The sequence below is a fragment of the Achroia grisella genome, unplaced genomic scaffold (assembly GCF_030625045.1).
Source record: "Achroia grisella isolate CSIRO2021 unplaced genomic scaffold, CSIRO_AGI_Agris_v1 utg445, whole genome shotgun sequence".
In the NCBI taxonomy this organism is placed as follows: Eukaryota; Metazoa; Arthropoda; class Insecta; order Lepidoptera; family Pyralidae; genus Achroia; species Achroia grisella.
In genome coordinates this window covers 1,762,668-1,906,846 of record NW_026712860.1, presented here as the reverse complement: position 1 = coordinate 1,906,846, position 144,179 = coordinate 1,762,668, and the positions used below count along the sequence as shown (strand labels likewise).

The following is a 144,179-nucleotide window of genomic DNA, read 5'->3' as shown; positions in this document are numbered from 1 at the left end:
ATTGTGTGGAAGGCATCAATTACTTTCAGTGCATGTATAGCTTTTCTCTTTTCCTAATTATTATTATTATTAAGTTTAAAGTGGTTGAATTTTACGTAAGGGGTATTTATACATTATTTCTAATTTACCATTTATTTTAAGTTTTTTAAACTCTATTCATCGAGACCTATCTAATGAGTCCAAACACGATATTTCTGCTGTAAGTTTTCGAAGAGTATGTTCATCATCTGATAATACTGGTGCCAGCATGAAGTCAAGGTTAACAGATAACTAATTACTTTTATTTCGTCAAAATCTTTAGATTACGTATAATAAATTCATAATATCGCTACCTATTCAAATCAAAACAAGTATTAGGTACTTCATGTACTAGTATATAAATTCATCAACAAACAAGTAAATGATTTTTAAATATATTCAGAGCCAAAAAATCTTTGTGCATTTAAAAAAAATTGCCGATACGGATTCACTATTGCAGGAAATTGTTGAAAAAATATATATCGAGTATAGGTATCTACTACTATCGACGAATACATTTGGCAACAACGCATGGTCTCGGCCGGAACGGCAACATCGCATATTAGAATACAAAGATAGTGATAGAAAGAGAGAGACAGTGGAATCAGCAATATCTACGGATCGTGGCTGGATCAACTAAGTGTGCAAGTTTATATAAATGTATATATATATATATATACATTTGTCTTTAATTCAAAGGAAATATAAATAATGAACGCATCACATTTAAAACAGTATAAATAGTTAATAATTTAATAATAAGTTAATAGTTTAATAAGTACGTACGTAATATTATCACATGGTAACAGCACGTATTATGGCAAAAATAAACATCGGCTGATTTGAAAAGATTTATTATAGTAATAATAGTAATCTCAAGACAATTCACACAGCTTCGTCTAGACCCAAGTTAAGCTAGCTGAAGATTATGTTATGGGTACTAGACAACTGATATAAATACAAAGATTTTTTGTCGTAAATACATATATATTATCTATACATAGAAAACACCCAGACCGTTACAAACAATCATACTCATGAATACAAATGTTTGCAGCGTGCGAGGAATCGAACCCTCGACCACCAAGCAGGAATCAAAGCGGTGTGCTAGCTAAATCGCTAGACTACCGACAACTAGCTGTACATGCGACTTCGTCCGCGTGGAATTTAACTTCTTATATTTTAGAAAAATAAAGTGAAATTCCACACGGACGAAATCCCGTGTACAGCTAGTCATCAATAAAAAAACACGTAGGTATCTCTAATATATTATACACTAGCTGTACCCGCGACTTCGTCCACGTGGTTTTTAACTTCATTTTAAAATCGGTCCAGCCATTTCAGAGATTAGCTGGAACAAACAGACAGACGGACAAAAATGGTAAAATATATTATTTTGGTGTATGTACCGTATTTATATTCAGATGCAAGTAGTAAAAAACGGTTATTTCAATATTACAAACAACAGGCTTCAACATTCTCAAGTACCACAAAAAAGATGTTTTTTCTATCAAATAAACCGTTTTTATTAAAAACAAGTTGTTCCCGCGACTTCGTCCGCGTGGAATTTAACTTTATTTTTCTAAAATAAAAGTAGCCTAAGTTACTCCTTATAAATCAGCTACCTGCCAAAAAAAGTACCGTCAAAATCGGTCCAGCCATTTCAGAGATTAGCCGGAACAAACAGATCGACAGACAGGCAGACAAAAATTATAAAAATTGTTATTTTGGTATATGTACCTTATATATATTCATATGCATGTAGTAAAAAACGGTTATTTCAATATTACAAACAGACACTCCAATTTTATTTATATGTATAGATTATTATTTATTTATTTATTTATTCATCCAAAATAATACAAATTGTGTAGGATAACGTAATAGTAACATTACAGTAAAATTTTGTCAACAACATAATAGCAACTTAAATATTAAATCTCGGTATATCTATAGACTAGCTGGCCCCAGCGACTTCGTCCGCGTGAAATTTTATTTTATTTTTCTAAAATAACAGTAGCGTAAGTTAATCCTTATTACATCAGCTACTTGCCAAAAAAAGTCCCGTCAAAATCGGTCCAGCTATTTCAGAGATTAGCCGGAACAAACAGACAGACAAAAAAATTTTATTTTGGTGTATGTACCGTATTTATATTCATATGCAAGTAGTAAAAACGGTTATTTCAATATTGCAAACAGACACTCCAATTTTATTTACATGTATAGATGTATAGATTAAAAAAAAAGTAACAGTCATAAGGCTAGTCGTATGCCTAATATATATAATAATGTAATAAATTCATTTAAACAGAAATTGCGGCAACATTATTTAAATTTGTAACTTTTTTACTGTCCTTCTCCTTTTTTCACATCTTTCTGTTATATCCCTATAGTTCTCTCTATATTTTCTGTTTTTCTTACTTTCAATTTGAGACTGTACTTATAATTTGATTATCAGATCATTATGTATTTATTTATATATAATATTTATACATTTATGGGTTATATTTAAATGAATTTAATCGATAAAATCGTTGTTAAGTATTAAATTAATTGTAAGTGATATTAACTATTATATTATGCATAAAAAATATTTGTAATAATAAAGAAAATACATTTAAAATATTTTACGTGTTGTGTTAGTTATTTATAAGATCTTACTATAATTGTTAGCTGCTTTACAATTTAGAAAGTACAATAGGTAATGTAAATTAAAATTAATTGAATACTTAACAACGTTTTGTTCGATTAAATTCATTTAATTATTAAAATAGTTAATTTAAAATTAGAATAAAGACAAAAAAAATCGGTGGCGGGAATCGAACCTTGAGCGTCCGTTTGGTAAGTTGATTCAAAGGCTTATTAAAATCAAAATTCAAAATTCAAAGTTACTGGTCATTTTGAAATAATACTTAGGGTTCGCATACCCTTATCGGATACTACTACTACACGGAGTTTCGTCAAAATAGAATATCTAGGTTAGGTATAATAAATTCATAATTAATAGACCGTTACGGTATCTGTATATACTCGGATCAAAACAAGTACTATGAAATAAGAAAGAGTATATAAATTGATTAACACAAGTAATTGATTTTTGAAATATATTCAGAGCCAAAAAGTCTTCTTTCTTTATTTATGTACTTGTTAGATGCGACAGCGACTTTGTTTTATACTATACTATGTAATATACCTAAAATAAATAAAATATCTGAGGTTTGGACAAAAACTCAAAGGGTAATTTATTTTGAAAAAGTATTTTGAAAATACCTATTTTGCTTTTAGGGTTATAGTACTTTAACTGTTATGTTTTAAGTAACAATGTTTAATTATAATTAATACTACTGCACCAACACTCCGATCGTGCAAAAAAATTTGCTGTTTCATTATTTTTTAGTTCAATTAGTGGTCTACCTAAGTCCTGGGCTAAGGGGGGGAGAGTCATGACGCCCCCATGACTCCCATGACCTCCATGACCCCCCTGGATTCGCCGTTGCGTCTTCTCTTTATTCGCTCAGTAACGTTGTTACAAAAGAAAAGATTCCCATCCAAAAAATAACAAGTATTGAGGTTTGATCTGGAGTCACGTTACTCCAGACAGATTTCTATAAATATTTAGATTAGATAGACTATTATTCTTGAAATACTAGCTAGACATTATTAAGTTACTGTAGCCATAATGTAGTAGCCCAAACGTGCCAATGAGGAAGCCCTTGGCAAATGCTGCACCCTGATTGGCCCGTTTGAATTGGATCAAGAAGTGGTCGTATGCCAAAAAGGTGGATTTGTATAAAATCGTGTATAAATCGCGTAATTATTATTATTACTCGTCGTGACAGTTGTGGCTCAAAACGGATCAACATTTATATATGGTCAGCTGGCATTAGATCAACAAAAGGCCTCCGGATCAACAAGTGAAAAAGGATCAACAAAAAACTACCTATACGGCACGTCTGAGCCACAAAGTGCCCAAGGGGATATTTATATATATATATATATATATATATATAAGCAGTCATTTTTACTACAAACATCATTCTACTCGCAGAAACAAACGAAAATACTACTGACATCATGTTTGCTAAGGTAACAATTATATTATTTGTAAAAATAAATAATAACCAATTTTCTTGTAAAAAAATTCTAGTACTAATTTCGTATTAATGTATTTTATAATAATCGGGAAAGAAAATTAATGACATCACACATACAAACAACTAGTTATACATTACAAACAACAATTAGTTTTCTGATTACTTAGGTATGTATGCACTAAAAGAATCTTCTGGAAGCCCAACTTTTATTCTAATGTGCAACACTTTAGATGTATGTACTGATATCTCCCTTTATATTTTTCAGATTGTTGCCGTTCTGTGCTTCTTCGGTTTGGCTTACGCCAACATTGAGTACACGGGTCTCGGTTACGGGGCTGCCGGGTACGGTGCTCTCGGCTATGGAGGGTACGGGGCATACGGAGCCGCCCCCCTCGTGTCTGCCGCATCATATGGCTACAGCCCTGCAGCGGCTTATGCCGGATATGCTGGATACGGGCTCAATGGTTACGGATACGGCCGATTGGGCTGGTGAATAACTAATGTTGAATGATTTGTTGCTTCTGGTAATATTTGTAAATATTTTTCTTCTAAAAATTGTTGTCTATTTTCCCCATTTACGTCTTACATTTTGTGTGTAAAATAAATTACGTTTCATAACTATATATCGTTTTAATTATTAATCATAAATATGTATTAAGTATTCCCAAGCCATTCCATTTAGATATATCACAGTGAAAATTTTGATGAGCTCTGCTGTAAAATTTACCGTTTGCATCATGTGGCCCTTGGGCATTTACTCAGCGATATGTCTGTTCGCCAAATGATCTGATGTTCACCAGTCTGGTTATCGAATCTGAACTACTCACACTTAAGTAATGAGATGAACTTCCGCAAAATAACTAAATAACATCTAATTCGATAAAGTACATTATTAAATTACTATGTAACTACATGGAATATCTTCATTATTTAAATGAAAATATTTAGACAGCTGATTAATTTTCATAGGACGAGGTCAGTAAGTCTTGCATACTCGCAAGTATTATGTGGTGCCGTCTATAGTATTGGATATCGTGAAATCATTATGTCGTTAAAGCTATTACAAATATTAATGGTTGTACTAGCATATTATTGAACTTGATACTTAATATGATGACTGGGTAAAATTCAGAAAAGAAAACTTCAAAATCAATATTTTTTTAATATCAGTAAATATTTATCATGTCGTTCAAGTAGGTAAATCGTTTGAATATGTCCACCAATGTTTCATTATAATAACTGATTAAAATCATTTTACGTTTTATTTGATTATTGATTATAATATAACGACCCGAAAGAAAGCGATAGGCAATTGTATGCTTCCATTTTAGTGAAGAATTAAAGTACTTTACACAAATATATATATATAATACACAAAAAACAACCATATCTCTAATATAGTTTGAGTATATGGGGTGGCCACAACATCCCTCGAATGCTGACGCCCTGAAAACGCACATGTGTTGACGGATTCTTTTTGTTACCAATATGGAACACTTGTACTAGATATATTCATATTTATTTTACGTATCTATGAGTTTTTATTTTGTTTACTTTATTCTGCAGAAATTGTACGTAAAATACTTCATTCTATTTTAGATGCAACTCTGATTGTTTATGATGTGATGAAAATATTTAATATTTTCCCATTTAGAGTTTCTCACTTAAATAGTTTTGATATTCAAATAATACAAATGCAGTAGTACATGTGCACAAGGTGCCAGATATAATTTCTCTCGAGTACTAAATACTCGCCACACTCTATAAAATACATTAATTTAATGTACTTAATTTTCTTTTTATAAAATTAAATATGAAGATTTAAATAATAATTAATTAATAAAAGTAACATATTTTTTTCTCTTACTGAAATGGCATACAAGCTGATGGCTCATTTTATGGTAAGCAGTAACTACATACATAAAAAGCACTACGGACAATACGTTATCATGTAAGACCTGTTATACCACTCATGCATTGCCATTTCGGAACACTAAAATACCATGCATATTATTCTGTTATTTCACTGCTTAATATACACCCTACAACTAGATGCAAGGGGGTTGTTAGTAATTGGGTCTAGGACTACATTGCTAGCTATATACCATATCAGGTCACCTGTAATCGACCTTGGAAACTGAGGACTTCATCACTATGATCTAACTATCCTGACCTCATAACGAGTCCCAAAAGTGACCCACCTGACTTATGAATAAAGGTAATTTAAAAAAAATAATTACTTCAATTGGCCATACAACCATGCAACAACATAATGTGAAAAAATGATAACGGTAAGTCAATTGATATTTTTTACAGCCATCCACAGTGAACACACTCATTGAATTTATATATATAGAAAAAATCGGGAATCGTTATGTGATACAATACTTTCATTTGATAGGTCTAAGTCCAACCGATATCAAAGTCGAGTTGCATTCTAAGAAAGAAAGACTTCCACGGAGGGGGAAGTCTTCTCTTTCATTGACAACGGTCAAATATTGGGTAGCTGAGTTTAAGTGAGGTCATACAAGCTGCGAATATGAACACCTTAGTGGTCGACCAGTGAGGTCACTACGTGAGATGAATGTGAAGAAAATCCACAAAATGATATTGGATGTCCGTCGACTAAAAGGCATGCTCGCAGGCATTTCGAAAAGTGCTGTGCATCGCATTTGGACCGAAAATCTGAACATGCGCAATATCGGTGCGACGTTTGTTCACTATGAAGAGTAAACAGCGTCGTGAGTATGTTTCCATCGTGTGTTTGACAATTTTTCGCACCAATAAAACCGAGTTTTTTATTTTGATTCATAAGCATGGACGAAACAAGGGTCCATCACTTTATACCTGAGTCCAAGGAGTAATTGCAAAGCAGTGGACTGAAAAGGGAGAACCGACTCCACAGAATACAAAGACTCTTCAGTCAGCGGGCAAGGTCATGGCATTCGTTTTTTGGGATGCGCGTGAAATAATATTTATTGATTATCTTGTAAAAGGAGTAACAATTAATGGCGCATATTATGCAGTCTTATTGCAGCGTCTAAGTGATGAAATCAAGAAAAAATAATAATAATACAATAGTGTAAGTAAGTAAGTGTATCAACTTGAAAAGAGAATATGTTGAAGAATAAAATGCATTTTTGCAATTTTTTTACTGTTTTATTTGTCAGGTCGGGTACTTTTGGGACTGCCGGGGTATCTTCCTCTACTAGTGCCCCGCCAGCGTATAAGTACCGTTAACGTAGGCAAGCTAACCATTCCATTGTCATCCATTAAAAAAAATACACCGTACAACAGAAAAATAAGAAGCAGTTTCTAAAAAGTGGGTAAAAATAATAATTGATAACGTTTTCGTCAGATTGCAACTACTGCGGCGGTGACCAGAGGTAGATGGTAAAAGTCATCAGCTTGAGTACCTCAGTTTCATCTACTTCAGCCACCATGCAACTTGCTTTGTAAACTGTGTTTCGTTTTTAGGGTACAATACAATTTTTAGAAAAGTTTACGACTAACAAGGACGAATAACTAATTACTGCAATATTCCGTCATGTATTTTAATGAAATTTCATAAATATTGAAAACCTGGGCCTCTATAAATACTTTTTTTATTAATGAGTTATATTTGGACCTTGACAATAAGTCCCGTTTCCTGAATTAGACAATGCTCATATATATATATAAACAGTAATTTTTACTACCAACATCATTCTACTTGCAGAAACAGACCAAAATACTACTGACATCATGTTTGCTAAGGTAACAACATTTGTATAGTAACCTATTTTCCTATAAAAAAATCTAGTACTAATTTCGTATTAATGTATTTTATAATAATCGGTAAAGAAAATTAAAGACGTCACACATGCAAACAACTAGTTATTCATTACAAACATCAATTAGTTTTCTGATTATTTAGGTATATGTATATACAATACTTTAGATACATGTACTGATATCTCCCATTTATTTTTCAGATTGTTGCCGTTCTGTGCTTCTTCGGTTTGGCTTATGCCAACATCGAGTATGCGGGTCTCGGTTACGGGGCAGCCGGGTACGGTGCTCTCGGCTATGGAGGGTACGGTGCATACGGAGCTACCCCTCTCGTGTCCGCCGCATCATATGGCTACAGCCCTGCAGCGGCTTATGCCGGGTATGGTGGATACGGACTCAATGGTTACGGATACGGCCGATTGGGCTGGTGAATAACTAATGTTGAATGATTTGGTGCTTCTGGTAATATTTGTAATTTTTTTTCTTCTAAAAATAGTTGTCCATTTTCACCATCATCCGTCTTACATTTGGTGTTTAAAATAAAGTATGTTTCATAATTATATATCTTTTTAATTGTTATTTATAAATATGTATTAAGTATTCCCAACCCATACCATATACAAATTCAAAGAAAGCTTATTATTTTAAAGATAATAAAGGCTAAGAGGACTAAATATTATATAAGAATAAGATAATTATATGAATAAATATAAGTTATAAATATATGTAATCATGAAATAAGCTTTAAGAATCACAATATGATTATTAGTAGCTATATTTTTTATATCGATACATAAGCTTCTATGATCTATATACGGACCATGACTTGAGATAAATTATAATATCTCCGAGGCAACATCGGAAATCTGGACATTTGTACTACGATATTACTTATTTATCACATCGAATGAAAAATGATAGACAGGAGTACAATAGTGATTTCACCAAAGTACATTTTATCTAAATAACTTTATCTAAATAACTTACAATACTATGTAGGTAATATACCTGTAAATTTTACATTTATTTACGAGCATTTCTTTCTTTGTAAAATTCAATAAAATTATAGCAATAATTTTAATCTGTTACATAATTATTATTTGATCTCAAATATTAAGTAAATAACTATTAAGAGATTCACAGATCATAATATACATGTACATATGTGTAATTAGTACTTCAAATCATAACTGAAATTGTTTCAAAATCGTTTCAACAGACATGATGAAAAATTGGCAACGACATAAACTTTAGGTGAATCTTGTTAAATACGAAGATTAAAGCTAGAACCAGTCAGATGAAACAGCATAGATAGTCAATTATTCATTATAAAGTCATCACAATATCAGCACAGAGTGGATTGTATATAGGTACATTATTTATTAAGTAATTAATTACTTTATATACGTCATGTTTATAAATTATATGTTCTTATAGTACAAGTGGTGAAGCCTTTTTTAAACTAAAATATTTGACACCAATTTTTAGTAATGTAAATGACTGCTATATTGTTGACGCTGTAGAGTTTTGTTTTTATGATACTAGACACTTCACTAGGAATGTCATAGTAAATGTGCCATTATTATCGGTGATGGTAGATATCAATTTATCAAATTGTATCGAATGCAGAATATATCGGTACACACATATCGGTTTATAGATATTGCTTTGAAAAGGTAATTATGTAAATAAACGTATTTATATTTTAGCTGTATACAGTTCAATTATTTAAACATGGAATACGGTAACGGAAATATAATTAATGGGAATCAATTAGCCCCTACTTAACCAATACTTATCTGATTTTCTCCTACACGTTAAAATATTTATGCGCTACTAATTTCAATATTCACCCGAAGTATGTTTGTGTGTAAATGTAATATTCTCCACTGCAGTTGTAAATAGAATAACCAGAAGTAATTTAACGTGATAAACTATACGTAACACTTATGATAGTATACTCATATTTAGCTGAGAATATTTGAATTAATATGGCTATAATCTATTTTAGGATTCATTTGATCAGTTATAAGTATCTCTATCGCCGGGGAGTCATTTACAAGTATATGTTGACACAAAAAGGTTTTTTGTAATCCACCTAAATCAAACTCACATTCTATAAGGTCTATAAATCAAGGCAATAAACTACAAAACTACGACACTCTTTAATCACAAAATATAAACTAAACTTAACAATAAAAAAACATTATTATAGTTGACATTTGTATTAAACTACATAAAAATAAAATTCATTATGATCAGAGGCCAGTAAGTGCTTGAAAAATGTATGACAGAGTATTTAAAAAGATAAAGGGATGTAGATACTTATGTATATAACTACAATGTCATAAATAAAATATATTCAAAAGTTTAAATGTAACCTGTAACCAAACCATTTATTAAAGCTTATTATAACACAGACATCACTATTTACGTAGCGACATCTAGACCCAAACTAAGCAGAAATAATTCTATAATTTTTTTTAAATTTATTTATTCTCTTTATTGCAACAATTACAGAACAAAATCAAAAAACAATTAAAATAGAAAATATACATTGATACAAAAGCCGGTCTTATCGCTAAGCAATCTCTTCCAGACTAGCTTTAGGTGGAGAGAGAAATAAAAATAAGCACAGGGTAGGTGGCGCACGTAATAAATAAAAATAAATATATATGACTCAAATATACATAAATATAAATATATATACATATTAATACATATCTACATACACATACATATACTTAATAGTGCACATACATTTGAAAAGAATGAAGGAAGATTAGTTATGAGAACAATAAGAAATTAATTAAAGGGAAAGAAAATGGGATTTGACAGAGGCTTTAAAGCTGGCAAGTGATTGAATGCTCCGAATGCAAGAGGGAGTGAGTTCCACAACCAAACGGCCTGGACAGAAAAGGATTTAGAATAGAAGGAAGTGGAATGAGAGGGAAATTTAAGACGGAGATAGTTAACATTACGCGAGGAGTGGCTGTTGTTCTCGCTGAGAAATGTGAAACAGTCTTTTAGGTAATAAGGAGTGACTGGGTTAAAAAGAATGCTGTAGATATTAAATCAATGGACGTAAATATGTAAACAACTATTAAGTAAATATCTAAACTATTTTTATGTGAATACATACATAATATTTGTACAGAGCGTGGGATCGAACCCGCGACCATTGAAAATAAGGCGGTGTACTAAACCGCTAAACCACTGAGACCGTCAAAATATTTTAGTAATTTCTCCTATTTATGTAGTTTGGTTATAATAATAGTATTAATTAGATGTTAATGTACTCATGTAAACAATAAAACTAGGCAATTAATTAACTTATATGTAGGTAAAAAATATTAAATTAGGCTGGTAATGTAATTATCATTAAAATCAGGGCTCTAGAATAATATGTTTTGTTAATAAATTATACCTGAAACCTTGAAAATTTGTCCAGTTTCCTGGATTAGTATACTCGTTTACACATATATAAACTGATGACTTACTACAATAATCATTCTACTAGTAGAAACAAACCAAAAAACTACCAACAACATGTTTGCCAAGGTAAGTTTAAAATAATTATTTAACAAATAAGTGCATTGTAAATGGCAGCAATTCCTAATAACAATAAAATATATCGTGTAAAATATATTGTTTAGTAAGTATATTGGAAAGGTTTTTTTCGGACTACTCTAATGCTGTTGGCCACAGCTGGCTTTTACAGCTTCACCGGACGATAGGGCACGAGTGCAGATGGCACTCCAAACTCGCAGAAGCACTTATGGAGTGGCTGAAGGCCAACATCCGCCTGACGGATACGACTTTAGTCTGAGGTTACCGCTAGGGGTTCAAACCTCGGCTCAGGACGTCCTAATTTCGATCCCCGTTTGAATTGAAGGGGGGATCGATCAGGCTGATAAACACACCATTAATAATTTGTGTATTCCTCTAAAACACTTTAGGTACGTGTACTTATATCTTCCTATTTATTTTTCAGATTGTTGCCGTTCTGTGCTTCTTCGCTTTGGCCCACGCCAACGTCGAGTATGCGGGTCTCGGTTACGGGCCAGCCGGCTACGGCGCCCTCGGCTATGGAGGGTATGGAGCATACGGAGCCGCCCCCCTCGTGTCCGCCGCATCCTATGGCTACAGCCCTGCAGCGGCCTATGCCGGATATGGTGGATACGGCCTCAGTGGTTACGGATACGGCCGATTGGGCTGGTAAATAACCGATGTTAAATGATTTAATTTTTCTATAAATTTCTGTAAATATTTTTTTATCCATTAATAGAGTGTCTACGAATTTTTTCACCTAAAACATTGTATATAAAAAAATAATAAAGTCTTTTATATATGTAACTTAGTTACTTTATGTTTTATTTGACTATTTTGAACGTTACTTATTTGTAACTTTCATTTATTTCATTCCTTGCACATACCTATATTTTGTGCATATCTACCATTTAATAGTATAAAAACAATATGAACAAATAAAGGTAATAATAATATTATATATTATTAGATTCAATTATTTATCTATCTTTATCAAAGCTATTATTGTAATTATTATTATAGTTATTCATATAACACGAATAACTTTCCAAATCCAATTAGTTCCAAATAATAATCACTCCACATTGATAAAGTGCAAGAGACACTACTGTTTAAAATACACTCAGATTTTAAAAGCCTCGACTCTTAAATTTTAATTAAGTATTGAGTATACTCGTTTATTTTAATAGCGAAGATTTGGAGAACTCTGAAATAAGTACTTAGTTGTCGTGAACGGCAACGTATTGGAGGTCTCACGGGCAGCACACTATTAGGTGGTAGTCCGAGGTGCTCCTCTTATCGGCGTATACAACGGTTACCATGTTTAATTTACCAATCTTATTTTCCATTGCTGTTTTATAAAAATGCATGCATGCAATTTATTCGTGGCTATATGCCACGAATAAAATTAACAGAGGTGTTTTGTTAATTTTATTCGTATGTATCTACATACGGGTACCATCTCCATCAAGATCACCAGAAAAGAGCTAAAAGGCACAGTATGGTCATATCTAAAAATAAATTATAAAAAAGTATAGATAATAAAAAAGATATATAAAATAGCCTGTATTAAATTATGGCTATTTTATTTATGTTTTAAATATAATTAATATATTAATCGATAAACACAAATACCCGCAATATGAAGCCTCCATGAAAGAGTTTCCTTCCTTTTGTTTTTATACACAACATATTTTTTGGTGCTCTTATGTATTTAAATAAATATTTATAAAAGAATATGATATATAAACATTCGTTAAAACATAACAAGAGAAGTGGGAAAACTAGAAAAATGTCTTCACAAACGTCTTTAATAACCACTGAAAAAAATTAGATTTTCAGAAATTTGACAACCGTTACTTTCTTAAATTTTGTGTATGTTGGTATAAATTGCTTCAATAGATATCATCACAACAACAAAACTACGAGTGATTACGATTCATAATAAGAAATAGTCAAATCTGGACCCGCTTCTTGTAATGAAAACATTTCTTATGTAAATGTAAGAGCGAGTTCCCTTTTATACAATACTAGCTTTTACCCGCGGCTTCGCTCGTATAACTTTATTACTGGCTGCTAGGTGGCGCTGAAGTAGCAAAATGTTAATATCGTCAATTAATTGATTTATAACTTTATTATTGACTGCTATATGCCGCTGATTTATAACTTACTTATTTTTTTTAATAAAAAAGTAAAGTAGTTTTTGCTTGAAAGCATAACAAATATCCATACTTTCACATTTATTATATTAGTAAGGATATTATCAATTTATTTGGCTAAGTAGCGTATAAACATTCGCACGACACATATTTAATTAACTTATATCAATTTATTATTTATTAATATTATATAATTGATTATTGTAATGAAGTGATAAAATAAAAACAGTAATATTATTCTTTTGTATAATAATTTGGTCATATATTATTCATATTATCGATATTCGCCTGTCACATCAAGCATTATAATTAATTTTTATTGAAAATAATTACACGACTTCACTTTTACGATTATTATATAATATATAGTGTACGTCTTAACTTTTCTTGCTCTACTTAGTACTTAGTAATACTTGAACATCATCGTCCTTACCACAGATAAGATAATATTACATATACTTATAATAATAATAATAGCCTTTACTTAACAACCTTTCTTACATAATATTTATCTTAATCTAATTTAACTACTTGACACCGGTACTTGAAAGTTCTCATGCTGTCCAGCATAGGTCTCCCCTAGAGTTCGATATTGAATGGGATTCTGCGCTAGTCTTTTCTTCATCTACGAGGCTGTCTCCCATAGATATACTTATTAAGAACATTATTAACTCCAATTTGACAACCTGTGATCTAGTGGTTTGACATACCGCTTTATGTTCGATGGTCGCGGCATCGTCTCCTCGCACAATACAAACATTTGTATTTATGAGTATGATTGTTATTGATATGTATTTACTAAAATAATCAGTCTATATTTATATTTGTTGTCTAGTATCCATAAAACAACTCTACTTACCTTGGGACTAGAGGCGCTATGTGAATTGTCCTGAGATATTATTAATACATGCACATACTAATTTCTTTAGAAGTATCAAGTCACCTAAATAATCATCTGTAACACTTGAATGGTGAAAAATATCAAATGAAAGCTCTATTTATATTTACGAGTATTGACAGTAATATTTGAAGTTATAATTTGGTAGATTTATTACAAATTAATGTCTAAAGGCCATATGTTTATATAGAGTTTCAAAAACATAATGATTATGTTATGATTATAGTTCTTTTTAATTATGTGGCAGGCTATATATAAATACATATATATAGTTTACACAATTAAAGGTAGTAGGTAGGCTTCATTATTATGATTTTATGTTACTTATCTTAGAATTAAGAAAATAAATAACTCTATTCTTTTAATAAACATATATAATTATCTTTCTATAATACGTACCATTATGGTGATGAAATGTTTACTTTTATTACTTATTTAAGTATGTCTCAAATGTGTAATATGTTTAAGCCAATTAAGTATCTTGAATGTAATTAATAAGACAAACTCGCTAACTCGTGTACATACACGCCATAAATATGATTAATTAAAACTCGTCACGCTCCGTTTTCTAAAATATTATAACTGAACCTTGAAATATTGTACTCATTTCCTACGATTTTGATATAAAAGCGTATAACAATACATACAAAAACATTGTACTCATCACTTGTGAAAAGTAATCAACAAACATGCTCGCTAAAGTAAGTTTACAACATAATAATTAAAACGAATTATTATATCAAATTCTACTTTTACAATCTTCCATTTAAAAATTTTAAAGAAATATTTAGTTCTCTTTTTAACTTTTTATTACAAAAACATTCGTAATACATAAAGAAATTTAAAATAAAAGTATAATTTATGAATTTAAAATAAAAATGCTATTTTAATTGTATAAATTGAATGATTATAAAAAATTACTCACAAATTCAATTTTCAGATCGCCGTCATTACTTGTCTTGTCGCCATGGCCCGTGCTGGAGCTCTCCTAAACGCTGGCTACGGATCCAATGGATACGGGGGTTATGGCGGTTATGGCAGTTATGGTGGTTATGGCGGATATGGTGGATATGCTGGATACGCTGGACATGGCGGTTATGGCGGGTACAGCGGATATGGAGCTGGTGGTTCTGCTGTCTCCCATGTATCGGTGGTCAAGGAAATCTCTTCTCCAGCCGTTAATTATGCCCACTCGTATCCATCGGTCGGTTATGGCCATTCCTATGCCCCAGCTGTGTCTAGCGTTTCACAGTACCGTATCCACGCCCCTGCTACTGGATACGCCTCCTCAGCCTATGGTGGTTACGGATATGGCAACAATTACTGGTAAATTTAGTGAATTTGAAACGTGTTAGAGGTCCAATAAATTATTTATGATTTATTACAACTGCTTGTGTTTTCTTTTTAATTTTACCACTCTACAAAATATTCATCGTTAATTTTCTTTATCTGAATCAAAAACATCACTATTTATAGCATAATGTCAGAAGCCAAAATTACAAAAAAAAAATAATAAAAGATAGTATTTGTATTATAAATATTGTAAAAAAAAATAGTAATTAGTGTAAGTAAACCCCTAATTACAAACAATGTACTAAAGGTATTTAAATATAGAAATGTGTTTTTAATATTGTGTATAATGATAAATAAATAAATTATCTTATGTACAACAACGCAAACAGGCTATTTTTTAAATAAAAAAATTAAAAACTGATTTGGTTGATAAATTTCTTGAGCGATGACTTCACGTTTATATCTCGAAGTTAGTTAGTATGCACTCGAAATAATAATCTAAAATAATACTTCTTAAAATATTGGCTAATAAAATTGAACAATCGTTACGGTATTGTTGTAATCGCTTGCTGGATGTATTCGATCTATTTATTAGATAAAAAGTTCTTATGTCAATGTCTAGATTGCAGAAGTTACAATGACGGCGCAGACTCCAAGTAGCAAAACAAAGCATAGTTTCATGTACCTACAGATTATCATACTATATTTTTGTATGCGTTACCTTACTTGACATGAGATGATTTAAAGATTTTTCTAAACTAAACCAATAAACAGACAGTTATATATCATAAAAACGCAAATTCCGGATAATATAAAAATGCTTCCGAGAAGGATTTCCTTATAGTTTACGTTAACGACTGCTTCATGTGTATATATCAATTACACAATTAACCATTTATTGAAGGTGGTACCTCGCCTTGACATTGCAAGCGAAAACGCCCGCGGTGTTCAACACTCAAAATTAATACCAATACCAGTTTGAGTATGCTCATATAAAAGCGAAAGCAAGTGCTTCAAAAATTATTATTAACCATACCAACGGACAACGCAAACATGTATTCTAAGGTTGGATTATTTTTGTGTATCAAAGTTGACTATTGTACAAAGTTGTCAACGTGTGAGGTACCCATGTATATAGACACGTATATAGGTGGCTATTTTAGTTGCCAAAAAATTTCGTTTGCAAGCGATGTTTTGGTTTAAGTGTGAGATATGAAATGTAGCAGTGATATTACAGTCTTCCAGAACGGCAAGAGATTAGGGTTACTAGGACGTCACTTAAAAACGTGGTGCTGTATCTGATGCTAAGTGACAACAGTTGCCACTTATGGCTGATCTATTTTGCCATTACAATTATATTTTGTATATACAATATACAATAGTTACTATTCAATGGTACTAAATAATTAGTCGAATTTAATTTTAATCCTTAATTTATTTTTTTATAGATCGTCGTGTTCCTGTGCGCTGCGGGTATTGCCTCCGCTGGCAACCTCTTGCACGCGGCTCCTCTTTCATACGCTGCTGCCCCCGCCGTCGCCACATATGCCGCTGCTCCCGTCGTCGCCAAGACACTCGCACCTGCCGTCTCCTACCAGTCAATCTCCACTCACTCCGCACCAGTAGCCTTAGCTGCACCTGCTCTGCAATACTCTGCGTCCCCTGTTATCGCTAAGACCCTCTCTCCTGCAGTGTCTTACCAATCAATCTCAGCACCTGTTGCTTACGCCGCGGCTGCCCCAGCTGTCCAGTACTCAGCTGCCCCAGTCATTGCCAAGACACTAGCTCCTTCTGTTTCCTACCAGTCGATTTCCACTCACTCTGCCCCCATCGCTACCTACTCTGCCGCTCCCCTAGTCACGAAGACCATCGCTCCAGCTCTGACTTACGCTGCTGCCCCAGCTGTCTCTTATGCGGCTGCTCCAGTCCTCAAGTCTGCTGTAACTTACTCCGCGGCTCCAGCTGTGTCCCACGTCGCATACTCTGGTTTGGGAGCTAGCTATGGCTGGTAAACTAACGATTGTTATAATTTATTTGCACCAAATGAAATAATTTATAAAATGTAAATAAAGGTATAAATTTATATACATTACTTTTATTCATCCCTTATAATATGTAAGTTTAAGAAAAGGTTATGTAGAGTAAAATGTTTTATTACAGTAATTTGTTTTACTTTCGAACGAAAAAGTTAAGTATATTCATAATACCGATGGAAACTTACATTCAAAATAAAAAATGCTTTAATAGGTATCTTTCTACCCAGTTTTTATATAGTATAATTTAAAAGAAGTAGTCATCAACAAGTAAAAAATTATATTTTTTTAAATAATTTGAAAAGATCACAAACAGACATCTTGAAATTTCGCATTAATAAGCATAGCACGTACTGTGTATATTTGTGATAAATTGTTATACATTTTTGGCAAAAACAATTTTATTTGACGTTCTTTCTTTTATTTAAGATTTTAATTTGAACAAACATATACTATTTTTCCATATTTTATTATCTGACAGCAAACTTGTATTGAACTGTGCTTATATTAATTATAAATACTTACTCTGTTTCTTTACTAATTATTAGAAGAAATGTAGCAGAAAATGGTCATGAGATGATTAGATTTTAATATTGATTGAATATAATAATAAGTCGCAATGTCCGAGGTGAAACTAAATTACTTGTAATTTTTATTTTTTTAATAATAAAATCAATGGGCGTAAATGTTTTCATATTTACTAATTTAATCAGCATTTATTTTTAAAGCATTTAAAACAATAACAATAAGGCAACTTGTGACTTATAAGAGAGACTCAAAATTATAGTATAGTAATAATAAATGGAAACAATTATACTCAGTTAATAATGCAAATATTGTATCATACAAGAAATCTAATACATGTCGGAAGTAAAGCGGTATACTAAACTTCTAAACCAGAGAGGGACCGTTAGAGTTACGAATTTTTCGATTATGTCAAATAGAGTCCTTGTTTTAAAATGGGCAACATTGCCTACATCGAATGACATGCAAATATAACCAGCAATTTAGCAGTTATCACCTTAATATAAAATTCTCAATATAGTATATATATTAATGTTTAACAGACCGAATAAGAGTACTGTACCTGTCTCACTGAACAGATCATAATATGTAGGCAGGTACTATATTGAAAAATTTCACGTTAATCGGCCTCTGGAGAGCAATAAATTTTTTTCAATATTCACAATTCTGTTTTGAAAATCGAGAATTATGATATTGCGCATAATGATTAGTATCCAAAATACGTACGGAGAGTTACAGCAACAGCTCGGAATATTTGCGTTTAAAAATAGTTCCTATGTATACAATATACAGTATAAAAAAAATTGTAACAGAAATAGATGGACTTCAATCATGATAAAATTAAAAGGAAAAGTATTATAAAATAATCCCTTTGGATTAAAGAATGCAAGCAAACTTGGACACACCAAGTTGGTGTACATTCTTTAATCAACACGCAAGTTTCTTGCTCGTTCTTCTTGTGATGAGACAGCTTTCCAAACGAGCGGTAGATTAAAAAAATGTAATGACTATTCAAAAGTGCTTCAATGTAAGTTTATTTGAATAAATGATTTTCTATTCTATTCTATTCTAATCCAAATTATTGTCGACTCATATTTATTTAAAGTCAGTTTTTAATTATGTTTATTTTTATTGTCTTCACTTATATCTAATCTTTAAGGTAGTATTCCATTATTATATTCCTACTTCTCCATTTGACGAATAAAATAATAAAAAAAATCGTGCTCACTATAATTAATTCTATAAGTATTAAGTACATAAATTTGTATCGAATAAATTAAAATAATATTAAAAGTATCTTCGTTTACTCAAAAGGGCTGTACGTAATGTAGATGTAATATTGAAATTAAAATAAGTATGGACTTTTATTGATCCTAATACTGCATTTGTGAGTGTGGATGTATGCATATGGATGATGGACGCAAAAATTACGAAATGGATTTTATTGAAACTTTACATATGGCTTACACATCAAAATACCACATTGGCTTTAAAATTCACGCGGGCGAAATCTCGGGCACAGCTTTGCCTAAATCTGATCTCTCCACAAATGTATATAACACTTGTCACATAAAAGCTAAATTTCAAAACCGTTAAAGGTCCGAGAAATGAGAGTTTATTGTCATTCCGTTTTTAACATTGCTGTTATAATTAAAGGGAGTATTAATGAATTTTCATGGAAATTTTCCTCACTTGAGTGCTTTTTAATTAATATTATTGTTTTGATTTTTACTTTACTTTTCCAACGGATATTTTTTAAGAAAAATAAGTAGACTTTTTATGCTTTGTTAAGGGAATAGACTCGTCTCTTGTCGTGATAGGTAGATAAAATAAAAAGAACTGGTATTTGAGGACAAGTGTAGACTATTTTCATGACTTAATTAGGTCAGATATAATATTTGGGACCTCCTCCTATTTCCTTCAATTAACATTGTTAACGCATTTATTGTGCCTAGTGTCTTTCATTAAAACCTATGTATATATTAAATTCTGTAATACACATATTAATTTCACAAAAAAGCAACCATATCTATAATCTTTTATCCGCATCAATTAAAACAATGGGTACATACCATAAATGAACTTTAATTTACATTTTGATATACTTCCGATAATGATTTCCTATTGGGCCCATAAATATATTCACAGCCCACACCGTAGTCATTGATTACACGAGTTTAATTGAACATTGGGTGGAGCCTTACCTTGACATTGCTGCAAAAACCAACGCTCGGGGTGATCCACTATAGCCCAATCGATACCAGTTTCAACGTACCAGTATAAAAGCGAAAGTAAGTGTTTCAAAAATCATTACAATCAATACCATCGTACAACACAAACATGTACTCCAAGGTACATATTTACATTTTAATCATTCTGTTATAATTTGAACACCCACATACTATTATGGTGAAGAGATTTGTTCCCTGTTTGAGGTCAACGACTATTATAACCGGATTATTATTATTTTTGTACAGGTCATAGTATTCTTGTGCGCCGCGGGCATCGCCTCCGCTGGTAATCTGCTCCACGCAGCTCCCGTGACATACGCGGCTGCCCCCGCTGTCGCTACATACGCTGCTGCTCCCGTGGTTGCCAAGACACTCGCCCCTGCCGTCTCCTACCAGTCGATCTCCACTCACTCCGCACCTGTGGCCTACGCTGCCGCCGCTCCCGCTGTCCAATACGCCGCGGCTCCAGTAGTTGCTAAGACATTGGCTCCTGCTGTATCCTACCAGTCAATCTCTACCCACTCTGCACCAGTAGCCTACGCTGCAGCCGCACCCGCTGTCCAATACGCCGCAGCACCTGTAGTCGCCAAGACACTCGCACCTGCCGTCTCATACCAGTCGATCTCCACCCACTCTGCCCCTGTAGCCTACGCTGCATCCCCAGTAATTGCCAAAACTTATGCTGCCCCCGCACTCTCTTATGCCGCAGCTCCAGTTGTTGCAAAAGCCGTAGCCCCAGCAGTGTCTTACCAAACCATCTCCACTCACTCTGCTCCTGTGGCATACGCCAAGACCTATGCTGCGCCCGCTTTGACTACCTACTCCGCTGCTCCTCTGGTCACTAAAGCCGTTGCTCCCGTGACTTACGCCGCTGCCGCACCCGCTATCTCTTATGCGGCTGCCCCAGTACTGAAATCCGCGGTCGCTTACTCCGCCGCTCCCGCCGTTTCCCACGTATCCTACTCTACCCTTGGTGCTAGCTACGGCTGGTAAATGACTGATTAATTGTTATTTATACTATGAACCAAATCGCAAATGACTAATTTATTATATTTATAATAAATATAAATTTTGAATAAACATGTACTATTTTATTTTATCCAAATAATTCTTTATACATGCTGATACATGTCTAATACGAAGACGTTCGTAGTGATGTTTAACATGCTGCCTCATCTTCCGATTGTCGCAGGTCCACTTCTTGTATGAGACAAATATTAATATTGATGAGTATTAATGAGTTATTTAATTAGTGAGCTATTAATCTTATAATATAAATTTTGTAAGTAGGTATATTGCGTTACTAGCTGACCAGCGCAAATTCGTCTCACTCACACTTAGTCGATATCATTACATTTCGCCCAATTTACATGAAATCTTTTTAAATAATACTCTATATATATATATATATATATTGGTATTGATACTTCAGAACAAATAGTTCTGGCTAGTTTGAGATCTAAACGGCAATAATAATGTCCAATATAAAAAAATATCCAGATTTGTAATAAAGTAAAAAACACATTTGGTCCTAACGCTTATGTCTTTAAACTACATATTTACATGTCCACTCTTTTGTAATTGTCAACATCTCAAATGGTGATAAATAAAAACATACGGTATATGAAGGTCAAGACATAACATATTATTCTGTAACAATTCGTGGGAATGGAAAGTCACAGATATGCTGTCCATTATGAGCCTACTGAGATATAAAATAAGAAACATAAATAGATTTATAATATAATATAATAATAAAAATAATATCACAGGACAAATCACACAGCGATGTTTAGTCTCAAGCTAAGCAGAGCTTTTGTTATAGCTACTAGACAACTGACGAATATACATACTTAGACACATTTTTTTGTAAATACACACGTAATATAACATAATAACACAGAAAACACCCAGACCAATACAAACTATCAATAAAACCCAACATGGTAGGGAGAGAGTCTATGGCTACATCCCAAATTAATTTGGTTTTATATTGTTTTGTCCATAACCGGAGAGTTAATTAAAAATATAAATTGACACACAAACTTTTTGGTTTAGCTTTAGTAAATCACTATAACATGATGCCCTCTAGATAAAAGTAAATCAGTTCATGAATACTAAGATCAAACAACGCGGAAGAATGTATATATGTCTGTTGTCTCTTTACGACAAAACGACTGATCAGATCTTATTGAAATGTTTGAAGATAGATTATGTCACGAGGATGTCCATAGACTGTATTTTAACAAAAAAGCAATCAAAGTAGGCCTTAGAAACTACTTGTTTCTAAAGGCTACTTCGACTGCTTGTTTCTTCTATAAAATAAATGAATGTAATAATACCTTGATACTATGATATGCTGTCTTGACAACGCATTTTTTCATTTAATTGGAATGTCCAACAAGCTAACAGCGCACTTGATCATAAATGGCAACCGCCGCCTATAAACATAAACAGAACCACGGACATCCGTTATTAGGTAGCATCAGTAACACCATTCAAGCATTGATGATTGCTACATGCACACACGCATTCTCACGCACACTCATTTCACTATCTTTTATCGGTTGTCTGTCTCAAAATGGAGTTTTTAGGAAGATATTTATTGTTTTTTTATTTAAATGTTTAATTAAATGCTATGGACATGGGTGCAAAGAACTGCAACACAGTTTTTCTATGAACTAATGTAGTTCTTTATGTAACATATAATATGGTAATCATTTTGTATGGGTTTATTTCCGGTAATTTAGAGGATTAGCTCTACAATTGATAGATTACAAAGCAAGCTGAATACCAAAGAAAACTTTTGGAAATCAACCTTGGTAGTTAATTATTAATTAGGTTACTACTAAACATATTTAAAACAATATTAGTAAGGATTGTAACTTGCTACTTTATTCAGAGGACGGATATCTTAAGGCCGTTGGTCGACTCGTAATCCATAATATGACTTAACGTATACACCGCACGTGGCCTAAAAATATACATATAGCAAAGGACACTTGTTTGTAATTACTATTATAATTATATAAATGAAAAGAAATTAAATGTTCCAAGTTGCTGCTTTATGAAATGAGTATTATGAATTTTTATTTTATTGATGATTTTATTTCAAGATCTTGCTATCAAGATTTCTGTTATCTTTGTGCCGTTGAACTCGTACGTATGAATATAATAGGTATGTTGCTACTACTGGGCAGCAAGCATAGAGCTAGGTCTAATTCCTAGCTAACAGATTATATTGAAATATAAAACAATCATATTTGGTAAAATATTAATTTTAAATGACTTTTGTTTGCTAACATTTTATGTATTAAAATGAGAATATTCTATGATTTCAAAGTAAAACGTTAAAATAGCAAGCTATTATAATACTAAGATTCTAACATATAGAAACTTCATCTAGAAAGGTTTTAGGTAGACACTTATAATGCAAACAATTCTATATTTTTACTGACAATACAGATTTTTTCTCTATTGTTATTTTTATCTGTCGGCGCAAAAAGATTGAAACCATTATTTATCTGTGGAATCAAAACTCGCAGATAGATAGACTTCTTTTTATTTCAGCACTCAAGGTCGCGATCATTCTCAGCTTTTTCTCGTATTTTCACCTAATACGAGAAAAAGCTAAGGTATCCTTTCATTTTATCAGCTTTTATACTTTTAGCTTAATAATTTATTTAAGTTTTACCAATATTATCTATTTGATTATATCATATGTAGAAGATAGTAGTTATTGAAAGGTAAATTACACACTTAACAAATTATTACAAAGGTAGGTAACCTTTATCCGATCGTTTCGGATGGAGTATGAAGCCTTGACATTGCAGCAGGGTAATCAACTAACTAAACGTAATTATAACCTCAATACCGGTTTTCGGTTACTATATAAAAGCGAAAGAAAACGTTATTGAAATATTATAAACAAGACCAACAAACAACACAAACATGTACACCAAGGTACAGTTGCTTATCGGATTCAGTGATAAAATATTCAAATATTTTAAAAACTTACAAAGTTAATATTAATTTTCTCATTTTAGATCGTAGTCGTCCTTTGCGCGGCGAGCATCGCCTCCGCTGGGAACATTCTCCATACGGCTCCCGTAGCATCGTATGCCGCTCCAGCCATTACCACATATGCGGCTGCACCCGTCGTCACTAAAACTCTCGCTCCTGCTGTCTCTTACCAGTCAATTTCGACACACTCTGCTCCTATTGCATACGCAGCAGCTCCCGCTGTCCAATACGCCGCAGCTCCAGTGGTTGCTAAAACCTTGGCTCCCGCTATCCAATACGCCGCGGCTCCAGTAGTTGCTAAGACTTTGGCTCCCGCTGTGTCTTACCAATCGATCTCCACTCGCTCCTCTCCAGTAGCCTATGCTGCAGCCCCCGCTGTACAATACGCCGCAGCTCCCGTGGTTGCCAAGACATTGGCTCCTGCGGTTTCCTACCAATCGATCTCAACCCATTCTTCACCCTTGGCATACGCCGCTGCAGCTCCCCTGATCGCTAAGACCTATGCTGCCCCCGCAGTGACGACCTATGCTGCTGCTCCCCTAGTTACTAAAACTATTGCTCCCGCTGTATCGTACGCTGCTGCCGCACCCGCCATCTCTTACGCGTCTGCACCTGTACTCAAGTCTGCACTAACCTACTCTGCTGCCCCCGCCGTCTCTCATGTCTCATATTCGGGACTAGGAGCGAGCTACGGCTGGTAAATATGAGTATATTTAAAATTTACACTAAATTATAATATTTATTGTGAACTAATTTATATGAAGAAAATGTACAAATAAAATCATTTTATTTTATATAAATATATTTTTTATTTATAATATGCCTACATACATTTTTGATTTATGCTGGAGAGTGGATGAACCTGTATAGGTGTCAAAGCAGATGGTGCGTCATATACCCGTATTTTTTTTTGTGTATGATAATGGAATGGTGCACCCGCCCGCGCTAACGGTTTACGCTGGCGGGAAACCAGTGGAGGATGACAAGATGAGCATAAGGTCAGGTCATTTAATCCATCGTGACAAATTCACCAAGAATTCATCACGATGGTTTCCAGGGAGAACCACGTGGAAGTCGATCTAACATGGTACATTGCTAGCAATAGGAGTTACTAGTTCACATTGCTAACAATCCCCTTCCCCCCATATACCCGTATTGTAATCACTAACATTTACGACCAACTCGTACATACATACGCATAGTTACATTATTATTAAATTTATTTTTAATTTTTCTAGTCTTAAACTAAATCATCGTGATCACATAGACACTATAATATTATGTCCTGGTTTTGTACCATGTATCAATTATATTATAATGGTAATATTCAGCATAGAGAGAGAGAACATTTTAAATCTTATCGACGAAGTAGTACGGTTTGTTTTTATTGATATTTAAATACAAATTAACATTACTTAATAATTTACATAAAAGTAGTAATATACCGAAATAGACAAACATTAATTTTAAATGTCATCGAAAATAAGACTTACTCAAATAGGTTTTAACTTCCCTCTTTGATTCCTTCCGTGATTGGAAAATTTCCTTTTAAATTGTATGTCAAAATTTGTTTACATGTGAATAAATATCCTATTATAAAAATTTCATATGCATAACAGAACCAAGTCAAAAAATGTCCTTTTTGACATATGTCAACTATTGATTTGTTACAGCTGATTTATTAATATATATAATAATAATAATATTTTAGGACAATTCACACAGCGCCATCTAGTCCCAAGCTAAGCAGAGCTTGTGTTATAGGTACTAGACAACTGATATAAATACATGGATACATTTTTTTTGTAAATAAATACATATTATACATAGAAAACACCCAGGCCGATACAAACAATCATACTCATGAATACAAATGTTTGTACCGTGCGAGGGATCGAACCCACGACCATCGGATAGTAAAGCGGTGTGCTAAACCACTAGACCACCGAGGCTGTCTATATATTGATTGATTACAGCTGATTTATTTCTATAATAGTTTTTGCTAAGGACTTCATCCTACTGACCAAGATAATTTATATATCCATCTTCATTCTGAAGATAGTCAATACACATAAATGTTTTAAAATAAAACTTTCAACAAACATAGCCAATATATATGAGGACAAATTATACATTATAATGCAGTAATTAAAACCACGAACGTCGAAAGGTGAATTCGTGTTAAACTGCTATACCACCAAGGTTGTCAAGTAAAATATAACATGAATAAATTGTCTAAATTTAGTTTTCGCGGTAATCGCTTTTCATTTTAACGTGGAAATCAAATCCAAGACAATATTATAAAAATAAATCTGTTCGCTCTGATTTAACTATGTGCGTTACTATATTACTTTTTTCAATACTATTGAAGTGGAAAATCTGAGTTAAATAAGCATTTCATTGTTTTTATCAATGTATTAACAATTTACGAAATTTAGCTTTCATTTAAAACAGAAAACTCAAGAAAGAATTCATATATGTAAATTTATACGTATGTCCTGAAATATGCGATAATAAGATGAATTTGTGTTTTTGCGGATGTAATGTTATTTAATATTTCACGCTTAAATAACGAAAACATATAATAATAAGTCTTAAGTTTTTAATACGTTTATTTATACTGTATTTATTATTTAACAATTTTATAACGTTCTTACAGTCTCTTGCAGGTTTGGTATCGTATTTGGTGCTTAATAAGAATAGCTGCCGTCTGAACCTCTGTAGCTTACTTGAGACACGGCTGGTGCAGATGAGTACTGCGCTGGAGATGGATAACCAGAGTATCCTGGGATGACAGTAGAATAACCACTGGGGTAAGATGCAGCACCAGAATAAGCCTGTACTGTACTGTATGCTGGAACACTAGAGTATCCAGAGTAAGAATACGCGGGAGCTGAGTATCCCGACGCAGAGTATGTGGGAGCAGAGTATCCCGACGCAGAGTATGTGGGAGCAGAGTATGCCGACGCAGAGTATGTGGGAGCAGAGTATCCGGAAGTCGAGTAGGCGGGCGCAGAATATACAGACGTAGCGTATGCTGGAACAGAGTATGGCTGGGCAGAGTATGGCGCAGCTACGGTATATCCGGAAGTTCCAGAATAAGGTATGGCAGCAGGGGTCGAGTACGAGTAAGACACTGCAGGCACGCTGCTTCTAGCTACCGAAGGCACAGCACTGTACGATTGAGTGGAGTACGCAACTGGAGCAGTGGTATAAGCAGCGGAATACTGGGGAGCACTAGTCACCGTTCTCCCAGCTGGTGCCGTAGAGTAAGTCGTGACGGCAGGACCGGTGTATGCCCTTGAAAGGGCGCTTGATCCGGGATATGAAGCGACGGGGCCGTACGTAGACACAACTCGTGGCTGTGACGCGTAGGAAACAGAAGAGAGTGCGGGGGCCGCAGAATATCCAGTGACCGCGACTTGGCTACTGGCGGTGGCGATGCCCGCCGCGCACAGGAGTACCATCAACTGTAATCACAAATAACGTTACTTATATAACACAGGAAACACACAATACAATTGCTCCTTTATAACTTGTATCACAAAACCCGTACCTTGCCGTACATCTTCGATCTTTGTGTTTAGACGACAGAATAAGTTCAAGTTCAGTACGCTCACTTTTATATACCATTGCCTAAAAACTGGAATTAATACATCTTTAAATTAGCACACTATGCAAATTTTTAATAAACGCGTCTCTTCAAATTTTGTCTTCTTTGCATTGAAATAAGATTAATAATTGTATCCGCCAAAACCACGATATTTATGTGAATTCTTTCTGCTAATTAGGGCTGTCAACTTATATTTTAATCAGAGTACTAATACTCTGATTAAAATATAAGTTAACACATATGTATATTTTGAGCAAACCAAACAAACTGGTAAAACTGTTTGAAATTGTAAATAGAATTATACTAACTCAAAAAGGAAACTTTCCAAATTCAACTATTATTTTGTAGTAGGTATAGGTAAGTTAATAAACACTAATAATAGCTTAATATAATAATATGTAAGGCGGATATCCTAGCTAATTATAAATCAATTAAATAACTAATGGAATAACTTTTACCAGTAGTCATGCTAAATGGTTTTTTTATGTAGCACAATATTAACATTTTTTTCTCTTAAACAAACACATGTATCAATATAACCAACCCTAATCAAACCGAATAATAAAGTCGTGCAGCCACCCACCAAACAGTCTGCCTAATATTTATTCCAATAAATTTATATTTCTCGTTTATGCGAAAATGCCTTTTTGGCTCTGAATAGGTATTTCTTTATTTATTACGCACTCTTGATTTATTAACGAATTTTATACGTGTGTCAAAAAAATCTACCTACACGTGGATTTAGACGAAAAAAAAAATAGGTCAAAGAGTAGAAACGATTAGCACACAAATATCAAATTGGTTTATATCTTCTTATAAAATTGTAAGCAAATATAAACCTACTTATTATTTGTCTGCAAATCGGATCCAAACATACTAACATTATAAATTTAAAAGAATGTCTGTCAAAACGATACGAACTAAAAAATCCTCTCTTACAAAACAACTGAAATTTAATAAAAGATAAGGCGATTGCATAACAAGAACGAATATAGAACATAGGATAATATATAGGATTTAAAAATATAGAAAATAAATTAATACCCGCTCTAAACTTCCTGTCCATCGTAGGTATAGGTAATGGAAAGAAATCTTACAACTAAGTATTATGAGGAGAGAACTGTTCAGCAGTGGACCTTTTGTGAATTACTAATCTATTTACTAGTAAATAGTACTAGTATATCTTACTTTCGTATTATATTCATAATTTAATAATATTAAATTGAAACTACTACTATTGTAAACTGTAAAGTATTTGCAGATTTTTGAATAGTCACTATTGAATTAATAAACTACATATTTTATATAATATGCAAATAACAACAAAATATTCTGTACACTATGTTTTTCTGACTTTTGCATGATTTGGTCAGAATTCTAATTAAGTACCTATATATGCTTAAACAGAATTCTGACTATTTTTAATTATTTATAAGTAAATAATATATTTATATTTTTCATTGCAGTTAAAATTTATGACTAATCTAATCATCATAAAAATGCAAATAATTTCAAAATTACTGCATTCTTAAATACTTATGTAATTTATATTTGTGTAAAGCGAATAGTGATGATAATAACTATGACGAAATATTGCTCCAACTTCTCTATTTAATTCTCAACAGATTTTTAGTTATAGCACAGACATGATAATATTACATAGTTATAGGTTTATGAAAAATAATATTACCGGGTCTAAAGTCAATAGTATTAATATTTATAATATTACTGCAACAAAGTTTATTTTTAATGACATAGTAGAAATTTATAGGCAAAGACGTTGTTTCTTAATTTAAAAAACTATTTTCATTACTTTCTAATATTATGTACTTCCAAAAATATTGATACTGATTACATATTACTGAATTCATTGTCAAAATAAATCATCGAGGTTTGCTTTGTACAAAATCGTCTGCTTACGTTGGATTCTACGTCTCATCACGACAATTTCCGCTGACAAGGCAGTGAAATTACAGAGTACAGAGGTATAATAATTTTAGTCCTTCGGAATGGCAACACGTAAGTGGATGTCATCACGGCCTTCACATGATGACGTGATATCCGTGGTACAGTTACTCTATAAAGGCGATAGTTACCGTTTACTATCTAGTGGACCAAGGGGCGTATTATGTAAAAAATATAGATATATATACTCTTTCCCACAAACAGTCCTCGATTACTACTAACGGATCAGTTATTCATCTATATTTTAGGAAAGCCTAAATAATATAATAATAAATCATAAGCTTAAAGTACTAGGTAGCTTATAAATACATAGTTTTTTTTTTGTAAATACATATTATACACAGAAAACACCCAGATCGATACAAACGATCATCCTCGTGAATACAAATGTTTGCACCGTGCGAGAAATCGAACTCACTGCCATCGAGAAGGCGGTGTGCTCAACCGCAAGACCACCAAGGCCGCAAAATGACCTGACGTCATTAATTCATAAATTTACATTAAATCGCATATTAAACAAACGTAGGTATTTCTAGTATACGTATTCAGTATAAAATAGTATAAGATATACATAACCATATTGCATATCTCACCAGACAATTTAAATTTGACAATTAAATTTCAGGTAATAAATTAATCTGCATTTTTAGGTCCACTTGCACTATGCATTCAGAATGAATAAATATTTCTCAGTATTCTTAATACATTTTTTCATCAATTGTAACTAATTGCAATATATTAATTTCAAAATAGTGGTAGATATAGAATTTTGATCTATTTATTTATTTATTCATGATAAATTTTTGTATTAATTATAAACACAAATGTTTCATATAAATGTCGTAGTTGCCAATAATTAAGGTTGCGCTAAGTAATTGTGTAAGTATAAACCTTGTTGGTGACCTAATAAATAAATAAATAATGAAATAAAGAATGTATATTGTGTTGGACTGTTCATATTAAGTATAGATTTTCAAGTTTCCATAAAGAATCAATAACAAAATAATTTAAAAGTCTTCAATTGTTAACTCTACAATACTCAACCTCTAACTACCCCATCTCGGCTAGCAGTCGTGAAGGAATTATTATAGAATCTTCTACATAAAAGAATTGTGCCTGAACTAACTTAACTTAGAATTATTTGTCAACAGATTGCATGGTGTATTAGGGAACAGGCCTGGCTTAACAAATTTTCTTAAAAAGAAAAACACTAGGTACCCATTGTAACTATGCAATTACTTCAGATAATAATTTTATAAATAAAAACAAAAGAACTTTGACTTGATATTTTAATACTATCGATACATCATTTTAAAGATTTATCTTTATTCATGGACTAATACTCGTAGTATTATGAAAGTGAAATGTACAGTACAGTCGGTAATTCGGTATAAAAACCAGAGCATTACTTGACGAAATTATTCAGTTGCCAACTTTAATAGCATCAACATGTACGCCAAGGTATGTTTCAGGATTAATTTTAATAAGTGTAGGTCCTACTACCTTACACATGATTTGTTTATTTAATTGTTGTAAGGGTGTTTTACATTAAATACAAATTTAACTCAAAATTAAGAACTTCCAATTTTATACTTAAATTAGGGATTTATCTATCTGTAATTATGTGAGGATGTTATTTGTAGGAATTATTCTGTTTTTGTATGTGCGACTGATTATACTACTTATTGTAATTTTATGTATAATAATAATACTTCTTTGTTAAAAATTTGATTCATTGTGAAATTTACAAAAAAATTATTTCAAACATTCATAGGCGCCTTAAATTGTATATGTACATATACATATATTAAACTATAGGTACATATATAGTAATCATTTTTATTATAATTTCAGCTGATCGTTGCCCTTTGTGCCGTGGGTCTTGCCCATGCTGGTGGCCTTTTGGGAGCCGCACCTCTGGCATATTCCAGCCACGCCATCGCTGCCCCAGCAGTGGCAACATACGCAGCTACGCCCCTCCTGACTAAGACCATCGCTCCCGCCGTGTCCTCAGTTTCCTCTTACTCTTCCCACACTTCCCATGGCTCTCCCATCACGACTTACGCCGCCGCCCCCGTCGTAGCTAAAAGCTACGCTGCTCCCGCCGTGGCTGCCTACGCTGCACCAGCCGTCGCTGCGTACTCTGCTCCTGCAGTCGCCGCATACTCTGCGCCTGCGGTCGCCGCATACTCCGCCCCCATCGTGACTAAGACCATCGCTCCCGCCGTATCTTCTGTATCCTCCTACTCGACCCACACCGCTCATGCATCTCCCATTGCGACCTACGCCGCCGCCCCCGTAACTTCTTATGCCGCAGCACCTGTGGCCTCTTATGCCGCTGCTCCAGTAGCTGCTTACGCCGCTGCCCCTGTGGTCGCTAAAACGATCTCCACATACGCCGCACCCGCTGTTTCACAGATCGCCTACAGCGGACACGGTGCCAACTATGGTTGGTAAATGTAATCTATTTAAAATTAATTAAATAATAAAACAATTACCTGTGATAAATTATTATTCATTTTTGTCCTATCTATCGCAATTTTGACATAAAATAACCAAATTCTATATACGTATTTATTTTAGATCATCAAATTGAAATATCAGAAATAATAGATTGTTTACAAATATAATGTATTCTATATCGAAACTAATAAACATTCATCAAGAGTGTGCATATAAATACACTTCTTAATATTTCGTAAAGAACTTACATCCATTGACTTGCAACATGTACTGCACTATTAATTTATAATAATAATAATAACGCACTCACACACGCACACTGACACATACACACACGGACGTACATACACAGTACACACACACTGCACTTATTTGGTTTTGACTCGTAAGTGGTACGCCGCAAAGTATAAAAACTCGGCAAAAAAAGCTTACAAAACAAAACATATCAATAATAATAATAATCTCAGGAGCTTAACATGGATCTAGATTGCGCTGTGTTAGCTACCTAAAGCTTGTGTTATGGGTACTAGATAACTGATACAAATACATAGACTTTTTTTCGTAAATACATACATATTATACGTTAAAAACGCCCAGACCGACACAAACAATCATACTCATAAATACAAAATATTTGTGCGAGAAATCGAACCCGCGACCACCGGACGTAAAGCGGTGTGCTTGACCGCTAGACCACCGAGGTCGTCGAATTCGAATTTACAACGTACACTCCTCTATGGATAGATAATAAAATCATTGGATCACGGCTGTATTGTAAGCCCAGATAGGAGTTAAAAGAATTAACAACTGACACTCTAGTTGTTGTCACTGTTACCGTTGGGATCGTCTCTCAGTACACAATTCATGAAGCAGATCGAATATAACGTGATAAAGAGCTAAAACCTAATCAACTTTTCCGTATTATTGAATACATTTAGCATATGTTCAATTTCAGTCATATGAAATGAAATTAAAACACCTTTATGAATGTAGGTCTATTACAGACTCTTATGTCAAACCTAACGTAAAGAGGAGTGCTTTCGGGTTAAGAACTGTTAGTTCTTATTCTGAGCTGGTAAATAATTATAAAGATACAGTTTAAAATAATGAAGTGTAATGAAGTATTAAAATTAAGGAGAATGTAGTGACCACCAAAATATAGCTATTCTATTATTCTCCATTAGAAATAATTTGATAAGTTGTCGTAACGCAAACTGATCAATCCCTACAAACAGGCATATACATTACTTATATTATATATATGAAAATGTTATACAGACGGACGTCAGACCGTCTGTTTGTTTTATTTTATTTGCATAATCAGTTAATTGAATTCAATTTTTAAAAAATTAGGTAAAGATAGAACATAGTATAGGCTATATTTTGTCATAAAAAAACTAGGCGAATATCCTGGAGGCTATAAAACTTGGGTGACTGCCAAATATGTACTCAAAGAAGCTATCTGTTTATAAAATTTATTCGCCGACTTACAATAATAAAGTACCTACTCATAAGAAAAGTGGACTTCTGTATTATATTGTTTTACACATGGAATTATTTCTTGGTATACATACAGACTTATAAATATTTAAAAGATAACAAAATTAATACATAAAACAGATTACAAGTTTAGAATTTCAACTAAATCATTTTCAAACCGTACCAACGCGCCACGTTTCTAATTACCTAACGCGAAACAATTTCAGTTAAATAATGCATATGTAAATCTAATATTATTGACACTGTGAATTACTGTATGATGATATGTGTATATTCTTAAGATAGAATCTTAAGAATATCATCTTCACTCTATCTTATTACAGATTTTCAGTAATTGTTCTATACATTTCTACATATTTATATTTTTGTTAATCCACTATTTCATGTTGCGCTCACAGTCACTCGATGGACACGTATGAAAAGCATAAAATCCCAGGGAATGTAGGTATTTTAAAATCCATACCTGTTTTCAAATTTTGCAAAATTTGTCTTTTTAAAGTTATTGATAAACATACAATTAATTGGCAGTACTAATTAAATCTTAGGTTTTATTTTATTTAAAAGTGGAATAGAAATAGAGTAAAAGACGGTGAGAATAAATAATTTAACCCAAATTATCCATTTCTAGAATTTATTTTTGACAGTCATTTGCAGTAAATGCTTGAATAAATTATAATATTTATTAAGGTTACAAAAACCGTTCAAAAATAATTATAATTAACAAGATTTGACACATTCAACGAGAATGCTCTAGTATTTTTTTTTGTAACCAAAATATCGTATATCGTCGTATACCTTAACTAAGAAAGTAAATAAATATTCAGATCACTTCAACGCGAAAAACAACCTACAGTGACAATAATAAAGAGAAATTAAAAAAAAACATTTTCTTACGAAGCATACTGCATAATATAGAGACCTGTTTTAGTACTCAAATTTTTAAATAAAAATAATTTACTGATTTCCTGTTCATACTTTGTTTAATTATATTTATTTGTCAACTCAGTATAGTATAGTCATATCTACTCGATTCAGGTACGACGATATTTTATCTGAGAGTAGCCTGACATTCACGGAACAGACATTGTACAACAACTGGTAGACCTTCATAATACATATAGATTCGCTCTAAATTTAGATGAATATAGGATAAAAATAAAGACGGCAAATTATCACAGGAAATAAATTTATTTTACATAAGACTATTATTTATAACGTATTCAGTTTACCAACCGTAATTGGCACCGTAACCGCTGTAAGCGATCGGTCCAACAGCAGGAGCAGAGGAATACGCGACGGCGGGAGCGGAATATGCGGAGATCGTTTTAGCAACCACGGGAGCGGCCGCGTAAGAGGCGACTGGAGCAGCAGCATAAGATGCTACGGGGGCAGCGGCATAGGAGACAGGAGCAGCGGCGTAAGAGGCCACGGGGGCAGCGGCGTAGGTCGCTACGGGGGAAGCGTGAGCGGTGTGGGTTGAGTACGAGGAGACAGAAGATACGGCGGGAGCGATGGTCTTGGTCACGATGGGGGCGGAGTATGTGGCGACGGCAGGAGCAGAGTACGCAGCGACGGCTGGAGCAGAGTACGCAGCAACGGCAGGTGCAGAGTACGCAGCGACGGCTGGTGCAGAGTACGCAGCGACCGCTGGTGCAGAGTAGGCAGCCACGGCGGGAGAGGCGTAGCTCTTAGCTACCACAGGAGCGGCGGCGTATGTCGCAATTGGTGAGACATGAGCGGTCTGAGTAGAGTATGAAGATACCGAAGATACAGCGGGGGCAATGGTCTTAGTAACGACGGGAGCAGCTGCGTATGTCGCCACAGGGGCGGCGATAGCTGGACTGGAATATGCTAGAGGGGCCGCTCCTAGTAGGCCACCAGCTCGGGCAAGGCCCACGGCGCAAAGGGCAACGATCAGCTGTAAATATATAAAAAGTTATTACCAAAATGTATATATAAATTACTCATTTTTTACGTAATTTTAAATGCCAAACCAACTGGCGGTAGATAGTAAGTTGTAACCGTGACCTATATACTTATATGAACTACACCACGGGCATCAGGTTATCATGTGGTACCCGCAGTACCCTTTATGTATTGCCATTCCAGAGAACTAAAATGTCATCAATCTGTAACCTGTAATTTCACTATAATTTCTCACCCTTCAACTGAAACACAGGCTACAAAGCAAGCTGTAGCAGATATAGAATAAGTAAGAGGATAATTTTGTACAAAATCTAAGCATTAAGATTACTAATATATTATATATTTGTCCTTAAAAATTCCTAAAATGTAGTTTAGCACTATTGCGACCATAACTTGTCATCAGATGGGCTATTACTACAATGCTTTGTTTGCCATTCCAAGTCCGATAACAAAATTATTAGATTTACTTTTCACACAGACACTAGATGTAGTATTTAATATTAATAAACATTCACTTTATAATATATTATTTTATTAATAATATCTCCCATATTTTTTATCACAATGTAGATTATACTTTTTAAAAACACTCCTGAAACACACCTTAGCGTACATGTTGATGCTTCTAAAGTTGGCAACTGAATAATTAAAGATTGCAATACTGCTGTTTTTATATCAAATAGATGCCGTATGCATTTAACATTTCACTTTCAAAATACTTATAAGTCCATGAATATAGAGGTGGTTAAGTGGATCTAGAATAGTGACAATCAATCAACTTTGATGCATGATGAATTTTTATTACTAAATTTAATTAATACTATACAGTTGTCGCAGTCACAACTGAATGTTATTTATCTATTTATATTGACAAATATAATGATAAAAAAGTAATATGTACGTATTTAAATTGGAGAATTGGTCACAAAGATTTGTCATGCATAGTTTTAAAAGTTACCACATAGTGAACAAAGGACGTCGGAAGGTACTCACTCTGGAGTAAAATATTAACTCTTTCAACCATCGTGTCGTGATGAAATTAAAATATATCTAGATTACATGTCACATACTACATCTTAGTGACGGTAAGACTGTTAGTTAGTTATCGTAAGAGCTGTCTAGGATTACTAAATACATCACAGTAACACTTATTAATTGCTCATTTAATGCAATTTTGTAATTATATTGTAATTTTTTAAATTAACTGTTACCCTTTTCTTCTACATTCTATTACAAAATATTACATGAAAAACAATGTGCATACTTTTAATTTTATCCGTGGCTATCATTTGTAATTACTGTCTTCCTTGAGGCCTAAATATAATTCTAAAGCACAGCAACATGTTTATCATATATTTTCCTACTCCTCCGAATTGTCATTCAATTACGATCTAATCCGCATTTCGCATGTGTATTGAATCAGATCAATTAATAATTAGAACACTATAGCAAAGTCTAAACTGTGCTGACTAATTACTCATTTATTAACCTCAGCATTAAAGACATTTGCATCTTTCAAACAAAAGGGCAAAATCTAATTAAGGAATAATAGTTATGATTACTAATCTTGACAAAATGATAGTAAAGTAACGTGTAAATTATCTTGTCTATATTGTCTAAACGAATAATCAAAAACCCATCACTATCCCGGATGTGAAAACCGAGGAGGTTTTCACTGATAGTCGGATTTCATTAGAAATAACAAAGAATGCTTGTTCCAAAAAAACAAAACATATACGTCTAGCTATAAACCTGCATGTTTATTCATAAACTATATAATGTATTATTGATTAATAAATTGTGTAAGAGTTACTGTTTATAAACTGTACAGTCTATTAGTGCATATACATAATTTATATTAACGACGCGGCGACGTTGACATTCAATTCTGTGAAGTTATTTTTGTAAGAGGTGTAATGGAAAGGAGGTGGCATTACGATTTTTATCTGCATAGTGAAGCATAAAAATATTCAGAAATATCTCAAGAAAATCCAATTGACTTTAAAATGTAACTGTGCAATGTGTACAAAATTAATCTTTATTATGTTCTAGTCTGCAAAGTTATAAAAAGTCATTAGAACACTCATGGAGGTCTTTGCTCCATGGTATACTTTTTTATTTGCCTCTGGCATTAATTACGAGCAAATCTCAAAACATTAGCAATCTTAGTCTAGATTAAAATTATACATATACCTATACCTTAATAAAATACATACTAAAAGTAGTTCAGCTACGATCAATGACTAATCTTGTCGAGGTCATTTCTTTTGGTCATTATTTGTATGGGAATTATATAATATATTATATATTCACAATTATTATACTATACTTATGAAAATAAGCCCATAACAATCAGATTGTCAATTGTCGATGTCCTGGACGAAATACAGGTTATGACAAATATTTTGAACACTACATTCTAGCCAAAGTTATACCGCCGTCTCTAATATTGATATGGTTTGTTGTGAATGTCTTTATCACCGTTAAGTAAAACAGAAATAAAAAGCGATACAAATTTTTTTGGGTAATTCACGACCTTTTTATGGCTTCCCAGTTAAATATATTAACATAAAAATAGCCTTTTTCAAATAGTGGCAACAGCATTAAACTCTGTTTAGTATTTTTTGAGTTTATCCATTTTTAATGTCTAAGTATAATTTATAATATTAGTCTGGATAAGTAGAGATATTAAACTACTGAGCTATGATGATTTACACTTAAAATATGAATCGTGCTATTATTAAACAAACTAATGCGTAGTCCATTATATTACAGTTTACCTGAATTGGGTCTACAAACTTATATACTGCGTATATAAGTTTATAAAGAAGTTGTGTGTAATGTTCCGGGCTTTTCAGAATGTATTTTTTGTTATATAACTAGCAACCCGCACACGGGTCCAAAAAGGTTATAATGAAAATATTGAACATAGATCTATATAGATCTATTGTAACAGACTTACAGTACAATTCCGTCATACATGTCATGAATATGTTTCGTTCATTTTTCATTACTGCTCCGCTATCATAGGTTGTAGCGTGATGTTATAAAGCATATAGCATTCGCCGATAATATACGTTACTAACAGTGAAAGAAATTTTAAAATCCTATCTGCATATCCTGGAATTACCCCGAAAAAACAAACATTGTATGTTAGTTAGTTTGTACTAACTCTTTATAATATCTAGTTGTACCTATAGTTGCAAAGTGTCCCAAGTATCAAGTAATGGTAAAACTCACAGACCAATACCAACATACTCATGAATACAAATGGTATTGCGAGAATCAAACTCATTTACCTAAAGTGATGTGCTACCGGACTACCGAGGCCGTCAAAGTTAATAATTATGTCATAATTTAGCGAATAATAAGAAGTAATATCAAATTATGATCTTAAATAATATTTTATCATGATATCGAGAGCAATTGAATGAAATTACGTTTAATTTAATTATTACCTTGAATTGTCGACAACGCCAATTGGATTCTTTTGACAAACAGGAAACGTGCGTATGAATAAGGTCTCGATTCATATCAAGTCTTGCTCATTCGTAAATAAAACTGAAATACCCATTACAACCATAACCGTTTTCTATAGTAATTAAATTTCTTTATTCTGGTTACAAGGAACTGGGTACTGATCAATCAGACAATCATGTCTGTTAGAAATTTATTTTCACAAAATTTTTAAATTGTTATAGATTTTGAACAAAACTACTCCATGTATAAGACATCATTCCATATTACAGATACATTTCTTTCAAAATCAGATTTTTATTTGTAAAATCTACCGATGCGAAGAAGCGATGCTGTTTAGCACATTATAATCTAAACATCCAAGCTATTTAACAAAAAAGTGAAAGTGTAAAATGGCGGATTTATATTCCCTTTGCGAGGAATGAACAATAGGTATATATATATTTAGATATGTGTATATATATATATATATATATATATTCAGATATGTATTTGCAATATAATGCAGACATTTATGTATATTCATTAAAAGAAAACCAAGGCTAACTTTACACATGTTAAATCAACACAAATCTAAATTATAAAGTTAGTAAAAGAGTGTACTTTGTAAGCAGTTCTATTCCTAACTTTAAAATGAACTTATATAAAATATAGATATATTCTTCAATAAATATTTAATTATTTCTTAGTCAAAGAGGGCTTAACTGTAACTAAACTCAGTTGGTATCTCGCTGATTTAATATTATAAGATAATAGATCCAAATTTACTGTTTAGATAGTTTATTAAAATTGTTGCTAGCTCGCCAAATAAATTAATTTTGTTTATTATTCGATGACACTAGGGGAACAAATAGAAGAGGATTATGCTTTGTTGATGTTCGTGGTACGTTAATTGATAATTTACTCAGGAGATTAGAGCAGTCAACAGCACTAGAGGCTACTCTCATTAGATATGTAATATCCGCGATTTCCCTACATTTCTCAAGAGGCAGAAGGTAGTGATCTTAAAGATATTGATTTATACTTGATTATTGTTATCAAATTAATGATGAAACAATTACAATAATGTAATCGTTTCAGTTTCAAATTAATTTGAAACAATAATGTTTTGCTATTAAAATAGCTGTAATAGGCGATTTGTTCTAAATAAGAATTTTCCTTATTCATGTATTTGTGGTGTTCATAGATTTATGTGTTATTTATTTTCCCATTGAAATATGAGATTATAGATAACTAGCTGTTATTGCTATTTATATATTCAGGTACAGGACACAAGGAGTCAAATCAAAATAATCAAAGTATATGGCAATTCGTTTAATTTTTATAACGGTCTATTTACAAATAAGATAGGAGATTCAGTTTACCAACCATAGTTAGCACCGTTACCACTGTACGCGATATGTGAAACAGCGGGGGCGGCGGAGTACGCGATAGCTGATTTCAGGACTGGGGCGGCCGCGGCATAAGAGGCGACAGCGGGCGCGGCGTAGGCAGCTACTGCTGGCGCGGCGTAGCTAGAGATGGTCTTAGCAACGACGGGGGCCGCAGCGTATGTGGCCACGGGGGCAGCGGCATAGGTCGCTACGGGAGATGCGTGTGCGGTGTGGGTCGAGTAAGAGGAGACAGAAGATACAGCGGGGGCGATGGTCTTGGTCACGATGGGAGCGGAGTACGCAGCAACGGCGGGTGCAGAGTACGCAGCGACGGCGGGTGCAGAGTACGCAGCGACGGCTGGTGCAGAGTACGCAGCGACGGCTGGTGCAGCGTAGGCAGCCACGGCGGGAGCGGCGTAGCTCTTAGCGACCACGGGAGCGGCGGCGTAGGTCGCGATGGGAGAACCGTGAGCGGTGTGGGTAGAGTAAGAGGACACCGAAGAAACAGCAGGCGCGATGGTCTTTGTGACGACGGGAGCAGCGGCGTAAGTCGCTACAGCAGGAGCGGCGTAGGCAGCTACTGCGGGAGCAGCATAGGCCTTAGCTACAATTGGGGCAGCGGCGTAAGCAGCAACGGGAGATCCATGAGCTGTCTGGGTGGAGTATGAAGAATAGGAGGACACAGCTGGAGCAATGGTCTTGGTTACTACAGCGGGGGCGGCGATGGCTGGGCTGGCATATGCCAGAGGGGCAGCTCCCAAGAGACCACCAGCACGGGCAACGCCCACAGCGCACAGAGCGACGATCAGCTAAAAGAAAGAAAAGACATTATAGCTTATGCAAACCTATCACTATTATTTATCGGTATTGGGTAATATCAGAAAGATAATTATGAATATGTATTATAAAATAATAAAAACAGCAATTACTAGGAAAATTTTGGGAATAAACGATATATTGGAAGCGGATGCACTTGAAATTTAAGTCTGGAACACACCTTGGCGTACATGTTGATGCTGCTAAAGTTGGCAACTGAATAATTCGACAAGTAATGCTCTGGTTTTTATATCGAGTAAGTGCCGTCTATATTGTCCATTTCACTTTCATTGCCAAGGTGAGCTAGTGGTTGTACATTATAATGTTCGAGTAGCCTACGCCTCTGAGTCAGAGATAGCCTTTCAATTTTATTTGTTCCACTTGCTATTACATATGACGACTTAGTATAGGGCGCACAAGCCTTGAGCATAAAATTAAATAATAATTAGATCTACAGATCGAGTATCGATGTTTACCGTTCATAATGTTTGTTTGTGACATTAAAGCTATTGTGTAGTATTAAAGACGTCGATAAGTGACGATGTTAAGTCAATAATACTAATAGTTAGAGTATACTGGAGATGATGAAACACTATAACAAACATATATTATTTATTTGGGTAAGTGCTTTCGTTATTTAATTTCGGGAACTTCATGTAGACTATATATTCTCTTATTTATGATAGGTAGTAAGGTTGTAATATTGCCTAATTATATATATAACCCAAAGCCTAGAGAATATTCTACTTAGTTATTTACATAGGTATCTCTGCCGCTCCTATGTGTTGCAAATGTTCGAGGGCTTTATAGTGACCGCTCAATATCAAAAGGATCTATATTGTTACCCTCAATGACTAGATAAGGTATAGCAAGCATTCAAGTCCTACTTAGATTCAGTCATAGTACAGTAATACATAATACAAGTGTAACGAAGTACTTTCCAAAAACGAATAAATAGGTACCGAATATATAACTGTAAGTAAGTAATATTATGTTATCTGTGGTATTAGGTACTGACAAATTATCCTTTTCTATTTCTAGACTGGTGAAATAACTCTGCCTCTACAGCTCGGGTTGGCCCATCATTATTCAAAGGATAATAAACATTACATATACTGCGGTCTACGATTAGGTAATGCGGCCATTTTTTAGTTTAGTACCTACGAAGATTGTATTCTTGTACGAAAAAAGATATAATTCAGTTTTTATAATAGTAACAATCTAGGAAAAATACTAATAAAAAGAACTTTTATTGGTCTTATAGACATCAAATAATATACAGGAACAAACCACTATGGCGCATAGAACCCATTTTGCAAGACTGCACTCACGGAGAATTTTAGAGCACATTTTTGTCCCTAACATAAAAATGCATGGGAGGACAATTAAATGTGCAAATGTGAAATGGGCACAGAGTGATAATTAATGACTCTGTTTACTCAGTGCATGTAATTTCTTTATTTTGCACAGGTCTTATACAATCATACCATCATCACCAGTCTCATGCTATCGCGATCAGGACTTCACACTACAACCCACGAGCTACGCTCTACCTTCCGTGGTCCAACCTGCTACCTGGTCTATTCACAAATTGTAATCATACAAATATATAAATTCATATAAATTTAATCATGTCAGTTCATGATTTTAGTGAAGCAGATCGAATTTTGAATAACGTATTAATCACGAAGGTCAAAATCGCTTACCGGATGTAAATTCAGAGATCTAAAATAAATTCAATAGTATATAATGTAAGTACTTAATTACAAAAAATATCTACGCTGATTTATAAATTATTCGTTGGCACTATACTATATAAAAAACTTCATACAACTGAGTCTCGGTATACCGCGGTAACTGCCTGTAACGTTGATAATTTAAAATACGTAGGTATAGGCAAAATATTTTAAAATTGGCTATGAAGTTTTAAAGTCAAGATTAATTAAGAGATAGATTTAAAAACAAGTAATATATACTAGTAATGTATACTAATATTACATATATTAGACAATATAAATATGAGGTATAGTAACAAAATTTGTATGGGACCATTAAAATATATATTTCCAACAATACAAAAGTTATGTCTCTCAATAGATATTACTGTCATACATATTGCAAATAACACTCTTCAAGGTGAATACTTAATCAAGTACCTACTGCGTTAATTTTATCATCGATAACAAAATCCTTCCTCTGGGCAATATTGTGATTAAATGGCAAATTTTTATCTGTAGAATAAAATTCACGCAACATTTTTCAATCAACCTGAATGATTATATTAAAATCCTTAATTGGTGTTATTCATATTTTAAACTGATATTAGGTACTATTTTTTAATTGAACGGAAAATAATTTAAAGAGGATAGGGTGAAGAATCGAAATTATTACTATCTACATACATATACCTGGCTTTATATAAGTACCTACTTCTTTATATCTATACCTACTCATACTAAATATATACAAAGAAAGAGAGAAAGAATCAGTCACTTCAATAAATTGAGATATCATTCACGTGAAAGGTACATTACCTCAGACTAACATAGACTATATACCTACTCGTAGGGGGAGATGTATTTAGTAATATGGACTAATAACCCTATTGTTACCGATGTACTGAGTAAGGTTGACCTCCACGCGGTTCCCCTGAAAACCATCGTGATATATTCCACGAATTTGCCACTATGGGCTAACTGAACAAACCTCATGCTCATATTGGGATTCTCCACTGTTATCCCGCCAGCGTAAACCGTTAGCGCAGGCGAGAGCACCATTCTACTATCAGGATTAAAAAAAAACATTGACTGTATAATACTATATATTACATTATGTCAATATATACAAAACTTATAAAGTTATGAGTAAATGGACGAAATCGAGAACCTATATTTAGTACCTCTACAAGCTTAAAAATAATCAATAAGTAGTTTTGCCCAATACTTATTAACACTTATTCTAATTTTATAGTTTATTATATCAGTGATTGAAGCTGAAGTATTTGTGCGGCTTCATACTATTATCGGAATGAAGTCTGCTTTCTTAAAATTATAAATATGCAAATACTTAATTATAATGAATAATTAATTACCTGCGTATTCGTAGTAAGTGCATACAGTGGAACTTTACTAAACTGTTTGACCTTACGGTCGTTGACCATAAATCCCTGCAATAAAAAAAGTGAAGCGAAATGCTACCTTGATATTTATTTACATCGTCGGGTTCGATATGAGTATCAAGCTACCTAATACGGAGTTTAATTTTTTCAATGTTACGTAAGTATACGTCTATTATACGCACGTGCGGATATATTTTAAAATCCTGTTTTTCATTATTTTAACCAAATGAATAAGTGTTCATTTTATTTTTTGTATTGATTCACATTTCAAAATATCCTAGAATAATTCAACTAAGAGCGACTGCGAATGTGCAGCCGGATGGTGAATGTAGAATTGTAGATGCCTATTCAGTGTATGATCAATTAATTACAAAGGTAAGCTTTGCAGTTTTTGGTCTCGCTTTCTTGTTGTCTTCTCTAGATCCTCCCATTCATTAATATTTGAGTGACTAATTCACATTCATATAACAACAATTATATCCCCATACAATTCGCACAGCCCCACCGAGTCCCAAGCCAAGCCGAATTTGTGTTATGAGTATTAGACAAGTGATATATACTTAGATTTTTTTAAAATACACATCTTGTATAGGTACCTAAACACCCAAAGCAACACAAATAATAAAACCCGCGACAATCGGAATTAAAGCAGTGTGTTAAACCCTAGACAATCGAAGCTGTCGAAATTCTTCCACAAAAATCAATGTCTCGTCACCCGTATCAAATAATGAGGACGATACACCGAAACTTAAAAAATCTTAGCAATCCAATCATGGGCTAAGTCTTTCGGTCTTTTTGTAAATCCTAACAAATCCCAAGTTATAATTGTTGATAATAGCAGGCTGCGGAGCAGGTTGGATTGACAGTAGGTACCCCCACATATGTATGAGAGGGTGTTCAGTTGGCGTATACTGACAAAATAAAAAACTTGGGGCTTATCTTAGATGACATAATGTCATGGACATCACATGTTAATGAAATCAGTAGACGGGTACATTTTACATATCACTCTCTCAAGTGTCTTCAATATTTTCTCCCTATCAGTATTTATGCTCGCACAATCAATTTTAATTCCCGTTCTCGATTATGCCGACGTTTACTTCTTAAACGTGACTAAGGAGCTCCTCAATAAACTTGAGTGCTTACAAAATTTAACCATTCGATTTTTTTATGTACTATATGTACATAAAAAAATCGAATGGAATTATATCAAATATCTACAGTACTAAAATTATGTACCATACCTGGATTCTGGCGACCTTTAGCGGTAGATAGTCTAATGTTGTGTTTGCATAATAATAATAATATTGTCATAATTATAGTATCCCTTTATGTTTTTTATCCAGATCTAGAGAGGCATTGTCAATTTTTTTAAACGATAATAAACATTAAATTTTCACATGATCATTACAACTATTATAATCATTTGTTATTATGCTTAGGTACCTAGGAATTAGATATAGTCGTTCTTGGTTTGACTTTATTTGGACTATGTAATATTCTCTTATCTAGGATTTCGACGCCTTCACGGTAGTTACCTTTATTTAACCACTAAATTATAACACAAATAGAGTTGTGATTAGGCGAATTCAATTAGAATTGCAATCGCGCAGCAACACCGTTGACTAATTACGATGCTGAGTTGAAGAATCGACAAGATTGTTACAATGCAGTCTGAATCCTTCAGTTTTTTTAAATCTATTTCTACTGCACTTATCTACTATCTGTAAACATATCCATAATACCTATATAGCTACGTAAATAGTTACGACTAATCATTTCTTTTCCTTTTAGCTTCCTACTGCTAGACTAAATATAATTATTAGCGGTACCATCATTGGTCATATTGATACCACACTTAGCTAGAAATTAAAAGGTACGAAACTAAACAAAAATTTGTTAATACGGTATAGCTATTATTCTGGTTTAAAAACCCAGTAGATATAGGTATAGGCTTTCAATGTAAATATAATTTCATATAGGTACGGCTTCTTGGCCAAATAAGTTTACAAATTTAATAAGTAAGGGACTAACACTGAAATACAATCCATTAGAGAAGATACCGAGTAAGATACACACAAAAACAATGCAAGTACTAATACTTTCCCTTTTTGAAGTCGATTGACTAATCCAAACCCGTTCTAATATTGTTGGGAAATACAATGGCAGACTGATGAATGGGACATTATTAACAATTGCTGACCGAAACATGCAACATTACTGATCGTGTGACATTTTGGAAATGTCGGAATGACGATCAGGGTCAACTGTGGCCTTATCTCGCTATCAGCCGAGAGCCGACAACATAGCTGAAGTGTCACTATTGTTTTCGAGTTCTAAAGGCGTGTGGATATCTAACTTATATGTATAAAAGAACAGAGATATCAATGCACAAGAACGAAGACTTTGAACTAAGGCAATAATTTATGGTTTCTATGTTCCATTGAATAGAAATTAAATTACTTTTATGTGAACCACACTTGGTAGATCTTCGTGGCTAAGTAATATACTACACCCACAGTAAACCACAAAAGTGTTTGTCAGCCTCGGTGGTCTAGTGGTTTAGCACACCGCTTTTCTATCCGATGGTCGTGGGTTCGATTTCTCGCACGGTACAAACATTTGTATTTATGAGTATGATTGTTTGTATCGGTCTGGGTGTTTTCTATGTATAATAGATATGTATTTACCAAATAAAATGTATCCATGTATTTATATCAGTTGTCTAGTACCCATAACACAGGCTCCGCTTAGCTTGGGACTGGATGGCGTTGTATGGATTGTCCTGAGCTATTATTATTATTAAAGTAATTAGTTCGGATCTGTCTTTTTATTAATTTATGTTTCTGACGAATTACTCGGTGATGTAAATACCGATAACAATACAAATTAATTCGAGAAACGGTATGAGCGCTCGCTCACTGCCGTATTGACTATAAATAATTGCAAAGAAATGTCGCTATAATAATATGAAATATTGCGTTCATCACAACATCGAACATTAACAAGTTTCTGACAACCACTGTCCAGGGTGTAAGGATTGTTTTAATGGATTATAATGGTATGGTGCAACCGCCTTCGCTAATGTTTTACGCTGGTGGGGTACAGTACAATGCACAGTAGAAGCTGTGGAGGATGACAAGATGAACATGAGGTCAGGTCAGTTAGCACATGTGACAAATTCAATAGCAATTTATGATGACTGTTTCTAGGGGGAACCGCGTGTAGCAGTAGTTAGGTAAATAGATATCTATTACCTTACCTATAAAAATATACAAAGAGGATACATAAAAACCATATTAACCTATAAATTATGAGGTTTGTTGCGAAAATATAGTCCACCCATCACAAGGCTGATGTGTCTATATCGTATTACGGGGCACTGAGTCACGTGACCTTGCCTTGGTTATTTCCCTTAAAATTCCAATTACTGGCTAACAAGGCGACTAATTTTATTGATTTTCTGCTTTGCTCGACAAATTTCATGATTCCATTTATGAGTCATGTTACTAATAACATTTTATGAAGATTTATTTCAGAGCTTCCAAATAAATAAACAACTAAGATAACATTGGAATAGACAGATAAAGTAGAACTAGCAAATTAGACGACCTGCACAACATTGCTTAGTCGAATATATTCTAAGCGATTGTAGGTACTCACAAAGTTTAATAAATTACTATCTAACCCGCGCAACTTCATCTGCGTCATATTATCCTCATGACTGTCTCTCAAATTTATTGAATTAGTTTAGTTTGTTGTCAGATATATTAAGACACAAAGAAAACTTTGGTTTTGGCCAGATTACAATATATTACATTATGATTCTGGTAAAGCGGAATAGTAAAACATTAGGCCATGGCGCTCTCAAAATAATTCATAATAAGTAGGCAACACTTTTTCACATACACATGCTATGGCTGAGCTATTAGGGGAAAAGAAGATTGTTAGTAAGTGGAGTAAAAATCCCGTTGCTAGCAATGTATCATGTCAAGTTGTTGACCTCCACACAGTTATCCCTGGAAACCATCATGGTCAATTGCCATTTGCTAAGATGGGCAACTGACCTGATTTATTGCTCATTTTATCATCCTCAACTAATGCCTTGTATGCCCAAAATAAACATATTTTTCTTTAAGCCTACATTACATTTAAAAATATTTTACATTTAGACTAAATTACATGTAAAAAAATATAAGTGTTATAAAAACATTTTCGGGAGATTATTAAAACAACAGTGAAGATTATTTTATTTGTCTTTTAATTGACACCAAACGCTTATCTAATACATAGATAGACAATATATGGCCTATAAGATTAGGTACATATAAGTTTCATCAAAAACTAATCATTGTTCACAACAAATAAACTACTACACAACATTTATTTCAGCAACAGATCCGACTTATCACTAATTTGCAGCCAAATAGTATTTGACTGCGAAGTCCTAGAAATTGATTCCCATACATAAAATACATACACTTATAATTAATTAGGTACTAAGTGAATACTACACAAAAAGCAAATTACTGCCCGTTCATGTTAATTTGACACGCTGAGTTCTCAGACTTTGTTGAATATCAGTAGCTCTTCCCAACTTCATTCTAGGGCTCATAAATGGAATAATATCCCTATCAAACAGAAAAAAATCTTAAATCAATGCCCGGAGTAACAAAATCCATCTCTCTCTTTATAATAATATTTTTTTATGTAATCCATGCAAACGTATGTACCACTTTCTTTTAATCGCTCAAATATCTTATATAATATTATATTTGAAAGTATAAACTAGTAAGCCGTAGCTTTCGTCTGTCTATTTCGACGCCTACCAGGGTTAAGGGTCCCCATAAATTTCCGACTATGGTCAGAAGGCCCGTTCCATTGGTTGCTACGCTCCGCCCTCTTTGGAAATACGCCATTCGAACGGCGTCGACCGTACTTGATGTTGTAAGTACACAGTAGATTCCAATATGGCTTTCACTATAAAATTATAGTGAAAACCGTATTTCTTTTTATGTATAATACATACATATTGTATTTTCACCACTTGCATTATAAATGCCATTAATTACGAGAGTGGGGGATACCTAAAATCACGGCCTCAGGTATATGAAAAAAATGCATTTTTAAATGTTCAATATAACTCCATCAATTGAAATACACACATCACATTGCGAATGTCTTTGTACCTTCAACCATAAAATCTTCAAAATGCTTTAAAACTGTTATTTTCACTCTTATCTTGTTGAAATAGCCTGGGTTTGGCTTGACTTCTTCTACGATGCATTTATATATGTTGGTAAAGATATATTTGCCATCAAATATAAACACAGAATCCTGAAGAACATTTCATCAAGAACTTCTTATTGAATAGAAATGGGATGGTATTATTTATAAGGTCTCTCGCAATTAATGTTAGCATTAAAAGAATCGCTAAGTACCTCAGGTCGTGAACTCAAAAATCCACTCATCACATGTTAATAATCGTACATAATAAAATTAGTGATAACTAAATGCATCAATATTAACAGAAACGGGAAATATTCCAGTTCGCAACTAACAACTTGATCAAAACTACAGATAATGAAGCTTACTTAATACTATTATAGTAATAAAATAGTTTTTCAAGATTTTTGATAGTATTATTAAAGATTACATGTTCGTTCAAAGTTAACACCTTTATAACGACACGGTCTGCAAAAATTTATGAGCGAAAGACAAATATATCTAAGATATTGAAATCTCTATACGCATGTGTTAATTACTAATTGCTTACATTATATTTGGTACACATCAAACACTGAAATTCTAAACTAACGCTATGCGGTAACATTTATATCATCAATAGTATTTATTATCAATCGAACAAGTCCTAAAAGGAATTTTTTTATCGTTCCATCCCGTAAAAAATTTTGAAACCCCTGTATTATACTTTGATGCTTATAGCTTACAGCCATTAAAACTACACATACACTTATATTAACACAGAAACTTATTCTAACAATAATATAGAGAATAGAAATGTATTATCATATAATAGAAATCTCATAGTTCATAGAAAATTTTAAAAGATTAAATGTCAGCCGACATTACATTAACATGTAAATACTATTGAAACTTAAACTTAACCACAATATCACTTTTAGGGTAATGTTTAAAAATTGACACACTAACATGCCAAATACGTTTAATTCCTAAAAGCAATATTGCTTTGAACATTTACATAAAATATTATATTGTAAATGAACCTAGTAGAGTCACACAACCAAACTTAAGAGAATACGAGTACAACCTTTAAATCTACGTATACATATGATTGTTACCGACGACGGTGTAAAAAAATACAGATGTATTTTATTATATAAAAAAAATAAAGTAGTTTCTGCAATACAAAAGTTAACATTTATATACTTATCCAAAAAGATTAAATCAATATTATTTACATAACATTGAAGAAAAAGTATTTATAAATTTCAATATTGTCTATTTTTTGGTAAATAGGAACACTAAAACAATAAACATACTAAAATTCAGGTAGGAACTTGAAATATAATATATCTGTATGAATATAAATTTAAGTAGGGAGAAATATATATGCAATATCAAAGCACATGCGATATTTACTAATATCGATGTCATTTCATTCTTCACAAAATTGGCATATAGTATATAGGCTATATTATTATATAACCGGTATACTAAATAAATATACCAATTTATTAAAATCACTATATCGATATTTTAATTTAGAAAGGCGGTGTTTATTATAATAATCGGGGAATAATTATTATTTCCATAGAATAATGCTGCAGAATTGTAACCTTATTTTCTTTAAGTTGGTTAATTATGCATCCGTATCATCTATTTTTATCCAATAAATTTAAATGTCATAATAAAAGTACACCATAAGCGGGCATTAAATAATTAAAACTATTAATATAGTTTAAAGAAATTTGAGCGTGTAGTGTAGTGTCCTTAAAATTGGACATTATGTATGTAATAAATATATATATATATATGTATGTAGATATAATATTAATATATCCTACGTAAATGCAGCTTAAAAGTACGACTCTGTAACCGTAAATAACCACACCGTAATAAGTCGATTAAAGTGTCATCAATAACTGATTAAATAGCTTGTACACCGATTAGCTTATCTATCACTTTAATTACATAAAAAAATATACAAAATATATTAAAAACTTCTTCAAAGCTCATATGTCAGTTTTGTTAATATCAAATAGTTTAGGCGGATGAACAGACGGGTGTATACTAAATTACAGGAGATATTTTAATTATTATTATGATAAATATGTTGGTATTTTTTATCAAGGTACAATTAAAAAGAATATGTAATATTATTTAAACTACTTCTTAATATGTACGTAAGAGTGTAAAAGGTCACATCCGATTCAAGTTTCCACGCGACAAAGTGTTCATATAAAGTTAGAAAAGGAGAAAGAGAAGTCATTTTTAAGTGAAAGCTCAACGCATACCATTTTCGCCTTGTTCCAACTTCATGACTTCATTTTATGTAAAGATTAATATGATACGATACCTACGTCTCATGACAGACTTCGCCCCTACAATCAAAGTTTACACTTGAAGTGTAGATGTTCATAACTGGGTCCTTACCTAGGTATATAATATACGTCAATACGTATCGAATGATAATATTTACAGCATTGACAATGACAGTACTCTCTGTTAATCAAAATTTACTATTTAGGCCGTAGATTTAAGGCTGTTAATAAAATAATTCGTCAACTTTTCTGACGAATGTTATGAACTTTTAACAATATATATAAGAACGTCTGTATACTATACCGCAGTCGCAACGTTATCTACCAACAAATCACATCTCCCCTCTCGCCTCTATCAAACATTTAACGATTTTTATAAAATATATTATGCGATATTGAGCTTTATCGACTAATATATTTTAAGTCCTATATCAAACGCACATATAAGCGGGCACTCACGGCACATTTATATAAAGAAGCACGAAGAATTTGGACTTAGCTTGGTCCCCAATAGACATTATATATTTTTTAATAATACATATTTTTTATAAATGTTATTTTTATCATTCATAACCTGCTCTATTACAGGCCAACCATAAATTACATAACACGACTTTGTGACTTTCACGACAGTGAAACATCACGTTTTGCAATGTTTATTAGCGTTGGAAATATTTCCAAATTAATGAATACTTTTTTACTGTTCCCATTTCTTGTCACACAATGCCACACGTCATCTACAGGTGTGACATGATCTATAGATAAAATTTAAAATTAATACAAAAATTTAAAAATAATGACACGTTTCAATTCCTTTCTCTCTATGAACCCTAATTGTGTCGTATAAACACCTAATTGTCATTCCGTTATTCTTTACAAGTATTTGGCAACGCACTAATAAAGAATCCTAACCTTAGCCTTAAAATATGTCATGCCATTTTAAAGTGCATCTACTAAAGTTACAGACATTAAAATATTTCAGATATGGCACTATTCTGTCGAAAGAAACGTTAAATTATATAGGTCGTTACGGAGACAACAGTCACTACAGCTGATAAAATCCATCCCAAAATACCGCCACAAGTCATTCTCAATCTTTATGGATAATCAAAATTTTTATTCCACATCCAAATATAAATTTTAATTAAAAAAAAAAAAATAAGTGTTAATTTTTTTACATTACTACTAAGTTTTATTTCCCTGTAGCTTACCCAATCTTGTATTTACACAATATTATAATTATCAATAATATTTTTGACATAGTATTATAATCTTATATTCTTTAGACCAATTACAAAACGTATAAAATAAAGCCATTGTCCTTTTAGAACAACGACAAGCGCTGCTGCAGTAGTAGTATACGAACGCCCTAAATGATATTATTAAAAATATTAACGTTATCGTATTAACGTAACGTTAACTCTAGTTTAAGTTTAGCATCATAGACAGAGCATAAATTTATTCATAAATGAAGCGCATTCAATACGCGATTTTAGCAGTTAATTTAGAGCACCAAACTTAAGCCATAATGAATATAAAATGAGATAATACTTAAGATAATGAATTTGGAAAAAATATGAACTACATTAATTCACTTATATGTAAGTAAACTACATTCCTGTTCTTATCAATCAAACATCCCACTATCACGATCATTCTGTTGACATGTAAATTAGTACACATAACTAGTATATATTATATATAACATATACAAAAAAAACGGGCTACTAGATGGGATAAGATTTACAAAATACCAAAACGGAAGTAAACCTAAAACTAAAATAATCATCCAATATTCGCTTTTCGCGTTAATATCTCGTTTTGTTTGTACATACAAAAATAGCATCTGATTGAAACCCACCTTGAGCCCTTAAGTAACAATGTACATGTCAAAACAACGATCACGAAATTTAGCTTAAATCACTTTTTTACAGTCTTTTTGGTTTTACAACTAATTATCAAATAAACTAGCAAACCGAAATAATATATTTCAACTTTAAACATAAAAATAAATTCCAGATGTTCTGAAATAAAGTCAATCATAAGTATACAAATACAAAACAAAAAAACACAAAGAAAAATACATTATAATATACAAAATATTTTAGGACCAAACCTTTGATAAAGAAGTTTATGAGGCCATGGACACAAACTATCATGAAATGACCACGTAGCTCGCATATTATGTTTTATACTTTATTCACATAGTCAAAGAAGAGTAAATACAATGGATTGTGGTAACGTCGTTGTTGTTGAAGCTCACTATTCTTTTTTCTTCGTCTCTCCCTTTGCTCTGTTTGCATGTGGAAAAAAAGAGAAAAATTATGTGCTAAATTAACTTCAACGTATAAACATTTACAAGGAATGTATAAATATCACAATTATGAAAAACTGTGATTAGGAAATTAGCTATATATCAGTATTACACTGTCAATGTATTGCTAATTATGTAAATAAAATAAGCAACAAAAATTATTACTTTTGTCATGGTGTCTGGATTTCAAATGTTAACTTGTCATTAGCAGAAACATTTGCTGTAAGCAGGCCCGGATTACATTCGCCAAAACTGGAAAAAGATAAAGTAAAGTAAGTCAATTGTTTTAGAATAATCAATTTAAAAATATTCCAATCTGAATTAAACTGATTGTGTAAACATTCAGTTTCGTTCATATTATGTTTTAAGACACATAATAGGACAAACATTAAAAATATAATCATTTTTTAATTAAGGCATATAAAGAAATAGAAATAATCTTTATTAAATAAACTTAATATAAGCACTTTTGAATAGTCAAGTTTTTTTATTCTACCGCTTATTCGGAATGCAGATTCATCACAAGAAGAATAAGCAAGAGCTATATCTATATATATATATATATAGAGACTTTTATGCAATTAACAACAAGGATTAGGCATGCGACAATCAACATAGAAACCGCTACACACTAATCTCTGTTCAATCAGATAACAAAAAGAATTGCATTACTACTGTAGAACATTGTATATTTTTATATAATAGCATGGGTCAAAATATAGACTAAAAAATCTGAGAAATAAACTAAACAACAAAGTAGGGAAATATTTATATTATGAAATATTATGGTCACGCCATCTACGAATTATTCTTGGAATTAAATTATTAATAAAGTGATGGCTATACGGGATATTATTGTTATATATATTTATTATTGTCGTCTGTTTGTCATCAATAGACGGCGACATATCTACATGATATTAATTTATAATATTATGTAGATACGTCGAGATATTTTATGTTTCGACATATATAATGGATGAAAGTATATAATATTTTTACCACGTATTTAAGAAAGAAAATAATAAATTTGGCATAACTTCTGTAATTATTTCGAAACCTAGAGCAAATTGAAAGCATATCCTTAGAATAAACCGCTTTCTTAAAATTCACCGTGTGATCAAGGATATAGAAATTACCATGTATGCATCAAAGTCTTTTCTCTTTATTGTCAATTTTTAATTAAAATAAAAACCGATTGTAATTTTGAATTTGAATTTGTATATTTATTATTCATATCTTATATGTAATTGGAATGGGACAAGCGGTCGGCCCACCTGATGGTAAGTTTTAACCGTCGCCTATATACATGAACAGCACTAAGGCCTTCAGGTTATTATATGCGCCCGTCATATTACTCATGCGTTGCTATTCCAGAGGACTAAGATGTCATGACACTTAAACCACCGCCATCTCTCATTAAATTAAATTTATCAAAATAGTGATATAAAAGTTTTAATGACGAGAGAGTAACTTATAAATTAATATTAACATACACGTACGTATTTGATGTGGGCGTCATGTACCATATAATACGAATAATAGTATAATTTTATTTTTTTTATTACTATGATTGATTTCTTTTTTTACTCAATTAACATTTATTTACTTATGTGTATTTTGCTATTTGGCAGTCTGTGTTCACACAAAATCTTAAAAATTGAACAACATTAGTTAAAAAGAGCAACACGCGAATTCCCTGGTCTTTTTTTTTTTTGATCTGAATCTACTTTCCGAATGAGTGAAAGAATAAAAAAATTACCATTAGAAGTAGGTACATTTCTATCTATTTAAGTTCTAATAATGTATGTGATAGAAACAATGTGTGAACATATATTTGCATGTAAACAGATTCGAAAAAAACTATATTTTATACATAAGTTTACAATAAATCGCACCCAGATAGGTTAAGACGATTCTAAGATTAGTGCGTATCATGTATCCATCCGGCCTGGCGAGACGCATCGTCAGCAGTCTGCAGAGCCCACACATAATTCATAGAAGACTGCATTCCAGAGCGATAAAAATTCATTCGATATCTACTTCTTTTAGTGTTAAGTCAATCTTTAAATTATTATGAAACTTTAAATAAAATTATATATTTTTAAGATGGGCTATAATTCGCACATGATCGCCTAGATAAATAGACAGAAACTAACAATAATCCCTGTAGGATTTTTTACATTCATGGAAACTTATGAAATAATTAATAGCACTGTAGTTTTTCTCATATGTATGAATCTTCTATGTACAATTAAATCGATTATACGTTATGATATTTTTTCAAAATATCTTTTTGTACACGATGTTGGTACTTAGTAACCGAAATCATAAACTAGTTTTTAAGTTTTTGTGTATGTCTAACTTTGACTTAACCGATTTAAACGCCGTTTATTAAAAGAGAGCTTCAGTTTTTGTAACAAAAATCTGCTAAGAATAATAACTTCAGATAAAACTACCAGTATTGTTAGCTTGAGTCATGTATTATAATATTTCTGCACAAGTGTTCTATGGCTTTGCATATATAAAATTACTACAATAATAACCCTGAACAATTCACACAGCGTAATGTAGTCTAAGCTAAACAGAGTTTGTTTTATGAGTACTATACAAATGGCAGAAATACATACTTAAATATCTTTTTTGTAAATACATACATAACATACATAGCAAACACCCAGACCAATACACAAATATTCATACACATGCATACGAATATTTGTATCGTGCGAAGTATCAAACCCACGACCATCGGATCAGGCGGTGTACTAAAACTAACCACCGAGGCCATCAGAACGTCAATTACAATATCATTAGAAATATCAGTAGTGTTAACATAGTATAATCATAAGATGATAACACAAACAATAATTAGCGTACAAATTTCGATAAAATTATTAATATTTTATGAGAGCCAAGCTAAATTAACAATTTGTCATAATAGATACTTGATATATTGATTAACATATTGTACTCGTACTTAGAAATGTTTTTTTTTATTTCTATAAATAATATTAATCGAAGTAATTTTTTTACTGCGTGGGTAACTTTGTAGTTGCCAAGCTGCTTACTTTGTAAGAAGAGGCATGATACCTTGAGATATCACTTACCATCAGATGCGGTGTCAAATTGATTGATATTCCAATTACATGAAGAAAAATATAAAATAGTTACATGAGAGAAACGAAAACAAAATCTTTTCAAGAAATTCGAGCAAACGCTAATGTAGCTTACATTAGCGTTTGCTCGAATTTCTTGAAAAGATTTTGTTTTCGTTTCTCTCATGTAACGCAACGCCTGCTTACTAATATTATAAACGCCAAATTTGTAAGTATGGATAAGAGATGAGATGGAAGTTTTTAAAGTAAAAACTACTGATCGGAATTTGATGAAACCCTATAGTAATATAGCTTATATGTACATCAGAATAACATACAGACTATAATTTAAAGATATATAAATCGAGCGAAATATAATGATAAATGTCAAGTGTGATGTAGACGAATGGATACCCCTATGACGAACTTGTCCTTTTATCATATTATTACACATTGTATATTCTTCTATATATATAATAATTTATTTGGGATTTCATTTAGTCTTCTTTTTAAGCTAAGTAATACTTACTGCAGGTTACGTTCCCGTAGCCGACGTTTCACTGCTGGTTTAATTCTGGGCATCCCTTTGCTGTGCAAGCCACGTCCCGTAATGATATACAAAGCATGGTACTTTGGACCCTGCTTTTTTACATGATTCTCTTTCATTTTGTTGATATGTACGTCAAGAAACAAATCGAGAGACTCTTTGGCTTCAGAAACACGTAAGTAATGAAGATCAACTGTCGCGTTGTTTGGATTGTTAGCTGCGTGAAACTGCAAATTAAAAGTATAGAAAATTGTAAAAGCGGAAAAGGGCCCGCGCCGCAGTGTATAATTTCAATATAGTAATTTGAGTTTTAATTGGAATATCGCTAATTTGAGATTACATTTAGTAAACGCTGATATGTACTTGTGGCAACTGTGATTTGCGTCAGGAGTTCACAGATCAATTTTTGAGATAAAAAATAGCTAATGACATTCTAAATCGGATAAGCTGTCAGAAATTCGCGCGCACAAACCCAAAAACAAACATACAAATATTCTAATCACATTATGATAGCAAACATCATATTCTGGGTTCTACTACGTTTATAAAATAAATATCAGCGTCTTATTGTCCGCATCAAATAGTAAGGACGAGACACTTAAATGACTGTATTGCTCGCCCAATAATAGATGTCATTGATATACGGGTGGTTCTACTTGCAAGGGAATTTTCCGCGGCTCACCCTATTTTGTACAGTTTTTGTAGGCAAATTATATTGAATTACGATCGAATATGTACAACTAAATGATTTCTATTATGACACTAAAAATTAGCTCACTCCTACATATATATCTATCAAAAATTATAATTTAATGTTCCGAATTCTCAGTATCCTGACATGTCTCTCGCCTGTAATGAAAGTTTATAAGCTGCACAGTAACTTTATTTTGAGTGTGTACGTAATATCTGCACAAAAATAGGAATGTATAATATATATAGTTTCAATGTGTTTCTCTAATTTTATCTTAAATACGAAACTTATTTTTTTTAAATGCATTATATTTTGTCTCTCGGTTTTTATCTCAGTATCCTGCTACATCAAAACACGTTAAAATCAGTTCGAATTACCGCGTCTAGCGCATTGCTGTTCGGTCAGAGAAAATGATCTAATTAAAGTGATCTTTCAATCACTCGCGCGCTTCTCGGCTCGCAATTGTTTGGTCGCTACCGTGAGTTGTGTGTGTGAGGTTTTGCTGCGGCCAGTCAGCTTAACAGTATCCTGGTACGTATTTATTTAAAATCCATTACTATCTATATACTTTTTTTGCATTCATATATCGTAAATAAGTTACATTTGAGTACAGAATTGCATAATTTCAATATTAAATGTTGCATTGCGTAATTATTGGCTGAAAACTTAACATAACCTCAGTAACCTGTCCTCAGTCTCCTGGCAACATAAAAGCCAGGAGACTGAGTATGAATCAGGAGACTGAGAGTTTCGAGAATCCGCATGATTAAATTCAGTTAACATGATTGATATATTAATTATTGGTACATTTTTGTAGTATAGTTACATATTATTTGTAGAAAAAATGTATAAGCTCGGATTTTCCCGAAGCAAAAACTCTGATTTCTAACATTTAAACTTATTTATTATTTTTTTTGTTTGATATAATTTTTACATTTTTTAGTTTAAATTATAACGTTTTAGATATCAATATGTGTAGGTAGGTAATATTTAAATACTTAAAAAACCGAATGAAATGTTAATTATATTCTTTTACAGAAAAATGGCCAAACAAAAAAATATATCTAAGGAAGAAAGATTAGAGAAAAAAAGATTAGCTGTAAGGCTTGGATATGAAAAAAATGAAAATGATCCTGTGAAATCAGCGGCTCAAAAAGAAAAAAGTCGGCAAATATATGTAATTAGAAGAAAGAAAGAACAAAAAATCGAAGTTGTTTAAAAAGCTTTATTTGGTGACACTTTAGAAAAGCAAATATCAGATAACATTACCAACTTAAGCACAAAGAGTGAGAAACTAGTTGCAAACAGATTGATTATGGGAAGTGTAGTTAAAAGAAATAAAATTTGGAAATTAAAAAACAAACTTATCACGTACAAAAAGGTGTGGCACTCACAAAAACAAAAGGAGAGATCAAAAACAAACTTACGAAATGAGGTATAAAAATTTCTAGAGGATAACAGTAGATTGTGTGCCGGCAAAAAGGATTTCATCACTAAAAATAAAGTGAGCAAACAGAAACGCTATCTACTTGATACTCTTAAAAACTTGCATAAAGAGTTTTTAAAATCTGGCAACGTTCTCATCAACTGATGAAACACTAGCACACATCGAGTAACTACTCGATGTGTGCTAGGCTAAAACCTTTTTGGATAGTGGCCCCAAAAGTAATTGATAGGGATACTTGCAAGTGTACTACACACAGCAACATACAATTAGTTGTTAGTGCTTTAAATACTGCAAAAATACTGAAAGACACAAGCTACCAAAGATTATTAACTTCTTTATGCTGCGACAGATGTAACGAAAAGTACTTAGGGAGAATTTGTGAATTATGCTCTGATAAAGCTATTTTATTTAGCGAAGACTTTGACGACACAGAACTGGTTATCTAGAAACAGTAGGTTTCTTCAAAGGAAATTATTGTAGACCCTAAGACGAAAAGAGAATGACAGGTTATAAAATAAAAGAAAGAAAATATTGAACCATTTGTTCGAGATCTTAAAGTTAAACTGCAGAATTTCCAATAATTAATTTGAAACCTTGTGTAAGGTTTATTGTATAAAGAATACTAAAAACCTTATTTGATTTGATTATTTTTTTCAAATATCCTAATTATGTAATAAGTACTAATAAGGGACATTTTCTAGTTATTTGTAAGTCAAGGTCTAACAATAGAAGTGTTCCATGGAAGACACTATTTTTATTAATAAAACATACATATTTATTTAAATAATTACAACGGTTTTTAATTTCTTTAGTATAATACTCAGTATCCTGTTCATAGTCTCAGTCTCCTGGGGCCATATTTTTTTTAAATGTTCATAAATTTGGTATATTTTATTTTTTTGACTGGCCCGTTTGAGATCAGTAAAATAATGACCTAAGCTAAACGTCAAGCTACTTTTCAGACCTTATACGCTAAAAAAATGTTGTTCCAAAAATTCATTTATTTTCGTCCCTCCTGAGTAGAACCACCCATACCCTCCATGTAGAGACATGTACAGTCCGTTACAATCATATAAATACTATAGATAAATGTTTTATTACTGACTTGCATAAGAGAGGCGGCGGCGAGGCTATTAGAGTGCTCGAACTTTAGTTTGTGGAAGGCCGCTACGTCGGAGTAGTAATTGGCCACTTGTGTCATCCCGCGGCGAATGTATTCTTGAGCCTTCTGATAGTTTCTGTAAACACACGATATTTCTTATGAGAGTGAACATCATAGACTTTTTATTTAATTAGTATGGCAAAATAGGCTGACGGCTTACCTATGGTAAGAAGGTAAATGTCACCTACATACTTGCACATGAACATCACATTACCATGTTATGGCCGTAGTACCAGTCATGAATTGACATTTCGGAAGACTAATGTGTCATGTTTCCTTACCCTGTAATTTCACTGCCATATCGCACACTTCAACAGAAACAGCATACAAAGCAAGCTGATTGGCAGGTGAAATAGATGAGACAGAAGTGGGCACCTCTATCTCATCTATTAAAGACAAAATCTATTGTAGTCAGGTCCCAATAATTCGAGATGCCGTTGACGTGAACGGCAACGCAACGAATATACGTATATAGGCGACGAAAAACATTAAAGAAATGTAAATGCGTTATGACAAATAATTACAATAAAATAACAAGAATATTTCAGTGTAAATAAGGCTTGCTTGCCTTTCGCCTTCGTCTGTCTTTTTAAGGTACAATATGATTTGATGTAAAAGTTGATTGAGATCCGTTCAGTAGTTGAGTCATGAAAAGGTAACAGACAAAGAGCCAGTTATATTTTCGAATTTATAATATTATTAGTATGGATGTATACTAACAAATTTCGGCTCGAAAGATGTTTCTCAGCATCCTGTCGATAATTGTTTATAACGTTCATGTCCACATTATCGACTGCCGGTAACAATGGCCATTCCACTTGTGCAATAGCCTGTTTAGGAAAAAAAAATCTAATATATACGAACATAAAGTTACGTTAGTAATATACTGTAGTGTGTATAGCTTTAATCTGTATAACGAATATATATATATTCTTTTAAAATGAAGAGAAGACATTTGATATCATTACCCCGCCCCATAGCGATCCAGCCTTATCTGATGGCGACAATGCGAAGCCAACGACATTGCGTAATTTAATATAGGGCAAATTTGACGCTAATTATGGTCGAATAACTACTATATGTATAGTATATAAATTGAAATACCGCGTGTCTAGATATGATTATTTTTATTTACACGTATTCTATGAACAAATAATAAAAATATTACTTCTATGAGTATATGAGTATATGGCTTGATATTTTTGGTGTTCATATTGATTTATAGGATTTGTAATTTTTGAAATTATTAAATTTTAACCTAAAGTTAAAAGTACTATTTTTCTAAAAAAACTCTTTTGATACTATAAAAAACTTTATGTACTTAGATGGATACAGAAACAAAAGTATCAGTATCAAATTACATTCTAGGTAATAGGTGGCGCGATGGTAAAATTCCAATTAATCCGATATTTGCATATCGAAGTGAAACATGAGATGGTGCTACAATGCACCATGCGATTAAAACATGTTAGGTACTTAACTATTACAATAACGGGAATGTCAAATAAAATATATTGAGTAAATATATAAAGCTATCTATTTATATATATTAATTTCAATAATAAGTGCACCACAACTCTTAATTTCACGTCAATAGTTATTTTATGACATCTCTCATGATATTCCCATGATTTGACTATATTTATATTAACGCTATATTTGAGTTAAGTACCGGTAACAATAATTACTTAAGCATAGAGGAATATCCGCTTATTTCGAACATCTCGACCATTTGTTCTTCGTTACGTAACTTCGTTAGTTTTAAATCAAAAACCAAGGCCAAGGCGCTCTCTTTATTTGCAAATATGCACCTATATATCTTAATTGGAGAAGTTCTGATAACATTTAACTTACTTTCCTCTCTTCTTCTAAAACTTTCTCCTGTCGTTCCATTTCCTTCTGCATTACAAATTTACTAATGCCATTCTTTTCTTCAACAATTTCCGATTTTCCTGTTGATATAAGTAAGCCCTGTAAACAAAATAATATAGATAGGTATCCTTCATGTTTTAGTTTGCTTACTCGGAAACATTTATATAATTATATATTTCATATATACATTATAGAAATCGTTATAATTTTATTTTCGTTTACCTCGACAGTGGCCTGAAAATTATTATCATGCGCCATAAGCAACTCAGATAAAAGTTCTTGGGATATCTCTGGAAATAAATTATACAACTTCTCCCTACTCATCCTGGCTGCCATATCGCTAGGTTCTTTATTACGCCATTCAGCTACATCTTTTTGGTAAAGAGACATCGCGAAATCCATATCCATTATTTCTTTAAAATCAGGTACTACAGGTTCCTCTCCAGCTGCAGCCAATTCGTTTACTTTCATAGCCAGTTCTCTAAAAAATAAATACAGAAATAAACGATAAATAAGAAACAATCTTATTTACAAAATATAATTAAACCAGTATTTAACTTATTAGTCAATAAAATTACCACGTTATGAATATTTTTTTTATTTACCATATAATTAATACAAATACTTAATGAATCTTTTTTAAAAATTACAAAAAAACTGAATACAATAAACTACATATCAATTTTTAAGGTAATTGTTGGGTGTTTGGTTATATTCAACTTTTCATAATAATAAGTCGATATTCATGTAATGTTAATTCGACAATCGTAATTGTAACAATCGTAAAAATGCAGTCGCATCGACAACCTCCTTTATTAAAATTGGTTGAACAATAACATCCGATTACATACAAACATTCACAAAAAGTATAAAGCAAGAAATATTCTCATCATGTAATGTCACATAGCCTCTAACAAGAGGACAATCAATAACAAAACGGGGTCTCATTGTAAAAATCTCCTATATAATTCTTTATGATGGATGTTATGCAGGAACAACTGCACGTATAAATATATATACATATACTAAGTAAAGAAATACATATCAAGGAAAGTACATGTCAATTATAATAATACCCTTTTTTTGCTTCACATAGTTGATTAATATAACTTTTATCAACGAGACTCTCATCGAGTTTGTACTGATTTTTTATTGTCTTTGTATAATTAAAGATTATTTATAAAAACTATATTTTTTATTACTTATAGCAGCATTAATATATAAAATTGCATAATAATACTGATATTATTCAACCTACCTGGCAAATTCTTTATCTTGCAATTCTGATTGTTTCTCATTTTCATCAAATTGATGCATAAGGGATTCCATCCACAGTGCATTTATTTGATTTAATAATGACTGTGGCATGCTAATCTTTGGTACTACATTGTCTGGATATGTCATGTCTTTTCTACCAAAAAGTTCATCCAATTGAGTTATAAATTCCCTGCCTAAATACATGTTTATACACTTTTCAGGTTCCTCAGTACTTGAGGAGTCGTCGTCGTCGTCGCTATATTCACCATTACCAGCGCCATCTGGTGATGAATTACTCTCATATTCCGTAACTGAGCTAGCCTGTGCACCTTCTGATTCTTCGGCAGTTGTTTCTAAATTATCTGCATAATTAAGTTCCCCTCGGCGTATTTTTCTAATTCTTAAACAATGGTCCGAATAATGATTATCTGATATTACAACATTCTGTTCTATTTGGCGTTTTAACTGTAATGATGTATCGGAATTAGCAATTGCTTTTTTTACTTTTCGTTGTTTCTGTGTATCTACACTGGTGGTATCTTGTGGTACATTTGTCGAAATTAAATTTGGCATCTTCGTGTCAGGTATGATATTATAAGCAGCCATACAACCACATTCATCGACACTGTCATCTGTATCCGACAATTCTTCAGAATCCAACAAATGCAACCTATTGTTTTCAATATCGTCAATAACAATTCCTACTGCCCAATTAACATCGCCCTGGCATTTATCAAAAATATCTCTTAGAGCTGCCCTCGGTAATTTTCTAAACATTTTCCGAAATGCATTAAAATGTTTCTCCTCATATTCACATCTATAACTTTCCATTAATATCTGATCATTAGTCATACTACTTTTGTCGAGCTTACACACTTGGGGTATTTTATTTTTGATGGGGGAGATATGATATAAATTTATATCTCTGGATGTAGTAGTCAATACCTTAAACTGATTTTTTTCATTTGAACTGTCTCCCGATTCAATGCATGTACCACTAGATCTAGTTTCTGTAGATACCTCAATAGTGTCTAAATTCGCTGGTATATTCTCATTCCAAGGAGACAAAAACATTGACATCTTACTCCAGTCATTACCATCATTTACCGTTTTCAGAATCCTTTCATCTGAAACTATATTATTTGCAGAATTCCATCTTTGTGGTTTAGGATGAGATGATGTAATAGTTTCTGCTTCTGTTACTGTAGTACTAATATTCGGTTTAGAACTGTCGTCCCATGCTTCTCCGTTTTCCCATTCCCTTTCAACCTTTTCAATTTCTTCTTGTTGTTTTCCCATTTCATAACAAAACATTTGATGTTTAGTATCATCGTCATTTCTGTGATCCACAATTTCCCTTATATTATTCGTAGGTATATTACTTAAATTGCCATCAACTTCAGGGTTACAAATGGGAGAATTATTCACTTCATTCAACAAAATATCAGCTGATTTATTACTACAACCTGCCTGAACTGTTTCAATAGTATTTTTGAGCATTGTAGTGGTTTTCATATTAGTTTTTACTGATGTAGAGCATGAATTTTTACTATCCGAAGAAGAAACATGTTCAATACTCGGTATATTACGTAATACCGGTGGTTTCATATTAGCGGGATACGATAATTTGAAACGGCGAAATAATAAATCAGGTGTAAAATTTTGATAGTTATCTAACATTCTTTGAATAGTTAATAACGGTACATTGTGCGAATTTCTTTTCACTAATTGTGATGGTTTTTTAGACCATGTTGTACTTGGTTCCATAATTTCAACAATGTAACCATAAGCAACTGCAATTCTAAAATATGGCTCCATTTCCCAGTCTTCTATATTAGTATTATCAATAATAATGGGACTAAGACCTTTCTCACTGGCGTATCTGGCCCTATTTTGATTCCAAGCGTGAGCATTGGATAAATTACTTCTGTTAAATTGGTAAATTCCTCTTACATTAAAATAATCATCCGTACTGAAAACATGTGTCTCAAATAAACCAGGCGTAGATCCTATAATATTTTCTATTACTTGTTTGGCTAAGTATGTCTTTCCACTGCCAGGAGCTCCTCTCATAATAATCAATATCCTATTACCTGCATTATGATTATTTAGAAGTCTTCGTAATTGATCTGTCCAAAATGTTGAATTTTGAGGCTTTAATCGTTTTCGAACAGCTCCAGTATGACTCATTGAACCCCGAGAACAACTTGAATTAGTATTGTTTGATATTAGAGACCTGACAGATTCCTCCTGGGTAACAGATGCTAATTCATTCGTATTATGTACAGGTGAACTTAATGCCTTCATGGAAGAATGCCCTTTTATATTTTTTAAATTATGTGACATGTCTGTATTCTGTATTATTCTCTTATTTTCAGCAATTGTAGTTTCGCCTACCACTGTAGTGACAGGTATATTTATAAGTGAGGATGTACTATTTGATTCATTATTAGTAGATATTGAGACATCTTTTGGTGTGACGTCATTTACAACAAGGCTGGTATTAGGTGTTGTAGATTGATTATTAATCCCGCTTGTAATATTCATCATACCTTCTACAGCTAAATTAACTGAAAATAAATTTAATATGATGCACTTAATTGATAACAAATTTTGTTACCATAACATTATGAACCTATCTTTTTCCACGATCCTTGAAATAGTAATGTTTTAGGGGTTAGTATATTTGTACTGCATTAATATATGTAAATATGATTATGATAATAAAGCTGCCAATAATTATTTAAATTTACATTTACATATACATACTGCAGTTTTGATGACATGAATTTTTAAATTGTTTTATGATATTCATTATCTATGGCACTAACTTAATTTATTATACATAATAACTATCCGCACAAACTATTTGTTAATTCGTCAGTCACTAATTCCTATCTACCATTGTTTCCATCTGCCTATCTAATAATTTAGAATGGTAAAGGATTGTAACATATAACACATCTTTGGATTTTAGGAATATATAATCAAGTATTATGAGACCAGATTAACACTGTCAGACTTGATCTTTATGGTTTTTTATATTAATAATATTTTCATTTTTAATGTTAAAATTGTCTAGGAGCCATACACAGTATATTACACACTGTAAAATTAGGGCTATTTCTTGCTTTGATAACTAATATGATGTTACATAATATATTTCCCTTGGGGAACTCATCTCAATAAATGACCCAATGCAACTTGAAATAAAATGATGAATTACAAGCTCATAGATAAGATACTGGTCATTGAAAAGTATCATCTACTTTAACACCTGTACTAATATAAGGATGACAAACATGGGTAGTCTACAGAAAATATGCAAAAACTTGTAATATGCCAAATGAGTGTCCAGAGAAGCATGACCAACATGCTTATACCAGGAGAGATAGAGAGAGCTACAGACATAAGATTTATCACAGGTTAGGACAGTCACAACTAATAATATAAGGTTAAAAAGGAAGTGGATAAGGCACATATTAAGGTGAAATATGTGATGAATAAAATTATAACAAAATAGATTTCCCTTTATAAAATGAAGCGAAAAAGAAGACAATGCAAAAGATGGTCAGATGACATTAAAAAGATAGATACAGTGAGAGAACATTAGATAGATAGAAATACATGGTAAAGGCTGAAGGAGCTTTCTGGTGCAATAAAGTGTTAATAAATAATAAATAATGTAGACATACAACCCCTATGTCTACATTATTTATTATCTATTAACACTTCATTGCACCAGAAAGACAAACAATTAAAAAAAGAACAAACAAATAATAAGAAATAAGGTACAAAAGGTGCTCTTATTGCTTAAGCAATCTCTTCCAGACAACCTTTGGGTAGAGTAGAGAAGACAGAAAGTGGTAGATGACCCAAGAATGGACTAGAGAAATAAAAAAGGCATAGGAATACTAAATAATACATTGATGAATTATATTGAATTGATAACTAATAGTAGTAAAAATAAATTCTTAAATCTGTAGTTATATAAAACTACAACAAAATTTTACTTTATTACATGTAAAAATGTTTTTTAGCTATGGACATAATTATCACATAGCACTCAAGACTAACAAATTCTGGTATTGTAGATATTTATTTTATTCTATAAGAATACATTACATCACATCATATATGCATATGTTTTGAAGTATTGCATACACATTCTTCTATCATTTGAATATTACTAGTATTTTAAATATTAAACTTAGAGACAAAGTCAAACTAAGAGAAAAAACTGAATTTAACAGATACAGTCAGAACAATCAAGAAACTAAAATGAGAGTGGACAGAACAAGCATTTTAGAAGTAAGAAAGGGAAATGGACTAAGAATGTATTAGATTGATATCCACAAGATCAGAAAAGAAAAACAAGGGTGACAAAAATAGAGGTGGGCGGACAATAAAAGGGCAGTGGCTGGACCAACATGGAGAAGAAAATTGAAGCTTTCATATGCATTTTATTTTATTTATTCTCTTTATTCCATGACTATAAAAAATAATTAAAATAGTAAATAACATTAACTGATACAAAAGTTGGCCATATCCTAAGCAATTTCTTCCAGACAGTTTGAGTATATTGAGAAGGTAAAGATAAGAAAAGAGTGGCACATGTAATAAACAAAGATACATAAAATTAATTTAAAACATTTTTGTCTGTGTCCTGTTTCTTGTTTCTGAAACAGCAGACTGATTTTGCGGACACTCACACTTTGCTAATCTCATAAGGAGTATCTTAGGATACATGTATTTTAGAAAATATATTTAACTTCTTAAATAATAAGTTTATTTCTACAGTAATGAAGTTGCCGCTAATCATTACATAGTATAAAACAAAGTCTCTGTCGCTGTCTGTTCGTCCCTATGTATGCTTAAATCTTTAAAACTATGCAACAGATTACAAAGCATTTTTTTTTTTTAATAGATAGAATGATTCAAGAGGAAGGTTTATATATATAATACATTTACAGCCAGGTGAAGACGGAGCAAGTAGCTAGTGTCATATAGAAAGACCCTTAATAACATATCAATGCATTACTTCTTTTAATTCTAGACACATATTTTGCATAAGGTCCTTATCCTTATGATTATGGTATGAGTAAGATCACATTTTAAATATTGGTACATTTAAGCTTTTTGATATCTAGGATAGATATAAAAATACATTAATCATATATGTAAAAATCTTATCTTTCAACATTCAGAAATACACTAGATAAGATATCAGATATATATAAAACAGTATATTCATCACAATTTATTCAGTGAACAATATTTGGGGAAGTACCATTCTAAACATCAGATTAGGTAAACATTAGTATTTGAATCTATGGCCACTCTGGAGACACTGAAATGGCAACCCCTATATCAGGTAATGTCACTTAGCCGTCAAATGGAACACAAATTACAGTGCAAGCATTTGGCAAATGAAATGGGTGAAACATAGGCACCTATGAAACAAGCTCCTTGTTATATCTCAACTATTTGCATTTCTAGTCTTATTCATCGAACATGACATTTTTATAACCTTCCTCAATAAATGAGCTATTAAAACTAAAGGAATTTAATAAATTGGTTCAGTTGATCCAGAAATTACCCCAGCAACCTCACAAACTTTACCAATTTATAATATTGATTTCATATGGTTATCCTGAAGGGAGTTATCAGAAATACTATCAAATGTTGATGTTCATGTTACATATATTTCAATCCTGTGTTAAGTCAGGAGAAAGACTACCTCCAATTCTTGAATCAGTGTTTTCACAATTCTATAATATAATGGTTGCCAAAAGTGTGAACCATACAAAACTGAAAAATACTGCTCATAGTAAAGATGGAACAAAGCAATCAATACTCATTTCAAACAGTATCTACTAGCAATAACAAAAATATTAATTAATCAATTAATAAAAGCAATCAAGCTTCAATATTGAGTGAACTTAAACTATATTGTGTATACTGTTATAAATTTTTGCTAATGCTAAAATATATATTGAACAAAATTCTGTCGTATAAAGGGATAATTTAAGTATTAAATTAACTATAGTAGGTACTTACTATCACCACCACAGTTCTCTACGACATCGACGATCATCTCTCGACTAGAAACCGTCCCAAACATGTTAATCAATGCTTTAATAACTCCACTATACTGTCCACTGTCTTCGTCCTTGGGATTATCCATTCTAACGACCAGGATAAATAATAATTATTAAAAGAAACATAAAAGAATATCCTATATCTTTCACCAACTTAAAACTGCAAACTCAAACAAAATTGCAAATTTATTATCAAATTAAATGCGCGTTCATTGTATACATAAGTGTGCATTGTAAAGAATTTTAACAAAGAATGATCGATATTCATTGATTGCTGTTAATAAAAAATAATAAACATCGAGTTTAGCGCGGAACTTCGATATAATATATTAATATCGATGTCAAGTTATCGATAACATCGAACCATCGTGACATCGGTCACATCGATGTTATTGACATAACATCAAAAAATACGACAAGCAACAACATTTTTATTAAAATAGGTAGTAATAAAATCAATATATTTATCTCATTTTAACTGAAGGCGTTAGACGAGATGACATTTACAAATGTCCACTCGCAATTTTGAAAAGGTTAAACTTCTAATTTTGGACCAACAAATTCAACATCCTCCATTCTCTCTAATTTCATTTAAACAATAATGTTTATATTTGTTATTCCTTCACAACCTACGTCGCTTAGAATTAGAGTCACATACTGGCAGTTCTGTGTCAATAATAGCCTAGGTACATTAATAAAGATATTTTGATTCAAATTTATAGTTAAGACTACGTTTAATCATTTAATAATCAATGGATTTGTAGATGATACCTTTCAACACAGAATTAATCCAAACCCTCTTGGATTTTGCCAATCCTACTTAAAAAAAAACTACATAACAATTATGCTTATAGGCAGGTTGGAACATCAATTTTCCTTATATCGATGTATCTCATTCGACATTTATCACAATTCGATACCCGCAAATCGATGTCTTTATCAATGCATTGAATTCATTGAATACCTAGTACACCACAGAATATTAAATAATATTAATATTCTATTAATAGGCAATCACACATTCCTAATTTCTATATTTCAGTCGTATATTGGTCGCATGTAATCACGACACACCTGTAAATCTGTCTGAAATCAATACAGACACAGTTCTACTATACAGTTGAGATGGATGTGTATCCAGGAATGACGAAAGAAATCTGAAAGTTGCGTCAGTTATAGACTGTTGCGAGGTAATATATTGTCCTGGTATGCGCATGTTATACAAAGGAGTGAGGACTGTCTCCTTAAAAAAATATTTAACATGGATGGATGAAAAGGGAGCGGACGACCAAAACAAAGGTGAATGAACAGTGTGAAAGACGACATGTATAAAAGGAGAATAATCTCAGATATGACGGGCGACAGGGATTACTAATGTAGACCAATGATTCCATTGCTAGCAATGTACCATGTTGGAACGACCTTCACGCGATTCCCACTGGAAAGCGTAAGGATAAATACCTGGTGAATTTGTCAAGATGGGCTAACTGACCAAACCTCACATTCATCTTATCATTCTTCACTGGTGCTCCTCCAGCGTAAACCATTAGGACAGTTTGTTTATAGTATGGTTTATTTTGTGTTTTTTTTTATTAAGGTCTTACTTTAGTTTAGTTAGAGGATCATTTCTACTGTAATCGACGTCAAATTTTAAACTGACATAAAACAACAGAATGTCAATAACAACATCAGAATTTATGACGCTCTTAGGTCAGTCAGTGTCGGAAAAAGCGCGGGAACGCTTGAAAGGAAGCGCGCTATTTTAAAAATTTTATTTTGTTTTATTTGGTTTATTCAATTGTATATCGTATATATTGTGGTTAAAATAAAATAAATAACCCACAACATGGGGAAGAGTAGAAGAAAGCGTAAAAAGCCTGTATCTCCAGATGATCCAGATAGTGACTGCAAATCTTCAACTTCATCCGAATCTGACGAAGTGGAATTAGATCAGAAAGAACTGTATAAAACTTATTTTGTCACGGATTATCATAGACGTTATCCAGAGGATTCCGGTGCAACTGAATTCGTTGTATTCGTTGAGTCTAGTGACCCTAAAACTATAATAGGCTCTAGAGACCTTCTATCTCTTTCATCTTGTTTAAAAAGGTTTAATAAAGGAGTCAAGTATCTCAGAAGCTTAAATAAGTATAAAATAGGAGTATATTTTGAGAAACCTGGCCTTGCAAATGCTTTCCTAAATAATTTTACCTTTCTTAAAGAATACCAATTTAAAGCGAGTATACCAGCTGGATCCACAGAAGTTACAGGAGTCATTAGGAATGTCCCATTAAACCTATCCAATAAGAAGATATATACCATGATATCAAGTTATAAAAAAATTATATGTGTTCGGCGGTTTCTACGTAAAGTTAAAAATGATACTAACTTTTTTCTACAGCCAACTCAGACCATAGCAATCACTTTTGCAGCTTCAGTTCTTCCAGATTATGTGGACCTTGAAGGATGGCGACACGATATATCACCATACATCGCTCCTGTGAAGCAGTGCTTCCGTTGTTTGAGGTATGGACATCTAGCTAAATATTGTAAAAATGCAGAGACATGCTCCATATGCAAAGGAAGTCATAATTTTAAAATATGCGATACACCAGTAGAAAATGCCAAATGTTTCCATTGCGATGGTAATCATGTTAGTATTTCCTCCAAATGTCCAATCAAACAAAAAAAAATTATAGAAAACAGAAACAAAGCTCAAACATCTTCATATGCAGATGTATTTAAATCTTTCCCATCACTAGGTACTAGACAGAATAAATATAATAATGATTTGATTTCTTTTCTTAAAAATGATGATAAATCTCTTGGTCTCTTAGTAGAGTCCATAGTAAAATTGATTACATTAAATAAAACTCAAAATACTTCAATTTGCACAAAAAATTTATTAGACATTCTTACTGAAAATTTCAGTAACAAAAACATTAGCTCTCAAAATTCACCTTAAATAATTTAAATATAGCTCAGTGGAACGCTCAAAGTCTGCTGAGCAATCGACATTTACTCACACATTTTCTTTACAGTAATAACATACATATTGCACTTTTATGTGAAACTTGGCTTCGGCCACATCATAAATTAAAAATAAAGGGTTATAAAATAGAACGCAATGACTCAGGTAATTATCACAACGGTGTTGCTATTATCATACATGAAAACCTTCATTATAATAGAATTAATATGTTTTCTGACGATTCAATACAAACTTTAGTCATTCAGATCATTATAAACAATGAAAAAATATCATTAGCTACTATTTATTGCCCCACCAATTGTTCAGTACCTTTCACAAAATCTAAACTTGTTAACTTTGTAAATAATACTCCTAAGCCTTTTATAATTGCTGGTGATTTTAATGCACATCACACCATTTGGGGTTGTGATTCAATTAAACCCAGAGGTAGAGATATTTTAGAAACTTTAGATGAATGTAACCTAGTTTTATTAAACGATGGTCATGTCACTACTGTAGGTAGTCATATTTGGAAGCCAAATGGCTTGGATTTAACCATAGTTAGTCCTTCTTTATCCCTTTCATGTAACTGGTATGTTTACGAAGATCCGTTAGGCAGTTATCATTTGCCAACAATAACACAATTAAATTTACAATATTCCAATTTTTCTTGTAAAGGAGCAAATAATTGTGTATCAGTTCCAGTAAATCGGCGTAACTTGCGACTTGTAAACTGGGACAATTACAGTAAAATTGTTAATTCCAAATTACAAGGCTTTTCTGTCAATGAGAGCGATCCGTGTTCAACATATGACACTTTTTGTAATATTATTTTAAATTCTATTGATATTGTTCTAAATAAGAGTTCATCGGCACATCAAAAACAATACAATTGTAATTCTTCTAGCAATTCTAAACTATCAAAATATAAGCATCCTCCAGTACCATGTTGGAATGACACTTGCGCAACAGCTGTTCGTAAAAGTAAACAAGCATATATAGATTTTAAATATGATCCTACCACAGATAATTATATTAAGTTTAAAAGATTGCAAGCGGAAAAAAAACTTACTATTAAAACTGTGCGTTTACAAAGTTGGCATGAATACTGTTCTAATTTAAACAGAACCACTTCTATATCTAAGGATTGGACAAAAGTTCGAAAATTTAATAAGAAATATATAAATAAACCTCGCACTTACAACTCAGGTAACGATGATATGTGGTTAAATGAATTTTTACACAAATATACTCCAGATTACGTTGCGAGCCCTTTTACAACAGTTCCTAACAATTCTGATAAAGCTAAAGATATTTTCTTTGATAAACCTTTCAAATTAGCAGAGCTTCAATCAGCATTAAAATCAAGAAGGGACACAGCAGTTGGGTTGGATAATATTTCATACAAAATGTTGAAAGCATTAAATGGTAACAATTTAAATACCTTCTTAATTATTATAAATTTATTATGGTATAACTCTATAATTCCAAAAGAATGGAAAACAGATTATCTTATTCCTGTGTTAAAGCCTAATAAAAATTTATATGTTGCTGATTCTTATCGGCCCATTACATTAACATCGTGTATAGGAAAAGTTTTTGAACAATTGCTTAAACAAAGACTAGAGTTTTATTTCGAGTCTCAAAATCTATTGCCGTCGAATCAATTTGGATTCAGACGAGGATTTTCAGCTCGGGAAAGCTTAGGGCATTTTTATATCGATATTAAGAAAGCTTTAGAAAATAATCAACATTTGGTAGCAATTTTTCTGGATATAGTGGGTGCATTCAATAATGTAAATCCGAAGATTTTGGCAGATATCTTAATTTCTGTCGGAGTTTCAAATAAACTAGCAATATGGTTATATAATTTTATGAATGGTCGAAAATTATACGTTAAAGTTAGTAATGTTTCATGTATAGGTCCTCGCTTATCTCATGTAGGAGTATCACAAGGTGGTATACTCAGTCCTTTATTATATATTATTTATGTTCATAGAATTAATGATGCTTTAGGGCCTTATGTCCATAATCTCCAATTTGCTGACGACTTAGCTGTATATTGTTATGGTGACAATATTGTGGATACATTATCCAAAATCAATATTGCTCTTAGTAATCTTTCAGTATATTTTTCTTATGTAAATTTGGAAATCAGTCCTTCTAAAAGCAAAATGGTAGTGTTTAGTAATAACAATTTAAATATAGACTCATCTAGTCAGGTGAAATATATGAGCGCTATTATTCCAGTAGAGTCAGAAGCAAAATTTTTAGGTGTAATATTTCAAAATAATTTAAGTTTTAAAAAATATGTCGATTGTGTATCAGATAGAGCCATGATGTCCACTAATATTCTCAGATCTTTGGTCGGCACTACTTGGGGATCAGACCCTAAAATTCTGTTAATTCTTTACAAGTCGCTGGTTCGAACGCATTTTGAATATGCGTTCTTCTGTTTTTGTAACAAAGAAAAATATGTTGATAAATTAGAAAAACTCCAAAATATAAATTTAAGATTAATTTTGGGAGCCATGAGCACATCACCAATAAATTCGTTGCAAGTTGAATGTAATATGCCCCCATTGCCGTTACGTTTTGAATTGCTAAAACTTATGTTTTTACTGAAACTTTATTCTGTTCATGATAACCAATTATTACATAAATTAAAAAATCCATCCTCTCCTAATAATTTCCTCTCTAATAATATAACTGAAATTATTAAAAGTCTACATAACTCCAACATATTTATTAATCAGAAATTAGTTCACAATAGCAATTCATATGATTGTAATTTTTTTAAAACCCCCATTTTTATAAATAAGAATTTACATAATAAATATGATGTCTATGATTACATATCTCAATGGAACAATTATAGGCATATGTATACGGATGGTGCTAAAAATAAAGACTGCACGGCTATTGCTGTTTATGATGCCAAGGAAAAAATATCATTCGGTACAAAAATATCGAATAAATCGAGCATATTTACTGCTGAAGCTTACGCTATTATCTCAGCGCTAGACTATATTGGTGAAACGAACAATAATGATAAATGGGTCATATTAACGGACAGCATGAGTGTCTTGTTGGCCCTTGCGAATGTTTCTTCTAGTAAAACATCTTTCGTTATACAAAATATTCAAAGGAAAATATATGATTTTAAAAAACGGCTTAATATGGATATTAATCTTATCTGGACTCCAGCTCACGTTGATGTCACTGGCAACGAAAAAGCTGATGAACTGGCTAGGTTCATCACAAACTGTCAAATTCAAGGAAAAGAAAAATACATGTTAATCCCAGCTTCAGATTTTATCTTTGAAAAAAGAAAAACAATTAAAACTAAATGGAAACAACAGTGGGAAGAATCCATAAAAGTTAAAGGGAAATGGTTCAGAGAAATACAGCAAGAATTTAAAACGCCATGGTTCGTTCAAGGAAAATATGTGGAAAGAAAATTTTATTCAATTTTATGTCGTCTTAGAATTGGACATGGAAGATATAAAAAGCATTTGCATAGGATGAAAATGGTTTCGTCTCCTATATGTGATTATTGTTCTGCCGACGAAGATCAATCATTAGATCACTTGTTTTTTGAATGTCAACATTTCGCAATCCAGCGATTAATATTTATTGATAAATTGATCAATATATATGATAAAATGGAGATCCCGCGCTCCATCCAGAATTTATTAAAGAACACAGAAACATACAAACCCATTTTCGAGTACGTAATATCAACATTTCAAGATATATAACTACTGAAGACAAGTATTAGAAAAAAAAAAAAAAAAATACGAAAATATTACTGAAGACAATGGCTGTATGGGCTGAGTCCTTTTGCCTTTCCCTAAAAAGGGAAAAACAGAACCAAAAAAAAAAAAAAATATGACGCTCTTACTAATTGACAGTGACATTCAGCAATATTCACTGATCTGACACTACGTTTATGTAACAAACTGAACATAAAATTATTATTATCCCATGACAGAAATGTGTTATGCAGGGATTTAACATTGAAATCAATTTTATCAGAAAAAAAAACACCTTAAAAAGCTACAATTTAGTTTCTGTATGTAATTTGTGACCGGCTATAGAATATATTTTAATTGACAACCCAACTATACAACAATTTAAATTCATTCAATACAAAAAATGAACTATATATTATCATTATAAAAATATTGATAAATCTCAACGAAGTACATAATAATTTAACATATAAAAATATATACAAGTTTGTGTTTAGAAAGTTAATAAAATAAAAAAATTCAACATTAAAGTTTGAAAATGGGTGATAATTTTCAAAATAAAACGATGGCTCCAGTCATGATGGATTATGATTTCAAAATCAAAACACAAAACGAACGCTCAAAAGTGGAAGATTTGTTTGATTTCGAAGGTTGTAAGGTGGGACGTGGCACATATGGTCATGTGTATAAGGCTAGACGAAAAGATGGATCCGATACGAAAGACTATGCCTTGAAGCAAATCGAAGGGACCGGTCTTTCTATGTCGGCGTGCAGAGAAATCGCAGTAAGGATACGTCACAATAGTTTATAACTACTATACTAGTCACCCCCAAATGTAGTAGAGATATGAGAGCTCATATCTTAATTTTTATTTAATGAGATTGTCTTTCAATATTACACCATCTTGGAATTAGTCTTTGAGTACTGTTTGTATATAATAATTACTATAAACTGCAGTTTCTTCATATTAGCATAGAGCTATAATGTTTAAGTGGCTTGAAATGAAAGAGAGTCCTGATTCAACTGTTTTTCTTTATATTATGTGATGATATCTCCACCAACAATTTCTTTTGACAAGTTTAATCATATGTTTTAAAGTTTCTGTAGAATTTAGAAGGAGAATTTTTAATTGGAAGTTATTGTTGTCACTGTATTAATTTTCATCATTCCTAGGCCTTGTCAAACTGTTTTGGGCTACCATTTCATCTTATTCAATCAGCCAATTGACTCTGGAAACTCATTCCAACCATACTGTTTCACACCTTCTTTATTCTTGAATTGTTAAACTATTTAATGCCAGTTTGCATAATCAAAGATTTTGTTGTTGCTATTGTGCATGTAGACCCAAGACTACTAGAGTAGCCTATGTAATTGTATTGTTATCTAATAGCATTTTTATATTTACAGCTTTTACGAGAACTAAAACACCCGAATGTCATAAATTTAATTAGAGTTTTCTTGTCACATACTGACCGTAAGGTGTGGCTATTATTTGACTATGCGGAACATGATTTGTGGCACATTATCAAGTTTCACCGTGCTGCTAAAGCTAACAAAAAGTCTGTTATGGTCCCAAAGGGTATGGTGAAGAGCTTGCTGTATCAAATTCTGGATGGTATACATTATCTGCACTCAAATTGGGTTCTACATAGAGATTTGGTTAGTAATATGAATTTGATGCTTTTAGTTTTTTTTATAATATGACTATTTCATACAAACTATTATTTCACATATTTATTCATTAAATTGTTCACTAATTTAAATCTTATAACTTATAATTCTCATACTAATCTTATTTTATGTCACAATGGCAATGTTTCATAGCCTTTGGATGCCTGAATCACCAGGGTTGTTAACTGCTGACACTTTTTTATTAAAATAATAATAAATTATATTAATTACTATTCTTCTTCCCTTTATTAGTTTAAGTAAATTGTTTTGTGTGTTCACCCAGATCAACTGGGTCACAGAGTATCATTTGCAGGATGTTAGTTGTATACTTTAATTTTTTGTTAATTAATTTATATGCTTAAAATGATAATTTTCTCCTCAACAGAAACCAGCCAATATCTTAGTAATGGGTGAAGGCCCTGAGAGAGGTAGAGTGAAGATAGCTGATATGGGTTTTGCGAGGTTGTTCAATGCACCGCTAAAACCTCTAGCCGATTTAGATCCAGTTGTGGTTACATTCTGGTATAGAGCACCAGAATTATTGCTTGGTGCAAGACATTACACAAAAGCTATTGGTGTGTTTGTTTTTTAATCAAGACTCTTATTTTATTCAGAATTTTATTTTATTTATTTGTTTCTCTATTTGTAGATATAAATTTGAGTTATGAGGTAGTATGCAAGAGGCAGTTGTGATAAGACTGAAGCAATTAAATAAAAGTTTATAAAAGCTTTAACTTTACAGAATTTAAAAAAATATTTTAAATTATTTAAAATGATTCTGCAATTTATTACTTTATATTTTTTTAACATCTGTGGGTAATCAAATTGTACTAGTATGATGATCAAACTGAATCTGATCAAAATGACCATAGAAACTTTAAATAAACAATCTAACGTCACCATGTTTGATATAATTTGCTTTAATTGCTAAAATCAGAATACTAGCTATTAAGTAGCTGCCATATATACTGTTGTGATTTAGATTTTAGTGCAAACAAAAGACATGTTTTTCATCTTCCTAATAATTATATATTTTTATGTTTCTTTTTAATATTGGATATGTTGTTTTCCAGATATATGGGCAATAGGCTGCATATTTGCTGAATTACTCACATCTGAACCTATATTCCATTGCCGTCAAGAGGATATCAAAACGAGCAATCCTTATCACCACGATCAGCTTGATAGAATATTCAATGTAATGGGTTTCCCACAAGAGAAAGACTGGGAAGATATCAGGAAAATGCCAGAACATCCTACATTGATTAAAGATTTCAAAAGATCTAAGTAAGGAAAATTATATTTTTAATTTAATATTTCTGCCCATAGAATAGACTTTAAGTCACAAGGGTGACTTAATTGAGGACTCAAGTGTGGTTGACAAAGTATAAAGTGATCTTGGTAGTGCTGTTCATGTATTTAGGCGACATTTACCATTTACCGTTAGATGTTTGACATTCCAATTAAGTAGAGAAAAGCTCAAAGTCAACCAAATCATGAGAATATTGGTGGCTATCACTTGGTGTCCAATATATGATGAGGTTTGCTCACCTTAGCGAAATGCATGCTAGTCAGCCAATTAGTGGTGACAAGGTACATAAATATTCAATAAATAGACAGTCACACTTTCAATTTTATAATGTTTAAAATAGATATCATATAACTTTTTTTTGTTTCAGTTACCAAAATTGTTCACTTAGTAAGTATATGGATAGACATAAAATAAAACCTGACAGTAAAGCTTTCAGTCTTCTCCAACGTCTACTTCTGATGGATCCCAATAGGCGAATTACATCTGAACAGGCTATGCAAGATCCTTACTTCACAGAGGATCCATTGCCTACACAGGTAAAATTCTTTAGAATGAGAGTATAAGAGTTTTTTTATATTATCTTATGATTGTCAAGGATAGATGGATACTAATGAAGGTGTCAGTAAAATATAGAACTATGGTTGGTATGTTATTGATCTTTGATGGAGAATGCACTCTGCATCCCACAAGTGCATCTTTCAGTAATTCAATAGAACTAAATTATGCAATGACTTTTATTTGTGTTATTATTCGTCAAAAATGGAATGGTTTGTATGACCTCAATACTTACTCTTAATATAAAATAATTTTAAGGATGTGTTCGCTGGATGTCCAATTCCATATCCAAAGAGAGAATTTTTGACTGATGATGACCAAGATGACAAGAGTGATTCTAAAGCGAGGCAAAATCAACAACAACAGCAACAGCCTAATGTAAGTGAATATTAAAATAATGTGAATATTACAATATAGATAGTTTGGTGTCCCTAAAACCATGAATTTGAAATCTATATGATATTTAATTCGTGGAGACATTACACCAGATATTAAATATACCTGTACACTGGTTTGAGGTTTTGCTCTTGGAACTTAGTGTGGCACAGTCCAAAACCTGTCTAAACTATTTTGAGCGGAACATCAAAATTTGGTAGTGTTTGGTATTACACTTGTGAACATTTTCAAAATTGGGAGTGCTGCTCGTAAAATATCATTATTATATTCATTGGTTCTTTATTCAGCATATGTTGTTTATATTATATGTAATTATATTATTCATGTATGTATTATATGTAGAAGTTATATGTTTAAGTATAGTAATATAATACCCCACGCAGACGAGTTTTTATAAGTTTACTTAGGTTGAGATTATTTTCAATTGTCATTCTCTTATACCAATGTTTAATAAATTATATATTCATTTTTACAGACACAACAGAACCAAGTACAAGCGAATAGCCACGATCATGCCGCAACCAACGCTAAGAGAATGCGAATGCAAGGTATCTATAATAATATATAAGAATTGTTACTGTCATATTATTTGCTGTAATGTTACGTTATTATTTTATTCCCATCAGCGATTAATTTCCGGCAGTTATTGAGTCTACATCCATATTGCGAAACACTTTCATTACCTCTGAACGAGGCATAATCAGGCAATTAAAAAAAGCTCAGATATATCTTGAAACTAAGTATTAACTGCTCGACGTTCAGACTACGACTATAAAAAAAATATCACCTATTCTCCTCGTAAGAGGCGGAATTCTCCAGCTCCGATTGTCACATTGTAAAGGCAGTTTAGCATATACTTTCCAGTTTTCTTTCTTTTTCATCTATGTATTTGATCTTTGATCTTACAGCGGTCTTACGTCTTGGGAATGATAATATATTTCTTTGATTATAGACCACAAAAAAAAATTGACTCGATTACATGATGATGATTACGTGGAACTTATAAAATGCATCATCAAAATCTGTTCACATAGATTTTTTTTTGAGGTAACATACTTAAAAATATATCCAGAGTCAAATTGAGAAACTCCTCTTTAAAGTTGATAATCGTAGGCCCATTAAATGATTTATTGGTATGTCGCTTATATGCTTGAATAACGTCATCATATGACGTCGTGGTCCTCTCATGCGTTGCCATTTTAGAGAATTACAATGCATGCCTCCTTTGAAATGAAACACATGTTAGAATACGTGTTGCTAAACGGCGCAAATAGGTGGCCCTGGCTCACCTATACACAAATTTCTGCTTGAGTGATATCTATTAGCGATATATATGTGATACATTAGAAATTTTAATTATATTCTTTTTCAGGACCAAACCAAGGCAACAATGCCACGGGTGGTGGGCAGCAGGAGTTCCACCAACAACAACAAATGATGTTTGGAGGTCAACAACAAGGAGCCAACTCGCAGCAGCAAGGGAATTTCCAACAGAGATTCTAGAACAGCTATGCACAACTCTATTTCTATGGTCCACAGTCATATTATACGTATTAAATGATGCCAAATGCAATGAGTTAAAATGTTGATTCTGAATGTATAGAAAATTATCATCATATCGAATATAATTTATTCAATATTAAGGACAATTTTACCTCATCTATACAAGTAAAAAATATATTGCCTTCTCGAATATTCTCTTATATCTTCTCCCCAGTTTTATTGCAGACTATTTGGAACTGGGAACAAACTCATCAACTTACACTCAAACACAGGACAAAAGAGCATCCAATGCATCCGAGCATATGATGTTAACTATGTATTTAAATACAATTTTGTTATGGATGAATATGACACAGTGCATATCCGGCTCTGTTAACAGTATAAGCTGACCGGGTGCCTGTGGAAGATGTTATGATGTATACGACGCCAATCGTGGAGAATTCACTAATAAATAACCACGATTGTTTCTAGGTGTTACCGCGTGTAAGTCGACCTGACAGTAATGTATTATAAATTGTTATCCATGGCGCCACTACGCGCCATTAGTACCAATCTCTTCCCACTTAACAACTAATTAATGTTCTATTCTTGGACTCGTGAAGACATTTCGAGATTTTCTTCAACAATTCTGCACCGGTATATTGTGCTTTCCTTGTTTAGTTTCTAGATCAGGAAAGGACAATATCATCACCATCTTGCCACAAAAAAGCATGGTAATACTTAGTAACATGTGGTGTATTGCTAGTGATTATCTTCATAATATCAAATAGGTTTTATACGCGGCGTCGTTACCGCATCGCCTGTTTAATATCTTTTCTCTCATTTCTCCTGTTGTAGTATGTGGGTCTATTTTAACAATTGAAATAGAAACATTCCACAGTTTACAAGCATTTCTTTTCTAAATATTTGTTATATGAAAATATCTTCCCTGATCTTTTTTGTCAATAGATGTCAAAATTTTTCTTTAACAAAAAGTTGTCTTTCTCTATTATTTTTTTTAAAATATGTTATTTTATCTATTACCTATAATTATAATACACTTAGTCTCCAAAAATGGCATTAGGAGGTACTACAGGCATTACTTGAGCTGATGTTCATAGACCGCCACGCTGGTGTAGTAGTTTAGCACATCGCCTTACTTACGACGGGCGCAGGTTCGATTCCTTGCATTATACAATAATTTATATTCATGAGTATGATTGTTTGTATCTGGGTATTTTCTAATTATAATATGTATGTAATTAAATGTATTTATGTCAGTTGCCTAGTATGGGTACTACTACTACAACACAAGCTCTGCTTAGCTCGGGACTAGATGGCGCTGTGTGAATTGTCCTGAGATATTATTATATTTATATTATAGGCGATGGTTGACACTTTTCATCAGAGCGGATCATCTGGAAGTTTGTTATTCATATAAGTTTAAAAAATATGACTTAATTATGGTTGCTATACTTTTAGTACAACATTTCAATAATAATTAGACGAAGTTTTTGCGAGCACGGTTGTATATGGCCGATCAAGATCCTGTTGTTTACAAATAAATATTAGCTGTGATTGCGAGCCTTGTTTCTAACAAATCGTAAACAATTTAAACATAAAGAGTTCGCTCACTACTAATTGGGCAATTAGCCTTATTAGCCTAATTTTTATGCATATAATACATGATAATTAATTACATGTTTTGTGAAGATCTCATGTCACGTCGGAATTATATGTATTGATGTATAAAACTAGACGATTAATGTCTACGATATGTACTAGTAGTCAAACTTTGACTTGATGTAATTACTAAACTATATTCTATGACTGAATAAAATCAATGTATAGTAATATGAGTAATTTAGTTAATAATTATGTAAATATTAGTATATAAGTATTAATTTTATGTATTTTATTATAATATCAATTCGAATTCTCATTTTAGTAAAATAAAACAATATTTTTGTACAACTATTGTTTTAAAATTAACAATGACTCGGTTGGAAATTAAATCTCTGCAATATTACAACAACGTTTTTATTCTTAATTTTAAAATAGCTTACGAAATTTATCTATAAATAATGAATATGGTTAATAAAAAATCTAGGCCGTCAATAATTGCACGATATTAAATTGCTACTTTAATAAAATTATAATAAACTTCATCAATCATTATATCTTCATTCAAACTTTAAAAATGCATCAATAGGTTAATAAATTGATATAATATTTATCTGAAATATTTGATAAGGTAGATCCTCCTAAGAATTAATTATTAGAATGACAAATGTCTTAACCTTGAGAACTGAATCTTAACAACAATGGTTTATTAAATTTAAACTTGACTGAACGAAAGTTAGCTGCTTTTGAAATATAAAAGTAACGAAATTATACATCTACTTCATAATAACAACAAAATCACCATCACTAAAAATTGTTACATTATATTATACATTAACTTTTGAAAAACAACATCAGCCGCTCGGCAGAATTCTTTGAACTTTCTACCGGACTAGTAGGTCTATTGAGACGTTCTAAATAATGTCGGGCCACGATATAGGATGCCTCGATGGCCACATTCCATGAGCTCATTGTCAAAATATTTAAAGTCTACTATCCTTCGTAACTTCCACTATTGCCCTGTCCGCATTATTCACGATGCTGTACTGACTCTTGAGCAACTCGTCTCTTCTGAGTTTGGTGTTACTATTGACTTGCATGATGCGTGTACGCAATCTGCTGCAACGGCCATCTATTAGTTTCTCATATGCTGGAATTAGTAAAAAAACTTTATTACAATTAAATTGTACACCATTGTAAAATACTAATATGTATTATAAATTCAAAAATGTGTCTATCTATATTGCTCGCAACTAAACGGCGATTGATGTGATTTGGCTTGAGGATAGTTTCTACCATGAGGACGTATATAAGCTATTTTTATTCCAAATAAAAGCAAACGAAGTCTCGGGTAATAGCGTGATATATATAGGTACAATAATTTTTTAATTCAATTTTTTTGTACCATAGCAATCGGGAAAAAATGTAAAAATACGTAAGAATAGTATATTAAGTAGGAATTTTATACATAATACGGAGTTGCCTGCCCTCTCTAAGACGTAATATTTACTGATTTGTAATTGATTACAGGTACATGAATTAAGTAACGAAAGAATATTGTGTTTTTAAGCGTTTGAATCCGGTTCAATGGTTTTATTCAATTAGATTCACCGGTAGTTTCACGCGCTATTTCCAGTACACAATATTATTGCTATCTACTTGGATTGTTATTCATGAATACTTTCGGCGTACAGAGCCGGTTATTTCGATTTTTTTGACATGTAAGTACCAACTTAATTTATACGTTTTCAGTTTTGTTTGATATCTATCTCTAACCAATTATGTACAGTAAATGATGGTTGAAAAAACCGTAAGAATATAGTTATTCACTATTTTTATGTTAAACTGACTGACATACATAATTAAACATTTTTATTCCACCGAACTTATATTCGGACAAAAAGCTTAAATTATGTCATATTATCTATAAGTATCATATCAAAAAGTAATAAATAGCTACTTACGATTGTCCCTATAAGAATTATGGCACGCCAAATGGCAGATGGACGGGAATCCCTTTAATGTATTTGGATCTATTATAAGCGCAGCTAATGGATTAGCGCAAAGTGGGTCTCTTCTGCCTTTACATGAATTTATACAACCCTCATAGGTGTTCTTTTTTGGTTTCTTGGTTCTTCTAGTTGTTGGTCTCTTCGTTGTGGTAGCGACCAATTTCACATTTGTAATAGAGCCTTTAGGTGCAACCACTCGGATCATAAAATTCGAAGGAATTCTATTCGTAGCCGGTGTAATACGGCTGGGCACAGGTGTTGAAGAAATGATGGTGGATCTTAAACTAGTTAACGGATTTCTCGTCACACATGGGTTTGTGATTATTGAAATGGGTGATGTTTGTGTTGAAGAATTAATAGTAACGGTAGAGGGAGCGAGAGTTGAAGAAATTATTGACGTAATTGGTGGAAGGGTAGAAACAGTGGTTTGGGTATTTGTACTAAGCACTGGTACATTTTGAGGTTGCGATTGGGGTAAGGTCTGAATATTCTGTGGTGCTTGTTGGTAAATGACAAAGTAATTTGGCACTGCGCTTGATGGAGTAATTGTAGTTGTTGAAGAAATTGACGGTGTTGTTGGCTCGATGCGAACAGTTTGGGGTGGTAAACTGTTAGTATTATCATTTATTGGGAAAGTAGACTGCTGGTCTAAGATGTTTTCAATAAGAACACTAGTCGTTTGTGGTCGGGTGACTATTTGTGGTTCTAATGATGATAACGTTGATAACGTTGGGATTGAAGAGAAGAATGAAGAAGTTGATAATGTTGGAAGCGTAGAAAAGGTAGAAGGCGTTTGTATGGTAGACAATGTCGGTGGCTGTATGGTGGATAGAGTCGGTGGCTGTATGGTGGAGAGAGTCGATGACTGTTTGGTGGAGAGAGTCGGTGGCTGTATGGTGGATAATGTTGGTGGTTGAAATGTGGACAAAGTTGGTGGTAGAACAGTGGAAAAAGTCGCCGGTGGCGGTGGTGTTGATGAGAAAGTTATAATAGGCTCTAACGTTGATAAAGATGTGCTTGGTACAGTTGATACTTCAGTGCTATAAGTCTGTCTTCTTGTTGGTGCACTTGACACTGTGGTTCGTGTGCTTGACATTAAATCTCGTACAATATTTACTCCATTTGCTGGGGCTATCGGAAGAACGACTATAGGTTTCGTTACTGAAAAAGTAGACGAATATATCGGTGAGTTGTCAGTTGTGAACAACTCTGAAATTGGTTTTGGTGAGTAGCCGTCGTTAATAGCGTTAGCTGAATACCATGTTCCTTGTATCTCTGGGATTTCTGCTCGACATAGTTGTAACACTGAAATCAACAAAGAAATATCTTTAGTTTGATTTTTTGCGACAGTTATTCTTGTTACACACTTATAAGTATAAAATAAAAATGGTTAAATTACTTGTATCTTTGATAACATTTTATTCTTGTTTTTTAGTTTACCTAAATATTTAAAAAATCAGAAATAAAATGAACCATTTTTCCAATGCTTTCTATACGAGACTGGAGCTGGAAGGTGATCACAGAAACTGTGTGATAATCTAGTTTCGGCTCATTTGTCTCCTTTCATTAATTAGTTGACTTATATATCTACTGTATATCAAGATATAATATAGAACTTGATTTATAGTTGTCACTTTATGCTATATGAAATACCTACATGGGTATGTTTACCTTTAGTTTTTACAAGTGTTACAGAGCTGTAACTATTAATTATGCTATGAATAATCACATGGAATAACTTCAATATGATACTTAGGTGTAATATTAGGTACCTCTAATCATTTTGAATCACTTTGTTTCTTGCAAAGGTACAGAACTGGTTTTCAAGGGCCGCTTTTTGCAATGTTCTCAGGTCAAACACCTTTCTCTCTCTCTGAGATCGAAATATCTATTAACCGTTTCAAATATTTTTTATGCTCTGTGAATTATATATTGTTTTACGGTAGATACTAAAATGTTTATATATTTTTTCTATCGCCTTATTATATTTTATATTAGATAATAATTATAATATTTTTAATTATACATATGTTGATATATTTATATATGCTCTCTTATTTATTACAATTATATAGTTCATATGAATTTAAGTATAATATGTAGAAGAGTATTGTAGCGAACTCCTTGATAGGTTTTGTATATTATTTTTGATTTTATAATTATATTTTTTTACATATTTACTTAGATTTATTAGTCACATTTTCTTTTATCTCCGTAATTTTCCTCATAAAACCCCTATACCCTTCGCTCATCAGGTACATCAGATACCTCCGATTCAAGTATTATTATTTTTTTAGACATCTATGAGAATATGCAATTTTATGTAGCTTCTTTTATATTAAATGAGAATAATTAATAAAGACAATAAATATAATGACATGTATACTAATGAAAATCGTATATTTGATGGCTCATGAATTTTTGGATTTAAAAATCTTGACACGATTCTCACGAATTTTTGGGGCTAAACTAAAAATCATTTAAAATACATAAATCGAACTTTCATTATAGAAATTTATGTTAGCATGTCTAATCAACTGATAGACTATTTAAAATCGATTGTTTTGATTTTGCACCTAAATAATGCGTCTGGATATTGCATAGACATTCAGCCTTTATATTTCTAATCGTTTCCTTTTCAATGAAACCTAAAATGTTATTACGAAGCCAATCGGTGTTATTACAAACACGAGTAGTGATTGATTTATACAACTGAATAGTTAAGTGATTGCCGAACGCATGTTAACTTATTTCTACATATATTGCGTGTATTGCATGTAAATAAATTATAAGACATCACTAGGTAGTTTGTCAAATTGTATTAAAATTATACTTATTTATCAAATGTACACGCATTTGGAAAAAATCAGTAAGTATACTTTACGATGAAGTGATTAATAATGAACATTCCTAAGTATTTTAGACATGAATAGATTTGTAACCTCTGGCCCTTTAAAAGTGTAATATATGTATATTAAAGTCACAAGTATATTCATAAATTATATATTTAACCTATCATGCACATAAAAATTTTAATTATAGTATTTATACCTTTTCTTTACCTGGCTATGTATGGCGCGATATTTTTAAAATTTATACGTTTAGATCTGTTATTATTCACTTCACAACTTTTTTTATAAACATATCTAGTATGAGTACCTAGGTATAAAAGTATATACAAATGTCGAAATTAATTAAATTAAACCCTATATATATGGTAACACCGTTTATAAATGAAAACCGCTTATTAGTTATTGAGATTATCGAGAACACACAGACAGACGCAGCGGGAGAATATGTCTTGTAAAATGTATTCTGCTCTTTGTAGTCTGACATCTATTCTGTTTACTTGTCTATGTAATTATGTTGCTCTTTAATTACTCAATGACAGAATGTTAAAACAAATGAATATGTTTTCTTTGGAAATAAACACAATATATACTTAATAAAAAAAGAGGTTTATATACGCATCACTATGTCAATAGAAAAGTAAAGCCTTTTTCGAAATGATTATCAATCTTCAAAATTATTTTAATTAAAGACAAATACGTATATACAAATACAAGGTTTTATTTTCATATTAAATTAATATTTTTAGACGTTTCAATCATTATACGTTGACATTAACAAATTGTTTATGGATGAAAAATTTACTATAACCTGTATATACAAATATCCATACCTATTAAGTAACTCATATTATGAAATAGATTTAAAAAAAAATTATCTTTATAAATAATCTAAGTCATAATTACTAAAATAACTAATTCTTGACATAACAGTCATAAATTTGTTAAACTCACCAGTTTTTTTAATTGTTTCACTGACAATATTTACAATGCTGTAACTTAACTAGTCAATTCTCATAGCATAACAGTTATAAATCAGTTAAACTCACCAGTTATAACAACGAGCGCTGGTAGGGTTGCGTGTGCCATGACTGTGGTACAGTGGCGAAGTGTTCACACGACTGGCCGATCCAGGCCCAAGTGGGGGCCAGTTCACAAGCGCACGGTGCAGTTTTTTATTCCCTGTACTTACCAAACTTGTTAAGATGTTCGTATACTATTAAGCGGTTTGAATCAACCGTATCAATTTTGCCATAGATCATGATTTTAGTCCCCGAGACAGCCAGATTTCGTCTATCATTTTTCACACTCACATACCTTCGTGCTCTAGACTGTAAATTTGTATAATGTGTCAGCTATGGTTTCGAGGCTGTATTGACAAGATATACACTAAGAAAACAGTCCTTCCGATTTTTTTATACTAAGTACATGGCCAACAAGAATACGTTCCATCTGATAGTAAACGCTTACCGTAGTCCTATATTATGGATAGCCGATATTGACTCCCGAAACGCCAGGGTTTGTGACGTGTGCGTTGCCAACCATTAAGAAGCCCTATTATGCCCGTCTTGAAAACCCTGTGCTGTAGTCTATCGAGAAAACTCGGCAGGTAGTTCATTTCCCGATCTAAGTGTACGCGGGAGAAAGCTCCTGAAACCGCACTGTCCGAGACCACAAAGGTTTCGGAGTGTGTGGATGAATTCCCTGTCGATAGGAATGGTGGCGGTGCAATGATAAAAGGTTGGCGGTTCAAACTGTTCTCTTAAGCACTTCATCAATTTTTTCTTAGGTAGGAAATAAGTCATCTGTTTCTGGCTCGCGGACCATTTGAACGTGGAATATAGTAAATCAATCATATGACACATGTGTAGAACAATGGTTTTATGTAATATATGAAAATAGTATTCCCCGCTGCGCTAGTTGCATACGCTGATGGGGCACTAGTGGAGGATGACAGGATGATCAGGAAGTCTGGTCACTTAGCCTGTCTTGGTGATGTCGCCAGATCTTTAATCCTGGGCACCTGCTTGGAGCTAGCAGGTGCCCAGGATTAAAGATTTGAGATTGGTAAAAATGGGGCCGTTGTCCTTTTGGCTAATAATTCTCTCATCAAATTACTCTAAAAATGTCTTTGTTTAAAATGCAGAAAACATTTTAATACAATAATTATATGTACAGTATCTCAGTTGTCATAATAATTATGTTAAATCTCGATACCAGTACAGTAGTTAGGTAACTTCATTTCAGTTGCCATCATATCTAACAACCTCTTCTATAATACAGATGAATATGACTTTTAAGAATTTGAACATGAAATCGGTTATATTATAGAGACTAGTTAGGTATGAAACGGGACTAGGTAAAAACAAATATTAATAACACATAAAATTTATAGTTTTTAGAGGTAGGTATTGGACATTTAGAAACTTCAGGTTTGTTACGTTAAAGTGCGGTAGTTATGTACGTCCCACGATCTATTGCCAAGTATTGTTTTGAGATTCCACAGTCAAGGATCATCTGTTTATACTTTTAATATACATACACATTAGGTATATTACTATAAATATTCATTAGTGCATGTTAATTAATCAATTCTACTAAGTGGATTCGATGTTATAATTGTGATTTATAAAGAATTTGTGTGAATATTTTAAGGGAATCAAAACTAAAGGTTAATTAACTACCTATAACAAATTAATCTTTTTGTTTACCACTAACACAAATAACTATATATGTATACTGTCTATAGCAATTCCTCAAGTAATGGACTGATTATGATTCTTATTTTTCTTAAAGAGCTGACGCGATTGTGATCCCATATCGCTATAATTTAGGTTATGATTACTAATTATATATCGTAGTAAAAAAAAAGGTTTTTTATTAGGAAGTTACTTCAAATTTCATAATTATTGTAACTGTGAATTATAGCAAAAAATTATTTATGTAACTTAATGAGTTATTTGTTGGGCAGTGAGTGTATACTTACTAACTCATTATCTACCTATGCCATTGTATTAATTGTATTGGTTGACTGGAAGAAATCTCTTTTAGGGATAAGTCCATCTATGCTAGTTTAATCCTTAAATAAATTTATTACCTACTATATGTTTGAGTGCACTAAAGAAAAAAAATATATTTACAGATAACTCTTTACACATGGAGCGGAGTAAACAACTAAATGACGCAATTTCATCAAAAAATTCTGAAAGAGATATGGATCAGAAGCCGAGGGAATATAAAATTGTGTATCATAACTTTTTAACATTTGGTTATTGGCATCTGGCTGGAATATATGGATTATACCTTTGCTTTACATCAGCGAAATGGGCTACTATTGTATTTTGTAAGTACCTATTCCTTAGATATGTACGCTAATTATTAATAATTGATAAAGATCTGACTTAATTTTTGCGAATGTTAACCTATAAATCGTTTACTTGGATACTGGGTACTTCTTTCTTATTTCAAATTACATCTTTAGTTATAACGGCATTTCGTCATATTTTATAATACATTGTTTTTGTATCTTGAGAATGAGACATATTCTGGATGATAATGGAATGGTATACCGCCTGCGCTAGCGATTTACCCTGGCGGGGTACGAGTGCAGATGATAAGATGAGCGTGAGGTTAGGTCAGTTTGCCCATCGTGATAAATTTTCCCAGCAATCGCTTTCCCCCAGAATGAGACGATGATAACAAGCCGTTACATTTCTAAATCATGTGCCATCCTACAATTATACACCACGTATAGGAGCTAAATAGTTGGAGGTGGGTAGTTCGTTTAAGGATGAACTCTTAATTCTCCAACATTACAGACCAATCTTACTAGAGACAAAAAATGAAATCTATAAGAAAGTATCCATCGTCGATAATGACTAAAATCATATATTTTTTAAAGTATGACAAATAGCAATACGTAATACAGTAGGTATAAATTGGAATGGAAAACCTAGGTTATTATATACTATCGATTGTTTTTATTCACAGCTATATTCCTGTACACTGCAGCTGAAATAGGCGTCACAGCTGGAGCGCACAGACTATGGGCACACAAGACGTATAAAGCTAAATTGCCATTGCAAATACTTCTCATGATTTTAAACTCCATAGCATTTCAAAATTCAGTACTCCATTGGGCGAGAGATCATCGATTACATCATAAATACACTGATACAGATATCGACCCTCATAATGCTAAAAGAGGTTTCTTCTACTCTCACGTCGGATGGTTGCTGGTTAAAAAGTTGCCAGAAGTTAAGAATTATGGTCAGCAGATAGATATATCAGATTTGAATAACAATCCAGTTTTGAAGTTTCAGAAAAGGTATTTATTTATTTATTTTAATCTTGTTGCCTTGAATATCTTAAGAGTACTGGAATAAGTGTAGTGAAATAAATAATAATATGTTGATGCTCTAAGAGATACTAACGAAAAGGTACCTACATAAATATTGTTCTAAATTTCGGTTGGTTGGACGTACCTATGGCAGTAAAATTACGATACGTAGACCACCTTAGTCCTCATAAGGACACAGTATGATAGCTAACACGAGCATTACGTGTCAACGTGATGTCCCTGGTGCTTTTCAAGTATATACGCGATGGTTGACATTTTTTTTTAATAATTAAAAAAGGAATTGTATCCAGAGCCGTAAGCTCTGGATACAATTCCTTTTTAGCCCAACAGAAATTACATAAACTTAAAAAAAATTACAATTTCTTCACTGTGTTGGAAATAAATTTATATAGAGTCTTGAATAGTGCACGCCTTGATAAGATTTCTTCTAGAGAATTCGGTACTTCATTACTATGCTCTTGAATCTCGTGAATGAGTAATAATCTGTCTAGTCCGTATTTTCTATATTTGAATATAATATGATTCAAATCTTGGTAGACATTTTCCGTCATGTAGGTCGCCAGCTTCAAAAATATTTCCTATTTTAGTAATTTTTTTCTTATGAAGCGTCACATATTCCCTCCATTCTCAATTATTTTTATCAGTTTAATAGATATAAATATTAATTTCTTTAGTAACACTTAGTAACATTTTATTTTGTGCCTTACTCGTTTTACTTATTACTCGTGTGAATACTTACTCGTGTTATGTTAAAAAAATATCTATCTAGTTGAAATAAGTATAATGAAATGAAATGGAATTTATACAACGAACATTTAGACAATACACAATAATAAAAGGCTTAAAATATAACAAATAAAGTGCATATAATTAAAGATAAAACAAAAACATTACTATGAGTTAACAAGTAAATTTTCTTATTATCTTTCAGATACGCAATACCATTTATTGGTTTGGTATGTTTCATTATACCAACTATAATACCAATTTACTTTTGGGGCGAAAGTTTAAACAACGCTTGGCATATCTCCATGTTACGATACATCAGTAACCTGAATGCAACTTTTCTCGTAAACAGTGCAGCACACATGTGGGGATTTAAACCTTACGATAAGGGTATACTTTCAGCGCAAAACTTGTCCGTCTCCGTAGCAACGTTTGGTGAAGGTTTTCATAATTATCACCATGTCTTTCCATGGGATTATCGAGCGGCAGAATTTGGAAATAATAAGTTGAATTTGACGACCAAATTTATTGATTTTTTCGCTTGGCTCGGATGGGCATATGATCTGAAAACTGTATCCAAAGATATGATTACGAGAAGAGCCAGAAGAACAGGTGATGGAACAAATCTTTGGGGTTGGGAGGATAAGGATATAATAGAAGAAGAGAAAAGTGCAACGCTCATATTTCAGGAAAAGAAGTAGTAGTCGAGTTGCATGATTTATATAAATTGTATAAATATAAAAAAAAATCTTGTTGTGATATCGTACAGTTATACTTATTTATTAATAAAAAAATATACGAAAATGAAATATTTTAAAATATTAGACCACTTATAATATAGCGTATCATATATTATATAAATAAAAAAACAAATCCAGAGCTAATATTAAACAGGCAAATATGTAATCAAATAAAAGACATTAAAAGCCTTAAAAGGCCGTTCTAACCTTTGATAATGTAGCCTACAATAAAGCTTTCAATAAAAGTATTTTATGACTTTTCCTTAGCACCATTAAATTTTTTCTTACGCATACTTGTATCTCCAAATCCCATCTCTAACATATTGGATGATCTAAATACACTTATTTTAGAAACATGGTAACAAACTTTTAATAATACTTATCTCGTTTAAGTATTATACTTTACTATGTCAAATATTTTGACGTAATATTGAAATAGTGACGTTTAACATTAGACTGGGACTTAATATACTATGATTTATACTATTTACAGTGGAAGCATTGTGTAATCCACGTAGATTAAGTTGAATAAAATTTGCAAAAGTGTTTGTTTACAATACATTTTATTTAATTTTATTATTTTCCTTATTCGTAGTGTCAATCTTTGGTACGAATACAACACTCGGAAAGGTAAGGGATTCTTATATATAATTGTATTATTAACTGGATAGGGTACTCACGCGTATGTAGCAGGTAAGTAGATTATTTACTGAGTCTGGTCGAAATAGGCGCCAGCTCATTCCCCGAAACTTAGATGACACAATCTCTAGTTTTTTCTCTAAAACTAGAGATTGTATGTTCATTAATCATAAGTGATATATTTATTAAATTAAATTAAAATATATTATTTGGATGTTTACTGGGGAATTGGCAACGATGACCTATAAATTGACCTGACTTCATGGTTATCATGGTACTACACCTCCTCCTACACTGCTGTCCCGTCAGCGTATTCCAGTAGCGTTTTCCGGGACATCATAATATTATCATTAAAATATGTCATATCCTTTAAAAATATACACTGTTTTTTTTTTTGTAATAATATATTGTTTCAGACATCGCATATAAAATTAAAAGTTCTTACATCTAAAGGGAATGAAGTAAAATTAGGAGAACTTAAGCACCACGTAAGATTTTTCTAATGAAAATAATATTTATGTAACTTCTGACATAGCTACAAAGATGATACGTTTAAAATTTGTTTATTTTTATACAGGTATTAATTTTTAAATTATATAATAAATGGCGTTTATTATATAGAGCTTTTTGTTCTGGAAGCATAATTACAAAAGACAGAGTACTCACGTCAGCACATTGCTTTTACACGAACAGAAAACAGTAAGTTCATAACTTTTTTGTGGTAAAAGTAAGTAGTGATTAATACTAGTGGTCGAAATTCAAATGAGAATGCATTTCCCACGGTTTCAGGATATTTTTCCTGTTTTACCAGACGAAAAGAGCTTTGAATACTAGTAAGTATATTGTTATTATGAACATGCTATGCTTTAATGAAAGATTGTTTAAATGGTATGCTGCCTTTTTTATAATAAAAATGCTTATTCATGTTATATTTTATTATTTTCAGATATAAACATGATTTAAAATCACTAAAAGTAGTAGCTGGTATTTTGCATACTAATCATCAACATCCTGTGCATGACGATACACAACAATGGAGGAGAATAGATCGTGTGTTCTCTCAGAAATTTTACAGATTTCCAGCGTTTAGTCTTGCCGTTCTGGTTAGTTGTATAACTCTCCCAATTTTATGTTATGTAATTGAAATGGCAAACAAATTGACGAGCCACGTGATAGTAAGCAGTAACCATTGTTTATATACATCAATATCACTATGAATAACACTATGGACGTCAAGTTATCATGTGATACATACATGTTTTGCCATTCAAGAAGACTAAGATGTTATACTTATCCTGTGATTGCACGGATTAATCACACCCTACACGTGGTTGTCCATTTACCGGTTTTTTTATACATATTTCATACAACTATGTAGTTGTAAACCGCTGTGTTAACCGCGTTTACTACAATGTATTTATTAACCATAATACGTATTATAAAATTTAGTTATTTAAAATAGTTCTTGTTAATTTTTTTTATCAAGTACAGTCAACTACTTCTGTTAGCTTAAAAATATTAAATTCAACATTTTAAGAGTATATTGCACTGTACTATTGTTATGTCGAATATCTTACTCTTAACTAGACTGTGTCCAAACCTTGTCAGATATATGCAAATTCTGTAAAAACTTGTGATTATAGGAAATAAATAGATCTTGGATCTTTAATCAGTTTGTTGATATGATACCATATGCGTCCAGAGATAATGATTTTGATGGTGTTTGCACTGCTACATACGTCAAGCCTACAAAGGTATTTTTTAATTATTTTTCAAAATTTATTACCTTTATTTTATTTATAAATACTCAGATTGAAATTATGTTAACTCCAATGGTAGAATTTGTGTCTTGTAAGGTCAGTCGTCATCTTGGTGTGTTCGAAATATTGCGAACGTGAGGATTTAGTAAAGGCAGGTTCATTACTAAATTTGCTGCGTTCGAAAATTTGGAACAAAATTTAAATTTTGAGTATAAATTTTATTTTTTTGACCGATTGGATAGAACCTTCTAAAATTATTTTTGTGTAATATTGTCTTTCAACAGAGTTGGTCGACCAACAAGTATGTATTTATCGAAGATTATCAGATAATCCCCCGTAAAAAGTGCCAACGAATTCTTCTAAGATCCTGCAGACTGTATTACTGTACTGCTTATGATAACAACAAACTATCTTATGCGTCTTCTGTTAGTAAATGTTTTATTATGTAGATATATTAGTTATCGCACCCTACATTGTCTTGGTGAAAAGTGTGTTCTTTATGTATATATTTGCGTGTATTTGTAGTTGTTATATGTTGGCGTCTATAAGTTAAGGACTAATATTCTAGAGTTCTAGACAGTCATTGGCAATTTTAATTCTTGACGTCATGTTGTAAGCAGGATATTACATTTCGGAGAGTAAATTTAAATTCAACGTGGAATTAATTCAGGCAAGCTCCACCTTCTTTGTCTCCATTATCAAACATTTTTTTTATGTCAGCCAGTTTCAAATTCATGCACCACCTTTGGGGTCTAAGTCTGAATAGTAAAAGCCTTATATTCTCAAAATTTATTTATATTAACATTTATTTATAATTTCCAGCGTTGTTTTAATGTTCGATGTAAGTACCTATTAATTAAATTTTAGGAGTCAGAAGGCGGTGGCCTCATCTGTCATGGAACTGGGGACCCTGAAGAAAAAGATGAAAAGCAAGGGATCCTTGTGGGCGTGACGTCACTTATACATATTCGTTTACCTTCATTACATTCCCGAGTCGGCCTATTCCATAAATGGATTACGGATCATGGTGCCGCTACGTATTGTAGTAAAACCGTTTTGTTTATATCTTTCATAATAAGATTATTTTTATGGTGAGTAGCTAAATAAATTTGTTTGAATCTAAAAATATCTTTAAATAAATAATGAATATATTTTTACCAACGTTTAAATTATGTACGTACTATTTTTATATATTTCGTATGTAGTTACATAATAATAATGATTATCCTTTCAACTGTTAGCTGTCAAAATGACATTAATGCCCAATCTGTGAGACCAATTACAAGATTTCTCACTATGACATTCTCACATGAACATGGGGCTATAGGATCCGAGTCCAATAATTGGCTCCTTTGCAGATGATGTTAATAAAAATTTCTATTATTATTATATGATCAAATGTAGCTAATATTTTTAATTAATAGAATTCATTTAAAGATAATACAATTACCTATTGTAAAGACAATGCAACCTGTGACATAGTAAATCAAGGGGTTTATTTTACATATTCAACCTTTGAAAATTATGAAAGACGTTTTATATTTCACTCCTTGTTTTTTCTATAATTTTTCACTCCTTGTAGCAAATACTCAAATAAAACGAAATGAAAATAACGAAAATGAACCATATATTATTATGATAATGAAATTTAAAATCCCTTTGTAGCTAATAGTATTTGCATTGTTATATTGAATGAACTCGCGGTATGATGATACTCTGGTAAAGAAGGAACCCACTTTGACTCTGTGGCCGCTAACGACTCCTACTAAAATGCCCATGTTCGACTCCTTTGGGTCACCTGTGTTTGCGCATACTAACGGTCCGCCAGAATCACCCTATAACAGTTTAAATAATTTATATTAAAATTTTATGTAACAAAAGAATCAACCTTATTAAAGTATTATTAAATCATGTTATTCTTTTGTTACATTCTTATCCTCATTATGATTATACACGAACAAGAACAAGCGTTTTTCATGGACCTGACCTCATGATGTTCGTTCTATCATCCTTTGCTGGTACCCTGCCAACGTAAACCGTTAGTGCAGACGGGTGTATCATTCCATAATCATCCAGAAAATAAAAAAAATAACAACACCGTAAGAAGACGGAATATGTTAGGTCACTTTTTATATTTAATTGGAAAAGCAAACAAGCTGACGACTTGCCTGAAGGTAACCGTCGCCTCTCTGCCCGGTTAAAATAGTCATTCTTTTATGGATGATAATAGAATGATGCACCCGCTAACGGTTTACGCTGGCGGGGCACAGAGGAGGATAATAAAATGAGCATAAACTCAGATTCGTCAGCCCATCTTAACAAATGGCAATTTACCACGAAGGTTTGCAGGAAGAACCACGTGGAGGTCAAATTGACATGGTACATTGCTAGCAATGGAGATATTCATTCACGTTCTTAATAAACCAATTCCCCCCTAATAATGTAGGTTTCTGTGGGGGGTTGAATCAAGGAGTTAGGTTTACAGGGGTTAACTACAAATACTAGTATTAACATAACTATCGAAACTAACTAAATTAACTACCTTGCCCACATCTGTTACTATACTTGACGTGCAAACAAATTTTCTCATATTTTTTCTATGCATACGGCTACAGCTATATGACGGGATCAAATCTAAATGCGCTGTAAGTAGCTTATCTGATAATATCTGTAACAACAAATGTACTTAATATTAATAAAGTAGGGTTTTACTACTGCAACCAATAACTCTGGTAGATTACACATACGACACATTTTGTTCTTCGGGGCTAAAAACGCATTTTTAATAACGCCCAGAGTTAGTCTACCTACCGTGATTATCTTTAATATTATAGAGAATTACAGTATAAATACACTAAGATCTTATCATTAATGATGATAAATGATCATATTTCGTAATAATTATTTAAGGGAACACTCTGTACTATAAAGACACGTGTAGGCAACTATTTCCACATTCTATTTCGCCGAGTTATACTTTGAAAAAGTTTTGGTATTTATAACTCACAACATCTTTATATCAGTTTCGTATCAGCAGTTCGGTTGAAAAGTTAGATAAAGCAGTGAAACACACAGGATATGAAACATGACTTCTTAGTTATTCTTATCATAGTCCTACTGCATAACTCACGTGTTTTGTAATCGATTTTCGCCCATAGCCGGATACGAGACATTTTCCATTGTAATCTCTGTTTACCTCCGTGTAGGGGATAGCGGCTATGTGGTCATTGTAATCAAATGGAAGGAATATCATCTATAAAAAAATATAAAATGTATCTATGGCAGAGACTGTTACTTGGAATTTCGTCTGATTTTTTGGAGATTTTTTTTTTAATATGCTTATGTAGGTACGTTCTCGTGATTCGATCTCTTACGTGATTTTTGGTTTGTTACGAGGACAAATCACTCGGACGCAGCTGCGTGTAAAACTAGTTTTATTTGAATAAAAAGTCCCTGTTCCTTGTATTCTGATTATGAAAACCAAAAGAGAGGTCAAGTTAAAAAAAATTAAATACCAAAAGTGGATGGAGAGTTTAACAATAAGTCAGAACATATAAGGTCATAAAAAATTCACGTATGAAATGTTGTTATTCGCTACCTCTTGCGCGTGGAATTGAACTATTTTTTTATTAAAACAAATAAAACTTCTAAAACAAAAATAGCCTAAATTACTCTTTATAACAACTATTTGCGAGTGAAAATCCCGGGAAAATCGATCCAGCGATTTTAGACATTAGCAAGACAATGTGACGTACAAAGTGACATACATAACAACAATTTTTAAAATTAACTATTGCAATAAGTTCCGTATATATACGGTACATATACGGTATTTACAGCTTTGCATCTACCTACTTACGGTATTCATATGCGTTTAGTGAAAAGATCTTAATTTGAAATTACAAATAGACACTTCAATATTTTTTATATGTAGATAAAAAATTGTGGGTAGACATACATACAAAAGTCATAAAATTTTTGAGCTCCTCAATTTTAATTAACAAAAAATACAATTTATCTTATGAATTAAATTTTTTCTAACCTGCATTTGGTTGACTTCAGTTACTAACTTTTCATCACTAACTTTACAATGGACACCACAGCTGAGCAACTTTTAAAAAACATGGATGACTTATCAACCTTGTTCAACACCCGAATGGAAGAGTTTGAGAAGGGCATGCAGCAACAGGCTCCGTCTTCCTCAGGTACTACGGTGAAAGGATTATCCGCCGATTTTGCCTCATTTAAAGCGTTTGTCTGGAAGAGTTTTGGACTTATCAAGGCACAGGTGGAGATGCTTCAACAGTCTCAAGACCGTCTGGATACCCATTCACGAAGGAAGGTCTTACTTTTTCATGGTGTGCCTGAGACTTCTGGCGAAGATACTTCTCAAGTAATCTTGGAGTTGCTCAACGACAAAATGAAATTAGACAGTGTTCGTCCTGATGCCATCGAGTCATGTCATAGATTGGGAGCTAAAAGGGAGGCTGCTCGGCCTGTTCTTGTGCGGTTCACATCTTTACAATCCCGTTCAATGGTTTGGAACGCTAAAACTATATTAAAGGGCTCCAAAACATCCGTTTCCGAGTTCCTAACAAGATCAAGGCAATATGTCTTTGTTGCGGCTCGTAACCATTTCGGCATGAAGAAATGTTGGTCAGCAGACGGTAATATAGTTGTTCTTCTCCCTAACAAAGAGCGTAAGAAAATAACATCTATGGGTGAGTTGAAAACACTCATCTTGCAGCACCCTAAAAACTCATAAACAGCTAGTTATGTGTTGGTGTTGTGATGCTATTTAATTCGGTCGGTTTATTGTCACTATTTAATTTTTATATTCACTCTGATTTAGGGTATATTTATATAATTTATGAATGTCTTGATTTTTGTTAAATTACCGACTCACGTCTATTATTCATCAGTTCTTTGTAAGTACAAATTACAATTACAAATACAGTTCTGTTTTTTTTTTTTTTTTTTTTTTTTGTTTTATTTATCCGTAATGGAAAGGCAAAGAGTCTAAGCCCATACAGCCGTTGTCGTTGGTATAATTTCTGTATTTTAATTTCTTTTTTCCTTCTTCAGATATCTTCTACTGTGGAGGCAATATATTCATAAATTGGTTTGTATGTTTCTTGATTTTTAAGTAAAGTCTGAATAGTGCGCGGGATATTCAGATCCTTGTAAATGGACATTAATTTGTCAATTAGAGCTAAACGTTGTATATTGAATTGTTGACAATCGAAGAGTAGATGATCCAGAGTCTGTACTTCTCCGCTTGAACAATAATTACACACTGGACTAGATATCATTTTCATTCTACACAAGTGTTCATTAAATCGTCCGTGTCCAATTCTTAAGCGACTTAATGTCGTATAAAATCTTCTAATTTTAATTTTTCCTTTAGTAAACCATGGGGATTTAATATCCTGTTGAATTTCTTTTAACCATTTTCCTTTAATTTTAGTAGATTCATCCCAAAGTTTTATCCACTGATTTTTAATCCTTTGCTTTATTTCTATAATAACGTCTCTGTCCGGAATTTTTATTCTCTTCTCTATTTGATTGACAGGACAGTTAGTTATTAAACGAGCTAATTCATCTGCTTTCTCATTACCAATCACTCCAATATGGGAAGGAACCCAAATTAGAATAATATCTTTATGTAATTTATGTTTCAGGTCATGCATCTTACTGCGAATACTTTGAATTACAGAGGAAGCGGTTAATTTATTACGAGAATCGTTCGAAAGAGCCATCAAAACACTCATACTATCTGTTATGATTAACCATTTGTCACAGTCAAAAGTCTCTTTAATGTAGTCTAAAGCCTTAATAATCGCATAAGCTTCTGCCGTAAATATACTTGCATTTTTCGAAATTTTGGTACCACTTGCCATTTGTTCTGTGCCATCATATATAGCAATGGAAACACATTCTTTATTTTTTGCTCCGTCGGTGTATATTTGCCTATATGTGTTCCACCGCGACAGGTATTCATATACGTCATATTTATCTTTTAATGTTTTATTAATATTTATAGAAATTTGAGAATAGAGGGCATCATATGAGTATCCATAATAACTCGGGGATGATTTAATATAGATATTAAAATTACGGACCCAATCAATAAATTCACTAACCTTTTCAGAAAGAAAAGTTTTTGGAAATGAAGAATCTATTAGTTTAATTAGCAAGGTATTTTTATTTACAGAAAGTAATTTCAACAGAAAGGTAAGTTTTAAAAATTCAAATCGTAATCTTAATGGTGATAAGTAACACTCTACTTGCATAGAATTTATAGGTGAGGTATTCATAGCACCCAAAATTAATCTAAGATTTATATTTTGAATTTTTTCAAGTTTTTCTACATAAACATTGTATTCACAAAAGCAAAAGAAAGCATATTCAAAATGTGTTCTAACTAACGATTTATATAACATCAATAGAGTTTTAGGATCTGCTCCCCAACGAGTGCCTACTAATGATCTAAGAATATTAGTTGACATCATGGCTCGATCTGCTAAGCAATCTACATACTTTTTCCAACACATTTTGTTTTGGAATAAAACGCCCAAAAATTTTACTTCCGATTCTATTGGTATAGTGTATCCATTGTATGTAACAGATAAATTTGAAAGATCTAAATTAAGATTATTATTCTCAAATAAAATCATTTTACTTTTCGAAGGACTAATTTCTAAATCAAGATATGAAAAATATACAGATAGATTACGTAGAGCATTGTTTATTTTGTAACTAATGTCTGTTAAATTATTTCCATAGCAATATATTGCTAAATCATCAGCAAATTGAAGATTATGTACTTCTCTACCCAATACTTCATTTAATCTATGGACGTACAATATGTACAAAAGAGGACTTAATATACCGCCTTGACACACTCCGATATGCGATAACCGAGGTCCAAGACATGTATTATTAGTGAGCTTCACATATACTTCACGACCATTCATAAAATTAAATATCCAGCGTACTAATTTATTTGATATTCCAAGTGAAGCTAGAATGTCAGACATAACATTATGATTGATATTGTTAAAAGCACCGATAATATCCAAAAAAACACCAGCAAAATGTTGCCTATTTTTTTTAGTTCTATTTATGTCCATATATAAATGACACAAACTTTCGCGAGCCGAAAATCCACGTCTAAAGCCAAACTGATTCGGCGGTAATATATTTTGAGATTCGATAAAAAATTCGAGACGTTGTTTTATAAGTTGTTCAAAAATTTTTCCAAAACAGGATGTTAAAGTGATAGGTCGATATGAATCAGCTTGTGAAGGATTCTTATTTGATTTTAATACTGGTATTAAACAATCAGTTTTCCATTCATTAGGAATAATAGAATTAAGCCAAAGTAAATTTAGGATATTAAGAAACATTTCTAAATTGTTTTCATTTAATTTTTTTAGCATTTTATATGACATATTATCTAATCCTACAGCTGTATCCTTCCTACTTTTTACTGCTGTTTGAAGTTCTACTAATTTAAAGGGCTGATTAAAAAAACTATCAGTATGTTTAAAAGTGTCACCTATATATAGAGGTCTTGAGACAAAATCAGGAGTATATTTGTGCAAAAAATCGTCAATCCATGGCATTAGATTGTTGTTATTACCTATATAAGTTTTATTTGAATATTTTTTTTTAAATTTTCTCAAATTTTGCCAAATGGTTGAAATTGGTGTCAATCTATTTAAATTTGAGCAGAAATTTTGCCAGCTTTGTATACGTACATTTCTGATTGTTAATTTTTTTAGTGCTTGCAGTCTTTTAAATGTAATATAATTGTCTATGGTAGGATCTTGTTTAAAATTGACATAAGCATTTTTACTATTTTGAACAGCTGATGCGCATTCTTCATTCCACCAGGGAAGAGGACGATGTTTATATTTTTTAATACTGTCACCTTGTGGATGCGACAATTTTTTCTGTATTGATGACTTTCTGCCTAATACTATATCAACGGTGTCTTGCATAATTTTACAGAAGCGCTGATAAGTGATAATGGGATCATTCTCATTAATAGAAAAATCCTGTAATTTTGTATTAACTAAAATACTATATGTATCCCAGTTTATTAGACGCAAATTACTGTGATGAATTGAAACAGTACCATTAATTTGTGCTAAACTATGACATGGAGAATAATCATTTCCTACGGTTAGTTCGGTCACTGTAGGGAGATGATAACTACCTATGGGGTCATCGTGTACATACCATTCACACATAAGTGCTATGGTCGGACTAACTATAGTTAAATCTAAACCATTAGGTTTCCATATATGAGTTCCTACAGTTGTAGCTTGAGTATCATTAAGTAAAACCAAGTTGCATTCGTCTAGTGATTCTAAAATATCTCTACCTCTAGGTTTAATGGTATCACATCCCCAAATAGTGTGATGTGCATTGAAATCTCCGGCAATAATGAATGGTTTAGGTATATTATTTACAAAATTTATGAACTTAGATTTAGAGAATGGTGTGGTACAATTTGTTGGGCAATAAACAGTAGCAAAAGATATTTTCTTATTATTAACAATAATCTGTACAACCAGATTTTGTAATCCATCATCAGACATTACATCAATTTTATTATATGTTATACTATTATGCAGTATAATAGCAACACCATTATGATGGTTACCTGAGTCATTTCTTACTATATTATATCCTTTGATTTTATATTTATGGTGTGGTCTTAACCATGTTTCACAAATTAATGCAATATGAATATTTTTACTATATAAAAATTGTGAAAATAAATGTCGATTGCTCAACAGACTTTGAGCATTCCACTGTACTATGTTTAATTTGTTTATTGTGAATTTTGAATACTATTTATTTTAGTACTGAAATTTTCAGTAAGCAGTTCTAGTACATTTTTAGAGCAAATTGATGTGTTTTGGGTCTTATTTAATGTTATTAATTTAACAATGGTCTCTACAAGGAGGCCTAGTGATTTGTCATCATTTTTTAAAATTGAAATAATGTCATTATTCTGTTTATTTAGTCTGTGTCCAAGAGTGGGAAAAGATTTGAAAGTGTCTGCATATGAAGGTCTTTGTGCTTTATTTCTATTCTCAATTATTTTTTTTTGTTTTACAGGGCACTGTGATGAGACACTTATATGGTTCCCATCGCAATGGAAACACTTGGCATTATCAATTGGTGTAGTACATGTTTTAAAATTATGGTTTCCTTTACAAATGGAACATATCTCAGCATTCTTGCAAAACTTTGCAAAATGACCATACCTTAAACACCGGAAACATTGTTTAACAGGAGGAATGTAAGGTGAAATATCATGTCTCCAACCTTCCAGGTCCACATAGTCGGGCAGAACTGATGCAGCAAAAGTAATGGCTACTGTCTGTGTTGGCTGTAGATAAAAAGTAACATCATTTTTAACTTTTCTTAAAAAACGTCGAATACAAATAATTTTCTTATAGCTTGATAACATTGTGTAAATCTTCATATTGGATAAATTTATAGGGACATTTCTGATGACTCCTGTGACTTCGGTTGAACCTGCTGGAATGCTAGCTTTAAACTGGTATTCTTTCAAAAATGTTAAATTGTTTAAGAATGCATTTGCAAGACCTGGCTTCTCAAAGTAAACACCGATTTTATATTTATTTAGGCTTCTAAGGTATTTTACCCCTTTATTGAATCTTTTTAAACAGGATGATAAGGATAAAAGATCTCTGGCGCCTATGGCGGTATTAGAATCAGTAGACTCAACGAAGACAACAAATTCAGTTGCACCGGAGTCTTCTGGGTATCGTCGATTATAATCAGTAACAAAATAAGGTTTATATAATACTTTAGGATCTGAATCTGCTTCTTCGTAATCAGACGTGGTTGTTGATTTACAATCGCTATCAGGATCGTCTGGAGATGCAGTTTTTTTCCGCTTCCTTCTATTCTTCCCCATGACGAGGGTGCAATACACTATTTAAATAGCAAACTATACAGAAATAATTAATATATAATGGAAAATGAAAATATAAAATCAAAAGAGCGCGCTTCCTTTCAAGCGTTCCCGCGACTTTTTCATATAGTTCTGTTTGTTTTGATGAACTGTCAATATGTCAATGTCAACTGACATAATAATATCTGTACTGCGTTTTGTTAGTTCTAGTCACTACATACATTTATTTTATTTTTTATTTTTATGATGGATATAGTCACTTGGTTTTCCTACTGTAGTTTTTGTAAACAACTTTTTTTTTGTTTTATTTGTATACTTTTTTTTTTTAAACTAATATATTGTTAGGTTAGTTTTATGTTAAGCTCTTCTAGTCAACCTAAGCAGTTAATGAGCCAGCTGTAATTGTTCTTTTTTATTACAATTTGTATTTTATTATTATTATAATTTTAATATTTATATATATTATTTGTATTTCTTGTATTCATATATATTTATGGATGTAAATGATGATTACTTTTCTTGCTCTTCTGATGATTTTGACACTGCATCGAGTTTTAATTCTTCTATGTCCGATAGTAATCCTCTTGATGACAAACTGCGGACTATTTTTGCTGACCACTCCAAATACCTCTCCCTTGTGCATATTAATGCTCAGAGCTTATTAGCTCATTATTCCGATCTTCTCACATCTTTCAGCGCCGGCATAGTCGATTGTATTTTTATCTCTGAGACATGGCTTAAGCCATCTCTTCCCTCCACCTGCTGTGCTATTCCGGGCTATAAACTTTTTCGTAATGACCGTACTACCTCTGGGGGTGGCGGTGTGGGGATTTACCTTCGCAGCGATTGTTGTGCAGAAATAGTCTGTGCATCTCAACCACAAATAACCGCTTCATTGGAATATCTCTTCATCACTACAACAGTTCATCACAAAAAACTGTTACTGGGTGTTTTGTACAGTCCCAATGATAAAATAGATTATTTTAATTCATTGGAGACTGTTCTTGAAGCACTGATCCCTCGTTTTGATCACGTAATTGTTATGGGGGATCTAAATACCTGTCTCTTGAAGAATGATGTAAGAACTGGCAAGCTTATGGGTTTAACATCTGCGCTTAATCTTAATGTTTTGCCCATGGCGAAACCGACCCATTACTTTCACAACAGTAGACCTTCCCTTATTGATTTAATTATAGTTTCTCATCCCCATACTACTATCTCTCACGGACAAATGTGTTCTCCTTTCTCTCAACATGACTTAATTTATCTTTCATACAACTTGCGTCCTCCAAAAATAAGGGTAAGGTTCACTTACTTCGCGATTTTCGGCATATGGATCTTGATCGTTTGAGAGAGGATATGAGAAGAGTGGACTGGTCTCCCTTATTACTTTCGGACGACATTGATTCAATGATAGATATATTTAACTGTGAGCTTATAAAAATTTTCGATACCTATGCTCCAGTCCGGCCAGTACGCGTTAAACATGCTCCTGCCCCTTGGCTTACTCCTGTTATCAAGAGAAATATGGCCAAGCGGGACAGAGCTAAAAGTCGGTATAAACAAGAGAGATCACAATTTAATTTTGAAACGTATAAAAAGCTTCGCAACATCTGCAACAGAATGTGTAGGGATGCTAAACGCCGATACATTCATTCAACTATACAAAACCTTAATCAGTCTCAAATTTGGAAATTTCTTCAATCACTAGGAGTGGGCAAGTCTACTGATTCTTTTAAAAGTAACTTGGACCTCAATGCTTTAAATAAGCACTTCTCTTCCTCACCTGTTACTCTTAGCAATCTCACTAAAGCTAATTCTATTTCAACTCTTTCAAGTCTTGCTCCACTCGATTGCCCTTCATTTACTTTCAGTGCAATACCAGTAGATGCTGTTAAGAAAATCCTTCTATCTTTTTCCTCTAAAGCCATCGGTAGTGACAACATAAGCCAGTGCTTACTCACATTATTAACTTTTCACTCAGCAACAATGTCTTTCCATCACAATGGAAAAAGGCTTATGTCATACCAGTTCCCAAAACAAGTAATCCTACTTGTCTCTCCCAATTTCGTCCCATTTCTATTCTTCCTTTACTCTCCAAAGCTCTTGAATCCGTTGTCCATAATCAACTTTATACATATCTCTCCACCAATAACCTGTTATGTCCATTCCAGTCAGGCTTCCGTCCCTTCCACAGCACTACTGGGGCGCTTCTTAATATTACAGAGGATATACGGCAGGCTATGGATGACACCAAATTGACTGCCATTATTTTATTGGACTTCAGCAGTGCATTCAACTCTGTTGATTTCGATATTCTCCTTGGTGCCCTCCGTGCCGTTAACATTTCAAATTCTGTTATAGAATGGTTCTCTTCTTTTCTTTTCGGTCGCCAGCAGTGTGTTAGAACCAGTGATGGTTCCTCAGACTGGACTTCTCTAACTGCTGGTGTACCTCAAGGCGGTGTACTCTCTCCTTTACTATTTTCAGTGTTTATTAACAATATTTCTCGAGTCATTACTTCTCCCTTCCATCTGTATGCAGATGATCTGCAGTTATACCGTCACTTCTCCTTGTCGGAAGTGACTCAAACAGTAGAAGCTTTAAACTGTGATCTCTTGAGTATTCAATCGTGGGCTAGATCTTTCGGTCTCATTATTAATCCGTCCAAATCCCAAGCCATGATTGTTGGTAGTAGCAGACTCAGGTGCAAGTTGGATTGGTCTTTGGTACCCCCAATAATATACAACAACATTGAGATAGCGTACACTGACAAGGTTAAAAATTTAGGACTTATTTTGGATTGTACTATGTCATGGATTTCCCATGTCAACGAAATTAGTAGAAGAATACACTTTTCATATCACTCTCAAACGTCTCCAATATTTTCTTCCCTTCAGCACCAAAATTATGCTCGCGCAATCCATTTTACTTCCCATTCTTGACTATGCCGACGTTTGCTTCTTAGATATGACTGAGGAGCTTTTAAATAAACTAGAGCGCTTACAAAATTTAGCTATAAGATTTATCTTCAGTTTACGCAAATAATGACCACGTTTCCGATTTCCGCGCTCGTTTAAAATGGCTCCCAATCCGTATTCGGCATAATGTGCATATCCTATCCATGCTCTATAATATTCTTAATAATCCTAATGCTCCCGCCTACCTTCGTTCCCGCTTTCAATTGTTACCCCCTCTTCCCGTCCCAAACGCCTTTGCCAAAACCACTCGAGGATCCTTAAACTTCCTAACAGTAGAACTCAGTTTATGGGTAACTCCTTTTCGTTTCGTGCTGCTCAGCTATGGAATAATCTCCCTTTGGAGATTCAAAAAAGTCCATCTAGTGGTTCTTTTAAGAAAAAGTTAAAATCATATTACCTTTCTACTTCTATGCGATTAGTGTCATCATTGTATATATATCTTTGTAGTATTTATTGTTTGATTTAGTATATATTTATGGTTATTATATATTTATTATAAATGTAATTTTATTTGTTTAGGTATTCAAGTACATATTATATATTAATATATATATATATTTTTTTATCTTTATGTATATTGTATTAGTATCTGTATTTTGGACATTATATTTTTATGTTTAGTTTTAATTATTTTGACATTTTCATAAAAAATATAATTTGCACATTTTAACCCACTCAACACTTCCTATGCCACGCTCTATTGGGTTGACTGGAAGAGATCTCTTTTAGAGATAAGTCCTCCTTTGTTAACATTAGCTGTAATTAATTTACTTATAAATGTAATTAAGTGCAATAAAGAATATTTATAAAATGACCTACCACTACAGCGATATCATGATTTGGAAAATTATATCTGGACGGATATATAACTTTCTTTAATTTCCTCCATTGCCCACCATTCGACGCTTTATTAGTACTTTGTAATTTGGCTACGTTCAACAAATTACCGGCCACCGCGTACTTTCCACGTAAGAATTTCGAATGGATTTCGCTGCAAAAAAACTTACACAGTTATATAGATTTTAATAAGAAGTACATAAACATACATACTGTCACAACGGTTTTTTCCCAGATCCCACACAGAGTCTGGTAATGAACACAACACGACATGCCCACATTTCATGAGTAGGTATATCAAGCTTCATCGTTCCACAACTTGGTAAGGTGTAAGCGAAAATGTAAATTGAGACACGGTTTTTTTTGTGATTTAACCTCATGACTTTTGGACGTCATTTAAGGAAGTAAACTACTTGGCCATAACACTCGTAAACTGTAGGTAAGTTTCATATAATAATGAAGTTTTGGTGTATAATAAAACTAATATAAGTATAATTTACATATAAATATAATCGTGTCTTATTTATCTTCAGAAACAAGCAGACATTATAATATTTGTTTGTCTAAGTATTACATTTCTCTTTGGCACTAATAAATAATTCGTACACGCTTAGTTTAGTAGCTATGCATAAAATAAAATATAATGAATGCATAACTCACATAGTGTCCTGAAAAATGGCACATTGACTTTTCTTCAATTCGAAACAATGGGCTGCAGAAACGAGTTTAGTTGGAGCTATAATTGTTCCCCCACAGAATGTAATATATGTTTTTCTTGACCGTGAATGTACAATTTTAAATGCTACCTGAAACATAATATATGTATTACTACCCTAAACGTTTAAATTGTGAATTTTAAAGAACATGATTATAGAGAATATTTATTTTTTGGTGTACGTCCAATTTACTCAATAGATATACATATAAAATCAATAGGTTTTTAACGACTTAGTAAAGAAATAAACAAAATGTCGCGGCAAACAGAATAAACACTAGTAGAAAATATAAATAAAATAACAAAAAATAATAAATGATTGTATTTATTTATGTATTTAAACAGCCTATTATGCAAGTTATGCTGATGTTAGAAGATAAATAGGGGAATAAAATTATTAGTATGGAAACATTTTATAGCATTGACAACTAAGGAAGGGCTTTCATTATATTATGGAATTTTAACTGTATACACCATACAACCCATACATTACTATTATTCATACTATCTTTCACTGCAGAACAATGTTTTTAGTAACAAGAATACAATTTTTTTATAATGCAAGGACAGTAAGCTTCTGCTCTTACTGTCCGTGACGGCCCAGGCGACACCAAATAATGGGATAAAGGCATTGCAATGATGATAGGTACTACGCTATTAAATTGCTATTATTAAAAATATTTACTGGGTTTAAGGACCTTCTTATTTTATGCCAAAAATTATCATATACAGGCCTGAAAGCTAGTTTAATTTACCGTAGACGATGTATATACCACCAGGGTGATATCTATATATGTGTGCATGTATGATAACGATACCTGATAAGGCACTTCTCCCAATGTTGCTGGCTTCCCGTTGACAACTCGTGGTATAATAACTGTATCATCAATAACCACCGGCCGAACTACTAACTTTGATGTACCTCCACCGAAAAGTGTGAAGAAAAATACCCAATAGAATATTAGAAACATTACAATTCTGAACGAAATATTAGTTTAAGAAAAATACATATAATTTCTATGATTTTCTACTAAAACAGACTCTGTAACGCCATTCTTATAATTCAATAGATCAATACAGAAGAATAAGATATGAATAAATATAAATGTCATAATAAATTCGTCAAACCAAAGAGTTTTTGATACAGAATATTTATTACAAATGAATTCTGATTGCATTAACATACAATACATACCAATAAATAGGTACCATAAACATAAAATGTTTTATGTTTATGATAGGCGTAGGAACAGCTTAGAACAGTAACACATACATTCAATTTGAATTAATTGACATTCCATATTTATATGTTTTTAGAGCCGTTTTTCCTATATATACATATATATTCTGTACAAACTCTTCGATATAGACCACAGATAAAATAAATTAACATAATCTTTATTTACACAAATAATAAGATTTGCTATATACATAAATGATAATTGAAAAATATTCTGTGTTCACTGTGATACTTACAATTTTGCACACTTCTAATAGCCAAAATGTCAAATTTAATGTAAATATTGAAAACTCTGTCACTCATAATTACCATTAATTTGATATTATATCTACATGTAATAATATGTATTGACTTATTTAAATATCATAATCAACTTTGCTTTCAGCAGCCTTAGCGTAAATTATTTTAATTTAATTGTCCTATTTTTATTGTTATATAAAGATTATATTCTTTACATATAAGTAGATACGTACATCCATTAGTTCATAAATTTATATTAATTCTTAAGTTTCAAATTCAGGATTTATTGAATGAGAATAAACAAATTATTGCGCATACAAATTTATGTCCTCTCAGGATAGTAGGTGGAATTGAGACATCTGTATCTAATGTTCCATATCAGGTATGAAACTCTGCTTTTTAATTCTACCATATTTTTCTTCTCATTTATCTCATTTCATATTCTTCTTGCTGTGTATTATGTTTCAAATCCTTTATTCATTCCAATTATATAACATAAATTAAAGGTTTGGATGGAAATGATAAGCTATACCTAGGTACCTAATACTTATGCACTATGTATATTGTTAATTCAACGTGTGTTGTACTGTCTGTTGATCCAAATAAACAAAAAAATATTATATTATTTTTAGATCGCACTAAGACAAGGTGTATCGGGCGGTTTGTATTGGACATCTTTCTGCGGTGGATCACTTATTACTGAAATATTTGTAATTACTGCGGCTCATTGCTTTGATGGGTAAGAAAGAAAATTACCTAGTTTGGTATTAATAATATTATTAAAAATCAACTTATTTCTATTTTTATAGAAGAAACTTGAAATCAGTAAGAGCTGTAGCTGGTACAACGAAGAGCAATGTAAACGTATTCACGATGTTAACTGAGGATTGGAGAGTGATTAAAAACTATTATAGACATAAGTGCTACAATAAAATGGCATTGGAAAATGACATAGCCCTTTTTGAGGTAATCATTATTATTACAAAATGTTGTATTCTAAAATAAAATTTAATAATCAATAGATACTCGTGGTAAATTAAATAATCGAATCTCGATTTACCAGTCGATTTACTCGTTTGTTGTATTAGCTGAAATATCTTATTATTTGTATTTTATGCAGGTAGTGAAAAGTTTCATAGTATCTTCGGATGTGAAACCAGTACGTCTGCATTCTCTGGACATGGGCTGGGATATCTTAGAAGGTGAAAACTGTCTGGTATCAGGATTCGGATATCTAGAAAATGTAAACAAAACATTTTAAGACTTTGTTAATAAAATAAATCTGATTTCAATTATGCTATAATTACATGATATAAATATTAGTTCTTAGCAAAAAAGATCTAAAAGATTGGAGAATTCATTCACACCGCTTGAATTACTTAAATATACAGAGTAAAATATGGCGATGTGAAGATCATTGTCGACAATTGGACAAACCTCTGACTATCCATCTGGTATTATAACATTAATAAAGTTATATGGTAATTATATTATAATATAAATATGTGTGTATTTTATAGGAAAAGCCATCGTCTGTATTGCGCATGGTGTGTGTTCCAATTATGTCGACGAAGGATTGTGCACTTTTCTTTAGTTCTCGCTTATTGCATAAGTCTACGTTTTGTGCTGGCATCAAAAATAAGGATAGTTGTCAGGTTAGCAAATATACAATATAATAGAAATACAATTTGCAAATTTATAGCCCCCATTCAAAGAATGTTATTAATAAAATAAAAAAAATAACAAGACAGCGTTTTTATCCTACATTTATTATTCACTGGTATGGTAAACTAACTGACATTCATCTGGTGGTCTGTAATAATCGTCACCAAAACTTACTTATGCATAAAGAGCACCACAGACATCACGTTATCATGTAGCACTCAGTTGGCAATTCTGCGGACTAAGATGTCCTACCTTCTTATACTGTAATATCACTGCTATATCTCACTCTTCAACCGAAACAGATCTTACAATAAGCTTCTTCGCGGCTGAAATAGGCAAGATGTAGGTATGAGTTTATGCAGACGTCTTCGTACAAGTCTATCTCGATTAAAATATTTACTGTTGTTATATTTATACTTTGGAATTAATAATCTACGGAAGTACCTACCATGAGCCGTGAATTTTAAATAACCAGATTTTTGTAAAAAACTAAAGGAAGGACAATAGCTTTATTTTTATTAGTTACGCTATTCAAGCAGCTTTCCAATTTCTTCTATATGCCTTCTACGACACCTTAGGAATGAATATATTCTTACATTGTTAACACATAGACAAAATATATTGTAGGTGTTAACTTCTGTTACGAACTTTCTGCAGGGTGACTCCGGGGGGCCGATCGTTTGTCGAGGGGTGCTGGTCGGCATCGTGTCCTGGGGAGGCATATGCGGCATGCAGCCTGGCGTATATACTCGAATCTCCAACTATACCACTGGAGAATATATCCCATTTGTAAAACGAACCCTCTCCCTCAACTCAGATAATTGGTTAATACTAATGCAAATTTTGCTTATCAGCCTTTGTTATTACTAGAATAATTAAATCGAGAACGTAAATTCGGATTGTTTCTTTCCATGGGCATGTGCCGAAATCTTATTCATGGTCATCACAATAATGGTGTTCGTTGCCACTGTAACAAAACCATTCAAAACTATGGGCTTCGTATCGTGAATTTTAGATACTATCTGTAAAATAATTTTTTGAAAAGTTCTTTTAATTTAATATTAAAGCATAATATAATATGTTATTAATGTGGATAATTTTATATTGATTCCGGTATCAGTTTTTAAGATTCGTTATGTTTCGTTTACATTCAGCCGCTTCCTCTGCCACTCGCGTTGCGTTGAAATATTGCCGGGCGACAACTGAGCGAGAGGGCTAAATGTAAACACACGCTGCCATTCCTTTGACTCGCGCACGAAAAACCGACAATGGAGAGATCGCCGGGCAACGCGACTGGCAGCGCCAATGGCATGGGAAATATCGTGTTTATACTTTCGCGTTGCTCACTTTCTTGCCCACTCGGGCCGAGTGTAAATAGGGCTTTACGGGTGGTAAGATTTTTATGAATTATGTGGGCCAATCCCAGCGGCACTGCAATGCCGGGCCGACCCGTGACGGGAGTGGAGCGAGCCCCGAACATCCCGTCGATTTACAAAAATCAGTTTAATATACTGGTCCCTCAGTGAGGGAACTTTCAGATATTAAGCTGAAAAGAACAGATACTACACTTTGATCTTAGCCAAAAGGCCGAGAAGCGATAAAAATTCAATGCGTCTTCCAGGATGTCACCATATACAAAATAATATTTATATCGCGTTTTAGAAATTATCATACAGTGCCATCTATGAGTACTTTTATACGACACCATCTATGGCGAATAGCATCATCTGTCAATTAAATTTTATCTAACCGATACAACTTAAAATAGAAACAAACATAAATACCGGTCAAATTCGTAATCTCCTCTTTTGCTTCACCATAGTGTGGTAAAATATTTACATGTCATAGAATTATTATTAATAATTATTATGTAAATCAAAAGATCAAACTGTAATTCAAGAAGTGCCTTCCTTGTCGTTTTCATGCAATCTTTACTTATCGCATGCTTTTACACATCTTAACCATCTTTATAGTGTCTGTAAACAGCAATAGATGGCGCTCTTCACAATATCTATACATATAACATTGTTTAAAGGTTAAATTTTAACTTTTTTGTATTTTAATTTTGTAATTCATTACTTTATATATTTTATTTTATTAATTATATACTTAAACAATCCTCAGAAAATACTGTTCTATAAAAATCTTTCTTTTGTGTCGAAATAATATATCTCAATTGACAAATAATGCTATTCCCAATAGATGGTGTTGCATAAAAATACTCATAGATGGCACTGTATGATAATTTCTAAAACGCGATATAAATATTATTTTGTATATGGTGACATCCTGGAAGACGCATTGAATTTTTATCGCTTCTCGGCCTTTTGGCTAAGATCAAAGTGTAGTATCTGTTCTTTTCAGCTTAATATCTGAAAGTTCCCTCACTGAGGGACCAGTATATTAAACTGATTTTTGTAAATCGACGGGATGTTCGGGGCTCGCTCCACTCCCGTCACGGGTCGGCCCGGCATTGCAGTGCCGCTGGGATTGGCCCACATAATTCATAAAAATCCACCTTAACAAAATTCAGAAGTTGTCCATTTTATAGATAAATAATAATTATTATTTAATATTTCAACTAAGAGCGTCCTAATCTTGTTTAGTTCCGGAGTCGGTATTAAATTATGCACATTAATAATCATATTAACAAATTAAAAGAGCATATTCTCCCATAGTTTCAGTATGAAATAGAGACTGACATGATTATCCATTTCTGCATTACTAGACTGATAAATTTATTATCTCTCTTACATAGAACGGGTCATTAAAAATTGAGGAATCTCAAAACCCATTCACAAAACTTCAAGCTTTTGCGTTTTCTATAATAATGAATACCCACTAGTGGCGACATAATTCAGTAAAGTGATATTTTTTGTATAAGATCTTCATGTCTATATGCGATCATGTTACCAATTTGGTAGAATATGTAAAATTTTGGATTTCAGTATGTTTCTTGGTAATTTTTTATTCTTGTTATAACGTATATATTGGTACTTTTTGCGAAGCATTCAGCCACGACTACTAGAGTCGACCAACTCTAAAAGTTGCACTGTAATACAAGTATATACCTATGTAATTTTCATAATAAAACTTTGAAACTAATCTAAACTAATTTCCTTACTTAACTCCATCTTAATTATAGTTTAAGGTGATCTCAGACGAGATGATGCATTATACATCAGGTGCTTCATTACCGTCTCGCTAGTCGGCCCCGGATGGAGAGGTCGTGAAGGCGGAACTCGATTCATAAATTATAAACTTCCGCTAGTTTCGACTTGGATGGATATACTGCATGTACCAGCAGATACACACTAGGTGAAATTATAAATTCAAATTAATTTATTATAAATGTGTCTAATTATATCAACCAACGAGTCAAACACAATAAAACGGAATATCGAGGCCGTCAATTATGTGTTTTTTATGTTAATAAGGTGATGAAGTAGGTGGTAAGTATCTATTTACGATGTAAGTTAAACGACTGCCACATGGAAACCACTTAAAGAACTGAACGGATGTCAAAACTTTTTTTTTTGTTTGTGATGTTCACAAAAACTCCACTTGAAAACACGTGATAATTTGTGTCATGACATGTTTACTAAAAGATTGTGATTGAGATTAATATACTTGTTAACATTGTTTTTAGTAAATATAGCTGAACTGTGAATGTTACAAAATTAATTAGTATAAAATAAATATTATTAAGAGAGAGAGAGAGAGAGAGAGAGAGAGAGAGAGTGTATTTTGTTATTAGGAAATTGTTTCACTTTTTGAAAGCCGAGTACTTACTTACATTGTTCCAAAGTCATATTATGAGTGAGTGACTGAGTGAACATAAACAATATCTAATGTATAGAAATGAATAAGGACTCATACGAAGCCACATAGAATTTATAAAGAGAATTACTATGGACCAAAAGCAAATATAGTTTCTTACTATTATTGCAATATTAATAATATCTAATAGTTTATGCCTGAAGAAAGTACTTACTGGTACTGTTGTAAATTTATTATCTTCCATAGTAAAATAAATATATGCATTATAAGTTCCAAGATTCAGGACTACATAGGATTTACTTATTAGATTATTATGATCCCTATATTATTTTATTTATATCATAATTTTTATTATATTTTTGTAATATTCAGAGTACTACGGCGTCGTATTGCTTTTGTCACTTAATTTAAATTTTCGGACTAAGCACATATTATTGTTATGTGTATCTACCGCTTTAGTAATATTTTACATAATACTAAAAAATATATAATTAATAAACTTGTTAGTTAAGAAAATCACCCCGTGTGAATACATTTCTTGGGAAATCTCCGCACCGCGTATTGTCTTGAGATTTGTATTTAATTAGAGCCACCTCAGGTAAATGTAAGCTACCGACCGGCCGGATATTATGCAGCATTGCAAATAATCATATGCACACGTATTATCTACTCTATATATTTACTATATACTATTATAGGATTAGTACGTTGTTGTCAGATTGTGAATTTAGATTTTTCTTATAAGAGAAATTTTATATATATAAGTGAACACCCATATATTTTGTAAAAATCGTCTACCTTGGTATAAAATTTACCTATTCCAGCTGCAAAACAGCTTTTATTGAAACATATGTTTCGATTACAGGGTGAGATTATGCAGTCAAATTACAGTACTCTCGATAACAACGACGTCTGACCTTAAGGATCAATTTTCTGTGTTATATTCAAAACTACTCGTAATAGTTAATATTATACTAGTAACAAAAGTAATATTGTCTACCAGTATAGAGGCATGACAGCATGCAGCAAGACGCATGATATTTTAGTACTCTTGAATGGCAACACATGAGTGTATCACGGGTATTAAACTTATCCGTAGTGGTGTTCAGTCTACAGGCGACAGTTACATATTACCATCAGGTTTGACGTAAGGTTGTTTACTATTTCAATTAAATAAAAACATAGTAGGTATAGTATTTGTTGGTTGTTTGTTTGTTGACATACGTAAAATTATACAACTGATTTTAAGCTGTCACAGAGTATTTCCGTCAAAATGTATGTTTGTAATCGTTCCCTATATTAGAAATGCGAAAATAACTGTCCCAGTCTGTCTCGATTTAGTCAAAATCTGTCTGGACCGATATAAATTAAATTTGGAACATAGTCTGTCTAGACTCAGAGTCTTCTGAGAAGAGATATATGCTACTTTTTAATGCGAAAGAAATTAAATGAAAGGGAGAGAAATGTTGTTATTAAAGCTAGAAGCTTAAAACTTATTTTTAAGCTGTTGATTAACTATAAATAAATATGACATTCAGAGTTTGTGAAAATTTTACCTTTAGGGGGTAAAATAAAGTAGTTGGGGGTTAAATAAGTAGGTAAGATGACAGTTTGTATGAACTAAATCGCCGTATATTCCACGCGGACGAAGTCACGGGTATAGCTAGTAATTAATGAAGTACTTTCACTATTGGTCCAATGAAACAGGATTATGCAAACAATTAATAACTGTATTTTCGTGTAAAGTAAAAAAATAAAGAAACTCCAAGTAACTCATAAAAATTTGTTGAAATCCATTCGTAATCTGGAAATTAAGCGTAGTAAGTAACGTCACCTTTTAAACAAATAGAATGCATCAAAATGGGTCCATTCGTTTGCGAGTTATGCTGCTACAGATGATTTATAATACATATTTCGGTTAACAAATAACTACCAATAGGCAATAAGCATTCATCAATGCATACATAAATTCAATAATCATATTAGAGAAGTTTTTATTTTAAATAAGAATTGCTTTTATGGGATACACCTCCATACATACCTGCGATGCTACTAGAAGAAGTTGTACAAGTATAATATAAAAATGTATTTCGTAATCAAGTAACCTATAGTTAATATTAATTAAATACATCTAAACTCTTATCAATTATGTTAAAGGCTATTCAAGACAAATCTCTATTTCAGTAGATATATCTATTCATTAGATGCAACTTCCCTAGTCAGTTGACATGGTCGCTAGACGTTTCTAATTAGATGTACCAAGTTAAACAAGTTAGTACAGTATTAGTACCGAAATACTAATTAAGTGGTACGAGCAACAGTCTCGCTAAGTCCGGTTAAGTTGCGCCTAAGTTCTATTGTCTAAGTTCTGGAATTAACTTGGAACTATACAAAGTTCAACATACGCAACACCAGCGTAATTATAGTTTATGTACGAACAAAGAAAACTGTTATAATAAATTAATATTGTGCAGACGCAATTTTTTTACTCTAACTGCAATTTACTTCATATCAAGGTAGATATTAGAATAGTGAAACATTTTTTGTATGACTTATAGGTTATAAATAGTTATTAAGCAGAATATCCACACGATGGACGATGCCTGCTAAACTACCTGTTAAATTATTGTAATACCAAGGAATGATTCTTCTGATAGCTTTTAAAATTTTCTTACTATGTAGTATATATTCTTGCAAGGAATCGAACTCAGGACCATCGGAAGTAAGGCAGTGTGCTAAACTAGTAGACCACCGAGGCAGTCAAACTATTTACGTAAGTAAATTCTTGCAAAATATCCCATTTCTCATTGTGTAATTTAGGATCCCTGAATTTTCGGGATTTGTTTGGAAATTGTTATTTCCTATTATTATAGTGTATCCAATCTTAGATATTTTATCTACTTTGCATATATAAACAGAAATAAGTTCGTATTTAACAGCCGGTATTAACGTTGGCAACGACGATTTTGCAATAGTATGCATAACACTCTTATCACGAATTGTTAGTAATCGAAAGACTATGTAACGCCAAGTCACGTGGGGGACGTGGTCCTTTCTGGAAGTAATAATTCAATACCTAGTGAACTTATGATGTTACAAATTATTTACATGTATTAATTTAAGGTCGAGCTTTATTTTATTCTAATTGTAATGCTCACCTGATAAGAGTCAGCCGTTGACAACATACATTCATGTATCTAGTCGACAACTGACTCTACATATATTATAGTACTACGGACATACTTAATCATGTGATCGCTATGGTATTCCTTATGCATTGATACCCTTTAATTTCACTGCCATATCTTACCCAAATTAATCAAGTCTATTATTTCTATATATATTTTTTTGCTTATTTGGTTGGTCTGATTATCTCTTTTACCATTTTGTATAGTTTATATGCAATACATCTAAAATATGTCTACACATTGTTGTAGGTAATAATTGCTGACAAAGAACAGAAAAAGCCAACGAAAAAATTGAACAGATGCGGTACAATACTTCGTTATAAACATAACGCCTCTCCCACTTAATAATATAATCATAATCGTGCATCAGTTGTGCCAACCCTGCAATTTGAATAACTTTAACTTATAAATAGGTAAGTAGAAAAATAAAAAATATATTAAAAGTATATTTTAAATGCATAAGGAATAACATATATTTGTAGTTAGTAAAAATAGGTCATACAACGAATACTAAAATACAAAAAGTTTTTATCAACATAGATGTATATGCGTTAAAACATTTCTAATTTATAAAATAAACTTATTATTAAAAGGGAAAGAATACATTGTAATTGGTTGTTCGCATTCGGTAAATATTATTATTTTTCTTAGTAATCACGAAGGAAATAAATTTGATTGATCCCGAATTGTAATAGATTATATTATTTGTGGTACAATCTATATTTACGGTTTAGTTTTTATGCCTTATGAATAGATTTCATTTAATATATATTTGATAATATTTTTATTTTCTTCTCCTAAATAGTTGCAACAATAAAATACTTATTGTATTCATTATTTATGGATTTATTATTTATATAGATATTTTTTAATTATTTAGTATTTATTTCTATATAGAATAAGTTTCAAAGTTATTATTATAAATTCCTATAAGGCAACTAAGCAATTATTAAGAAAAGTTTAATGCGTTCTCACTCTATCCAGTTGCATTTTTATTTTATCTAGCGGTTTAGCACATCCCTTTACTTGCGAGTTAAATTCCTCAAATTATTTAAACACATATCTTCATGACTTTCATTATTGGCGTTTGATGTTTTCTATGTTTAATTGTGATTGATAATTATAGAAATAATAATTTCAAGTCAATTAACAAAAATCTCTAATAAATTATAACCAAGAACTATCTCAATAATGTTAGATTTCATACAAAAAACGATGCCACAGATACGTAAAACTTATCACTACATTTCTCTTTTGGCATCGTAAGTTAAAAATACGTAAATTAAGATTTTATTATAAACTTTTGATTATTTCAGATAATTTATTTATCTAATTTTTGGTTGTAAATCAAGTGATTTATTAAAGATCATACATTCTTATTTTGATTACTAAATATTCATAAAAACAGTACCAAACAGGTAAAAATTATATTAACGCCACTACAATTGTGCCTGTCCATTATAAAATCGGTTAGAAATAGACTATATAATAGCTGCTATGTTGAATAGACTATACGCACTGGGCAGCATAAAAAGGGCACTCAACTTGTTAATGGCACAACAAAAAACTATTAAAGAGTGGGCCCAATCTGGCCATTACGTCGGGCACTACAGCCACCGTGCTTATTAAAAATGTGGCCTGAATATCAAATTGCTATCTACCTATTGTGCGCCCCCTATAATACCAGTACCCCTGGATTTTGAACAGAGTTGTACAGAGTAATAAGGATACAAATACTTAAATTATTATTTAAATATTTAACTACTTAGCATTTTTTCCTATTTGTGCCTTTTTTTTATCTTCTTTCTTTTATAATGAAATATTAATAATGTTTTTATACATAATTTCAATAAGATTTTTATTATTATAGTGTTTATATTCAAAACTAAATAATATGTCTTGTGATTAATCTAATTTACCATTCATTATGCCCTTATTTCGTAACTGTTACAATTTATATAAGCTAAATTACATATTAATTGTTCAAATTATTATATTAACATACATTTTATTACTTAATGGAAAATATATATTTTAAATCGTCTTAGAAACAATATTTGACAAACTTGTATTGTTTTGAATTCGTATACTTGTGTATAAAAGCAGAATAAAAAGAGATTATACTTACATAATATTTTATTACATATATTTATTGTATTTATATGCAGTATACTTTTGTAACAGAGTAGAATTAAAAAAAAAATACTTCAACTGTGCCTACTCTGTAACTAACAGTACTCTACGAAACACTACAGGATGAGTAAAACTGTTATTCAAGGGTACAAGTATCGCCCCATCACGAGCCATTGTTTATTTTTTTAGATAAATAAATTCAGTTGTCACATCTTCCATGATAAATGGTCGATGTGACATGGTAGTCATATGGCGAATTTAGTTCCACTTGTTTCTGTTTTGTCAGTCCTGATTTTAGAGGCTGGTGTTTTTTTAATGTCATTTTTTTTCTGACAATGTTATTAATAATGTTTATACTTTGATCAAGTGCACAGACTTATTTATACATTACTGTCTATCCGCCCCGGCTTCGCACGCATGTTTTATATTATATATGTATATAAAATATTTTCGCATATATTATGCATAAAATCCTCTTTCAAATTCTTCTTAATCATTCTATTTAGTATTAAGAACTGCATTAAAATCTGTTGCGTAGTTCAAAAGATCTAAGCGAACAGACAGCGGATGCGCCTTCATTTTATTATACTAAATACAAGGAGTTTTACTTAGAGTTGCTTGATATCTGAAGAAAACGACGTATAAGTACCTACTACAGGTAGTAGTAACTTATTATTTTAAAACAGTTATTTTTCTTCTAATATAACGTAAAAGATTAACTCATGTAAATAATAAATGGAAGAATTATAATTAGATATCCATCAACCGGAATAATAACAAAAGAATATAGAGTTTCTAAGAGAAATTGTGAGTTAATAAATGATCAACTCGCAAATCCATTTGCTCTGGTTTTCAAGTTTTTTTTCGTTCCATTACAACGTTGCGCGGCCAATTTGAAAATATTGAATAAGTAAAACCACCCGAAATATGAGTACACAGAGAATAAATTCTTGTAGACTGAACAATGTATATTATACCTATATCTTTTATTTATTTTTTCAAGGTCATCGTCATCAATATGTCTACTTATCTTATTAGGATAATAATAATAGTAACCCAACATTATTCACACAGCGCCATCAATTAGCGCTAAGATAAGCAGGACTTATGCTATAGGTACTAGACAACCTACTTAAACTGATATATACTTAGATATACGTTTTTATAAATACATACTTACATAATCAGCGCGAGATGGAGTATGCATCGGTGAAACAGAGTAATGATGGATACATATATACATATATATATATATATATTGTTAGGAATATGCTCTAAATTTAATTAAATAAAAGAAACTTATAACAAATCGTATAATTAATTTTAACAAAATCAGTAAAAGAACTTATAAAGCAAACACGGTATGATACGGAGATTCGTTCGAGAGCACGTCTGTCGACCAAAAGAGGCCGCACACCGGGTTTCGCAGCCTTTTATAGACGCGCCGCACGACGGTGGCGCCACCACAGGAAGTTACACCTAACACGGCCTCTCCTGACGGAGCATCGTCCCCGATGCTTTCTGGTTAGGGCGCGTCGTCTGGTCCGACTGCTAATCTTATGCGCTCTGTCCAGGCTGAAGGTATTCTCAGGGCTATTGCTCGGAAACGAGTCAACAGTGACTCTTCACAGCCTGTGAACCATAAGTTAGTGGTAAGCATTTTATTTTTGGAAGTAGGATCATGTTGCCTCACAAGGACTAATCTAAATCTGATCTAAGCATGTATACATAGAAGCCACACAAAGCTTTACACGAGAGGTAACATATAACACACTACGCTATACAGAGCCTTACACGAGATGTATCCTATAACAAGCTGGATGCTGCACAAAGCCTTACACTAGGTGAATCATACAACGCGCTCGATGCTACACAAAAGCCTTACACGAGGTTTATCTTTTAACACACTCGATGCTGCACAAAGCCTTACACGAGGTGTATCTTATAACACACTCGATGCTGCACAAAGCCTTATACGAGGTGTATCCCATAGCACCCTCGATGCTGCACAAAGCCTTATACGAGGTGCTACCTAATACACACTCGACGCTGCACAAAGCCTTACACGAGGTGTATCTTATAACGCACTCGATGCTGCACAAAGCCTTATACGAGGTGTATCCTATAGCACCCTCGATGCTGCACAAAGCCTTATACGAGGTGTTACCTAAGTACCTTACGATAAAATTTATCTCAAAAATACAAATTATATTAGAAAAACTCAAATTCCTTTTTGACTCTGCATTATTTTGACTCTGTATAGGTTAGAACAATAGAGAAAGCATCTGTGTGTACGAGAATATGTTTGTATTTGTTACATTTTATGTACTGCATCATAAGGTATTGAAAGTATAGTGGACCTGGACATTGGGTGGAGAGGAACGTGATATAAGGTATAAGGTAACATGTTTACACATTAAACAAACAATTCCGTGCCCTATAATATTTCTTTACAAGATGGACCCTACTTTGAAACCGTCAACTAATTTGAACTCGACAACGTTAATATGGTCAACACGTAGTCTTTAGAAATATAACAATAATCGCGACTTTTTTCCTATAGAGATATGTTAATAATTATTTTCTTTAAGATTTATTTTCTTTATATATCGCAAACTATTCAACTGCCCTTGTACAAGAAGTTTCCTCATCAGCAGCATATGCTACTACGATTCGAGATGTTATTAAAAGGATTTCGATGCGTGAGAAATGGACTAACCTTTACGATATTCAAACGTCAAATCACGATCCTGTAGGCACATTCACCAGCGCACTACCCTAGGCAAGAGATCCTCGTGTAATTTTCAGGGCGCTGCAGTTAGTTACTACCCTAAAATGTTTTCCGATGAGATGACGATGTTGCAACGCCTTGACAACAGCAAGTATCTCGAGCTCAGGAGTAGTACCTTGGATCTGCACATATTGTAAAGCTACTGCGTATATGCGTCCGTCTTTTCCTATTTGAATTAGTACCGTAACCTAGTGCACTTGCATCCGTATGGACTTCAGTCCGTAAATAGTCAAAGATAAGCAACGTGGATTGACTAGCCAATATAGAGATGATCTCATCTCTCTAGTTTCTATTCTTTTCCCCGTTAAAATTTCAAGAGGCGATTTGGGTGTATCACGGGATATACCGAATAAGATAGCTGACCAGTATCACTAAATAATATCAACTAAATATTGCACAAACCATATCAGCTCTCCTTAAATGTTATTGTTTGCATTTGATCAGTTCATTTTTATTATACATCGTCTCAACCGACAACATCGTATTCCGCAACAAGCAGCTTCGACAGTTTTTGGTATCCAAAACTACTACGGCATTTATTTTCTCTGTCCGTCATACACATGAACGAGGACTGCTTGTAGAGACTTTCCTACTCTAACACCGCTTTAATCTTATTTACTTAATCAACCAATTGATTGCGTATTTAATATTTAGATTTTAATGATTTAGTACTAATTCGCAGTTTGTATTCACACATTTGAACTTAAAATGTACAGTTACCACAAGTGTTCAAAAAAGCAACAGACTTAGTCTTCCTCGCTCGTTCCTTATACGATAAGATAGTTCACGCGGAAGATTAAAAAATAAGTATTACTTGATGAATGAATGAAGTGCTCAAATTGAAATTTGTTTGAACGAAGAATCCATCATTTCTTTTTGGATACGTTCGGCCTGACCTGACTCTTACAAATAGTTTCAGTCTCCTAGGATACACAACCTCAGGAGCGAGGTAATTACACTTAGCGGAAATTAATTGTAAACCTGGATTTTCACACGCATGCTTAATTTATAACCGTAAAATAATTTATATGGTCGATTCGGTAATTAACCGTCGTACCTACATAACGCTACTTCGTTAACAAGTAGTCGATTGTGTATCTCTATACGGTATTGACCATAGCTGTGACTGAGCCACTAAAAAGTATTCAGAATGTTTATTCATTAAGACTACAAATTTTCTTTTTCATCACCACGGAACGGTGTATTTATCAATTGAAGTCTCGCTATCGATTCACTATGCGCTATATTATTTTCAAAAGAGCGGTTTCTAAAAATACGCTAAAAATCGTTATTTCGTATACGCAATGTCTTTTCAATATTAAAAATATCATTACCAATGAGTACCGATGTATTTAAGATAATCACAAGGTACTAAGAAGTTACTTCTTGTGAGATGTTATGAATTTTGCAGATAAAGTAAGAAAGTAATCAAACCGCATATCCGTTTCGTCTAAACAGCATAATATGTGCACCTTACAACACGAAAACGATCATTTTGATTTAAAAGAAGTTGTTGAACCACTATCGTACCAAACATCTGTGGGTACCCGCATATTACGGCGCGATAATTTCGTCGCGATGTGCATTATCACTAGTCCAAGTCACGGCGTAAAGTAAGCGTATTCAGTATGACCTATATTCTTACAAAACGCATATACGATTTTGTCCGTAGGTTATTTTTCAAAAGAACTAAATTTACTTCTATACTACGTATTTGAGAATCTACTTCTATACTACGTAGTTTGCTATCATATATGACCAAGTATGATCATCACTAGCTCACTCACGTTACTACGCACTTGCTTCACCTTTTAACAACAAAACTGACACCGTCTGTCGGTTCACTGAATGACCACGATCTACTTCATCGCAACTATTCGTCAATGTTGCGCATACTTAAAAGTATGAAATATAAAAATGGAAAGATCTCACCAGATTCATGACATTAAACGTCGATAAGACGTTTCGTAATGTCTGTTGAGGTAGCAACCGATCGCGCCACCGCACCAGGTGCGCTCGTTGGCGCCGTGTTGGCGGGTCCGGCTGGCGCGCCGACTGTCTGCGCGGGCGGCGACAGCGCGGCGGGGCCGGTGCCGGCGCAGGCACGTCGTCAGCATCTACGTCGGCAGCTATATGCGAACCCCTGTTTCGCTGAGCTACCGCACGTTGTTCCAGCGACACCAATTGTTGAGACTTGCGTCCATTAACGCTGCTAGTTCACCTATATTTGATAGGTGGAGAACGGAGACGCGTGCTCTCGTAACGATGGGCGTTTTCTACTCAACATGTAATCAATCCTTAGTCAAAAATGTTATTCGCGACCAAAAATGGCCTCGAATCCCACTTCTGATGTTAGGAGTATGCTCTAAATTTAATTAAATAAAAGAAACTTATAACAAATCGTATAATTAATTTTAACAAAATCAGTAAAAGAACTTATAAAGCAAACACGGTATGATACGGAGATTCGTTCGAGAGCACGTCTGTCGACCAAAAGAGGCCGCACACCGGGTTTCGCAGCCTTTTATAGACGCGCCGCACGACGGTGGCGCCACCACAGGAAGTTACACCTAACAATATATATATATATATATATATATATATATATATATATATATATATATATATATATAAATATCCCCTTGGGCACTTTGTGGCTCAGACGTGCCGTATAGGTAGTTTTTTGTTGATCCTTTTTCACTTGTTGATCCGGAGGCCTTTTGTTGATCTAATGCCAGATGACCATATATAAATGTTGATCCGTTTTGAGCCACAACTGTCACGACGAGTAATAATAATAATTAAGCGATTTATACACGATTTTATACAAATCCACCTTTTTGGCATACGAGCAGTTCTTGATCCAATTCAAACGGGCCAATCAGGGTGCAGCATTTGCCAAGGGCTTCCTCATTGGCACGTTTGGGCTACTACATTATGGCTACAGTAACTTAATAATGTCTAGCTAGTATTTCAAAAATAATAGTCTACCTAATCTAAATATTTATAGAAATCAGTCTGGAGTAACGTGACTCCAGATCAAACCTCAATACTTGTTATTTTTTGGACGGGAATTTTTCCTTTTGTAACAACGTTACTGAGCGAATGAAGAGAAGACGTAACGGCGGATCCAGGGGGGAGCATCATGGAGGTCTTGGGAGTCATGGGGGGTCATGACTCTCCCCCCCCTTAGCCCAGGACTTAGGTAGACCACTAATTGAACTAAAAAATAATGAAACAGCTAAATTTTTTGCACGAGTGTTGGTGCAGTAGTATTAATTATAATTAAACATTGTTACTTAAAACATAACAGTTAAAGTACTATAACACTAAAAGCAAAATAGGTATTTTCAAAATACTTTTTCAAAATAAATTACCCTTTGAGTTTTTGTTCAAACCTCAGATATTATATTTATTTTAGGTATATCAATCAATACATAGTATAGCATAGTACAGTCTGTCTGTCTGTCTGTTTGTTCCGGCTAATCTCTGAAATAGCTGGACCGATTTTGACGGGACTTTTTTTGGCAAGTAGCTGATGTAATAAGGAGTAACTTACGCTACTGTTATTTTAGAAAAATAAAATAAAATTTCACGCGGCCGAAGTCGCTGGGGCCAGCTAGTCTATAGATATACCGAGATTTAATGTTTAAGTTGCTATTATGTTATTGACAAAATTTTACTGTAATGTTACTATTACGTTATCCTACACAATTTGTATTATTTTGGATGAATAAATAAATAAATAAATAAATAATAATCTATACATCTATACATTTAATAAAAATTGGAGTGTCTGTTTGTAATATTGAAAAAACCGTTTTTTACTACATGCATATGAATATATATAAGGTACATATACCAAAATAACTATTTTTATAATTTTAGTCTGTCTGTCTGTCTGTCTGTTTGTTCCGGCTAATCTCTGAAATGGCTGGACCGATTTTGACGGTACTTTTTTTTGGCAGGTAGCTGATTTATAAGGAGTAACTTAGGTTACTTTTATTTTAGAAAAATAAAGTTAAATTCCACGCGGACGAAGTCGCGGGAACACCTTGTTTTTAATAAAAACATCTTTTTTGTGGTACTTGAGAATGTTGAAGCCTGTTGTTTGTAATATTGAAATAACCGTTTTTTTCTACTTGCATATGAATATAAATACGGTACATACACCAAAATAACATATTTTACAATTTTTGTCTGTCTGTCTGTTTGTTCCGGCTAATCTCTGAAATGGCTGGACCGATTTTGACGGGACTTTTTTTGGCAGGTAGCTGATGTAATAAGGAGTAACTTAGGCTACTTTTATTTTAGAAAAATAAAGTTAAAAACCACGTGGACGAAGTCGCGGGAACAGCTAGTGTATAATATATTAGAGATACCTACGTGTTTTTTTATTGATGACTAGCTGTACACGGGATTTCGTCCGTGTTGAATTTAACTTTATTTTTCTAAAATATAAGAAGTTAAATTCCACGCGGACGAAGTCGCGTGTACAGCTAGTTGTCGGTAGTCTAGCGATTTAGCTAGCACACTGCTTTGATTCCTGCTTGGTGGTCGAGGGTTCGATTCCTCGCACGCTGCAAACATTTGTATTCATGAGTATGATTGTTTGTAACGGTCTGGGTGTTTTCTATGTATAGATAATATATATGTATTTACGAAAAAAAATCTTTGTATTTATATCAGTACCCATAACATAATCTTCAGCTAGCTTAACTTTGGTCTAGATGAAGCTGTGTGAATTGTCCTGAGATTACTATTATTACTATAATAAATCTTTTCAAATCAGCCGATGTTTATTTTTGCCAAAATACGTGCTGTTACCATGTGATAATATTACGTACGTACTTATTAAACTATTAACTTATTATTAAATTATTAACTATTTATACTGTTTTAAATGTGATGCGTTCATTATTTATATTTCCTTTGAATTAAAGACAAATGTATATATATATATATATTTATATACACTTGCACACTTAGTTGATCCAGCCACGATCCGTAGATATTGCTGATCCACTGTCTCTCTCTTTCTATCACTATCTTTGTATTCTAATATGCGATGTTGCCGTTCCGGCCGAGACCATGCGTTGTTGCCAAATATTCGTCGATAGTAGTAGATACTTATACTCGATATATATTTTTTCAACAATTTCCTGCAATAGTGAATCCGTATCGGCATTTTTTTTAAATGCACAAAGATATTTTGGCTCTGAATATATTTAAAAATCATTTACTTGTGTGTTGATGAATTTATATACTAGTACATGAAGTACCTAATACTTGTTTTGATTTGAATAGGTAGCGATATTATGAATTTATTATACGTAATCTAAAGATTTTGACGAAATAAAAGTAATTAGTTATCTGTTAACCTTGACTTCATGCTGGCACCAGTATTATCAGATGATGAACATACTCTTCGAAAACTTACAGCAGAAATATCGTGTTTGGACTCATTAGATAGGTCTCGATGAATAGAGTTTAAAAAACTTAAAATAAATGGTACATTAGAAATAATGTATAAAAACCCCTTACGTAAAATTCAACCACTTTAAACTTAATAATAATAATAATTAGGAAAAGAGAAAAGCTATACATGCACTGAAAGTAATTGATGCCTTCCACACAATATTTTCAGTATTAAACAACTCTGTTTGTTCAGTAAAAGTGTAAATACACTGGTAACCTTTAATCATATTTTATATGCAAACATTACATATACAAACACTAAAGTTTTATTTCAGAATAGCCAGTAGTTTTCAAGAAATAAGTCTTTGAAATTGTACGTGTAACTTATATATATACCTACTAGTTTTTTCACCATAACAAACAACACCAATATGGCCTAGTTAGTAGTTTACCTGTGTACCAATTAATAATAATAGTAATCTCAGGACAATTCATACAGCTTCATCTAGACCCAAGTTAAGCTAGCTGAAGATTATGTTATGGGTACTGATATAAATACAAAGATTTTTTTCGTAAATACATATATATTATCTATACATAGAAAACACCCAGACCGTTACAAACAATTTAATAATAAGTTAATAGTTTAATAAGTACGTACGTAATATTATCACATGGTAACAGCACGTATTATGGCAAAAATAAACATCGGCTGATTTGAAAAGATTTATTATAGTAATAATAGTAATCTCAGGACAATTCACACAGCTTCATCTAGACCAAAGTTAAGCTAGCTGAAGATTATGTTATGGGTACTGATATAAATACAAAGATTTTTTTTCGTAAATACATATATATTATCTATACATAGAAAACACCCAGACCGTTACAAACAATCATACTCATGAATACAAATGTTTGCAGCGTGCGAGGAATCGAACCCTCGACCACCAAGCAGGAATCAAAGCAGTGTGCTAGCTAAATCGCTAGACTACCGACAACTAGCTGTACACCCGACTTCGTCCGCGTGGAATTTAACTTCTTATATTTTAGAAAAATAAAGTTAAATTCAACACGGATGAAATCCCGTGTACAGCTAGTCATCAATAAAAAAACACGTAGGTATCTCTAATATATTATACACTAGCTGTCCCCGCGACTTCGACCGCGTGGAATTAACTTTATTTTTCTAAAATAAAAGTAGCCTAAGTTACTCCTTATAAATCAGCTACCTGCCAAAAAAAGTACCGTCAAAATCGGTCCAGCCATTTCAGAGATTAGCCGGAACAAACAGACCGACAGACAGACAGACAAAAATTATAAAAATTGTTATTTTGGTATATGTACCTTATATATATTCATATGCATGTAGTAAAAAACGGTTTTTTCTATATTACAAACAGACACTCCAATTTTTATTAAATGTATAGATGTATAGATTATTATTTATTTATTTATTTATTCATCCAAAATAATACAAATTGTGTAGGATAACGTAATAGTAACATTACAGTAAAATTTTGTCAACAACATAATAGCAACTTAAACATTAAATCTCGGTATATCTATAGACTAGCTGGCCCCAGCGACTTCGTCCGCGTGAAATTTTATTTTATTTTTCTAAAATAACAGTAGCGTAAGTTACTCCTTATTACATCAGCTACTTGCCAAAAAAAGTCCCGTCAAAATCGGTCCAGCTATTTCAGAGATTAGCCGGAACAAACAGACAGACAGACAGACAAAACTTGTAAAATATGTTATTTTGGTGTATGTACCGTATTTATATTCATATGCAAGTAGTAAAAAACGGTTATTTCAATATTACAAACAGACACTCCAATTTTATTTACATGTATAGATGTATAGATTAAAAAAAAAAGTAACAGTCATAAGGCTAGTCGTATGCCTAATATATATAATAATGTAATAAATTCATTTAAACAGAAATTGCGGGAACATTATTTAAATTTGTAACTTTTTTACTGTCCTTCTCCTTTTTTCACATTTTTCTGTTATATCCATATAGTTCTCTCTATATTTTCTGATTTTCTTACTTTCAATTTGAGACTGTACTTATAATTTGATTATCGGATCATTATGTATTTACTTATATATAATATTTATACATTTATGGGTTATATTTAGATATATATTTATGTATGTATATTGTTATTTTTTTATAGAAATGTATATTTTGCTTATCTTTATTATCTTTATAAATCTTTTTTTGACATTTCTTATTTATATTAGTGCACCGCCAATAATCTTTCGCTGCACCACTCATGGTTGCCTGGTAAATAACGCGGCAAAATATTAAGTCCGCCACATGTACAAATTTTTTTGTGCATTAAAGTTAAATAAATAAAAAAATACAATACTGTTTAATCAAAATGCGTGTTGTCTAGTGCTTTGAGATGTATCAAAATAAGGTCAACAAAAAAGTCCGTGATGGTATATGTCTATCTCTTAAGGATAACCAACAATAACCATTTTTTATCTTTTACATTTTACGGGATTTTTTTTTATCGTATGTGTCCCTTAAAATCATGTAAACTATGTTATTATGTCATAATCTAAAGAAATAATAATATTTTATAGTGACATATCCACTATAAAATACCAAAAAGTAGCAATGTAATTCGTTACGCGCGAATCAGGTGTTATAAGGTCAAAGGTCGGTGCACCCCGCGTATTTGATAAATAGTGCTTCTCTGGATGTCTTTAAGAGAAAATGGCAGTATGTACGTGTATATGTACAAGTCCTTAAGTGTTAAGTTTTTCAAATGTACATACAGTAAAGAATAAATATTTTTAAGTACAGTACTTACGTACATTAATATAATACCTACTTTTTACTTGTATCTATTGTTATCAAAATTAAATTATAAGTTCTTAACTTGACCACGACTATGTGACCCTCTCTTGGCGCCAAAACGAGTGAAAAAATGAACAGCATACGACGACGACGCAGTACCTATAGAGTGGAGCAACTGCTTATTCAGTTTTATTCAACTATTTAGTCCCTCCACCGTTACAATGAATGGAGGCGGATATTACAATGTACGTAGCATTGCGAATATAAAATATCTAGATTAGGTATAATAAATTCATAATTCATAGGCCGTTACGGTATCAGAGCCAAAGTCTTCTTTCTTTGTTTATGTACTGTTAGATGCGACAGCGACTTTGTTTTTATATTACTATGTAATGATTGATATACCTAAAATAAATAAAATATCTGAGGTTTGGACAAAAATTCAAAAGGTACTTAATTTTTAAAAAGTATTTTGAAAATACCTATTTTGCATTTAGTATTTGAAATACAAAACACAAAACTATTTTTGTTTTTAGAGTGACATTTCTATGAATTCACTGTCGATAGCGAGCGGTGCGATGGAAAAAGATAACCGTTTATAAAAATATAATAAATAACCCTGGACAATTAACACAGACTGATACTGAACTGATATAAATAGATATTTTTATTTTGTAAATACATATATAATATACATATAAAACACCCAGACCGATGAAAACAATCGATGACCGATGAGTACAAATGTTTGCATCGTGCGAGAAATCGAACCCGCGACCATCGGATGTAAAGCGGTGTGACCACCGAGGCAGTCGAAATATATAAATAATCTTATGAATTTAATTTATTCTAATTTGTTTATGTGCGCGGGGTGCGGTGTACGGTGCTCCCCCTGCCTCCACCGTTGCTGGAGCTTGCATGTATGGAGCATTGCGAATATAAAATATCTAGATTAGTAAATTCATAATTGATAGACCGTTACGGTATCTATATATATTCGGATTAAAATAAGTATCGCAGTAAGGACCAGTATATAAAGTGATCAACACAATTAACTGATTTTTGAAATATATATACAGAGCCAAAAAGTCTTTGTGTATTCAAAAAATATCTAATTTGTTTGTGTGCGCGGGGTGCGGTGTACGGTGCAGGGGGGACCCTGCCTCCACCGTTGCTGGAGCTTGCATGTATGGAGCATTGCGAATATAAAATATCTACATTAGTAAATTAATAAAGTCATAATTGATAGACCGTTACGGTATCTATATATATTCGGATGTAAATAAGTATCGCAGTAAGGACGAGTATATAAAGTGATCAACATAATTAATTGATTTTTGGAATATATGCAGAGCCAAAAAGTCTTTGTGTATACCAAAAATTTAGCCGTTCGGAGCCATTCAGTCACGAATTATTAGTAAAAAAAGTGTCGAGTATATCGTACTATCGACGAATATATATGGCCGCATCGCAAAATAGAATGCGACGTTGCCATACCGCCTGAGATATACGCGATAGGAGTCAAGTTATTCAGTGCAAAAGGTGGAATCGGCAAGTGTGTAGGTTGTGGCGTGATCAACAAAGTGCCCAAAGAGGTGTTTATATATATATATATATATATATATATATATATATAGTTCTGTTCTGTTTATACCCATATTTCGCATTCGTAATATCCGTATAAAATATTATAATATAAAAAATAACTTGCAGTAAACCTTACTTAGAAGGTTTAATAATTGTTATAAAAATACCTACATATATATTACTGTGGACATAAGTATTTTTATGTTATTTGGGATTTATTTATCAGCTTATGATCATTGTGGTGTACTAATGAAATTGCTTCCCTCAAAGACAAAGTAACTAACCGTTTTGAAAGTCCTGAACCATCTATGGTAATTTACAATTATCGGGCTTTATTCTTTGCCATGCACGGCACCGGCAACGGCTAAACACATTATGACGAGTTGCTGTTGTAATAGCATACACCGCCTCAAACGGAATACCTCTGAACGTGTGGGAAAAATATAACACTTACGCCATTAAGGTGATGCGATGCGCTCTGCTATTTTTTTTTTGTTAACGAAAATGGAAGCTAACGGCTGTAAATTTGTAAGGTTCCGTACAGAATACGGGTCGTACTCGTAGCAATTATGGATTTTTTTGTTACAATTCCGGATGTTGGGTGATGGGAAAAACACTTCGCGCTGTTTTTTTACAAATTAATGCTATTCCATGCTTATCTTATGCGGAGGAATACGTATGTTTGTTACTCTTTCACGCAAAAACTACGGAATGGATTTTGATGAAACTTTACAGTAATATAGCTTTTGCATCAGAATAATATGTAGGCTATAAATTTCACGCGGGAGAAACCCCGGGCACAGCTAGTAAACATATAATTAGATAAACAGATAAATAAAAATAGGGATCGACAAATATTAATCCAGAAAACAAAATAATTATCGCACAAGGAAGTTTGTCTCCCGTATCTCTATATTGATTAACCGTTGCTGGAGAAAAGTATAATCCCGGCAAGATCGCCAAGATCGGTTTGGTGTTGGATATCAAGAATGAAAAGAAAGTATTTGAGTACTCTCAATCAAGTAAAATAATCAATATATTTAGACTGAGATGCAAGTACTTAATAAATATTTATACTATAAAAAAGCAATCCCATCCACATTTTTTTTAATGATTTGGTTTTATTTATATTGTCTGACCTGCCAAAATAGACATAGGTACTTTGTCATTACACTAATGCACAAGTCTGTACTCTACTCTATTCTCTTCGTATAAAGCATTCTTTTCTATATAATTTCCATCTACGTATTTTGGATCATACTAATTTATGAGTAGACTAATTTCTTTTTTTTAAATCTACCCTTGTCTGTTTTGTTGTCTATTATAATACTACATTAGATATTCTAGGGTTAGGTATATGTATTTATTTCGTGTGCTGAGTCTCCTGTTATTATTCTTTATTTGAATTTTCATATTTTTGCTTTCCGTTGCGTAATTATGCTTGAGATGGGTAATATTCTGAAATTGTATTTTGCTTATTATTATATTCGTGCAGTGAGAGACAAATTACTTAGTCATCAGACTGCGTCATACATAGAAATTTGTTATTTTCTAAATATGTATATTTTCTATACTAATTCATGTGACTTTCATTTGATTCTAGACATTTAGATTTTTCATAATTACACAAAATTTATGTAGAACTTTGATGTTTAGGTTTAACTGTCGAATGTCGATTTAACTGTCGAAAATTAAATCAAATACCAATTATTTTAGCTGGACACAGCTAAAGAGTATTTGGATTAAACAGGAAATATCATTGAATAAAATTATTTTTAGCAATTACTTCACATGCTTATTTTATTGGTCGAAGAATTGAATAATTTGTTATTTACGAGTACAGATTTTTTACTTTATAATATTTTATTATACATTTTAGATGCTTCTACTATTTAAAATTGGGAGTATTTCAATAACACAGCGAGAGGTAATAAGCGTAACAATAAAATAACCAGCTCCTAGAAAATTTCGGCGTCTTTCACACATTTCTGCACAGTAGTATCCCTGTCATAACTGGTAACCCTTTTCTTCTTTTTTATTGTTACTTAACGTTTTATTTGTTTGAAGAAATGTCACTGAAGACGTCATAAACCTTGCATTGTGTTTAGATGTTTGCGGTATATTTATTGTCGCGGCGTCTGACAGTTCTTGTTATATTTTTTTAGTTTAATAACATTGCTAGATTATTCCAATATTCATTTTTGTATTTACTTATTGAATAGATAAATTAGTATTAGTTTAGGTTAGAATTAATGCTTTTTAGGATAGGATATATAACTACAGTATCTACCTATACAACTATTAACTTGTATACTTTTTATTCTTATTTTTATTATTTAAAATTGGTATTAGGATTTATTTGTTTTACTGAACTAAATACGCAAGCAGATTTCTCACTTTTGTTGCCGTAAAAGTATTATCATAAAACACAGGTAAATAAAGTAACTCTCCGGTTACATGTATTATATATACTTATACATGTATCGTCAGATAGTGTCTGGTTGAATTTCATAATAATATGTTATAATAACATGCCACTATTTCAGGAAATAGTCGACTGTCATGTAATATGACCGGTTTTTTTTATATATACCTATAATGTTAACAGCTTCTTAATAAATCACAAAATTGTTAACTTCACACGTTTTTTGTTGTCATATCCGTAAACACTTGAAACGTGTTACCTTAAAAACCACTCAGCACACTATTCGCAAACTTGTAATCAATAATCTTATGAACTTCCTTATGTCGCATCTGTGTTATCGCGGACATCTCAGTCCCTTCATGGAAAAGCAATCGGGTAGTCGTAAACGTTAAGGGTCTCGAAGCACACTCAAGGGGCAAGTAAAACCAGGACGATGTTTCTTGACACGGCCAGAAAAAGTAGCAGTTGGTAGCCCTTAATCCTGTAACAGCGTCCGGGGTGCTGTAAGGGCAGCAAAAAGTGTAATTTAAAGCTGACTTAAGGTTTCGAATTAAAATGAAGGGATCGCCCTCTACTATCCGATGGTACTTAAGTATGAATGCAGAAGTCGACGTGCCAAGGTGTTTTCTCTTTTGCATCATTTTCTTTTTTTTTAGGGATAATATACCAAAAAAGTCGTAACTGCATAATTTTTTTTAATTTAAAATTTAATCATTATAATAGTTAATATACTAATAGTTTAATCACGTGAACTGGCGATTAGTATGGTCGTAAGAAAGTTTGTATTATTTTTATTTACTTTATACATTTTTACTTATACATTAAATTTTTAATCAAACTAAATAAAATATTTTTTTTTCATAAAAATAATATTTACAACTTAATCTAAATACACAAGTACCTAATTGGCTACATTGGTAGGTAGGTAATAGATATCTACTAAGTACTTTCTGTTTAACCTATACGGCATCTGGCGAAGTCTAAACATTACATGTAAACAGTACAATTATCTTGATTATACAATCAATGCTTTTAATAATGGCTACCGATCAATCTCTATCGACTACAGATTATCATTCAACATACGTATACAACAGTTCAATGCAAATGTCCATTTCCCTACGGAGCGCGCTCTAGTTATGTGCAACAGGGCACAGTACTATACTAACCTTATTATGAAGCCCGCATCTGCACGCCATTGTTCTATTTAAGGATATCATTCAGGAAATATAATTTTCGTGCAAATCATGCATAATTAATACGTAAATACGTAGGTATACCTGATCATAAAGCTGAAACATATCATGGTTTACCATCCACGGTAAAATGCACTGTTTTGCTTTAGTGTAAAGTTTAAATACCTAATCATCGTACTAGTGAGATAAAATTTAAAAAAATATATTTGGAAATTATAATAATAATAATCTCAGGACAATTCACATAGTGCCATCTTGTCCCAAGTTAAGCAAGCTAAAGCTTGTGTTCTGGATACTATATAACTGATATAAATACATCGAAATATTTTTCGTAAATACATACATATGTACTTAATATACATGGAAAATACTCAGATCAATACAAACAATCATAATGAAAACAGATAACATAATATTACATATACTTACGAATACAAATGTTTGTACCGTGCATGGAATCGAACCTGTGACCAGCTATAGTAATGCAATGTGATAAACTGCAAGATTACCGAGATCGTCAAATTTGAAGTAATAACAGTAATATCCAGACATGGGTATATTATGTTTCGAATAGAAAAAATGTGCGTCCCAAAGGTCGTAAGTTGAAATCCGAGAGCAAAATAAACTTGTCATATCATTTTAAATATGTATTATTAAATTTTGATATTTCTTCCAGGTATTACATTCATTAGTGTTACCCACTACACGGCTGTGCCATCCTGTGTTGTATTGACTGTAAGAGATCTCTATTTAAGATAAATCTATCTTTGTCATAACATTGTCTCTAATTAATATTGTTACTATATGTAAAAGTGCATTAAAGAATATATAGACATATATATATTGGGTCTAACTTTCCGGCGATGGAAACACCAGTAATTAACTTAATGCAGTTGACGTGACTGGATGGCTCAGATCGTGGGATCTGTTGGATTCGATAATATAAAGGCTGTCATAATTATTGCGTTTATACTCATTACTTACACTCATTTAGGTTATCTTAGATGAGATAAAAAAAGGTATATTATTATTATTACTCTGTTATGTTTTGTATTTAATTACACCGTTTTTTGGAAATAGTCCACTAATATTCTGTATTAAATAGATTTATCATAATTTAAAGCGGTACAATATTTCATTAGTCTCTAGGCACTGGCTGGGCGTGGTCTCAGGTGGGCGTGGCAAGAACGGAGCGGCCCTCTAGTGCCTCCCAGAGGCCCGAGAGGCTTCGAGAACTTGTTTGTTATTGTTGAAATACTGATAGCGCTAGCGAAATCAAATTATTCGCCGCAAACAATTAATATGAGCAAATGCGATATTAGTTATACATGTATATATTTTACGCAATATATAATAATATAGATTTGAAGTTGGAACCAGTTGCTATGCGACTACCTACTTTTATAATAGCTATAGGTTATGTATCCTCTCCTATAACTATGTATAAAAGAGGATAAATTGTCTTTACAAATAATGTCATTTTTATATAAAACTAGCTGATCCCGCGGTATTACCCGCATGGAATTTATAGCCTGCATTAATATTATGTGTAAGCTATATTGTTGTAAAATTTCATTAAAATCCATTCAGTAGTTTTTGTGTGAAAGTATAACGAATATCCAGACTCACAAACTTCCGCGTTTATAACATCAGTGAGAAAGATAATAGGTATTTACCATATGTAGGCCTCTCACTTCATTTTTCCACTATACAGCTATGCATGTTGCTTCAGAAAGAAAGGGCAGATATGGCAGTTAAATTAGAGGGTAGGTATGTAAATAACAACGTAGTCAAGAATTGCAACCACTGGAAGGTATCTGATGCAATGTATTTTGTAGTCAACTGCCGTTACTTTAGATCAGGCTTATTTGCCATTAAGAATTCACAAAAAAAATATCACATTACTCTAAACACGAAGTAATATGAAATTAATACTTAGGAGATAAGCTTACCTATATATACCCACCCTGTATTTTGGTTATATTAATTGCACTAGGGATTTGGATATAAACTACATATATCTACAAATTAAAGCACATTAAAAACAATAATGAGAAAAAGAGAAATAGAATAAAAAAAACTGCTACTACATCGTCTAAGTAGGTATTTATATCTACATATATTTTTTTTATGAAACTATTATTTAGGCAATATTTTTGGTTCTTATATTAAGTGAATTATTTGTAATTCCTAATTAGAATGAATATCTAAAACGGAAGTAAAAAAAAACATTCATTCTCTAATAATACAACATATGGTGCTAAAATATACTTGTTATAGTACTTGTTGAAATATATGGTACGTTTTGTGCAGACTTACCAGATATTTCAACGAGTACTACGTATGTAAAAAGAAGTCTGGATGTTCAAGACAAAAGCTGAAAAGTAAGCCACGAGCACGCAGAAAGAAACGTCCCAGACTACATTGAGAACTCGAAAATCTTGAATCTTGGGAAATCGCCAGTCAAAGATACAGAATTAGAGAACGTAATGACTATGATAATGGGTGATGTATAGTAGAAGCAAGTATCATGGTAGAGTTCGTACTCTACTATGTACACGTGCTTCAACATCAGTGAACATACTTGTTAGTAACCTCGTGATTACTAACAAGTATGTTCAGAATAGGGGTCTTTATCCCTGACGAAGAAAATAAAGTTAAGATGTTCCTTATATACATATGGTTTACTTTTATAGGTGCCACATCCGGGATATTTTTTATTACCAAATTTCCTTGGAAGACGTTTAACGTTAGTTATATTTCAGTCCAGCAATCACATCATTCTAGTCTATCGTTAATACCCCTATGGTCTGAAACATGTTACGATCACGCTGGACATTACCAGATTGTACTTTTATTTACTTGATTGTGCAATCCAGTAAAAGAAGTAGTATGTACATCATTTCTAGTAACCCAATAAAGTACTACGTTTTTTACAGAGAATATAGTTTTCATAAAAGTCAGTAATAGTTGTCATATTTATATCTGTAAAACAAAGAGGACCTTACTACAATAGATGTAGAGTAAACTTTGTGGTATTTAATTATTTATCTATCTTTATAATTACAAAAAACATTGAAATGACTGTTTGTATTTTTTTATTATCAGCTTTTCATTAAATGCTTAGTATGCAGAAATTACATAAAATTTAATTTAAAAAAAAGTATGTCTTTCTGTTTGTTCTTGCTAATCTCTTAAATGCTTAGACCTATTTTGACGAGACTTTTACTTGAATAAAGCTAATATATAAAGAGAAACCTTTACTTCAGAAATTTTATTTAATATAACTAAATACAAGTTAATAACAATAATTTGAATTGGACAATTCACACAGCGCTAACAAATTCCAAATAAAAATGTACTATGAGTATCTACTAAACAATTGATAGAAATACTATTTTTGGGAACATAGATACTTACTATTCATATAAAACATCCAGACTAATACAAGCACGGGTACAAAGCATATTCATGAATACAAATTCCAGTATCATCT

General features: G+C 32.4%; 15 protein-coding genes and 2 non-coding genes across 20 annotated transcripts; 11 read left to right on the top strand and 6 right to left on the bottom strand.

The window, feature by feature from the left end:
- Positions 1-4,092: 4,092 nt before the first annotated feature.
- LOC131845025 (keratin-associated protein 19-3-like) lies at positions 4,093-4,605 on the top strand. Its single transcript, XM_059194043.1, has 2 exons — positions 4,093-4,104; positions 4,378-4,605. The coding sequence occupies exons 1-2, from the start codon at positions 4,093-4,095 to the stop codon at positions 4,603-4,605; spliced, it is 240 nt and encodes a 79-aa protein (XP_059050026.1).
- Positions 4,606-7,832: 3,227 nt separating this feature from the next.
- On the top strand, positions 7,833-8,398 carry LOC131845024 (keratin-associated protein 19-3-like). Its single transcript, XM_059194041.1, has 2 exons — positions 7,833-7,868; positions 8,087-8,398. Exons 1-2 carry the CDS (start codon positions 7,857-7,859, stop codon positions 8,312-8,314), a joined length of 240 nt encoding a protein of 79 aa, XP_059050024.1. The 5' UTR covers positions 7,833-7,856; the 3' UTR covers positions 8,315-8,398.
- A 3,014-nt stretch (positions 8,399-11,412) lies between these two features.
- On the top strand, positions 11,413-15,819 carry LOC131845023 (prisilkin-39-like). Of its 2 annotated transcripts, none has more exons than XM_059194040.1 (2): positions 11,413-11,444; positions 11,878-12,135. In XM_059194040.1, the coding sequence occupies exons 1-2, from the start codon at positions 11,433-11,435 to the stop codon at positions 12,103-12,105; spliced, it is 240 nt and encodes a 79-aa protein (XP_059050023.1). In that variant the 5' UTR covers positions 11,413-11,432; the 3' UTR covers positions 12,106-12,135. The 2 variants fall into 2 exon arrangements, with proteins under 2 accessions (XP_059050023.1, XP_059050022.1); XM_059194039.1 differs by lacking the exon at positions 11,878-12,135 and adding an exon at positions 15,430-15,819 and having other exon boundaries at positions 11,433-11,444.
- A 939-nt stretch (positions 15,820-16,758) lies between these two features.
- On the top strand, positions 16,759-17,808 carry LOC131845021 (cuticle protein 16.5-like). Its single transcript, XM_059194038.1, has 2 exons — positions 16,759-16,847; positions 17,231-17,808. Exons 1-2 carry the CDS (start codon positions 16,836-16,838, stop codon positions 17,792-17,794), a joined length of 576 nt encoding a protein of 191 aa, XP_059050021.1. The 5' UTR covers positions 16,759-16,835; the 3' UTR covers positions 17,795-17,808.
- Positions 17,809-20,654: 2,846 nt separating this feature from the next.
- LOC131845004 (calphotin-like) lies at positions 20,655-25,332 on the top strand. The gene is made up of 5 exons (XM_059194015.1): positions 20,655-20,692; positions 20,818-21,556; positions 23,688-23,730; positions 24,504-24,534; positions 24,618-25,332. The coding sequence occupies exons 1-5, from the start codon at positions 20,681-20,683 to the stop codon at positions 25,293-25,295; spliced, it is 1,503 nt and encodes a 500-aa protein (XP_059049998.1). The 5' UTR covers positions 20,655-20,680; the 3' UTR covers positions 25,296-25,332.
- Positions 25,333-27,284: 1,952 nt separating this feature from the next.
- Positions 27,285-28,162, bottom strand: LOC131845020 (cuticle protein 38-like). The gene is made up of 3 exons (XM_059194037.1): positions 28,151-28,162; positions 27,622-28,064; positions 27,285-27,456 (listed from the first exon to the last, which is right to left on the bottom strand). Exons 1-3 carry the CDS (start codon positions 28,160-28,162, stop codon positions 27,285-27,287), a joined length of 627 nt encoding a protein of 208 aa, XP_059050020.1.
- Positions 28,163-31,541: 3,379 nt separating this feature from the next.
- Positions 31,542-32,680, top strand: LOC131845019 (cuticle protein 16.5-like). The gene is made up of 2 exons (XM_059194036.1): positions 31,542-31,633; positions 32,027-32,680. Exons 1-2 carry the CDS (start codon positions 31,622-31,624, stop codon positions 32,627-32,629), a joined length of 615 nt encoding a protein of 204 aa, XP_059050019.1. The 5' UTR covers positions 31,542-31,621; the 3' UTR covers positions 32,630-32,680.
- Positions 32,681-35,304: 2,624 nt separating this feature from the next.
- LOC131845003 (calphotin-like) lies at positions 35,305-42,006 on the bottom strand. The gene is made up of 4 exons (XM_059194014.1): positions 41,909-42,006; positions 40,907-41,720; positions 36,665-36,738; positions 35,305-36,053 (listed from the first exon to the last, which is right to left on the bottom strand). The coding sequence occupies exons 1-4, from the start codon at positions 41,918-41,920 to the stop codon at positions 35,361-35,363; spliced, it is 1,593 nt and encodes a 530-aa protein (XP_059049997.1). The 5' UTR covers positions 41,921-42,006; the 3' UTR covers positions 35,305-35,360.
- Positions 42,007-51,873: 9,867 nt separating this feature from the next.
- Positions 51,874-71,093, bottom strand: LOC131845010 (uncharacterized). Its single transcript, XM_059194022.1, has 9 exons — positions 70,820-71,093; positions 64,761-67,329; positions 63,725-63,983; positions 63,485-63,601; positions 62,351-62,460; positions 61,574-61,706; positions 58,313-58,557; positions 54,851-54,937; positions 51,874-54,664 (listed from the first exon to the last, which is right to left on the bottom strand). The coding sequence occupies exons 1-8, from the start codon at positions 70,944-70,946 to the stop codon at positions 54,856-54,858; spliced, it is 3,642 nt and encodes a 1,213-aa protein (XP_059050005.1). The 5' UTR covers positions 70,947-71,093; the 3' UTR covers positions 51,874-54,664; positions 54,851-54,855.
- Positions 71,094-77,819: 6,726 nt separating this feature from the next.
- On the top strand, positions 77,820-83,613 carry LOC131845016 (cyclin-dependent kinase 8). Its single transcript, XM_059194032.1, has 8 exons — positions 77,820-78,370; positions 78,994-79,245; positions 79,643-79,832; positions 80,331-80,544; positions 80,937-81,105; positions 81,383-81,502; positions 81,996-82,068; positions 82,893-83,613. Exons 1-8 carry the CDS (start codon positions 78,125-78,127, stop codon positions 83,021-83,023), a joined length of 1,395 nt encoding a protein of 464 aa, XP_059050015.1. The 5' UTR covers positions 77,820-78,124; the 3' UTR covers positions 83,024-83,613.
- Positions 83,614-85,431: 1,818 nt separating this feature from the next.
- Positions 85,432-90,640, bottom strand: LOC131845015 (mucin-2-like). Of its 2 annotated transcripts, none has more exons than XM_059194029.1 (3): positions 90,536-90,640; positions 86,590-87,942; positions 85,432-85,775 (listed from the first exon to the last, which is right to left on the bottom strand). In XM_059194029.1, the coding sequence occupies exons 1-3, from the start codon at positions 90,573-90,575 to the stop codon at positions 85,609-85,611; spliced, it is 1,560 nt and encodes a 519-aa protein (XP_059050012.1). In that variant the 5' UTR covers positions 90,576-90,640; the 3' UTR covers positions 85,432-85,608. The 2 variants fall into 2 exon arrangements, with proteins under 2 accessions (XP_059050012.1, XP_059050013.1); XM_059194030.1 differs by lacking the exon at positions 90,536-90,640 and adding an exon at positions 88,410-88,511.
- LOC131845017 (acyl-CoA Delta(11) desaturase-like) lies at positions 85,793-95,508 on the top strand. Of its 2 annotated transcripts, none has more exons than XM_059194033.1 (4): positions 85,793-86,346; positions 92,629-92,829; positions 93,477-93,813; positions 94,778-95,508. In XM_059194033.1, exons 2-4 carry the CDS (start codon positions 92,643-92,645, stop codon positions 95,271-95,273), a joined length of 1,020 nt encoding a protein of 339 aa, XP_059050016.1. In that variant the 5' UTR covers positions 85,793-86,346; positions 92,629-92,642; the 3' UTR covers positions 95,274-95,508. The 2 variants fall into 2 exon arrangements, with proteins under 2 accessions (XP_059050016.1, XP_059050017.1); XM_059194034.1 differs by lacking the exon at positions 85,793-86,346 and adding an exon at positions 90,582-90,651.
- A 338-nt stretch (positions 95,509-95,846) lies between these two features.
- LOC131845002 (coagulation factor IX-like) lies at positions 95,847-99,039 on the top strand (the record flags this gene model as incomplete). Its single annotated transcript, XM_059194013.1, has 7 exons — positions 95,847-95,942; positions 96,368-96,439; positions 96,529-96,650; positions 96,898-97,054; positions 97,595-97,705; positions 97,996-98,136; positions 98,579-99,039. Coding segments are annotated over 7 exons (927 nt in total), but the record flags the coding sequence as incomplete, so codon positions are not given.
- A 261-nt stretch (positions 99,040-99,300) lies between these two features.
- On the bottom strand, positions 99,301-113,176 carry LOC131845001 (chymotrypsinogen A-like). The gene is made up of 6 exons (XM_059194011.1): positions 113,024-113,176; positions 112,151-112,296; positions 111,473-111,644; positions 100,842-100,964; positions 100,254-100,379; positions 99,301-99,546 (listed from the first exon to the last, which is right to left on the bottom strand). Exons 1-6 carry the CDS (start codon positions 113,174-113,176, stop codon positions 99,301-99,303), a joined length of 966 nt encoding a protein of 321 aa, XP_059049994.1.
- A 464-nt stretch (positions 113,177-113,640) lies between these two features.
- Positions 113,641-116,230, top strand: LOC131845000 (trypsin-3-like). Its single transcript, XM_059194010.1, has 7 exons — positions 113,641-113,721; positions 113,966-114,067; positions 114,318-114,424; positions 114,495-114,651; positions 114,806-114,928; positions 115,206-115,340; positions 116,008-116,230. Exons 1-7 carry the CDS (start codon positions 113,641-113,643, stop codon positions 116,218-116,220), a joined length of 918 nt encoding a protein of 305 aa, XP_059049993.1. The 3' UTR covers positions 116,221-116,230.
- A 526-nt stretch (positions 116,231-116,756) lies between these two features.
- Positions 116,757-116,949, bottom strand: LOC131845036 (U2 spliceosomal RNA). The gene has a single exon (XR_009357613.1). It is a non-coding gene; the product is annotated as a U2 spliceosomal RNA (small nuclear RNA).
- A 712-nt stretch (positions 116,950-117,661) lies between these two features.
- On the top strand, positions 117,662-117,854 carry LOC131845035 (U2 spliceosomal RNA). Its single transcript, XR_009357612.1, has one exon. It is a non-coding gene; the product is annotated as a U2 spliceosomal RNA (small nuclear RNA).
- Positions 117,855-144,179: the final 26,325 nt, after the last annotated feature.

What these genes read in the sequence shown, in the direction of transcription:
- LOC131845004 (XM_059194015.1), top strand. An exon ending in TACCCTTGGTGCTAGCTACG is followed by an intron (nt 21,557 to 23,687) that starts GCTGGTAAATGA and finishes TTTTATTTCAAG; the next exon opens with ATCTTGCTATCAAGATTTCT. An exon ending in ACACAAACATGTACACCAAG is followed by an intron (nt 24,535 to 24,617) that starts GTACAGTTGCTT and finishes TTCTCATTTTAG; the next exon opens with ATCGTAGTCGTCCTTTGCGC.
- LOC131845020 (XM_059194037.1), bottom strand. An exon ending in TCTGTTCCAGCATACGCTAC is followed by an intron (nt 27,457 to 27,621) that starts GTCTGTATATTC and finishes TGGATACTCTAG; the next exon opens with TGTTCCAGCATACAGTACAG.
- LOC131845003 (XM_059194014.1), bottom strand. An exon ending in TGGTAACGGTGCTAACTATG is followed by an intron (nt 36,739 to 40,906) that starts GTTGGTAAACTG and finishes CGGCATCTATTT; the next exon opens with GATATAAAAACAGCAGTATT. An exon ending in GCATCAACATGTACGCTAAG is followed by an intron (nt 36,054 to 36,664) that starts GTGTGTTTCAGG and finishes ATATATTTACAG; the next exon opens with CTGATCGTTGCCCTTTGCGC.
- LOC131845010 (XM_059194022.1), bottom strand. Translation starts at nt 70,946, where the DNA reads ATGGATAATCCCAAGGACGAAGACAGTGGACAGTATAGTGGAGTTATT. An exon ending in ATTTTCAGGCCACTGTCGAG is followed by an intron (nt 63,602 to 63,724) that starts GTAAACGAAAAT and finishes TTTTGTTTACAG; the next exon opens with GGCTTACTTATATCAACAGG. An exon ending in CCGCCGCCTCTCTTATGCAA is followed by an intron (nt 58,558 to 61,573) that starts GTCAGTAATAAA and finishes TTTAATTTGCAG; the next exon opens with TTTCACGCAGCTAACAATCC.
- LOC131845016 (XM_059194032.1), top strand. Translation starts at nt 78,125, where the DNA reads ATGGGTGATAATTTTCAAAATAAAACGATGGCTCCAGTCATGATGGAT. An exon ending in CGGCGTGCAGAGAAATCGCA is followed by an intron (nt 78,371 to 78,993) that starts GTAAGGATACGT and finishes TTATATTTACAG; the next exon opens with CTTTTACGAGAACTAAAACA. An exon ending in AAAGATTTCAAAAGATCTAA is followed by an intron (nt 80,545 to 80,936) that starts GTAAGGAAAATT and finishes TTTTTGTTTCAG; the next exon opens with TTACCAAAATTGTTCACTTA.
- LOC131845015 (XM_059194029.1), bottom strand. Translation starts at nt 90,575, where the DNA reads ATGGCACACGCAACCCTACCAGCGCTCGTTGTTATAACTG. An exon ending in AGCGCTCGTTGTTATAACTG is followed by an intron (nt 87,943 to 90,535) that starts GTGAGTTTAACT and finishes TGTTGATTTCAG; the next exon opens with TGTTACAACTATGTCGAGCA. An exon ending in TAATTCTTATAGGGACAATC is followed by an intron (nt 85,776 to 86,589) that starts GTAAGTAGCTAT and finishes TACTAATTCCAG; the next exon opens with CATATGAGAAACTAATAGAT.
- LOC131845017 (XM_059194033.1), top strand. Translation starts at nt 92,643, where the DNA reads ATGGAGCGGAGTAAACAACTAAATGACGCAATTTCATCAAAAAATTCT. An exon ending in ATGGGCTACTATTGTATTTT is followed by an intron (nt 92,830 to 93,476) that starts GTAAGTACCTAT and finishes TTTTATTCACAG; the next exon opens with CTATATTCCTGTACACTGCA. An exon ending in GTTTTGAAGTTTCAGAAAAG is followed by an intron (nt 93,814 to 94,777) that starts GTATTTATTTAT and finishes ATTATCTTTCAG; the next exon opens with ATACGCAATACCATTTATTG.
- LOC131845001 (XM_059194011.1), bottom strand. Translation starts at nt 113,176, where the DNA reads ATGTTTCTAATATTCTATTGGGTATTTTTCTTCACACTTTTCGGTGGA. An exon ending in GCCATTTTTCAGGACACTAT is followed by an intron (nt 111,645 to 112,150) that starts GTGAGTTATGCA and finishes GTTTTTTTGCAG; the next exon opens with CGAAATCCATTCGAAATTCT. An exon ending in ATCATGATATCGCTGTAGTG is followed by an intron (nt 100,965 to 111,472) that starts GTAGGTCATTTT and finishes ATTTTTTTATAG; the next exon opens with ATGATATTCCTTCCATTTGA.
- LOC131845000 (XM_059194010.1), top strand. Translation starts at nt 113,641, where the DNA reads ATGATAATTGAAAAATATTCTGTGTTCACTGTGATACTTACAATTTTG. An exon ending in ATGACATAGCCCTTTTTGAG is followed by an intron (nt 114,652 to 114,805) that starts GTAATCATTATT and finishes TATTTTATGCAG; the next exon opens with GTAGTGAAAAGTTTCATAGT. An exon ending in GATTCGGATATCTAGAAAAT is followed by an intron (nt 114,929 to 115,205) that starts GTAAACAAAACA and finishes TGTATTTTATAG; the next exon opens with GAAAAGCCATCGTCTGTATT.